At 40.9% G+C, this 117,335-nt stretch overlaps 2 protein-coding genes across 2 annotated transcripts; one reads left to right on the top strand and one right to left on the bottom strand.

Annotated features, from left to right (window-relative positions):
* Window positions 1–1,065: 1,065 nt before the first annotated feature.
* Window positions 1,066–93,034, top strand: RHOJ (ras homolog family member J). The gene is made up of 5 exons (XM_065940925.1): window positions 1,066–1,761; window positions 68,495–68,553; window positions 79,819–79,983; window positions 82,538–82,633; window positions 90,726–93,034. Exons 1-5 carry the CDS (start codon window positions 1,518–1,520, stop codon window positions 90,870–90,872), a joined length of 711 nt encoding a protein of 236 aa, XP_065796997.1. The 5' UTR covers window positions 1,066–1,517; the 3' UTR covers window positions 90,873–93,034.
* Window positions 93,035–105,995: 12,961 nt separating this feature from the next.
* Window positions 105,996–109,984, bottom strand: GPHB5 (glycoprotein hormone subunit beta 5). The gene is made up of 2 exons (XM_065940323.1): window positions 109,781–109,984; window positions 105,996–106,184 (listed from the first exon to the last, which is right to left on the bottom strand). Exons 1-2 carry the CDS (start codon window positions 109,982–109,984, stop codon window positions 105,996–105,998), a joined length of 393 nt encoding a protein of 130 aa, XP_065796395.1.
* Window positions 109,985–117,335: the final 7,351 nt, after the last annotated feature.

Raw genomic sequence — 117,335 nt, forward strand, 5'->3', positions numbered from 1 at the left:
TGCAGGGGATCTTCCTGACCCAAGAATCAAACCACATCTCTTGCATCTCCTGCATTGGCAGGAAAATTCTTTATAACCACTTATTAAAACAGACTTCTCACCCTACCCCTCCAAAAAAAAAAAAAAAAAACCTGCCTCAAATCAATTGGATAATCTGAATTCTTAAAATCAATTCTCAAAAATCTCAAAGAAACACACAGGTCCCGCGTCAAAAATGTACTTGACCCATTTGTCAGAAACACTTGCAGAGTTTCACTTCTTTTCTAAGACTGAGGACATTAATCACACTCAGTGCTTCAAAGGGGTTTTGTTTTGAGTGACTCAACAGACAAATAAATTAGGTGCCAATGGCTCCTTTGTAATTGAAGAGGACCAGGCTGACCAAGGGGAGAAGACTAAATTAAAAATGGAACTGTTCAAGAAAAAGCCGCGTTTGGAGACCTGAAACAAACCAATAAAGCTGTCCCACACACTCTCATTTCCAAAAGTAAGGGTGAGCCAAGACATGTGTGTTTATTCACTAATAAGAAGATGCAAACATCCCACATCTGATTAATTTCTTATGTGCTACAACCGTAAAAATGTTTGTGTCTGGAATACACGTACGAGTGTTGAGCTCAAACGTGGCAGCTTATAAACCTGATCACACATCTTAAACCTAACAATCTACAAGAACGTTTCCCTTTGAAACAATGAAACTCTGGAAGGTTTTCTTCTTTATTGCCAGGACAAATTTCTTGCGGTTTCTCATTTAAGTATGTGAATAACTGTCCAGCTTTAATTTGCAGAGCTTTTAACTGGTGACTCAGTGAGGAATGATGTCATATATTATCCTCCAACGGCTGGTGTGCTTCCCTGTGTTTCTGTGGCGGACAGTACTCCGGGGTTTTCATCCTTTCGTCAGCCTCTTCCCAGCCAGCCACAGGCAAACAGGCTCCCCAGCCCTGGATGAAACAGGAAGTCTGACAGCTTGACTCTGCAGTGGGACCCCTAGTGTTTTCCCACTCCATGTCCTGGCAGCGTTCCCCAGAAATACAAACACACACACACAGAGCTCCCATTGTTGCAGCCTTCTCCAGCCCACTGATCCTAATATGGAATGCAGCAGGAAACCCATGATTTCCTGACACTCGGCAAGCTGGAGGAAGCAAGGAAAAACTCCATTAAAAAAGCCCAGCTTTCCTCCATGTTAGATGTGAAGTGGAAAATGGGGAAGATTTAGCAAAATCCCACAGTGTCTTCAGTCAGGCTTGGAGAACAGGGGACCAGAGTAAAACCCTCCAGCTGTTGAAATTTCTAGACTCCCAGGAAACCCCTAGAATTCAGTGAAGATGAGGATTTCTTAACTTGAACTGATGGGGGAAAGGGACAGATGCTTTTAATCACTCTCCCCAGTGCGTTACCTGTCCCGATCAGCATGGTAAGTGAGAGGGCATGTGCCAGCCACCTCGGGCGAGTCCGCAGGATCACAGTCACCCCAAGTAAGGCAGAGTGATCCCAAGCCTGCCGCGGGCTTCATGGGCTTTGGAAGAAGCGGGAGAAGCAACAACCACAGCACAGGCACAGCAGCTGGAGCGGCGAGCATGAACTGCCAGGAGGGAAATGAGAGCAGCTGCGGCTGCGGTGGCCACGAGGAGAAAAAGATGCTCAAGTGTGTGGTGGTGGGGGACGGCGCCGTGGGCAAGACCTGCCTGCTGATGAGCTACGCCAACGACGCCTTCCCCGAGGAATACGTGCCCACTGTGTTCGATCACTACGCAGGTAAGAAAAGGGGGAACCCTCCCCTGCGTACGGGACACGCGGTGTGGGAGGCGACATCCCTGCTTCAGAGGGGCCTGGCTTGTCTCCATTGTCAGTGCTGGGTGCAGGCCTGGCGGAAGCCAGGTAGCTGGGCATCACAGCAACCAAGGTCTGTGCTGTTGTTACAGCAACTTGTGTATCACTTTTATTGTAACACTTTTCTCCACTTAAACCAAATGAATAATGCTGGGGAAATACCCTGAACTGCCCTCTAGACTTTGGGGCTAGAGATGTTATTTAATATTTGTCCGAAGATTCATCAACCTTCTTTAATGTGAACATTATAAAATGTAGTGTAATTGCATCACAGTTCTTTTTAACTTTTTATTTTGTATTGGGGTATAGCTGATTAACAATGTGGTACGTCACAATTCTCTTTTACAAAAAAAAAAAACCCACTAGTTACACGACTGGTGAAAGAAGTGTTCTTGCCACTTCTCATATATTCACCCCATGCCATTTATAAATGAAATGCTTAAATTAGTAGCAATAGAACATTCATTTTTCCTTAATGATTGGTGCTATCCTGATGCAGTATGCTGATGTGGAAGTAGATTGAAGAAAAACTATTCAAAGATTTTAAATATCTGTTAGGCAATCTGTATTTTGATTAAAAGAGAAGTTTTTAATCAATATGTTTTAAAGGTAAAAATAAAGATTAATATAAAATTTCTTAATTACTTCAACATATGTCCCCAAAGCACAAAATATGGCATAAGATATTTTAAGGTCTGACAGTTAAGATACTGTAGTTACAACTTAATTCTTTTGGTTATATTGAGTGTTCCAGTTTGTCATGCGATCGCTTATCTAATTTTTTCCACTTTGACTCTCATTTTTCTCTTAATCTCTAAAGTAAATCCTATTAAACTTCTTAAAAGCAAATTCATAAAATGCTTCAATTTACAATAGCCTCGTTTTTATAACTTTTTGGAATATGATGAACTGTTTGATCACTATAAGATCAGCTTGAGTTACCAGAGATTTGAGATTTTGTGATAGGGAAATTTCTCTTCTTCACTTTGGCTTTGGGTCCAGGGTAGCAGAGGGGAAATAGCCCACAGGAAACCTGTTTGAGTGCTGGCTTTGCTGTGGGGCTATTTGAAATCCTTTCTGTAGGAAGTAGCTTCTTTTCCAGAATGAAACAATCACCTACGTCTCCTCTTCCTGCTAGATGTACCTGATTTATGACACTGTTACGTAGCAGACAGGGAGAAAACCACAGTGAAAATAGTATCCACTCTCTAGCAGGTTTTTCTATATTTGTAGAAATTAAGAGCAAATTTGAATGCTAATTCCCTTAAGCTTTTCTGAAATTATAGTGGCTGTGCCCAGGGAAGGGTTTCCCTGCTCGCTCAGACGGTAAAGAATCTGCTTGCATGTGGGAGACCTGGGTTTGATCCCTGGTTTGAGAAAATCCCCTGGAGAAGAGAATGGCAACCCACGCCAGTATTCTTGCCTGGGAAACCCCATGGACAGACAAGCCTGGTGGGCTACAGTCCATGGGGTCACAAAGAGTCAGACATGACTGAGCGACTAAGCAGACACACACATACATGCCCAGAGAAGAACATTTTAAAGACAACAGAAAGAAGAGAAGTGCACATAGACTTTCACCCTGAGGGGGGGAAAAAATCTAATTGTAAGATTAGGTCTGCAACTTAAGAAAATTATTAGGATCTTGACCTATAAACATCTTAGCAAAGGCTATTTATTCTACATTCTCTTTCTGCCAGGCTAGGGAACTGGCAGGTTGCTGCTGTTGTTCAGTCACTAAGTCTTGTCCAACTCTTTGTGGACAACTCTTTGTGTCCAACTCTTTGTGACCTCTTGGACTTCAGCACACCAGGCTTCCCTGTCTTTCACTATTTCCCGGAGTTTGCTCAGATTCAAGTCCATTGAGTCAATGATGCCATCCAGCCATCTCATCCTCTGGTGTCCCCTCCTCCTCCTGCCCCCAATCTTTCGCAGCACCAGGGTCTTTTCCAATGAGTTGGTTCTTGGCATCAGGTGGCCAGAGAATCAAAACTTCACTTTCAGCATCAGTCCTTCCAATGAATATTCAGGGTTCTTTTTCTTTAGGATTGACTGGTTTGATCTCCTTGCAGTCCAAAGGACTACCTAATTTCAACTGCTAACAAAAAAAAAATAGAACCCACAAGGTTTCGAGTGCTTTTAAAAATTGCATATTCATGGGGCTTCCCTAGTGGTTCAGTGGTTAAGAATCTGCCTTGGAATGAAGAGGACTCACTGGTTGGGGAGCTAAGATCGCACATGCCGTGGCCAAAGAAGCCCATGTGCCACAACTAGAGGGCCCGCAAGCTGCACTGAAAGATCCCACATGCTGCAACTAAGAACCAAAGCAGCCAAAATTGAAATAAGTAAATAAATAATTTTTTTTAATTACATATCCCATCTCCAACTTTTGGGTGAACCAATTACAGCAGAGTGTCAGAAAGAACAACGATAAAACTGTCCTTAGAGGTAAAATCAGCCTATAAAAAACATTAGAGAACAAACAAAGGCTGGATCACCACTGGATTTCACCAAAGACAGATTATTTTGTTGCAGTTGTATATATACTTGCTGTTATTTGAGCATTAAAGCACCTAGATTTTGGCTATTCCTTGTTTTAGCTCTCAAGATACACAGCCACTATTGAAAAGCAATATTTTGCTTATAGTTCAGTTGAGTTCAGTCGCTCACTCATGTCCAACTCTTTGTGACACCATGAACAGCAGCACGCCAGGCCTCCCTGGCCATCACCAACTCCCGGAGTTTATCCAAACTCACGTCCGTTGAGTCGGTGATGCCATCCAGCCATCTCATCCTCTGTCGTCCCCTTCTCCTCCTGCCCTCAATCTTTCCCAGCATCAGGGTCTTTTCAAATGAGTCAGCTCTTCACATCAGGTACCCAAAGTATTGGAGTTTCAGCTTCAACATCAGTCCTTCCAGTGGACACCTAGGACTGATCTCTTTTAGGATGGACTCATTGGATCTCCTTGCAGTCCAAGGGACTCTCAAGAGTCGTCTCCAACACCACAGTTCAAAAGCATCAATTGTTCCGTGCTCAGCTTTCTTTAGAGTCCAACTCTCACATCCATACATGACCACTGGAAAAACCATAGCCTTGACTAGATGAACCTTTGTTGGCAAAGTAATGTCTCTGCTTTTTAACATGCTGTCTAGGTTGGTCATAACTTTCCTCCCAAGGAGCAAGTGTTTTTTAATTTCATGGCTGTAATCACCATCTGCAGTGATTTTGGAGCCCAAAAAAATAAAGTCTGCCACTGTTTCTACTATTTCTCCATCTATCTGCCATGAAGTGATGGGACCAGATGCCATGATCTTAGTTTTCTGAATATTGAGCTTTAAGCCAACATTTTCACTCTCCTCTTTCACTTTCATCAAGAGGCTCTTTAGTTCGTCTTCACTTTCTGCCACAACCGTGGTGTCATCTGCGTATCTGAAGTTATTGATATCTCTCCCGGCAATCTTGATTCCAGCTTGTGCTTCTTCTAGCCCAGTGTTTCTCATGATGTACTCTGCATATAAGTTAAATAAGCAGGGTGACAATATACAACCTTGACATACTCCTTTTCCTGCTTGGAACCAGTCTGTTGTTCCATGTCCAGTTCTAACTGTTGCTTCCTGACCTGCATACAGGTTTCTCAAGAGACAGGTCAGGTGGTCTGGTATTCCCACCTCTTTCAGAATTTTTCATAGTTTATTATGATTCACACAAAGGCTTTGGCATAGTCAATAAAGCAGAAATAGACATTTTTCTGGAACTCTCTTGCTTTTTTGATGATCCAGCAGATGTCGGCAATTTGATCTCTGGTTCCTCTGTCTTTTCTAAAACCAATTTGAACATCTGGAAGTTCTTGGTTCATGTATTGCTGAAGCCTGGCTTGGAGAATTTTGAGCATTACTTTACTAGTGTGTGAGATGAGTGCAATTGTGTGGTAGTTTGAGCATTCTTTGGCATTGCCTTTCTTTGGGATTAGAATGAAAACTGACCTTTTCCAGTCCTGTGGCCACTGCTGAGTTTTCCAAATTTGCTGGCATATTGAATGCAGCACTTTCACAGCATCATCTTTTAGGATTTGAAATAGCTCAACTGGAATTCCATCACCTCTACTAGCTTTGCTCGTAGTGATGCTTCCTAAGGCCCACTCGACTTCACATTCCAGGATATCTGGCTCTAGGTGAGTGATCACACCATCATGATTACCTGGGTCATGAAGATCTATTTTGTACAGTCTGTACAGTTCTTCTGCTCATAGTAGGCACTCCCAAACATTGTTGCTTTTACGCTTCGTACCTTTTTTAAGTACACAGTGTCTCACATCTTTAAGGGAAATAACAATATGGGCCATATACTTCTAGAAGCCCAATGAAGTGAACATTTTCATCAGTAGAGGGATCTTCTCCACCACAAAGACCATAACTCTCTTTATCACCATCCTCTTCATGTATGAACTGATTGAATGTAAACCCTGACACAATCACGTGAGAATCCACTCATGATCTCTTCTCCATGTGGAGAAGTATTTGATATCTAGTCCCTGAGTCCTACTGGCTCATTCTGCAGTGACAACCTGCAACTAGTTTACTGAGTCTTTGGAAAACTGAAGTCAAGAAATTCAGAAAAATTCAAGTCAAAGAGAGCCTATCCCTTAAAGAAGTGAAAGGGCTTCGCTTCTGGTTCCGCTGGTAAAGAATCCGGCTGCAATGTAGGAGACTGGGTTCGATCCCTGGTTTGGGAAGATTCCCTGGAGAAGAGAAAAGCTATCCACTCCAGTATTCTGGCCTGGAGAATTTCATGAGCTGCAGAGACTTTTCCCTAATAATTAACTATCTTAGAAAGATAAAGATATAATAGTATGGTCACATTAGCATACTGCTCAAAGTAGTGAGCTCTGAAGCCAGACAGCCCAATTCTAATACTGACTCTGCCATTACTGTGTGGCCTTAAGTTAGTTGCTCAACTTCTCTGTGCCTCAGTTGTCATGAATCTTTTAAAGGGACAGTAGAGATATTAATGTCCGAGAACAAAATAAATACACATAGTTCTTAGAACAGTGTCTTACATATGGTTTTAAGTGTTAGGTACATAGCAGCTACTATGATTAAGCATAGGGATGAGACAGTTAGATAGCATCACCAATTCAATGGACATGAATTTGAGCAAACTCTAGGAGAGTGTGAAGGATGGGGAAGCCTGGTGTGCATGGGGTCACAAAGAGTCAGACACAACTTAGCGACTGAACAACAAAATCTTATATACACAAAGAATAAACAAGGTCTTACTGCATGGCATGGGGAATTACATTCAATATCCTGTGAAAAACCATAATGGAAAAGAATTTTTAAAATTATATATATATATATATATATATATATATATATGTACACACACACACACGTATAACTAAATCACTTTGCTGTATAGCAGAAATTAACACAATGTTGTAAATCAACTATACTTCAATTAAAAAAAAAAAAGAATATGGTCTCTATACTTGAACACAGCTGTGAAAGGGAATTAAAGTATAATTAAAAGATAAAGGCTACAGCCAGGAAGAATATCATTACAAGAGTGTCCTCCAAATGGAGCAGGGTATGATTCAATGTGTATATTGTCCTTATAATATAGTCATCATGTTTACTGATAATTGATAAATATGTCTACATGGAATAATTGTAGCTGGATATTCACTTGAGAGGAAATATTAGTTTTGCATGAGTGATTGTAAAAAAATCAACAACCAACGAGAAAAGAAATGTTTTTAAGTTTTATGAATCTTGGTTGTTTTCCCTCCCTCCTACCTACCAGAATCCAAAAGTACATCTGCCAAAAAAAAAGGTACATCTGCTCAATGTAGCTTTCCTTGACTCCCCAAGGAAAATTCCTTGTTCCTTCTTCAACCCATGTCCAGAAATGTGTCAACATTGCTAGAACACAACTTTCACAGTTGACAGCAATTTGCTTGATTTCCTTACTTCCCCACTGCCACTATACTATGAGCTCCTGAAAGAAAGGGTCATGTCTTGTCAAAACCAGAGTTCTATTCTATGTTATTGGGACTTCCTTGATGGTCCAGGAGTTATGACCCCAAGCTCTCACTGCCAAGGACCCAGGTTCAAACCCTGGTCAGGGAACTAAGATCCCAAAAGCTGTAGTGTGGCCAAAAAGGAGAAAAAGACTCTCAGTCTGCATCTTACTTGGTCTCTTGGAGGCTTTTCTTATGGTTTATACTCTCCTTCTGGAAACACTTCCTCGGTTCCTGAGATATAACATTCCCCTAGGTTTTATTCCCCTCGATGGCAGTTCTCTCTCTTCTCTCCCCTGCTGTCTTCTCCATCTCTTCCCTGCCACTGTACATCAGCATACTATAATATTCAGTCTCTCCATACTCTTCTCTATCTGTGCCCAGGTTGATTGTATCTAGGCTCATGGACTTAAATACTATTTATACACTGATAACTCCAAAATGTATATCCCTACCACACACACCCACAAAAAATACCCTGACTCAGATTCATATACCCAACTGTTCATCTGGATATCTAACAGACATCTCAAACTTAACCTGTCCAAAGCAGAATATTTTTAATTCTCCCGATCTACTCCTCCCCTAGTGTTCCCAGTAAAAGTATATGATTACCATTTTCCACCCAGTTGCTCAGAACAAAAACTTTGGTATTATCCTTAACTCATTTCTCCTTTTGACAGTACCCTCCATATCTCTCCAGCCAAACCACTAGTTTTTACCCCTTCCTACTACGAATCAGATCAACATTCATAATACATCTCAAGCCTGATCACTTCGCACCACTCCTCTGCTTTCATTCTTGTCCATGCTACCATCACTTCTCATCCAAACTGCTATAATCACTTCCCAAGTCCCTGCTTCCAGTCTGGCCCCCTCCAGTCAGTTTTTCACAGAGGGACTACCCACAGTCCCAAATCCACCAATCACTTCCCTTCCCCCTAAGACTCCATCATTTATCACAGTCCCCAAGGCACTCCATGACTTGGGCCCTGTTGTCTCTCCAGCCTCCAGTCCTAACACTCTGCTCTGCAGTAGTTTTGCTCAAGCCACACCAGTCATCTTGACGTTCTTCAGCCACACCAAACTCCTTGCCTTGAAGATTATGTTCTTGCTCTTCCCCCAACCCAACCTTATTCCCTCCAGATCCCCCTCAGTCTCAGCTGATCACAATGTTTAACGCGTTCACACACACAAACACACATGCCTACAGAGTCAGTCTTTAACTTTTTATCCTGCTTCATCTTTCTTCATAAGATTTAATACTACTTGACATTATACTTATATTTGTTTGCTTACTATTTTTATCCTACACTGGAATGTAAACTCCATGAAGGCAAGGGCTTTGTCTTGTTCACTGCCCTATCTCCATCTTCTAAAATAGAACTCAAACTCCAGTGTACTCTAAATAGACAGTTATTGAATTAATGAATTAGAATGTCTTAATCATCTCATTCCTCCTGTGCTTAGACAAATTCCTGGTCCATTAAAACTTTGAATAAACTTTGAATAAATGAACAAATTGTCAGTCCAATAGATGTCTCTTTAGGAAGGAAGATATGAAATATTTATTAAATATATTATATTTTTGAACTATTTTGTTCACATTTTAAATAATCATTTTATCTCTACTGGAATTATAATACAGCATTGAATTTTCTTGATCTAATGGACCAATGTCATGTCTATTTGCTCAGTCGTGTCCGACTCTTTGCAACTGCATGGACTGTAGCCTGCCAGCCTTCTTTATCCATGGAATTCTCCAGGAAAGAATACTGGAGTGGGTTTTCATTTCCTTCTCCAGGGGGTCTTCCCAACCTAATGATCAAAACTGGGTCTACCACATTGCAGGCAGATTCTTTACCAGCTGAGCCACCAGGGAAGCCCAATGTATTCAATGCATAAATTTCATTTGGAAACAGACAGGATGCACTCAAATTCCTCCATTTACATTATATTTAAAAGTTTACATAAATTTTGAGTGGCCCACTCATTTATAGTTCTTTATAAAAGAGCATGTTCTGGAGTAACTCCAAGTTTAACTAAGAGCTAGGTCTAAAAACTGGGGACAGTTAAAGGAAGATTTAAAAGTCCACAAATACGCCTAAGAAACATCTCTGGACACTGTTTCCTACTCCCAAGGATGACTCGAGGTGTCCTAACAACCTTTAGAGATTTCACAGCTTATCACATGTGTATCACATATGTATCACATATATATCTTCTCCCATCCTGGCTTCATCTTATCATCAGCTTTGAGTTTTGTGGCAGATGTCTCACTGAAAAAATAGTATCAATTAATGTTTCACACCACATATGTCATAAGGATAACACTTGCGTTTCTAGTTTAGTTAGATTGTAAGTTGAGTTGGATCATGCTTGTGGTTTGTCTTTTGATGTGTGTGGCTGCATAAAAGAATCCCATTCAAGTTAAAGCCTCTGCCTGACATACATCATTCACCATTTCATTTATCCTCTGTATGAGAGTCATGTCTGTGGCTCTTTCGCCTATCACCCATCTCTCTAGGAAAACCACCTGTGTTTAAAAAATTTATGTTGTCACTACTTGCAAACCCAGGCTGCCTATGCAGGAAATTAACACAATTTGTGGAAAAGGGAAAAACAGCTATTTGCTCTATCAGCTGAGTGAGATGTAAAAGGATGTTGTTTTCACAGAGAGCTGAAAGTCAATTCTAAACTTTTTCCACCTAATTAAATGATGATTGGTCCAAGGTAGACTCCATCATAACCCTAATGGCCAGAGCATGGGGAGGAAACTATGTCCAATCCAGAAGGAAAAAAATAAAATAATAGTGAATAAAACAAAGCCCCAGTCCTATACAGTGTTATGACACAGTTCTGCCCCTTTGGGAATATTTACTCAGGAGTTTCTCTTTTGTTCTTTCTAAAGATACCTGAGAGTCTCTGGAGAATGGATGAGATTCATTTTTTGTAAGCCAAAAGAAAACCTAAAACACCTCTCATGGGATGATAAAATAAATCACCAGGCTTTTAACCTTGGGCAAAAATATAAAAGAAGTATGTGAAAGAGGAGACAAGAATGAGCCAGTCAAATCTCTCTATTCAAAAACCCAACATGATGCTCAAAAGTCCAATATCTCATAAGTATTCCAGACTCCAATGTCTCTTTGCGAGGCAGTGTGATAGTGCAATGAGTGTCTGATGTTTTTTCTGGACTCTTGGAGGCCACATCAAAGGTAGAGTAATAGGAATTGTATAGATAGTTCCTTCCACAGTCTACATTGTGATGCCTATGAGCACGAGCACATTCAGAGGTTCAGGGGTGGAAATTACACTCAGAAAGCCAAAGCATACTGCAGAAGAGTAAACTGTGAGCTTCATCTCTTAGGACTAAGAAAGAATAGAAGAGGGAAAAAGAGGATTAAGTATCTGTGACCCAAGAAAAGTCATGCTCCTGGGATTAGAAACTACATCTGCAGTTCATAACCCTCCTGCATTCCAGATTTAGCTGGCAACAAACCAAGGCCTATGACCAATGCAGGCTTCAGTGGACAGACTCCCTGTGACCAAGACTTTTAGTTCCACACGGCCTGGCTCCTTTGACTGCCCAATCTAGGCAATCCTTCATAAAGTTTACTACTGATTGGCCAACAAGGTTGGGCTTCAGGAAATCAGTACTTCATCTCCAGGATGGCATTTTCAGAATCTACCATCACGCCCTCTTGTTGTGGGCCAAAGAGAAAACTTGGCTCAGTGATGGCCCAGTACCTTGGATATCTTTGTTTTGGAATGTATTTGGCCTATTCCACAAAGGCAACAGAAAGGAGGGCAACTCAACTGAGGCCTCTGAGGAAAGGACAGGTATGAAAACTCAATAGAAATCATCTCGCTCACCAAGTCTGAGCACAAGATCACAAGGATCTACAGAGGTCCTACCCTCTGTGTATAGACACAGGTTCTAATAAGACTGAAATTTTAGTTTCCCACAAACAAAAATCAAGGCCATCCCTTGGTTAGTTAGCAGAATCCAAACAGTTAATTTTCCGAGTATAACTCGGTCAAGATAAATTCCACCATGAACTCAATAGGGACCCACTGTGAATCACTGAGTGGCCTGGCATCGTTCCTGAATACTCTGAAGTCCACGAACTTTTTGGATGTGCCTAATTCTCACCAGACAAAAGGACCTATTCATGTGTATTCATTCAGCGTTTTGTATTGGTTCACAATACAGCTTTTATTTATGATGTTCCTCATTCGCAGTCTCAGTTTGAATTTCATTATGGCCACGTGTAATCCTACAAGCAGTGTGGTACTATTTAATTGCAAAACCCAGATGCTACTAGAATATGTACTAACAACAATAACAATAGCTACACACTTACAAAGTCCTTGCTATGAGCATATTTTGAGATGTTTTCATACATCAATTCATTGTATTCTCATAAATGATCCTATGAGGTATTAATTTTCCTAAATTTGACTGATGAGGAAACCAAGTCTCAAAGTTATTAACCAATTTGCTAAGGTTAAATAACTTGTAATGAAGTAAGCGGAGGCCATGAAACAGTAAATAAACAATGTAAGCAGTGTGTAGGTTTACAGCTAATAACATTAATCAGAAAGTCACAGTTAGTTAGGATATGCTAACCTGTTCTAACAAATAGACCCAAACATGTAAGGGATTAACACCTTGCTAATTTATGTTCCTGAATAGGTACTCATGTCAGTTGGGCAGCTTTCCTTCATTTAGTCATTTAGGGACACAAGTTCTTTGCATCCTGTGATCCCACCATTCCTTAAGATCTCCCATCCAACCAGACTACTGAGAAAGAGCATGGTGGAGAGGCTTGCATGGAAAGTTTTATGTACCAGGCCTGGAAGTGACAGACATCATTTCCAGTCAAACTCCAGAGCAGATGACTTAGTCATGAGGCCACACCTATGTCTAAGGGAAGCTGGGAAATAATCACAAACCTGCCTATGTTCCCAGAAGGGGGAAGAATGAATTTTAATGGAATCTAGCCATCTCTGTTTGCATCAAACTCTCTAGCCACCAAATATTCCTGCACATTTTTTCCTACATGTAAAACAAAATTTTTCTCAAGAGAGATCACAGAGTCCAATATTTCAGTGAAGCAGGTTGAAATCTAGCATCTGCAAGTGATGCCTGGTCCTTTCCATTTGATGGAGACATGATTCCTGTGGTCAGTAGAAGACTCATTATCTCCCCCATATATATAATCACCTCTTAGCCAATGATAGAAGAGATGGGATAACCAAAATACCCAAACCCCCTTTCAGAAAAGAAAAGAATAGGAGAAACGTAGCAATAGCAGAATCCAGATAGCAAATGTTGGGAAGACTCCCTGACCTAGCAGTGGGAGACCTTTCTTGAACTGACCCTTATGTTGTTCTCCAGGAGGAATTTCTTTGTCCATTATTCTGAACTTCCCCTAGCTTGGGTCTCTGGGGAGTTCTTCTTCCTCTTCCATTATCCTTCATGACACACATCTGAATTGGGCCTCAGGGACTCTGTCTTTCTTAAGAGTCACACAACTTTCACAGTCTGCCTCTTGCTTGTGCAATTTCACGGCTCAAGCATTATTTTCATAGTCATAAGAGCATTTAGTCCAAGTTTGGAGTTTCTTTGGAAATGCAGTTCTCTCAAGAACTTATTAGGTTTCTGGTTAGTTCTCAGTACCCGGTAACCACATCCAAGACTGAAGCGAGTCTTTCCTAGACATACTTCTTCAAAATACTTTGTCTGCCTCATCTAGCCAATGCCTGTTGCTCTCAAATTAACAATAGCTACGTGGAGGGCATATGAAGCAAAAGACTTTATGTGACTTCATGTGACTTCCTGTGATTCTGCTGTTGGGTAGGACTTCGTGTTGCTCTATATCTAGACAGAATATGAGAGGATATGGAGGGCAAGGAGTGGTGATCTGGGCCAGGTCTGCAAGTGGCAGGCATGACATCTCTTTATATTTCTTTGGAGAGAAGTTAAACCCTAGGTCACACTTAGAGAAGTTAGCTATATGCCCAAAGAAAGAGTGAACAGATTTCAATGAACACTTAGTAATCATCATCACACTCGCTAAGCTGGAATTTCTTACATCAAATACAATAAACTCATAAACAATACAAATTTCCCTAAGGATCATATTTAGATGTTCATTCAACTACAAATGAAATACCTGTATTTCCCAAATTTTCCCAGTACCTGCTTGTCAAAAATGCAGATTCTGCAAATTGGTGCAGCCACTATGGAAAACAATATGGAGGTTCCTTAAAAAACTAAATATAGAGCTACCATGTTGTCGTTGTTCAGTTTCCCAGTTTGTCCATCCCTTTGTGACCCCATGGACTGCAGCACACCAGCCTCTCTGTCCCTCACCATCTCCCGAAATTTGCCCAAGTTCATGTCCATTGCATGGCCATCCAGCCATCTCATTCTCTGACACCCTCTTCTTCTGCCCTCAATCTTTCCCAGCATCAGGGTCTTTTCCAATGCACTAGCTGTTTGCATCAGATGACCAAAATACTGGAGTTTCAGCTTCAGCATCAGTCCTTCCAATGAGTATTCAGTAACTTCTCTTAAGATTGACTGGTTTGATCCCCTTGATGTCCAAGGGACTCTCAGGGGTCTTCTCCAGCACCACAGTTCAAAGGCATCAATTCTTTGGTGCTCCACCTTCTTTACGGTCCAGCTCTCACAACCATACATGACCACTGGGAAGACCAGTGGTCTTCATGTGGTAGCTGGATCACATGGTAGCTCTTTTTGTTTTTTGTTTCTAACAAAAGGACAAAAAGAGCTACCATGTGGTCCAGCAGTCCCACTCATTGGCATATATCCAGAAAAGATGAAGTCCAATTGAAAAAGATACTTGCTCCTCAATGTTTATAGCAACACTATTTACAATAGCCAAATCATGGAAATGACCCAAGTGCTCATCAACAGATGATTGGTTTAAGATGTACTGTGTATCTATAGTATGTATGTACACACACACACACACACACACACACACACACACACACACGGAGTGGAATATTACTCAGTCATTAAAAAAGAATGAAATATTGCCATTTGCAGCAAACGTGGGTGGATCTGGAGAATAACAATATAATAAGTGAATAAGTGAAGAAAGTCAGACAGAGAAAGACAAATATTATATGACATCAGTTATACAGGGAATCTAAAAAATAATACAGATGAATCTATGTACAAAACAGAGGCATACTCACAGACATAAAAATCAAACTTATGGTTATGAAAGGGGAAAGACAGTGGGGGGAAGGATAAATTAGAAGTATAGGATTAATGGATATATACTACTATACAAAAATAGAAAGGCAACAAAACTTACCTGTATAACACAGGGAATAATATTCAAGATTTGTGATATACATATACAGATTATTTTCAATCATATTTCCATTTTAAAAAAGGAAAACTATATTTCAATTTAAAAAGGAAAAAAAGATGCAGATTTCTTTGGTTCTTGCCAGAACTTCTATACCAGAGAAAGAGCTGTAAATATAAATTTCAACAAGCAACCTAAGAATTTCTTATTAGGTGAACATATGAAATGATCATTTTGTAGTTCAAAATCATTTGGGTATCATAAGTTCATATGGTTCAATCTAATATAATTTAGAACGTTCAGAAAATCTTTCTTTATGCTATAAAGATGCCTAAAAATCAAGAGAAAAATGCTATAAGCAACCATCAATCATTATAAGGACTTTCCTGGTGGCTCAGACAGTAAGCAATTTGCCTGCAATGCAAGAGACCAAGTTTTGATCCCTGGGTCAGGAAGATCTCCTGGAGAAGGGCATGGCAACCCACTCCAGTATTCCTGCCTGGAGAATTCCATGGACAGAGAAGCCTGGTGGGCTACAGTCCATGGGATTGTAAAGAGTCGGACAAGACTGAGCGACTAACACTTTCACTTTCACACTTTCAATCAGTAAAAAGCTAGCTGAGAATAAGTACATATATATATATCATTTGTTGACTTAGTTTCTAACAGAAGAAATTGTATAAGACAGAAGAGGTCTTTAGAGCCTTTCAGAAACAGCTAGCAAATTCCTAAATGAGGAAACAGAGTCCTTTATAAAAAGATCTGTGCTCATGGTTGGGACATAGAGAGACCTTGGAAGAAAGGAGTCACAAGAATGAAAATCAGAAAGTGTCGGGGAAGCGGGAGGCGTGGGGAGGGGGGAGGTGCCTGGGAGGAAAGGGAAAAGCCTCGGAGACTGACAGCAGAAAGAGTGGGAGCTGTAAAACGGAGCGGAAAGAAGGCTCATTAGGGAAACTTGGGTGCATCAAGCACCAGCTGCTGAGAGCAAAGCCTCAGGCGTGATTGGCAAAGCATGAACCGCTGTTCCCAGAGCCTGCTGTATGCAAAACAATAGTCAGCGCGACTGTGAGAGCTTCGCAGTGGGCCCTGAGGAAAGCTTAGAGAACTTGTACTGTCATGGGAAGAAGCAAAGGAGTTTTAAACACAGGAAGGAGCCTGGGATCCTTGGGAGGTTTGGGTGCAGCTCTGTCCTGGACGCAGTTCTTGCTCTTCCATATCTATCCAGCCCTGTGGTTGTGAAACGAACATAAACATCTGTTTCCCCTCTGCAGATCTTCCTGTTCTTCTTCGTGCGTTGACCTAATATTTGGAGAAAACGAGGGGGAAGAAAAACAAAAATGGAAAGTTGCCTAAAATTCAATTTCTCGGAGTCTAAAAAAGCTTTTACTTGGGCTAGAATCTGGTTTCTGAAAAAGACAGGAGGTAAAGTCAGGGAGAGACAGAAGTTTGGTAACTGGGACTTAGGCACCCTTATCTGGACAATGACCAGCACTCCTGCCAGTGGGGACCTCTTTGAAGTCTCTCTCTCACTGTTTTTAATATAAATCAGTCAGCCAGGCTTCAGAATGCGATTCAACTTGCCAACAAGAGAGAAACAATTCTCTGTGTAGCCTGAGCAAAATGTGTCATAATGAAAAAAAAATTGCTTCATAATCTTTTTGGAATAATATTTATGGTTTATTAATAAAATAATAATTATGTCTGTGTGTGTTCAGTTGCTTGGTTTTGTCTGACTCTTTGACACCCTATGGACTGTAGCCCACCAGGTTCCTCTGTTCATGGAGTTTTCCAGGCAAGGATACTGGAGTGGCTTGCCATTTCCTCTTCCAGGGGATCTTCCCAACCCAGGGATTAAACCGCCTCTCTTGTGTCTCCTGCATTGACAGGCAGATTTTTACCACTGTGCCACCTGGGAAGCCTCAAATAGTAATTAATTAATGTTAGTTAGCTATTATTTAATATGCACCAAGCCCTTTACTTTGCTGTCTTCTTTAAGCCTCATATTTTCTCTGGTAGTAATATCTTCATCTCATAGAAAAGAAAATTGGAAGTCAGAGAGGTCATCACTCCAATGTGACAGGACCAGGAAGTGGCAGAATTGAGGTTAAAATCTGTCAGTTCAAATATTAACTCCAGAGGAGGCTAAACCAAACCACCCTGATATAATTGGCCACCACTTCAACACCTATTTATTTTCTCTGTAGTAAGTATCTTACTTGTTTATTCATTTATCCATTGCTTGTCTCATTGTAGAATGTGTACTTCATGAAGGCAAGGTTCTTTCTGTCTCATTTATTCTTATGTCCCCAGTGCCTGGAATTAGCCTACAATATAATGGACACCAGAAATGCCTACTGAATGACTGAATGACTGAATGAATGAATGACATCCAAATATCCCACAGTTTTAACCACTGCATTATACTGAAATCAGCACCCCACATGAACTGTCAGGATAATTTTCTATGTTAAAACGTGGTCCTTCCTCACCCTGTATATCCTAAACATCATGATCATTCATTCAGAAATAGTGTCTTGAGGGGACTTCTCCTATGGTCCAGTGGTTGAGACTCTGCTTCCAATGTTGGTGGCATAGGTTCAACATCTAAGATCCCACATGCTGCGTGGCATGGTCAGGAAAAAAAGGTAATATATTGGGTTTGCTTAGAACTTTCTAAAGCAATTTTATTCTTCTAGGAAAAAAATCCAAAAGCTTTTGCTTTAAGCCAAATTTCAAACTTGTGAGTTGAGTGATTTCACTAGGCAAAAATTGTTTTTCCTAATTATATTAAGGATTTCTGTTCTATCTCTTGTTTTTTTGGATGCTATATCCTAGAGGCAAAAAGAAAAATTTAATTCCCTAAAATATGTACTGTAAAACTTTTTTCAAGTAATTAAATTAATAAAGAAAAAAGCAATATGTCAATAATCTCCTTAATGCATACCAGGTATAAACTTCCTAAAAACTGTGAATGATGTTTATAAAATGTCACCATTCAGTAGGAAGTATACTAATTTTCAGCTGATAAGAAAAGTCATGGACATACATATCAATAATGGGGCACATTACACTTGTTATAAGAAAAGTTATTTAGAAAAAAAATGGTTATGCTCTTTCTCCTCAAGTCTCCTCTCTGCTCTTATTGGATAAACTTAACACTCTGAGCCTTAAGTGCTTCTTTCTTCAACTAAAATGAATTTCACATGAAATTTACAATAGTTCAAGCTAGTAAATACTAGCATTAAGAATTTTCAATAGTAAATATGTTTTTAACCAAACAGAGTTGATGTTGTTGTCTAGTCACTGAACCATGTCCACCTCTTTTGTGACTTCATGGACTGTATCCCACCAGGCTCCTCTGTCCATGGATTTTCCAGGCAAGAATACTGGAGTAGGTTTTCATTTCCTTTTCCAGGGGATCTTCCTGACCCAGGGATCAAACCCACATCTCCTGCATTGGCACGTAGAATCTTTACCACTCAGCCATTAGGGAAGCCCACAGAAGACAGAGTGAATGTTAAATCTTAAGTGTCAATATCAGTCATAAACTTTGCCGTGGAGGTTGTTCCCTTCATTTCATTCACTTACCCTCCTAATAACTCTCCCTACCAAGTCCTCCCCTTAGATAAACTGAATCTTTTAGACTGTAGATGAAAGTCATTTCCTCTCAAGTTATAAAAGATGGAGCAACCTTCGTCTTCATCTTCAGAATAATGGCTTTTAATGTATTTGAAAACCAAGGAAATTTTCATCCCTTTTGTCCTCAGACAATATATTGCCAGATCTTTTCAACTCCTTTCACAGATGTTTGACTATTCTTTCCCCATTTTTAATAGGCCACTTCTCATGAGTTCACTTCAAGGAAATCACAAACAACTTTCATTTCAAATCTTTAGCCAGCACCCAATAAGTAGCTTTTGTAATTTTTTTAGTAGTAAAGGGTGTCTCATCAACATGGTTAGGTATAGCCAACCCTAACAGGATGTAGAAATCTAGACTAAATAATGTTTTTGATCACCTCTATCTTTGAGGTTTTTTTCCTTGTTATTAGGGAAATTAATGTGTCCTTAGATTGACACATTCTTTGGTATTACAGGAGATATATTGGTCCCAGTGGTTACCATAGATCACTGTATTTTATAGCACTGAACACTCTATCATTGTAACAGATATGCTAGTCTTACTAGGATTTAGAATGTAGATTACAAATCATCCTGAAGCATTTTTTCGGCTGCACTCACTTCCTACCAGTGAGTACATTAAAAGCTTCTCTAGAAGAGTGACATCCTATTTAATGACCTCACCAATTACCACAGATTGAACTCCAGTTTCACAAAAGACATTCTGTTCCAGAGTAATCTAGATTTTTCTGGACACAGGAAGAAATTTTAAGCTCCAAGCTTTGAACAAAGCCTGAAGTGTACCTTTAAGAGATCATGGGTCATTGTGGACCCTACCACATCATCAATTAACCTTAAGCCTCATAATTTACATAGTAAAAGAAATTACTTCACTTTGTGTTTATTTATATATGTGGGTCCTCAAGAGATTTCCAAAATTTCAACCGACGTGGTAGTGTGGAGGTTCTGGTGGTGGGGAAGGAGGGATGGGGGTTAGGAATATAGATTAATAGATGCATGGCTTTTAAAACATCCACACAACATTTGGGGGCTTCCCTGGTGGCTTAGATGGTAAAGAATCTGCCTGAAATGTGGGAGACCCACGTTTGATCCCTGAGTTGGGAAGATTCCCTGGACAAGGGAATGGCAACCCACTCCAGGATTCTTTCTTAGATAATTCCATGGACAGAGGAGCCTGACGGGCTACAATCCATGGGGTCACAAAGAGTTGGACACAACTGAGCAACTAATCCAAAAAACTAATTTGGAAAAATTAGTTTCCAACATATTTGGAAAAATACATTTTATTTGCATTCGGTGTCACAAGGAGCCAGTAAACCTACATTGTTTTGATACCTAAAATCACTACTTCAGCTTCCCTATCTCTTTCATTGTCACCAACATTTTAGAGGCCTGTCCCATGAAATGAGGAAGAGAATGTCTATTGCACTGACAGAGACCCTTAGCTGCACTTTCACAGCCGACATCTGGCTACTCCTGCAGACTCTGAGAGTCGCTCAAGGAAAAAGAGACCACCCAAAGGAAAAGAGCACCAGGTAAAGCGTTTTGCAAGAGAGAAGAATCAACCCACAGAACGATCCATTCGTCCATTAAAAATTGTTAGCACTGTTCTACGTCTTTGTAAATGGGCACCAACCACCTCTAAATAACTGAAAATGGTGACTTCAGAGGATTTAATGCACATTTTTATTTTCATGATTCTTAAAATCAATAATCAGCTATAGAAAAAATATATGACATACTCAAGAAAGAGCCTCACAGAGATTGTTTTGTTCTTGTTTAGTCTTTCCATATTCTCCTTCTTCTTTGTTTTAAAGGACTCTAAACTTTCTTTGGCATGTGCCAAGAGTTTCCCCCCACCCCCAAAGTACCTCTATCTGGTGAATTCTGCAGGAAAGGGAATGCATATCTTCTAAGAGAAAGGCAGTGGCATGTTAATTTGACAAGCAGCTTTAATTTGATAAGCAAAACTTGTTGCTAATATTATTTAAATTTCATCTTTTATTAAGGAAAAATTACTTTAGCAATATTTAAATGGTATATGTGAGAATCATAGAAATTCAGTTATGGAAATTACACCATAATGCAAAAGGAACAAGGAAAAGCTAAATATTTCTTTCTTGGTGAATTAATCAGTGATTCAAGAGGAATAATGCAAGTCTACCCCTGAGCAATGTCTTTCAAATCTACAGAAAGAGAAAATTAAGTGAGCTATTTCTCTGTGATTCTTCAAGGACAAGGTTCTTCTAGCCCCAAATCCTTGGTAACTTTTCCACTAGGATCCATTAGGATCCTTTCTTGGGTACATAGAGTGATCCTCTTCTATTAATTTCTAAATTTCTCCTTTTTTTTCTCATTTTAACATCAAGTCACAGAGACAAGAAGATTCTTAGTTCTGGGGATGAAAACTAGCACAGGAAATTCCTATTTCCTCCAACCCCTGACTAGGTAACTTGATCTCACTCCTCAAGAGAAGTCCTGTTTGAAAACAGAACCAGCCTGGAGTCTGGCCTGGTCCATGAGATCAGAGTAGGACATAGCACAAGAGAGAGAGAAGCCCTTAGCAAAAGTCCAAATATTCCTGAATTATAAAAGACGGTGACTTTAACTTGACTTCCCAAATGCCTTCCTTCTTTATACATATACTCAGTGGTTGAAACTATAGAAATTCAAACAACAGAACTAAATTTTTTTACTAAAGAATCTGGCGTTATGTCCTATCTCTAAACGACTATACTGTTATACTTGTTGTCTTAAGACAATAAGATCCCTAAAGCTTTCCTGTTCCTCCTCATCTGTTGTCTCTCAACTGTGTGAATGCCTGCTATAAAGCAGCTACTTCTCACTGTTTCTGATAGGCAAGACGTGGAAGCAACCTTAATGTCCCCCGATAGACGGGTGGATAAAGAAGATGTGGTATATATATACAATGGAATGTTACTCAGCCATAAAAAAGAATGAAATAATGCCATGTGAAACAACATGGATGAAACTAGAGATCATCATACTAAGAAAGAGAAAGAAAAATATCGTATAATATCACTTATATGTGGAATCTAAAAAAAAAAAAATGATACAAATGAATTTACTTACAAAGCAGAGTTAGACTCACAGATATAGAAAACAAATTTATGGTTACCAAAAAAGAAAGAGGTGAAGCAGGGATAAATTAGGAAATTGGAGTTAACATATACACACTACAATACATAAAATAAATAAGAATCTACTGTATAGCACAGGGAACTGTACTCCATATCTTACAATAATCTATAAGGGAAAGGAATCTGAAAGGAACTGAATCATTTTTCTATACAGGAAATTAACACAACATTGTAAATCAACTGTACTTCAATTAAGTTTAATTTTTAAAATAGCTGCCTTTATCCCCTTCTGCCAGGCTACTCCTCCTAGTGAGGCAAGGTTCTATTCCCCATCATAACTGGACTTATAGTAAGCACTAGATTGTAAGTGCTGATTATATTTTCAACACCAGAGAATGGTGATAAAGGATGTAGCACCTTTTCGAGTGTCAAGAACACAAATGGATGTCTCAGGGATAAAAATTGCATTACACATGTCTGGTGGACATGCCTAAATAGATCATCTTAAGCTACAAAATGAGGGATTTAGACTAGACTGGTTCGAATATGACACTGCTGTACAGCTTCCAAAGCAATTTTGGCATCTTCCCCTTCAAAAATCTCAGATTATTTCATTATGAATGAACCCACTTCATAAGGGGAGCAGCCTGAAGTTGTGTTAGGTCTGAAGGTCAAGAGAACAAAGACAAAGGAATGCAACTTCTTTACAAGGTGTCTTGTTATTTCTTGCTCACTTCACCTCTGTATCTGGAGAATACAAAGGAGGTAAGAAGAGGAGAAGCAAGGGTGTAGACTAGCTCCTCCTGGTTTGAGCTCATCTATCATTGTTGCATGACAAGTGAAAAGATTGAAGAAAAGAATTTAAGGCTTGTGGGCAGATGAGTAGAGGTTAGTTCTGATTCTCAAGGAGAAAGTGTATTAGTCATTCAGTTGTGTCTGACTCTTTCCGGCTCCTCTGTCCAGGAGGAAATTCTCCAGGACAGAATGCTGGAGTGGATAACCATTCCCTTCTCCAGGGAATCTTCCCAACTCAGGGATCAAAACTGGGTCTTCTCCTCTGCAGGTGGATTCTTTACCATCTGAGTCACCAGGGAAGCTCTTCACAGCTAAAAGCCATTTGTGAAGATGTTCCATCTTGGAGGCACTTCCTCCAAGTCTTGTCAATGCTGTTGGGTATAGTGAAAAATAGGAAATTTTGGTCAGCCATCTAGACTATTGCTAGAGCAGGACCTATTAGTGTAAGAAAGAGATCCCATGGTCCTGCTGTCTCTAAGGTCCCACTGCATCTTGTTTGCATAGAACTCCCAGCATTGACAGATATTCTTCCTCAGTGCTATAGATCATCTCCATCCAAGTTCTGCATTTGCGCACAAGTTTTAACACTTACCTTTTCTGCCATCATCCTAGGTGATCCACAGAAGTGCATAGAAAAGGGAGGGGGGTGGAGCACGTTCAGTGAGTTGCTTATTATTGCCCAAAAGCTCCACACTATCACCCCCAGATCAGTGTTTTCCTCACAAGGAAGTTACTGTCTGCTGAGTTTCATAGGAAAGTTGTGAAACATTCACAGAAGCTCACTTCTGTACCTACTTTACCAGCTCAGTGCTGGAAGCAGTGTTTACAATATGAACATTCCAATCTTTAATTTCATGGACACCTCTGAAAGACTAAAATAAGTGCAATCCAGTTCATTATTGATCTTGACTGTGTGTGTGTGTGTGTGTGTTATGTAAAAGAGTTACAGATTCACAGAAACAGAAAAACCCCAACTCTACTGTAGAAGAAAAAAAAAGGAAGGATCTGTATTGACATACTCCTCAGGTATTGCTCTTACACAACTCTGCTTTTCCAGATTAATATTCAGTTTCATTCCTACGAATGACTTCAACATGTTTTATTTGTTTTTAAGAAAAGATAGTCTTATCCATAAAGCCTTTTAAATGTTTCTACAGTCTCATTTCATAGTTCAATTTTACTCTACCCTGAGAGTCTCTAAAAATACTTGTTAAGCAAATTATGACCACCACAACTCTCTCCAACATGTAATTTTACCTTGAAACCAGGTATCTAGGAAGTAATTTGTCTTCTTGATAGCATTAATATTATAGAGCTTCCCCAGGCAACTAATCTGTATTAGCCAAACATCCTTAAGAAATTATAAATTATATAATGTACATGAAAGCATTTTGTGTGCTGGAAAGCACTATCAAAAGTTATTGTTTCTTATTAGTATAAATCACTTTATTTATTAAATGCTCCTTAAGTGTAGAATGATGTAAAATGTAATTAAACACCAAACACAATGACAGCACACAAAACTAACACATCCTCTTTCCCCCAGACTGCATCTCTAAGAAGGCAGTTAATCCTCGTTTGTTCCTTCACATGTGCATAAGCAACATGGGTGTGTGAGCGCCAGAAATAGGGCTCAGAACCAGAGGTCCCTGCTCTGTGTCCTGTAACTCGCGCACCCGTCTGCTTGTTCCTTTTATGGGTGGAAATGCCTCCGCACTGTTGGCGTTATTTCAGCAGCAGGTGTGGGGAGGCGGGGGGTGGTCTCCAGAGTCCAGATCACCCAGCTGCAGCACCAGAAGAACTGTTTCTAACCAAGCATGTAAATCCATTTTTATGACCTTAAAAAGACTCACCATAAAAACATTTGGATATTAAAACACTCTATTCTAAAGACATAATTGTAATTGTACTGTTTACTGTTGATAATATACCTCAAACAATTTACTGCCTAGGGAAAATTCAGGGCCTACTCCATAACAAATTCACAGAACAGTTAATAAGCACAGTTAGTCCCTACTGGGATAGATCCAAAAGTTTGCTGTTTATAAGATTTTGTTTGTATTTTTCCTGATTCCCCTAGCATTCTCTGCCTTCTGAAGTTAGCTCACCCTTATCCCATACCCCCACCCTGGGACCTCTCACTAACTCCCAGACTTGTTCCTCAGCCCCTCAACCCCATCACAATTTTGAAAGTGATTGGGATCAATCTCCAAGGAAAAACATTTTTTCCCAATTGCATCCAGCTATCACTTAACCTTTTTCACTTATACAACTATCATTGCTATTTTTTAAATTATAGTTGGAGGTTGATGGAGGAGAAAAGTTTTCCCTTGGAACAATATAAATTACCTCTAGCTTTCCAGGAGAACATTGTATTTGCTACTAAAAAAGATAAATAATTAACTTGTAATAATCTTATCCCTGTCCCCCAAAATATTGAAATCTTTTACTTCTTAAGCAATTTCAACTCTAAAATGCCTACTGAGTCTGTGAAAATCAATTTAATATCTTGATATTTACCCCTGTAAAAATAATAGTATTTCATTGGGACTTCTGATGTGATTGTTATTGCATAAATTCAATTTTATCCTCTTTCTGAAAACCATCCAAGAGAAAAAAATGGAAAACAAAAATACAAACTGTATTTTCAGTAAAACAAGAGCATAGATTTCAAAATATTTTGCAAAGGATGCCAAAAAAGAGCAGAATTCACAGAAGAAACAAAGGAAGGAAATATTTAGAAGCTGAGAAGACAGAGCCCAGTTATGACGGATCTCAAAAACTGCCAACAAAAATATAACTTTTGAAGATGAGGGATACATCTAAAAAGGAAAAGAACTTTATCCCATGAATATAAAACAGTGCAGAAAAGAATAATCTGGAGGCTTTAGAAGACTCCATACATCTGATTCAGATCACAGAAGCTAAGGACCTCACAAAGAGTCATACAGATAAAGCCATGTACAGAGAAGTTTATTCCAAGTATTAAAGAATAGTTCAAGATTAGAAAATGTATTCATAAAATTTATCATATTATATTAATATGTCTAAGGAGGAAAACAATATGATCACCTTCATGGAGATTGAAAAACATTATAAAATTTAATAATTAAAATTTGATTTAAATAATGACAACAATAAAATAGGGAATTGATGACACAATAGCTCCCAAAGATAGCCATCGTCAATCCCTCCCTTCCTGTATAAATATGTCACTCCACCATCAAGAGGTAGAGCTGTTCCTCAACCCTTGAATCTGAACCGGTCATATGATTGTCTCGACCAAGAGAGTAAAGTGATGGTTTTCTGGTACATCAGAGCCCTGGATTTTCTTCCTCTTAGAACCTCTCTGTCGATGATATGAAGCTCAAGCTATACAGAAAGACCAAAATGAGAGTTAAAATATTCTGGTCTACAGCCACAACTGAGCTCCCAGACAAATCGACACCAAATGGCACACATATGGGTAAGCCGTCTTGGAAGCTCCAGCCTAGTCAAGCCCCAAGACAACTGTAGCCCGAAACGACTTATTATTAAGCAGAAAAATGCCGAGTCAAGTCCAATCAACAGAAACATAATAAAATAATTAATGTTTTAAGTCACTGAATTTTTTTATAGCTGCTTATGTAGCAATAGACAATTTAACACATGGGTATTTTGTTTATACATCCATCTGAATCCAAAAGCCAGGATAATGAATGATGAGGAAAGACTAGAAATATTTCCAACAAAGTCAGGACTAAGGCAAAGTTTCCCTTACTAGCATTATTATCTAACATTTCATAGAAAGTACAAGATGATGCACTTGGATAAGAGAAAAGTATTGGGGGTATTCTTTCATAATTTACTCTCTCCCCTTCATTCATTCTACTCTCTATGCTCTTCCTTGAAAGCAAGGTTCCCCTTTAGAGATTTTGCTTTTGCTGTTCTGACTACTGGCACTCATGCTCCCCAAAGTCATATGACTGGCTTGCTCATTTTTCTCAGGGATCCACTCAAGTGTTACTTTATCAGCAAAGTCTTTCCCAGTCACACTATATAGTAATGAACTACTCACCACCTATCCTGCTTTATTTTTCTGTAGAACTTATTACCACCTAACATATTACATGCATATATACATGTACCCATACACTACATTTCTTTATCATCTTACTATTAAGGTGATAGGCCATATCTCTGATATTTAGAAGTACGCTTAGCACTCAATAAATATCTTTTGAGCAAACAAATGTAAGTTTACAAGAATACAATGTCTTCACCTTGTAAGTCTTTTTTTGTTACTTTGGGGAATTGTGTTTGTTTGTTTTTGGTTTCGCTGTGAGGCAGACAGGATCTTCATTCCCCAGCTAGGGGAACCTGTGCCTCCTGCAGCAAAAGCAAAGAATCTTAACCATTGGACCAACTAGGGAAGTCCCTCTAGGATTTTTTTATATGTTGATTCTTCCCTAATTCCAACAAGTATTTGTATCCATCTTTACTTTTTCCCTCTGATCTTATGAGTCCATTATAGAGGATATTAGATCATACTTATGCATAAGCAGAGAAAAATTAACGAGTTCTAGATTTTCCCTGGTAGCTCAGCAATAAAGAATCCACCTGCCAATGCAGAGATGCAGTTCAATCCTGGGGTTGGAAAGACCCCCTGAAGAGGCAAATGACAACCCACTCCAGTATTTTTACCTGGAAAACCCCATAGACATAGTGGGCTACAGTCCATAGGGTAACAAAAGAGTCGGACATGACTTAGCGAATAAAGAACAACATAATTTAGGGAACCTAACTATCTTGCTGGGTAATATAACAGCTAGTCAAGTAAATCAAAATTTGTAGCAGCTGTGCTTGATCTATTATTTTTCCTGGCTATGTGGGCAAATAACTAGTGATGCTTTTGCAAAATTCCATCCTATAATTATGTCACACAGTCATGTTAGGAATAGACATACACATGTAGAGTAGTCAAGAAGATGTACTTTGGATCAAGTAGCACTACATTAGACTTTCAGCTGTGTCACTCAGTAGTAGTTTGATCTTGATCGAGTCACTTAAACTCCCTAAGCCAGTTTCTTCATTTGTAAAATGAGAATATAAGAAGACATTTCATCTAGGACATCTGAGGATTAAGTGAGTCAATGCATCAATGTATGTATCAGTATTGAGAAAATGTTAGTGACTTTTCTATTGTTTCTGTTCATGTCAGAGAGCTACCTAATCCAACTTCTTTGTCCTTACATCACATCTGACCTCAAAGACTGTGTTTTCCCTGTCCACTGTCAGCTTCCAACATCCACAGATGAGTAAACACAAAAGCCCATAGACTAATCCAACATAGAATAATGTTAGTTGGTTTGGTTCCTAAGATATTGAAATGAGCAAGTGAGTTATGGAGTATACATATATGAAGATCTCTTCATAAAGAGAGCAGACAGTCATGGTACTGATGTGGTTAAGACACTAATATACCAGAGACAGCTGTGAAATGACTTTCTGGGGTCCCTTCTAGGTTTACCTCTAGGTTTATTTTTCTTTGGCAGCCCATTCCAGTACTCTTGCCTGGAAAATTCCATGGACTGAGGAGCCTGGTAGGCTACAACCCATGGGGTCAGAAAGAGTCGGACATAACTGAGCGACTTCACTCACTTATTTTTCTTAGTAAAGCGTACCCACACTGTTCAGTTCAGTTCTGTCGCTCAGTCGGTCCGACTCTTTGCGATGCCATGAATCACAGCACGCCAGGCCTCCCTGTCCATCACCAACTCCCAGAGTCTACCCAAACCCATGTCCATCGAGTCGGCGATGCCATCCAGCCATCTCATCCTCTGTCGTCCCCTTCTCCTCCTGCCCCCAATCCTTCCCAGCATTACGGTCTTTTCCAATGAGTCAACTCTTCGCATGAGGTTGCCGAAGTATTGGAGTTTCAGCTTCAACATCAGTCCTCCCAATGACTATGGGTTTCATCAAATAATTTTCAACTAGAGAATCATAACTTCATTCTTAGGTAGTCAGGCATACTTTCTTCCTTTCTGACACTTGAAGAGGTTAATTTTCACAGGTCCTGTTGAATTTAAATTGAGGGTCAGAAAAGCCATCTTCCTTCCCCAAAACTATACTTTGCTGATACAATAATCTCAAATAGGATTTGGACAACAGCACTAAGGAGAAAGGTGCTTGGGAAGTAGGCAGTAGGAAAACAAACACAGTCTATTTCTTAGAGGCACTTCACTTAAGGAAGCTTGCTAGAATATGGGGACTATAGCTAGCACAGAGTTGGCCCCCTGTGGGAAGCTCTTCACTGCACAGTCTGTATTCAAACACACTAAACCATAGTTGGATTAACATTAAGTCAGATTGTCATGTTTCTCATACATCGAGAAGAAATAATAGACAAACATGATTCCTATAAATACAGCAATTATATAAATACCTATATGTTTCAATGAGTGAAACTTTACCGTTTGCTTAAGTAATAAAACAGTTACCATCTTGACACATTTTCTCAATGAAGTTTACTCCCAGCCTCAGCTGAAGAATGGGGAACCAATGAAATTCTTGGACCTGCCATCTCTAATAAATACATACTTTCATGAATTTTCTTAACATTTCAAAAGATGAAGCTAGTAACAAAAGAATAGGTGAGCTATTTAAAGTTGAGGAAAATGTGAAGGTCATGAAAAGTCATATGTAAAAGAGAAATGGGAAAGTTACCAGGGAATTTTTAAAGACTACTGTGCTTTGTATTCACAAACAGTAGTCAAGAGCATGACTTCTGAGCTTGCACAAAGTGAAATATGAAATAAGTAACTTCTTGCCTAATCCTTAGTCTTCTCACTTGTAAAGGAGTTAAGTACTTACCTCATGGATATATTGTAAGGAATAAATAAACTGAAGTACTTAAAGCATCTAACATGTGTTCAAATGCATGAAAATATTATTACATATTGCTGTGATAATTTAAAAGTAGCATCATTACTGAAAAAGTATTTATCTATGTCTGACCTCTCATACAGCTTTAAGCAACTTTTCCTTCTTTAGAACTCTACAGACTAGGGAGCAAGATATTCTCAAAGGATTTCTTTTTCTTGCTTCATTGCTCTGGCTAGGACTACCAATGCTATGTTGAATAAAAGTTCTGAGAGTGTCTTATTCCTGATCTTAGAGGAAAAACTTCCACTGAATATTATGTTAGACATGGGGTTGTCATATATGACCTTTATATTGAGTTACGTTCCCTCTATGGGTTTCCCTGGTGGCTCAGTGGTAAAGAATCCACCTGCCAATGCAAGAGATGCAGGTTCCATCCCTGTGTCAGGAAGGTCCCCTGGAAAAGGAAATGGCAACCTCTCCAGTACTCTTACCTGGGAAATCCCATGGACAGAGGAACCTGGTGGGCTACCGCTACATGGGGTCACAAAAGAGTCAGACACAAATTGGTGACTAAGCAGCATCAACAACATTCCCTCTATACCTACTTTGTTGAGAGCTTTTTTCATAAGTGAACGTTGAATTTTGTCAAATGCTTTTTCTGCATCTGTTGAGATCATCTTATAATTTTTATACTTCATTTTGTTAATGTGGTATATCAAGTTGATTGATTTGTAGATATTGAACCATCCTTGCATCCCTGGGATAAAGTCCACCTGATCATGGTGTATAATCCTTTTTATGTATTGTTCAATTCAGTTTGTTAATATTTTGGTGAGGATTTTTTTTTCATCTATGTTCTTCGGGGATATTGGCCTGTAATTTTCTTTTCTTGTGTTGTCCTTGTCTGGTTTTGGTATCAGGATAATGATACTAAAATCAAATGAGTTTGGAAGACTTCTCTCCTCTTATATTTTTTGGAAGATAGTTTGTCTTTCTTTAACCGTACTTTCTCTTATAAGCCCCAAACCTGTATTTCCAGCCATTTTGCTAAACATATCCATGGTAGAATGATGACATGTTAAAGAAATCCGTTCCCTTTCTTTTAATTTTAGAAAATCTAAAAACCAGTAAACTCAGATACACTCTGCTCCCAAAATACTATTATGTTTCCTGCCAAATTCATTCTGCCTGATCTAAATCTCTTGGGGTTCCTATATTAATATGAAAGCATTCACCATTTTGGTAACTATCTCTTTACTAATATACTAAACTAGGTTCTTAGGCTGCTTCTTTTGTGATTCTAAATTATCCAAAAAGCATATCAAAACTATTCCAGAATATAATCTATTTCATAAGAAAACTGGCCTGGACTTTTAAAAGCATCAATAACATAGCAAGGGGCCAGGGGTGGGGGAAGGATGAACAGACCACTCTAGACTAAATGCAAATTGGATCATGATTTCAAGAAAGAAAAGCTATTGAAGACATTTGTGGACAATTAAGGAAATTTTCATATGGAATTTAGATTACATTAGGAAATTAATGTCAATATTCTTGGGTATAATAACAGTATTGTGGCTCTGTAAAAGAATGTCCTTTTTTAAGAAATGCTGCTAAAGTAGTTATAGATAAAATGTCATGTCTGTAATTCATTTTCAAATGGTTCAGGGGGAAAAAATTATATGTGCAGAGAGAGAGAAAGCACAGTGGCAAAATGTTAACACTATTAAATCTAGGTAGAGGATAGAAGTGTTCACATTGTTCTTTCAACTTTTTAGTACGTTTTAAATTCTTTTGAAATAAAAATTGAAATAAAATTCTCTTTATAGAAAAAAAATTTTTAAATGATAATTGTGCCCCATGCTATAACATACTTTTTCAAACTGAGATGGTCATTTGGTTTACTTTAAGTAAGTCTTTTGTTAGACTTGATGCTACAGAGATGACACTGCTTTTTCTGATTATTAACTTCTGAATTGGGTTTAAATAAGAAGGTTAAATTCTCTAATCCTACTTTAGAACCTACCAAAAAACTTGAGGTTAGAATTATTTTCTCCCAGAGAGGAAATATCAAAATGCAAATAGATGACTTTCTTTAATAATTACTTTTTCACTTGGAGAAATATTTCCCCAAGAGAAAAATGTGCATATAGGACACATGGAAGAAATTCTTCTTCATAAATTCATTTCTTCATTTTTTCAGTGTTCTAAAAGCTAAACACAGCACTCACAAGGAGTTTAAATTGCTTTTGCATTTTTCTACAAATCTATGGATCAAATCTCCCTTTCTGCATCCTTTCTTCTTACTCTGATTCCAGAAAGCCATACATGTGCATGCGTGCGCACACACACAAACACACACACACACACACACATATGCACACACTCACACAGTGGGAAACTGTTTCAACAGACTTTGAGTAGACAAAAGAAGATGTTTTGTGAGATATACTTTGCTGATAACAATAAGAGAAAATATGAGCAAGAGGAAAAAAAATCAGTTCCTCTATTATTAAATAGCTTGGCCCTAGCAGGAAACAAGATGACATAACCTAGAAAGCATGATGTGACAAAACATTGACCAGCTCAGTTTAATCTCATGAGAAAAAAAATTTAAAACTTCAAAAGAATAATTTTCTCTTGTTTCCCGTTGAAACAGTTTGAATGTCAGATCAGTATCACTCTCTGGAAAATTTTAATTTTAAGCATTAAAACACATCTTCTCTTGAGAGTCATTGTTATTTCTTAAATCTTCTTCATTTCTCTCTTAAGCCAATGGCAGGAGAGTGGTATGTAACGTGGTATTCTGTTAGCTATTCATCAAAAATTCCAATTACACACTTGCTAAGTTGCAGTTTAATTATGGCCTCAAGGGGTAATTCCTTGTTCCATTTTCCAAAGAGTATCTAAATATGGTAGAAACAAGAAATATAACTGAGAAATACTGATGAACATGTGTACATTTTGTAAGTTCACTTTTGCTGCAAACTTCTACCATTTTTGAAAGTTAGACTGAATTAATTGTTGTGTATCATCAGACCATCTCCATCACACCTGTCCTTGTTATCAGTGAAATCAAGAGATTTTTCACACGCTTCTCATTCTTTAGCAAGTACAACTTAGGTGTGAAAGGAATTTTCCTTGCCACTTCAGCCTGGCTGTTCTCCCACCCTGCTCTGTCCTGCTGGTCCTACAGCTAAGAATCAGCAAGCTTCAGACCACATTCAACTCACTTAAGATTTACTCTGATGCGTTCACCTCTTGGCTGTGGTTTCCACCACCAGTGGATCATGGCCTAACATGGCAAATTTTTCATGTAGAGAAAAAAATTTTTCTTGATAACTCATAAGTGAGCGATGGAGGGAGAGATTGTAGATTTCTAGCATATTTAGAAAGCTAAGTCAAATCCATCTTAGAAGTGTTATTAAAGGTAACTCCAATTTGTTGCTTGCTTGCTTATTTCATTGTTTCCCTCAGGCATAGCAAAAATAATATAGTTCAGACCATAACACTTTTAGGAAGCTGTGGAAATTGTTAAAGCAAAAGTCATCCACAGCATAGTATAAAACTAACTTTTCAACAATCAGAGTCAGGGAAAGCCTTAAGCTGTGCACTTTTGGTTACGCTTAGCATGATATTACAGTCAGCATAGAGTTCATGGAACACTGCTCATGCTTCAGGAAATGTGATGAGGACTTTCCTATATGTGATGTGTGTGTGTGTGTGTGTGTGTGTGTGTGTGTGTGTATACTGATACATCTATCACTACAGGTCTTCCCTGGTGGCTCAGATGGTAAAGAATCTGCCTGCAATGCAGGAGACCTGGGTTCTATCCCTGGGTTGGAAAGATCTCCTGGAGAAGGGCATGGCCACCCACTCCAGTATTCTTTCCTGGAGAATCCCCATGGACAGAGGAGCCTGACGGGTTCATAGGGTCATAAAGAATCAGACATTACTGAGCAACTAAGCATAGCACAACAGCATATATCACTACATTTTCAGTATGTATAAATGTCTGTATGTGTGTGTGTATATATTTACATATCAGTTGTATATGAACTGATATATATATAAGTACATTTTCATGGTGATCTTGTGAGATAACTGTGATTTCTCCATTTCTGGAGATGAGGACAGTGTAACACAATTAAGAAATGTGGCCATAGTCATATCACACACAAGCAATAGACTTGATATTGCTTCCAATATTCATAACCATAAATCCACACCACCTGGTCACATCCTAAGTTGGGTAGTTGGGAAATCAGAGACCTAAATTCAGCCCATGATCTTTCTGGGTCTTTACCTACTGCTGAGCATAATTTTTTCAAATGAATAACAAATCATTTTAAAGTGGAAATAAAAACTACAACTTCTTCAACAAAGTTGACTCTGTTACCAGAAAAATTGAGGGTGAGCCTCATAGACTTTCCAGGGTTCCCATGTCATCCCAAGAACATTAGAAGTCAGCAAGCCCAAGTACTTTCACTGACTCTCTGGGGAAATTCAAATGGCTTCAAGTTGTTTCTGAAAGTTTCTTTGAACAGAACTACAAATTTAGTTGTCAGAATCTGACCTAACCTACTGCAGTTGTCAGGTGCTTCTCCTCTATTTCAGGGTTAAGGGACATGGGTTAGAGTGCCGTAGCTGTAATTTTGTGATGGTCACTGCTGTTTACTTGCAAGATAGCAATACAGACCTCTCTCAAGATGAGTAGGGGAAGAGAAAGAGAAGATTCTTTAACAATGTGTGTGTGATATTTTCTGGAATTAAGGACAGTCAAAAGAGGAGGTTATCAAATGAGTCAATTCTATGCTAAAAGACCAGAGATAAAATTCTAAAGAACTAAAATAGATACCTTTGTGGCTATCTTAATCTCCCTATTTCTAATCTTTGGGGGAAATGGTTCTGACTTGTATTTCCTTTAGAAAGTATCACAGAATTTTATGTTTGGTAAATATTCTGTAATGTGGCAGAATGACAAAAATGAATAATTTATGATATTGAAAATAGATCCTTTGAGGAAACCCTAAAGGAGTTGGATTTGCTTAATAGAAAGAAGCAAAGAAAGGCTGGGAGGGAATTCATGGTTAGACAAAAATGAAAGTTTTAATAATAAAAGCATGTGAGTGAAATCTTGTCATTTGTGACAACGTGGTTAGACCTTGAAGGCATTATGCTAAGTGAAAGAAGTCATACAGAGAAAGACAAATATCATATGATATCACTTATATGTGGAATCTAAAAATAATCAAAATCATGGACACAGAAAACAGATTGGTGGTTGCTTGGGCAGAGGGAGAAGACAGGGAGTCAAAAGGTACATACTTAGCATTATAAAAAAGTCCTGGGGATGCTTGTACAGCATGGTGAGTATAGTTAATAATAATGTTTTGCATATTTTAAAGTTGCTAAGAGACTGGATCTTAAAAGACCTCATCATAAGAAAAAAGATTTTTTAGTAGCTATGTATGGTGACAGATGTTAACTAGATTTATTGTGATGATCACTTCAGCATATATATAAATACCTAATCATTATGTTGCACACTTGAAACTAATGTAATGTTGAATATCAATTATGTATAAATAAATATTTAAATAAATAAAAAAACAATAGAGTCCCTTTTTTCAAAAAGGAAAAGAGTATATGAACATTCTTTCTGGAAAGTCTAAGCAGAGCTGTGTTTAGAAGAAAGAAAGTAGGAAAAAAAAAAAAAGAAGAAAGAAACTAAAGATCTCATTTTTTTCTAAGGTATATATTCATTAGCATCATCCAAACCATTAAGTACTTTTTAGGCATGAAATATTACTACATTGGTGGCTATGTGGAGCAATTTGGACAGAAATTTTCCCCTAGCCTTTAGGAATTATAGCTTAATTTCTGCAAAGCCTGTTACAACAATATAAAAAAAAATACTTGCTGGTTGATTGATCTCAGGGAGAAAAAAAAATGATAGGCATGAAAATGCAGAGGGCTCGGGGCAGCAGAAGAGAAATAGTGAGTAAATAGAAAGACACTGGAATGTTTACACTGAGTATGTAGCAGAAGCAGTGAGAGAGAAAAGAGATGATCCATACTCAGCACAAACTGTCAAGAAAAACAATCAAGCCCACAAACTATGGGACCACCTTATAATCATGTTGTTATAACATTTCACAGTGGATACTCCACAAATACCTACTGGCTTTGCAGAACAAGTAAAAACATAATAAAATCAAGTTATGTCAGGATTTTCCACCTTGTAATAAATTTGTCAAGGAAAATTATTCAACTCATTTAATGTAACTAAAACATTTATAACCAGAATACACTTTTTCATTTTCTCATCTGTGATACTGGTTCCATGAGATGAAAAGTGTATTTTGTTAAGAATGTGTACAACAGCAGACTAAGCATCTCAATCTTTTGATCTCAGATTCAATGATTTCAAGTTCAAATCCACAGTCAGTCCTCTCCCAGTATTTCACTTGCTTTCTTCCCAGAGCCCTCAGGAGAAATCATGACTAATGCAAATTCCAGATACCAAAGACTTTGCCCAATAAAGTTCCTTTGAAACTATTATCAGGTCTAGAGTATCTCACAAAAGTCTACTCAGGGACAGGTTAAACACAGGAGCTGGGAGTGGGGGGTGGGGGGTGGAACACCATAAATGTGTTTGTTCCATGGTCATTGGAGATCTACATTTTTTTAATATGGATTGGAAGCAGTGAGTCAAAAATGCATCCTCATAGTATTGATCATCTATCTTCTGAGTTTTCTGGGAAAGCAAGGACCAAAAATTTTGCATCCTCCCTAGTCTTTGATACAGCCATAAATACACAAGAGAAAAGGGGAAAGAAGAGATTTCTAATCCCATCAATGACTTGCCAGCTTTCTTTTCTTTTTCCTTTTTTTCTTGCCTCCCTCACTCTGTGCATGTGTCACATTTGTCAGTTTCTTTGCATGTCTCATAATATTTGGTTGAAAAATGGACATTTTATATTCCTTTCCATATGATTAATCACAGGATATTGAATATAGTTCCCTGTGCTATGCATGTGGACCTTGTTGTTTATTCATTCTAAAGCTAATAGTTTGCATCTACCAAGCCCAAATTCCAAGTCCATGCCTTCCCCTCCGTCCCCCTTGAAAAAAAATGAACATTTTAGATGATACAGCAACTGTAAGTACTGATTCCCCTCCCCCACTTCAGGGCTTGATATTTTTGTTGTCTATTTTGTAACATGGTGGATTATTTTAGTGAAGTTTATTTCCGCTTCTGTGAGCAGCCCCTGCTATCACTCTGCTGAGGGCAAGGTATTGGCCAGGTATGATCATCCTTGGATGAGAATGGATTTTGAAGGGCTTTCTTTTCCTGATTTCTGTTACCTGACTGCTCCTGTTGATACCACAAGTTGCTGCCAGCCTCCACTCACTGATGGCTGGTTGTATTATTGGGTTTGTTGTTGTGGTTGTTGTTTTACTGGAGTATAATTGCTTTACAGTGTTGTTTCTAATGTACAACAAAATGAATCAGCTATAAATATATATATATCTCCTCCCTCTTGAACCACCCTCCAGCACCCACCCCCCATCCCACTCCTCTAGGTCATCACAGAGCACAGAGCATGCTCCCACTAGCCATCTATTTCACATGTGGGATGGTAATGGATATATGTCAATCCTAGCCTCACAGTTCGTCGCATGCCACCCTCCCTGATCCAGGTTCTCATGTCTACTCCCTATGTCTGTGTCTCTAATCCCGCCCTGCCAATAGGTTCATCAGTACCATTTTTTCTAGATTGTTTTTGACAACGCCTTGGTACCCAAAGTTTTCAACAGCATGATCGAATAAATGTCATGTTCCTCTTTTCAGGGACTGTTTCTGGGGAGACTCTGAGGTTTGTTTCAACCCTCTAGCTCTCAACTGTCTCTTTTTCTGGTCTCCCTGTTAAATTTCTCAGTCATCTACTATATAGCTTGTTTCCGTCACGGAGCTACTGCCTTCTCTTAACTGCTCACTGCCAAGATCCTATTTTCCACAACACCCTTAGGTATGAATATCCTCATACTCTGTTCCCAAATCAAGTCAATTACCTTATGCAGAACAGTGCAGTTTGTTCAATATTTCCCTCCTTCCAAGTAAAACTTCTTGTGCTTCTGCACTGAAATTGCAGCCAAGACGATGGCGCACTTCTCCCAGATAACCCTGGTCTCTGAGTGGGAACAGTAGACCCTCATCTTCTTGATTTATTCCTCCTGGCATGGAACCTTTGCCCTATAAATGAGCTTGGGCAGAAATATTTAAGACTCAGTATGCTCATCCTGTTGTCCCTGGATGAGAGCTTCTTTTCTGACTGGGAGGTGTGTCAGAAGAGGAGACAGGTTCTCTTGGCCATGTCTGTCTGAAACAGTGCTTCTGCAATATGAAACTGGGGGCTGGGGAAGAGAAGCGCTGCTGGCCTGCCCTTCCTAGAGTGAAACCACATCCCTAGATGGGGAACAAGATGAAAAGAGAGCCCTGCCAGCTTGGCTGCACATGCCTGGTTAGTTTTATATTTTAAACAAATGCTTGTGCCTCCTGTCTCTGGGCACACATTCAGAAGAATGACTTGCCAGTAGACTTTGGTGACTTCAAGGGAGGATTTAGGATTTATTGACATGACGGAAAGCAAGTACAAGCCAAAGACACTCACATTAACTACCTTTATGTGCCTTCTGCAGCTTTGCAGATGACAGGAACATCAATATCCAGTTAACTTTGCAGAGCAGTTAGTTATGCTGTTGAGTGCAGAGGCAGCAAAGCCCAGGCTGGAAACATTGGGGGAGGGGGAGGCAGGGGAACATACTCAACACAGGCAAGTGGAAATTTTCTTTAAAGTTCTATGTTTTATCTTTAATCCCCTTATGAATTTAACATTTATAATATATCCTTCTTTGTTTTAATGTGAAAATGAAGTGTTGTTATTTGATTGTGGGCAGTTGATGTTGCAGGAAAAAGCTTCCTTTTTCCCTCTGTGTCTTGTGACTCAAACCCAGTTTGAGAAGCCTGGTTCTGATGGAAAGGCACACATTAGAAATCACCATGAGTTTTTTGCCATAATTTGGGGCATCCCAGGAGGCATTAGTGGTAAAGAACCCGCCTACCAATGCAGGAGACATCATCCTCTTTAAATAAGCCAGTCCTCACTCCTATTTTCTGGGAAAAATCCATAAGCTCTTATCCAAACTAAACACAGCTATCAACAGACCTATATAAGTAATTATGTCATACAGTTATACAAAGGAGATAACTCAGAGACATAAAATGAAATGACCACAATTATTTACAACATGCGTTATTTTTATATAACATCTTAACAGACAATTCAAAACTAAATAAATACTCATTTTTCTATTGAGTATTACAATTCAAATCATAGTGGGTATAAGCTGTATTGATCTCGTCACCAAATACAAGGGACCCACCAGATTCCACAGGGCATGGAAATGTATATTGTGGACATTGATATATTCAAAATGGTAGGGTGGCCAAATGGAGAACTGTAGTACTTGTACCTCCTTCTTTTTTTATTATATATGTAAACAAAAAACAAAGAAAAACTCTTAAGGGAAAAAAAACTTTTTCTTAACAAAAAAACCACCTTCAGGCTCTCTCAATTCCCAATCGGAACAAGCCTCCCTAAAAGCAAAGAAAGAAAAGTACTTGTACCCTGTATGTCTCAAGGTTACCCACATGGTTTAACTAACTGGTCTTGCAAGGGGACTGATCCACCCAGAAGCACCAAGGCTAGCTCCTCCTATCCGCCTGCCTTGTGCAGTGACACATGGGCATGAAACTTGGCATTCCTGAAGCAGCAGCAAAGGATTTGACCCAATGACCCACATTATATTTTGCCTAAAAGGTAAGGATAGCCTGAAGAGTATTGCCATGAAACAGCGCCCCCAGTAATTTAAGGAAGGCTTAACTCATGGCTCCTTTAAACATGACATGGGGAACACAACAGTAAGCACTCTGGAAGCTGATCTTCTTTTACACTAGGCTATGAGAGCCAGAAACTCTTCCCCAAGACAAATTGCAGTCATTTCCACAGCTGTGCAAAGGGCACAATTTCTGATGTGATGCTGAAAGAGTAGCATCACAACCAGCACATTTTACAGGCAAACTCCTACAACTGACTAATATCAATTGAGTAACAGCACCTATTCCTACTCAGAACATGTACAACATCCTTTTCTAAAACAGATGCATCTATGAATTTCTCATCCTCCGTGTCATCATCCCTAAGATGAAGATGGTAGAGCTCTGACTTCACAGGCTCTGAGGGAGGAATATGTGAGATAGACAGGCTCATAAAAGTACTCGGCAGTTCGTACATGGCAAGAAGGCAATAAATCTAAGCTATAATTGCTGTTATTATTGTTGCTTGTAAAACCATTGGTAATCCCTGATTGAAAATGAGCAGCTTTGAAAATTGATAACAGCTTCTTTTTTGGAAGAGTTGTCAAATCTCAAGTAATGTATTAGTGAGACAGGTAGATACACATCTTTAATCCTTACAACAATACCACAAAGATTCCAATTTCAAAAACAAGGAAACTAAAACTCAAATACATTTGATTTTACAGCTAGTAATAATATCATTAGCTAATATGTTATTGTTAGTATTAGCTTGTTACAGGTAGTATAAGTCAGTTTGTAGAGCTAACTATTTAACAACTAAACTGCAATAGTTCTCAGGGACTTCACTGGTGGTCCCTTGGTTAAGGCTCCAAGCTTCCACTGCAGGTGGCGTGGGTTTGATCTCTGGTTGAGGAACTTATATCCCACTGGCTGTGTGGAGCAGCCAAAAAAAGAAAAAGAAAAACTTCCGTAGTTGCTTGTAATTACTATAAGAAACTGCAACACTTTATTGGCTATTCACAAAAGCTTATTTCTAGCTCACTAAAATCCAAAATCAGTGTTTCTAATCTGCAGGCATTTCTCTTTCATGTGGAGATTCAGAGGTCCAGATTCCTTCCCTTATGAGCAGCACTGCTTATCTTTTATGGACTAGATCACTCAGTCAGTCCTACAGCAAAGGAAGCTGGTAAATGTAGTCTACTTATGTGTCCAGAAAAAAACAAAAACAGATTTGGTGAACAGTTAGGAAGTCTCTGCTACAAGCTTTGATGTCAAACAAACCTTGGTTTGAATTCTGTCTCCACAATTGACTAACAATGTGATCAGCAACAAGTTTACTTCAACTCTTGAGTTTCTTCACTTGGGAAAAGAGGATTACAAAATCTCCATATGGCTGGTTGTAAGGATAAGCGATATAATAATTATCACTTCTAACATTCCTTATGTGCCAGGTAACATCCATATTATCTCATATAATTTTCACAATCTACCTATAAAGTAGAAAGTATTATTACAATCTCTATTTCCCAGACTGAAGTTGTAGTAGATGAGGTACAAAAATCACAACAATTGCTCATGTCCCCCTGTATCCACACCCTGCACAACGTGATTTTGCAGTAACTGCTCTCAAGAGGTAGAATCCTCACCCATGAATCTGGTCCAGCCTTGTGACTTGCTTCAGCAGATAAAATGCGGCAGTAGTGACACTGCCAATTGTCAGCCTGGACCACTAGCTGTTCTGCATCCTCCACAACAATAATAAAATTTGCACCAGATCACAAAACTGTGCAAAAATTAATTCTCAACAAATAAAGAAGTTTCCAGGTAAGCAAAGCCTTCACTTTGATGTCCTTGCTCTTGTCTCTGATTGAGTTCACTCACACCTGGGCATTTGTGTGTACACAAAAGCAACAGAGCTTATTGAGAATGGCGTGAGCCTTGGAGTCAGACAGTCATGAATTGAAATACAGTGTCCAGGGTTTACTAGTTGTCTGACCTTTTCTGTCCGTCAGTATTCTCAACGGTAAAATGGAGGTTTCTGCTTCATGGACACTGTGACTCATCCTTCAACCCTCTTCACAGTGGCTGCAGAAACCACAGGACCAAATTTGGGTTTTCTTTCTCACGGGTCAGTAAACAGGGGCCTACCCTGTGCGTTTTGTATAACATCTTCTTTGCCTTCACTTAATTTTTCCTTCATTAATTTTCTTTTCACCCTGATTGCTTCACCTTACAAAAATCTTGTATTTTTGGCAAACCTTTAAACCCTTTCAGGAAAAGCATAAAATTGATACATAAAGAACAAAATCGAATACTTTACCAATTATTGATAAATAATGGATCCAGTACAATGTAATATCAAGTCACTGAATAACTAAACAATCAAACATTTCCTTATCACCTCAATCACATGTATGGAAATAGTAAACCTGAAGTGATTCCATCCAGTTTCATAGAACACTCTATGCTTCAGAGAACTGAACCAAACTAAACTCTGTGCTAGTGCTTCTGACCATGACTTTCCCTTACCTCCGAGTCATCACAGTGCAAACCCCACAGTGCAAACATGTTCAAGATTATCTTGCTCACTGAAAAAAAAGGCAAAAGACTCAACTGGCTACACTAGTACACAGTGTATATTATTTAGAAAACTATATATTTATTAAACTATACAAATCTGACCTAAGTGTAAACCAATTTCTAGGACTATGATCTCTTTGTAGGCAAACGCTTACATACTGAAGGGTCTGGAAAACATAAAATCCATACCTACCAATGGTAAGGACCTCATAGGAGACATTTGCAATCACACACAGTAGTTCAAATCATCAGAAACATAAAAGAACAGGGTGGCTAGAGCCCTGGCTTTGAATTCCAAGAGACAGGATTCTAATCCTGGTTTTTGCCACCTGTTACCTGTGTAGCTAATGTTGCTATGAGATGGTGTATGACCTTTTTACAAATCCAAAGGAGATTGCATAGTGCAGGGATTCCTGCCATTTCGAAGACCCAGTTTAGGAGCGTCTCACGCTTCCTTCCCCCACCCCTAGCTCTCTCCTGGCAACCACCCAGGGGACTGGGCCAGAATCCAGGCAAGGCCCAACCCCAAGTCTGTTTCCCATCACCTTCTCAAGTACTCACTTACCCCTCCTCCCTTCTCCTCTTGTTCTTACTTCTCACCACTCATCTCTAGTCCCTGCCTCTCATCTCTGTCTTCAAAATATTTCTCTTTCAGTGTCTCCTTTCCCATTTCATGTGTAAGCTAAAAGTTAAGCCAACTTTCTCACTCTCCTGTTTCACTTTCATCAAGAGGCTCTTTAGTTCTCTCTTTCCCTACCTCCCCTCAATGTTTAGGTTTCTAGGCTAGCCCATAAGATAGATTTCCTATATAACAAGGGTCTGCAAACTCTAGGATCTAATGCCTGATGATCTAAAGTGGAACTCATGTGACAATAATAAATAATAATAGAAATAAAGTGCACAGTAAATGTACTGTTCTTAGATCATCCCAAAACCATCCCTCCTGTATCCCTGAAACTCGTTCTTGGTGTAAAAAATGTTGGGGACCACTACTATATAAAATATGCATGTAGCCCCCAGGAAAGTATCACATAAAAATTATGATTTAGATCATTGACTAGATATGTTTCTCTTTTGATTGATATATTGAAACATGTGAATGTGTTTTCTTTCATGATACAGTAATTCTACAAATTCAAATATGGGCAAAATTTTATAATCTATGTCAAGGTAAGTGTGATTAAATTAAGTGAACCATTTGTAAAGCTAAAGAAATAATAAATAAAATACTTGAGTTTGGGAAATCATTGACATACATGCCTTAAATCTGAGTCAGATTTCCCCTGATACCAGTGTTATGGAAAAACAATTTTCTCCCTCCCATCCAGCTCAATTTATTTTTTATTACTACTTTTTTCCATTTAAGCTTCCTCTGTCATTGTAAGGTGATCAGAAGGAAATTCCATATTTTGCTATTTCAAGTTGATGTCAGAATCAGAAAAATGATGGCAGTTTGGCCTCCCAGATAATGGTCTTTTCTTCTGTAATTACATAAACTCAATATTGATTTCTGTTTCCTAACACCGCTGTCTTTCCTCTTTTTACCATTCATTCATTCGACAAATGTTTACTGTCATGCTAGAAGCACAATGAACAAGGCAAGCACAGTCCTTATATCACTGTAAGTTACAGGGGGTCATCCTGGCTTCGGATGAAGCTTTATCCATGACTTACACAACATCTGTCAGCCCTGCTTTCTTAGGATTGGCTCCATTCTCAAAGAGGTTTCTTTTCACAGTTCCAAAAACAGCTACAGCAGCTACCTCCTTATCCTTTCACTTTCAATCAGAAAGAGGGTCCATTCCCTTATACCTCACATAAAGAATCTGGAAGTGAATCTCATTGGTCCCAATTGGTCCTGATCTGGGTCATGTGCCAACTCCCAACCAAACAAGGTGATCTGTTATATGGGTATATGACAGGCTTATGGTAATCACAGCTCACTCTTAGAACCAGTCAGAGCTCATTGTGTGATGCTGAGAAGCTCAGAGCACTTTCAGAAGGCAGAGTAAGTAAGTAAGTAAAGTCGCTCAGTCATGTCCGACTCTTTGCGACCCCATGGACTATAGCCTACCAGGCTCCTCTGTCCACAGGATTTTCCAGTCAAGAGTACTGGAGTGGGTTGCCATTTCCTTCTCCAGGGTTCAGAAGACAGAGGAAGGTATGAAATGGATGCTGGAAGGAACCAGATACATTCACTGCATTCTCAGTCCTTACAGAGCTGATGGCCTCTCCAGAAGCAGCAGGATGATGGGAACTCACCAACTCAGTGTGTGCATGAATCATTTCTCATACCTGAGGACTAACAAGTGTGTAGCCTGGGAATTTTCCCATAGCAACAGGATGCAGGCCGCTGTTCTATTAAAAACCCCCACAAAGCAGCCACCATATGCTCAGAACTGCTGGCCTCTGACACTGATTTAGAGGTGAAACGTTTCATGTCCAATTAGCCTATACTTTGGTTCATGCAGTGCCTAAGAATTTATCTTTATTTATTAAGTTCAAGGTTTCAGATGAATTTGACAAGAACTGCTATAACTTAAACTATTTATGAGGATTTTTTTTTTCCTCAGTTCATCATGATTTAATTTTCTACATGTAGTGCTGGTTAAAGAAAACCATATAGTTGGCTCCATTCAAATCTCATATTAGCAAAAAAATTTCCTTCTCTACCTTGTTTACAATCTTAAGTATTGGACTTAATTCTAATCTCACATATTACATCTCATTATTAATCTTATGTTCTATAATAGTGGTTCTTAATCTTAGCCACACAATGGAAGCAGTTGGGGGACTTTAGAATATGTCTGTGCCTAAGTCTCAGCCCCAGAAATTCTTTGATCATTGGTCCAGGGTGTGGCCAAGGTTAAGAACCATGGCTCTAAATAGAATCTTGTTAGGGATGATAATATGTCTCTTAGGAAATCTGCCCAATTTGCACATACAACTAATTTAGATGCTAGAACCAATCAGTTAAGAAAGAGCTGAGGTTGATTTAGGATTAAATCAAATCAGAATTAGGGAGAAGCGTTCCCTCAATCAACAACAAAGCACCTATCTGCGCCTGCTTTTGCCCCCATCACCAGACACATCTCCACCTCTATACCACCACCCCCTGGTCTCAGCTACCAACATGTCCTGGGGCCACTGCAGGAGGCTCCCCCGTCTTTCTTGCCTGCTGTCACATGGCAGCCAGAGTGAGCTTCTTAAAATATAAACTAGAACATGTCACTTCCTTCCTCAAAAACCTTCAAAGGGATCCCACTGCTTAAGCTAAAAAATACACAAGTTCTCCAGGCCATTGTCTGCTCACCCCCCTCTTTCATTATACAATGACCACATTAACCTTCCATTTCTTCCTTATCTTTTCCATCTTGGGACCTCTGTGTTATTGTTCTACCTAGAATGCTCTACACACACACACACACACACACACACACACACCCCTGATCTCTTCCCACTATACCCACATTCTTTGTTTTGCTCACTTATAGCTAAAGTCTCAGCTTAGGTGTCACTTCCTCAAAGAGGTTGCCCCTGATCCCTAAAATAAAGTGACTCTTCTGTTTTACACTCTCTTAAGTTCCCAATTTTCTATCTTCCTAGAATGGGGTTACTTGTATATTTTCTGGCTCTCCTTCTAGACTGTAAGCTGCCTGAACAAGGGTGGTTCTGTTTTGCTCTCCCATGTATGTCTCAGTACCAAGCATCACTCCCAACTTACTGAGTAGATGCCCAATAAATATTCAATGTAAAAGAAAGAAATGTTTTATTATACCATTTACTTCCACTGAAGGATACTGTAAAAACAATAGCTTCTAAAGGTAAATATAGTCATATTAGACCTACATACACTGAACAACACCTTCTAGAACTAACATCAAAAAAAAGATCTCCTTTTCCTCATGCGGGATTGGAATGAAAAAGTAGGAAGTCAAGAGATAACCAGAATTATTATTCTGGCAACAAAGTTGTCTTGAAGTAGAAAATAAAGCAGGGCAAAGGTGAACAGAGTTTTGTCAAGAGAACATGCTGGTCAAAGCAAACACCCTTTTCCAATAACAGAAGAACTCTACACATAGATATCACCAAATGGTCAATACCAAAATCAGATTGATAATGTTTTTTGCAGCCAAAGATGGAGAAACTCTAGACAGTCAGCAAAAACAAGACCTGGAGCTGACTGTGGCTCAATCAGCTCCTTATTGCAAAAATTCAGGCTTAAGTTGAAGAAAGTAAAGAAAACCACTAGGCCATACAGGTACAATCTAAATCAAATCCCTTAATGACTATACTGTGGAGGTGATGAATAATTTTAAGGGGTTAGATCTGATAGACAGAATGCCTGAAAAACTATGGATGGAAGTCCATAACATATTACAGGATGAAGTGACAAAAACCTTCCCCAAAAAAAGAAATACAAGAAGGCAAAGTTGTTGTCTGAGGAGGCTTTACAAATATCTGAGGAAAGAAGAGAAGTGAAAGGCAGGGGAGAAAAGAAAAGATATACCCAGGTGAATGCAGAGTTCCAGAGTTCCAGGAGAGATGGCAAGGCCCTCAATAGCAAGGCCTTCTTAAATGAATAGTGCAAAGACATAGAGAAAGAAAAACAATAGAATGGGAAAGACTAGAGATCTCTTCAAGAAATTGCTGATATCAAGGGAACATTTCATGCAAGGCAGGTCACGAAAAAGGACTGAAACAGCAAGGACCTAACAGAAGGAGAAGAGATTAAGAAGAGATAGCAAGAACACCCAGAAGAACTGTACAAAAAGGTCTTAATTATCCAGATAACCACGATGACATGGTCACTCACCTAGAACCGGACATACTGGAGATTGAAGTCAAGTGGGCCTTAGGAAGCATTAATATGAACTTTCCAGGCTTTCCAGGTGGCCCAGTGGTAAAGAATTCACTTGCCAATGCAGGAGATGCAAAAGATGTGCATTCAATCCCTGGGTCGGGAAGATCCTCTGGAGCTGTTGCTCAGTCACTAAGTCTTGTCTGGCTCTTTGCAACCCCATGGACTGCAGCATGTGAGGTTTTCCTGTCCTTCACTATCTCCCAGAGTTTGCTCAAACTCATGTCCATTGAGTCAATGATGCCATACAACCATCTCATCCTTTGTTGCCCCCTTCTCCTCCTGCCCTCAATCTTTCCCAGCATCAGGGTCTTTTCAAATGAGTCAGCTCTTCACATCAGGTGGCCAAGGTATTGGAGCTTCAGCTTCAGCCTCAGTCCTTCCAGTGAATATTCAGGATTGATTTCCTTTGGGATTGACTGGTTTGATCTCTTTGCTGCCCAAGAGACTCTCAAGAGTCTTCTCCGGCACCACAGTTTGAAAGCATCAATTTTTCAGTGCTCAGCCTTCTTTATGGTCCAACTTGCAACCCACTCCAATATTCTTGCTTGGAGAATTCCAAGGACAGAGAAGCCTGGTGGGCTACCGTCCATGGGGTCACAAAGAGTCAGATGCAACTGAGCACACACATATGAATGAAGCTAGTGGAAGTGATGGAATTCTACCTGATCTATTTTAAATCCTAAAAGATGATGCTGTTAAAGTGCTGCACTGAATATGTCAGCAATTTGGAAAACTCAGCAGTTGCCACAGGATTGGAGAAGGTCAGTTTTTATTCCAATCACAAATAAGGGCAATGCCAAAGAATGTTCAAACTAGCACACAGTTGTGCTCATTTCACATGCTAGCAAGATTATGATCAGAATCCTTTAAGCTAGGCTTCAACAGTACATGAACTGAGAATCCAGATGTCCAAGTTAGATTTAGAAAAGGCAGAAGAACCAGAGATGAAATTGCCAACTTTCATTGGATCATGGAGAAAGCAAGGGAATTCCAGAAAAACATCTACTTCTGCTGTATTGACTATGCTAAAGCCTTTGACTGTGTGGATCACAACAAACTGTGGGAAATTCTTTAAGAGATGGGAATACCAGACCATATCACCTGCCTCCTGAGAAACCTATCTGCAGCTCAAGAAGCAACAGTTAGAACTGGACATGGAACAGCTGACTGGTTCCAAATTGGGAAGGAAGTACATCAAGGCTGTATATTGTCACCCTGCTTATTTAACTTACATGCAGAGTACATCATGCAAAATGTCAGGCTGGATGAATCACAAGCTGGAATCAAGATTGCCAGGAGAAATATCAACAACCTCAGATATGTAGATAAAACCACCCTAATGGCAGAAAGTGAAGAGGAACTAAAGAGCCTCTTGATGAGGGTGAAAAAGGAGAGTGAAAAACTGGCTTGAAACTCAACATGAAGAAAACTAAGATCATGACATCTGGTCCTATCACTTCATGGCAAATAGAAGGGGAAACAGTGGAAGCAGTGACAGATTTTATTTTCTTAGGCTCCAAAATCATTGCAGACAGTGACTACAGCCATGAAATTAAATGGCATTTGCTCCTTGAAAGGAAAGCTGTGACAAACCTAGACAGTATATTAAAGAGCAGAGCCATCACTTTGCTGACAAAGATCCTTATAGTCAAAGTTATGGTTTTTCCAGTAGTCATGTAATGATGTGAGAGTTGGATCATAAAAAGCTGAGCACTGAAGAATTGATACTTTTGAATTGTGTTGCTGGAGAAGACTCGTGAGAGTCCCTTTAACTGCAAGGAGATCTAATGAGTCAATCCTAAAGGAAATCAACCCCGAATATTCAATGGAAGGACTGGTGCTGAAGCTCCAATACTTTGGCTACCTGATGCGAAGAGCTGACTCGCTGGGGAAGACCCTGATGCTGGGAAAGAATGAAGGTAAAAGGAGAAGGGGGCAGCAGAGAATGAGACCATCACCAACTCAATGGACATGAATTTGAGCAAACTCTAGGAGAGAGTGGAGGACAGAGGAGCCTGACATGCTGCAGTCCATGTTGTCACAATGAGTTGGACACAGCTTAGTGACCAAGCAGCAACAATTTGCCATGTTTACTCAAGATGATGTCTAGAAGTCCATTCACATTATATCAATATAAGTGTTCTGTTTAGGAAGCCATAGAGAGAGTTTTCAGTTTCAGTTCTAGGAGTAATTATGTTTCTCATGAGTAACCAGTTAGTGTTTTGCTATCATGTTCCATAAATCCTTCTATTTTGATTCTATAATAATTCTATTAATCATTAACCAATTAGGCTTCCCTCTTTGCTTTTACTGATAAGCTCATAGCCAAATTTGGAACCCTCCCCAACCAAACCCCCACCCAGTACCAGAAGAGACTTTCCTAACACAGGCTTTGCATTCTCTCCTTGCTACAGCTTGATCTAATCAGTCCTTCATTTTTCCCTCAGTTCCTCATTTTTTATTATAATTTATTTGTAAACCATGGTAAATACTCTCCGGAACTAAGCAAGACATAGTAAATAAATAACAAAGAATAACTTATTTGATGAAAAGAGAAAAATAGTTATGTGATGAGTTGTTGTTTCAGTGGTTTGGATAAACGACACCGCTTTTCCCTGATTTAGAGAGAGAAAATAAGAGTCAAACAGGAAAAGAACAGAATGGCTTTAAGCACATAACCCATCACAAACACTATTGGAAAATAAAGGCTTATGAAGGGAAGAAGGGAGGTGAGGAGGGAGAGAGAGAGAAAAGAAACAGAGCTTTTACATCTGTGGCAGACAGATCCCAGAGAGAAAGAAGGGCTGAGCAGTGCACACCCAGTTATATTCTCAGATTTACCAGTCAGGTCATTTTCTCCACTCCCATGGGCGCAGTCAAGCCAAAAATGTTAATACTGAGTGATGCCTTCACTTAATGAAAGCATTAAGCCAATGGAAAGGATGCTCCCTCTCCAGAAACATTATTGACTTTATAACATTTATTTTGGCTAGTAGATATTTTATAACATAAAGTTACTGTATTAGATTCCTATTGCTGCTGTAACAAATTATCAAAAGCTTATCATCTTATTATCTTCTTTCTGACCTCCAGAAATGTGTTACAATCGGGGCTTCCCAGGGGGCGCTAGTGGTAAAGAACCCACCTGCCAATGCAGGAGACATAATAGACGTGGGTTCCATCCCCTGAAGGACGACATGGCAGCCCACTCCAGTATTCTTGCCTGGAGAATCCCATGAACAGAGGAGCCTGGAGGGCTACAGTCCACAGGGTTGCAAAGAGTCAAACACAACTGAAGCAACTTAGCTACTATCAAGGTTTCAGCAGAACTGCATTTCTGCAGGCTACATGGGACAGTCCGTTCCTTGCCTTTTCCAGCCTCTAGAGGTCGCCCTCATTTCTTGACTCAGGGTTCCAACTTCAGCTTCCATCCTGTCATCTCTAACTGACTCTCCTGCTCTCGCTCTCGCTCTCTCCCCCCCCCCCCCCGAGGATCCTTGTGATTACATGGAATCCACCAGGTAATTCAAGATAATCTCCCCAACTCAAAATCCTGAACTTAATCACATTGGCAAAGTCCCTTTTGCATTCATCATAAGGTAACATATTCACAGATTTTGGGAATGTGGAGGTAGGCATCTTTGGGGGACGATTATTCTGCCTACAATTGTTATACTAAATAGTTAGGTATCTATGGATGCCCCAAGGTATGAATCTGGAGTATGCTTAAAACCCTATCAATCTACTGTCTCCAATATCTGGTACCATCCATTCAAATCAGTTCATGTAGTCCAACAATTCATAAAATGTTTTTTCACTATGGAAAAGTAGTTCAAGGATATCCCTAAACTATTTTTAATCCTAAGAAAAGCATCACTCCTTCCCAATTAATAGCTCTCTAGTATGCAACTGTGATGAAAGAAGCTATTTCGTTAGTCCTCCTGCCTGGAATTCACCATTCTCAAACCCTCCCTGCCCCCTCCACCCCCTAGAATCACCCAACCTCCTTTCACTCCCAGAAATGCAACAGTGTCATAAAGATGGGAAGAGAGGCATCTCTTAAGAACAGTAATGTGAAGATGAGATGATATTTAACAGAAAAACTAGGAAATTCTCCATAATTGTTCAAGAATAATTTGCCTGTATGTTTAGACAATTTTTCTAGCCCGACTGCTAAGTCTAGGTTATATACATACATACATATTTTTATTTCTCTTGCCTTTCCTTACTCTCTTACACTTATACTTACTTATAAGCCCCAAAAGATCAATAGCTCTGTAATTCTCAAGCTGAAATCCCTTTAGTAGCCAAGGTAGTGCCATGCTAAGGGACATTCAACAGGTACATATTTGTTAATAGATGCCTATGAGTGCCAATTCCTAATTCCTTCAGAAGTACATGGGTTTCCGATAATACTTTTAATCCTTTTCTTTCACAGGTATCAGCTACTGCTGCCCTCTTGCCTATCTTTGTTTTCCTCCAGGCATTTCTAGTTTTAGGCAAGTCAGCATTTATTGATTGGTAAGGCTGTTCCCTTCTCAACCTTCTTGAGATTGTATATAAAAACAATTAGTTACAAATGCTATACCTCACAGAAAGCCAGAAGAACTGATCCTTAGACAAAGTCTAAAAGAGAAAACATTCTGCAGACAGTTGAAGGATCAGCCATTGTGATGATTTTTTTAACTGTTTGAATTTGTCTCAGGAGGTATAATTAATGAAGGTTAATGTTCATTTACTGTCATTATTTCTATATTTTTTAAAAATCTATAACGTATTTTGCAGGTGTGCTTGGCCATTTTTCTCTCCACCTCCTAACTGGAAGTCAGATTTGGGAGCAGAGTCTGCCACTCTAGCACCATCCCCCACAGTGCCCCTGGGAGGCAGGGTGCTTGGAGTGACGGTAGAACCAGTCCCAGCAGAGATTAGGGTCAAAGGTTTGGGCTGCTCCCCCAAAACTGTGAAACTGACAACCTCAAAGGCTGCCTTATGTCACACAAGCCTGGATCGGGGTTGTTTCAACTGTCAGTGCTGGGAACTAGCCAAATACTTGATCACTGTCTATCTTGGAGTATGCCCAAGCCATGGGTTCAATAGGTTCCTTGTTTCCTAGAATTGATCAGTTTCAACTCAACAACTGTTTCTCTGTCACCCACACCAGACAGTATTCCCAGGACCTCCCATTGTGATTTCCCGAGTGCTAGGAAAGCTACAAGTCTCACACAAACTCCCCTGCCCTCCACACCAGATGCTTCTGACATCCCTATTAGAGATGTATCAGTTTGACGTGACCCCCTCTAAAACATATACTTTCTCATTGGGGACGGGTAGACATGAAGCTATCCATTTATTCAACAAATGCATTTATTTAACACCCATTACTTTCAAGACACTATGTAAGGAGTTCACAGTCTATTCAGTTATTAATCATTTGTAGAACCTCAGTGTGTTGCGGGGAGGAGAGAAAAGAGGATAGATGTTGATAAGAAGAGGAAAGAAAGTTACCAATTACTAGGCCAGGGAAGAGGAAGTGGGGTGAAGGGCGCTCACCCAGAGAGGATAAATTGTCTAACTTCACCAACTGCCCCCAAATGGGGCTTTAGCCATGTCCACAAAGACCCTTACAGTGGACAGATAGCAACAGTAGGTACTTCCACACACGGGTCTAGAAACACACTTTTGTAAATTAGGTCACAGAACTTCAAAAAGACATTCAGAAATCCCCCACACAGAAGCAAGCACATTGGATTTTATTATACTCCAAGCTGCTGGGCATAATCTACTGAAATATTGAAATAAATGACTGAGAAAATCGGCCCTTTTCATGGTCTCAATTTGCCCAAATCGCTTGCCTCTCACATTTTGAGGTCAATTTCCCCTCAGTAATGACCCAGGGGAGTGAGGAAAAAATTTTCCAAGCCTCCAGATTACTTGTTTATAATTCCATTTTTTACAGGCCTCTTTTTTGGCTGCAGTCCCTTCTGTGCATCAAATCCCCACCACAGAAACTGGCAGCCCCATCAGGAGGCTTCCCTCACGACAGGTGCTTTGACTTTTTGTAGGACTGATAAGGTGATAGCCCATGGGGTCACAAAGAGTCAGATATGACTGAGACACCTTCACTTTTGGGCTTCCCTCGTAGTTCAGTTGGTAAAGAATCTGCCTGCAATGCTGGAGACCTGAGTTTATTTCCTGGGTTGGGAAGATCCCCTGGAGAAGGAAATGGCAACCCACTCCAGTATTCTTGCCTGGAGAATCCCATGGACAGAGGACCCTGGCGGGCTGCAGTCCATGGGGTCGCAAGAGTCAGACACGACTTAGCAACTAAACCACCAAGATGACCATGCTCCACCTTTTTAATTTCTGAAGCCCAGTGAGGGAGTAGGTAAGAGTGTGTACGCTAGTTGTGAACCAGATCCAGTCTCCTTTCTACAGGCCTTTGTGGTATGTCTGCATATATATTTTTAGATATGTATAGGCTTCCCTGGTAGCTCAGTAGGTGAAGAATCCACCTACAATGCATATGTGCCATATTTAAGGGGAGAATAAGAACCTTGTCACTTGAAGTGTGGCTTGCAGAGCAATAGCAATGGCACCAGCCAGAAGCTTATTAGAAATGTAAATTCTCAAGCCTCACCCAGACCAACTGACTCAGAATCTGCACGTTAATAACAACCATTACCATGCAACCTTGCCTCCCCATCCTTCCCTCAACATCCTCATAATTCAGGTGTGCCTCTTGGTAATAGCAGGGGATAAAAACAACTCCCACTTTGGTGTCTCCCCATCTCACACTCAGATGAGGGCCACCTGCTACATGAATTGTCTTTTCTATCTCCATTTTGGAGCCACATTTCCTGGAGCCTGAAGAAGGAGCTCTCACCTTGACTTTACTAAGGATGCCTCCTGCACCATTCAGACAAGGATACTCTGGGTCATTGGTGACCAAGTCATTTGCAAATCAGCACCTTTATTTACCAATTTCATGTCCTGGGTCCCTTACTTGCCATACAATACGCCAACTGGCACTGGTATCAGTCCTCACCTAACCAACTCTGTCATGAAAAATATCCTTTTATTTATAATCCACTTGTTGAATCTCTGTGTTAGTCCAAACATTATACCAAATACTTGTCCCCTAGCTGAGAGCTTGTAGATCAGACTGTGTGGTCCTACAAGAGCCCTTGTATTAGTCAGGGTTCTCCAGAGAAACAGAAACAATAAGATGTGGATATATAGACAAAGAGATTTATTATTAGGGATTGGCTCAGGTGGTTATAGAAGCTGGGAGAAGATCTACAGTGTGGACAAGCAGGTTTAAGACCCAGGAGAGGCAGTGGTATAGATGGAGTCCAAAGGAAGTCTGTTGGAGAAGTCATTATGACTCAAGCAGGGTTGGTCTTTTCTATTCAGGCTTTCAAGTGATTAGATGAGGCCCACCCACATTGTGGAGGACAACCTGCTTTACTGATTAAAACATTAAACTTATTCAAAAATACCCCCACAGAAACACAGAGAATAATATTTGACCAACTATCTAGACATTCTATGGACCAGCCAAAGTTGTATGCATGCTCAGTCATTCAGTCATGTCCAACTCTTTGAACTCTGCAACCCCATGGACTACAACCCACCAAGCTCCTCTGTCCATGGGGTTTTCCAGGCAAGAATACTACAGTGGGTTGCCATTTCCTTCTCCAGGGGATCTTCCCAACCCAGGGATTGAATCTGTGTTTCCTGTGTCTCCTGCATTGGCAGGCAGATTCTTTACCACTGAGCCATCTGGGAAAGCCCCAGCCAAGCTGACACATAAAATTAATCATCGCAGCCCTTATTAGGAATTCATAATGAGAGGAGAGGGGGAAGCTCAATTATCACAAGATGGGACAGTAAGGGTCATGACATGTGTGGGTATGGCTTTCCTGACCACGCCAACACTCTGGTCTTCTACAATATCCTTCGTCTGCCTTTGTCCATTTATCAGTGCCCTTGTGAAGTCAAGACTCAGTAGGGTGTGATTCCATCCAGAAGAGAACAGGTCAGATAGACGTGACAAGGGTTTCTTTATCTACCCTCTCTCCCCCCAGTCATAGGCATCCCTGACAGCTGGCTACTCAAGAATCAAGCCCAAGCCCATATGCCCTAATCCTTCAGAATAGGTTTGGGTTTTCCCAGTTGGAGAGTCACAAGTCAAGACCATCGGCAGGACAGAGAAGCCACAAGTCAGAGAGCTCCCTGGGTGACCAGATCTGTTTAGAGCAACCCTAGAGGATCTGAACTACATCTAAACTGCCTAAGTATCTCAACTGAACCAGCTCTTGGAACTTCCCTGGGGTGGCTGGGATGGGGCCCACACTGGACTTCTGAAGATTGATGCCAACTAGAATAATCCACTCCCTTCCCTACAGGTGGCTGAAATAGTTCAGAGAATGTAGACTGAAGAGCGAAAAGTCCCTGGCTCAATCCCGGGTTTCAGCTATTAATTTCTGATCCTTTTGTAACATTAACTATGGGATATGGATGCCAAACTAAATGTCCAGTGTTCAAATACTCCATATATTGGGCTTCCCTGCTGGCTCAGACAGTGAAGAATCTGCCCGCAATTCTGGAGACCCGAGTTTGATCCCTGGGTCAGGAAGATCCCCTAGAGAAGGGAAAGGCTAACTCCTCCAATATTCTTGCCTGGAAAAAAATCCCATGGACAGAGAAGTCTGGTGGGCTATAGTCCATGGAGTTATAAAGAGTCAGACATGACTGAGCAACTAATAATTTCACTTTCACCCCCTTCCCAAGCCTTCTTTCCACCTTCTCCATCTTATTTCTCACTCCCACCTCCAATTTTTGTCCCCAGCAAATATGACTTCTTTTTTCCTTCTTTGATATTATTTCTCTGTAGTTAATGGCAAAGCCTCCCCAGCTCCACTGTTTCACCAGGTCCTGAATGCCTAACTTCACATTCTCTAGAACACAATACTACAGTATTCAAACCCCTTCACACATGCAGCCCTGATCCCATGTCCACACAGCTGCCAATGGCACAACCTTCTCGCTTCCAACAAATTAGTGATGATTCAAGAGGACCATCATCTAATCTGTATCCCCTTTCTACCCTTCAGCCTTTCACCTTCTTGTCTAGCAGACTCTGCAGTTCCATCTTCCTATGGTGTTTATGACCATGTGGTTGTTTAAACTGTTGATTGCCTGTGGGTTCCAGCAGAAAGATATGGTGTTATTATCCTAAGAGTTTGGCAAACAACCCCTTAACTTATAAAACAAATACCTGCGTTATAAATGTGTCAGGATGCAAAAGTTAAATTATAAGTGTTTATTATCCTTCCCTTTCCCCTAGTCCTCACTCCCTCCCCCCTTCTCCTGAGGAGGGAAAGTGCCTTTGGCTACTGACTTCCTCTCCTCCAAAGCCCAAAGGAGAGCACCAGTCAAGCCTTGGCTTTCCTGTGTTGGCAGAAAGGAACCATATATTTAGGAAGGTGTGCTGGTGATGAATGAAGGGGAAGGGCAAAACTTCACAGCTGTGGTAGACTAGGAAAAATACTGAGAAAACAGTGATTTTGAAGAGTCAGTGCTGTGGTTTATGGGCTTCCCAGATGGCTCAGTGGTAACGGATCAGCCTGCCAATGCAGGAAACGCAAGTTGGATCCCTGGGTGGCAAAGATCCCCTGGAGGAGGAAATGGCAACCTACTGAGTATCCTTGCCTAGAAAACTCCACGGACAGAGGAGCCTGGCAGGCTACAGTTGACGGGGTTGCAAAAGAGTTGGCCACAGCTGAGTATGCACACACGCTGTGGTTTGTGGTTTGAATCCCCCTTTGGTCCCTTTAGCTTTTACTTAAGGTCAGAATGGTTTATGAGGACTTTGCATGGTTAGTGTTGTGTGTCCTTGAATCTGAAACCACACTGACACCATACCACGTGGTTCTCCGTTTTTGTTACATTTTTTGAATACTTGAAAATGTATAGAAACTCTACTAAATTAATGGTATCTCACCTAAAATCTGACAGAAAAGTATCAGCAAAACCAAGCAAGAATTCAAAGCCTCATATTGTTAATCCTCTGACCTAGTTGAACTCAGATGCCAAGAATTTCATGAAACCTTTCTCCAGCTTGGGTGACAATGCATACCACAGGCTCTGAGAGTAGCTGTCACTCAGAGCATTCCTTTACTGGCTATGATGAACTTAACATTGATGATAAGCATCCCCAAAATTATACTCTTCTTTTTAAGTGGTTTGAAGAAGAACAACTGGGGAAAAATAGGTGAACAAGGACATGGAAATGGTAGATGTTACCTTATGGAAATTCTGAAAAAATGCTCAATAAAGTTATACAAGATGGTCTCTTAGATATTCATCGCAGAAAAGATCCAAGGACTGTTTTATCTCAAATTGTCACACATCCTCCTTTGATCATAATTAACCAGCAACTATTAATATTTCTTGACAGTTCTTAAGAACTAGAAAGTAAAGTTGCTACCTGAAAAGAACCCCATATTAGACTAAAGTAAATGAAATAAATAAAGGGAGAAAACTACAAATACATAACAAAGATCCTGAATAACAAAGAGGCAGATGAGTAAATATAATGCAGAACAACTATGTACAAAAGTAGACAACAGAAAAATCACTTAATTTTCTCCAAATTATCTTGTAACACTTAGGAAAAGAAATTATTGAGAGAAGAAATGCACACTGTAAATATTTACCTGGCTAATTTATTTCACTCTGTCTAGACATTGTTCTATATTTAAAACCAATTTACTGCTGTTGTCTTTACAGCTCATATACTCCTTTTGGTTTACAACTAATACATTTAGCAGATTCCACCATCCTCAAATGCACAATATTTTCTTGGTACCTTTGAAATGCAAATATAGGTAGAGCATTAGTGGTTCATCATAATTCTCTGAAAAAGATGAGTTGCTCTGCAATACACAGTTCATAAACCTTCACTGCGGTAGACCGATTCATCACATGGTCCTCCTTGTAAAAATATAAACTTGGTCCTACAGCCTAAAATAAATCTGGGTAAGCCTAAAACAGAATTACAGAGGGAACCAAGAAGAAATGGTAGAACTTATGTGATGGGAGACAAGTTAGTTAACATTGAATCCAATCTACATATAACAGCAATAATAACAGCAAAGTACTAAAACTGTTGAGCACCCAGATATCTTTTTTTCTGAGTTACATGTTCATGGTAACCAAGTATGGAAAAAATAAAAAGTGTTTTCTGTAAGCATTTTTGCATGTTCAATATAGAATTTTATCTCCTACTCCCTAGACTTTATATCCCAGTTATTTTACCTCAGTGTTCTTTAAAGTTTCCATTGTATGGTTGTTCCATAACTTTTGAGGGCCAATCCCCAATTATTGAACATGTGTGTTGTTTCCAACTCTTACTATTATAAACTTTTTGGTGATATATAGTCTTATACATATATATTCTTGTGCACCTGTATGACTGTTCCTGGGGGTACATTGCAGAAATAGGAGTCAAAGGCAGACCCCTGGTTAGACTGTTTTTTTGATCTATGTTACCAAATGACTTGACAGAAAACATGAACCAATTTACGTTTCACACACCAATAGCATGTAGGTGCCGCATCCTCACCCTTCCTGGGTGTCATTCTCCTCATCTTTGCCAATTTGACAAGCCAAAGGTCGCACCTTGTTTGATTTTTTTACTCCAATATTCATTGGCCCTTTATGTATTTGTAAATTTTCTATATTCTTTATATATTTTCTTTTGGATCTTTATTCTTATTAATCAGAAAGCACCCTTATGCACCGAAGATAGTAAACTTCTTGACCCTCATACACTGTGACCATTTTTCACAATATATGTGAACATATGTGACTTTTTAAATTAATATCTAATTAATATTATTGCTGTACAATGTTGTTAGTTTCTACTGTACAACAAAATGAACCAGCCCCACATATACATAGATCCCCACCGTTTTGGACTTCCTTCCCACCAGGTCCCCACAGTGCATTAAGTAGAGTTCCCGGTGCTATATTATACGTGACTTTTTTTAGGTCAATATATCAATCATTTTCTTTATGGTTTTCTTCATTTGTTTTTATATTTTCAGAGTCCTTTTTTAATTTCCAAATAGTAACCAATTATCTAAATGCATATATTGACTACCTCATCTTTCCCCATTGCCACTTATCATGTACTAAATCCTCACATATGTAGCATAGGTTCAGTGGCTGAGATTCTTGTTCTGGTTCATTGATTCTTATGCTGATACCAATTTGCTTTAATAACTTTATATTACATGTTAACATATTAGCACAATGAACCTGTCATTCTTTTTAAGTTATTAGGTATTCTCCACAACTAAATTTTGAATATAACTGCTATAATTACTCTGGCATGTGCCCAATTCAAAAATTCTATTGGAATTACTATAAACATATTAAACTGAGGAGATCTAACATCTTTACAATACTGTGCTTCCCACCCTAGACCATGAGCTGTTCCCCCATTTTTATTCTTTTACATATCTCAGCAAAGTGCTTTTTATGCTTTTTTTCATAAAGGTCTTCCCATTACAAGACATTTTATAGTTTTAGTTGTTATTGTGAGAAGGATATTTTCCAACATATTTTCTAAGTAGTTATAGCTGGCACCTGATAGAATTTTTATGAACCTAATAATTCTTTGAACACTCCTCACAGGAACACATTATTCTATTTTATCATCACCTAGGTGTTTGAAGTTCCTTAGTGACTACTTCTAGAGAAGGAGGGGAGAGGACTGCTACAAACATACCACCTTGTGCCTGTATTGTGTAGGATCAAAAAAGATAAATATCCATGTAGCATTTTATAAACTGTTAACTCGTTTCCTTTTCATACCTCATCTGATATTCACAAAACTGTCTAAAGTGGACCGGATGCTCCAGGGTAAGAGCTATTATTATTCTCATCTTAAAGATGAGAAAACTGAGGTTCGGATTTTAGTCATTCAGACAGTTTGATAAAAATGCAGACTCTGTGCCCCATCCCAGACCTACATTCCTAGAATCTTCGGTATGGGGTGTAAAACCAGAGAATGTGTGTTTTTAAACCAGCTTCCCTTGGTGGCTGCCATGAAACATTGATTTCAACCAAGTCAAGACCAAAGCTGAAAGGTTCTGCCTCTAAGTTAGGTGTTTATTCTACCATACCTCAATGTCAGCTTAATTATTGTAAGTTTCTAGTAATGTATGAATGTGACTGAAAGAGTTGGCTTTCTTTTTTTAAGTATCTCTTTAAACAGGGGGTCCTGCATAAAGCCCACCCTGATTTGCAGACCAGACATCTCCATATGCAGGCTTCATTTATGATACAGTCACTTCTTCCCAAAGTCTTAGTCAAAAGACAGCGCCCCTGTACCCTGCCGCTAATGCCAGGGAGATTGGTTACTGTGGCTTATACGGCCACGGTGTTATGTTGGCAGTGGTCCTGCCCCACAGGTGGAGTCGGGCAGCCCTGTAGATGGTGAAAGTTGCCTGGAAAAGTGACAGAGAGCCCCCAGCACTGATCCCACCCAGTGGAACCACATTTCCATGGCATCCCCTCCTAATAGGTAGGCCAACGCCTGGATAGAACACCACTGCTGTTGACCCCATCCTGCCACTTCATGTCTAGGAAAGCTTATGATGACCCTTTGGGAAAGGCCAAGGACTCAGCTAGAGAAAATGAATGCCTCAGAGATAATGCCCATTTTGGTTGGAGTTTAACTCACAGTTACTCAACCAATATTTACAGCGTCACATGCCAGGCCCGTGTTAGATGTTGGTGCATGAGGATAAATAGTACAGAGCACTCTAAGGCCAATGGGCAAGTAAGCATGAAAAGATGCTTAAGGTACGTGGGGGGAGGAGGGGCATCAAGGAGGAGCTATGGAAGTGAGTTTTCCAGGTTATGGAAGCTTTCCAGGTTGACGGGTATGGAGAAAGCATTTCAAAATTTCTTTTCCGGATCTCCAGGGGGAACACTTTAAGCAAAGGCATTGTGAGTATAACAGATTGCAGGATATTTGGGTTGTAGGAGGATAAAAAATAAAAGATCTGGAAAGGTAAACCACAAGCCAGATTACAAGGAGGTTGCACACTCATGGAAAGTATTTGAATTTTATCTGAAATGACTGGGAGCCATAGTTGCATTTACTTTGGTGGCAGTGAAGAAAAGGAGATGGAGCCTGAAGAAATGAATGAAGATTAGGAGCCTTTTGCAACTGACAAAGTTGGGGGTGGGGCTGCCTGGGGACAGCTACATGGATGGTAAAGAAGAGTTTGAGTCTAGAGATACTTAGCAGGTAGAATTGGCAGGATGGAGACACCAAATGAACATGGAGGAAGGAAGGGTGAGGCCAAGTACTAAGACTCTAAAATCCCAGGATGTGGATGTCATGGAATCATAGCTCTGTCTTTGGTTTGGCCTCAGCCCCAGTCAGTTCCAAGAACCCTGGAACTGCACAAGCTCCTCCCCTTCCTCTTGCTTTTCATCTGCCTCCTCCTCAATTATCAAACAAGTACTGAGAAGGGCAGACCTTTCCTGAACACCCAGCCCACACCCAACTTCATTCCAGCAAGTTCTGTTCCCAAAAGTATTGTTAAGAAGCCATCTGCTTAGTGATGCCACCTTATATTTGTAGTAGCTTTCTTGTACACTGTGTTTATGCTCATGATCTCCTTTTCTCCTCAAACTTCCAGCAAGAAAACTGAGACTTATGGAAGTGGAAGCTTGCTCAAGGTCCCAGTTTGTTCACAGTGATTTAGGCCTCCAACCCGTTCTTCTGCCTTAAACTCTGGGGTGATTACAATCCCAAATGACTACAAACCAAAGCCCCTGTCACACAGGTGTACCTAAAGGAACAAAAGAAACATGACCAGGGGTGGAAGATGCAGATGTATGTTACCCTGTTCATATGGAACTTTCGTTACTGTAGGACAAATATAAAGACCTAACCAAAGAAAATCCTCAGCTCAGAACCCTACTGGATTCTCAGGGAACCTGTTTGGTTTTCTCCTCAGTCTTCTTCAGAAACAGGAACTCACGCCAGCACATCAAGTAAGAGACTTGCCTGAACAACTTTCATTTCTCACATACACACATACACACACATGCATGCGCACTCACACACAGGCTGCTCCTCAGGAAACAAGAGGCATTCTTTGCAAAGAAGGGAAACCAGCTGGCTGAGGGGGGTCAGTGTAGGCGGATGGGAAGGTTTTCAAGCCACCTTCCAACATAAGTTGGAAGGATAAAATCCCACTAGGGAGAAATTCACCACCATTCATATTCATAAAAAGGCAGTGTCTGTTTCTAGTTTCATTCTATTCACTAACTTATTTTAATTTGAGGGGACTGTCATCCCAGACGCCTCTGAGTTTCTTCCTTATAGAATGAACATGTTCATTTGTGAGGCAGACACCACGTAACACATACAGACAAGCAACTCCTCAGAGCAGATTCTGGTGCTAGGTGAGTCACTGTCCCAGATGGGATCTCCTAGAAAGGAGAAAGCACAAGAGGTGACAGTTCAGAGAGGGAAAAGCTCAGTGAAAATATCCTGTCAGCAAGCATGACAAGGGTCAGAATTGAGATTTTTCATTTAAACTCTGTTTTTTGCAGCTGCCAGAGGTAGACAAATTATAGTGATGATTACCCCTGACTTTGGAACAGCTTATAAAGAATTTCTACACCCTGTTAGCTTCCCAGGTGGCACTAGTGGTAAAGAACCTGCCTGCCAGTGTAGGTAGACATAAGAGATGCAGGATCAATCCCTGGGTCGGGAAGATCCCCTGGAGGAGGGCACAGCAACCCACTCCAGTATTCTTGCCTGGAAAATGCCATGGACGGAGGAGCCTGGCAGGCTGCAGACAATAGAGTCAGACATGACCTAAGTGACTTAGCACACACAGACCCTTTTAGGGTAAAGGCAATGTGTTTATTTTCCAGGAGAGGGAGAAACCTACTGAACTGCCTGACATCTCACCAAATGAGTGGAAGGCTAAGTATGGACTTGAATTCAGACATAAAGAAAAATTATCAGAAACTTGGACATAAAGCCAAGAGCCTGCACCTCTCCTCTCAACATCATATTGGGGTGCTGTTCAACACCCTTCCCTCAAGGCTTAGCAATCTAGGGGAATTCACCTTTGTCTGATGCTGCTGCTAATTAAAAGTTTAGATTTTCTAAAGTCACATGTTGCCTTGTAAATCTTGTTGGGTCAAGATGCAAATAATTCATTTACTAAGAGAGCAGAACACCAAAGTTTATCTTTCCATAGGATAACAACCAGTTTTTCATTGAACCTAGCCATTTTATTCTGATGTTTTGCTTTTTAGTACCTATAAATGCCCAGTTCTTCAAAATGCTCTTCAAACAAGATTTCTTATCTTACTGATTCTCTCATAAAGAGTTAATAAATCCTTGATATAATATTAGTCTATATTTGCATGAGGGCATATTTCAAGCTTTCTTAAAATTCTGTTTATTGCTGTATTTATAAATCTAGGGTTTCTTCCTCCAAAATAGTGAAAATGAAAGGGAAAATGTTAGTCACTTCAGTCGTGTCTGACACTTTGTGACCCTGTGAACTGTGGCCCACCAGGTTCCTCTGTCCATAGGATTCTCCAGGCAAGAATACTGGAGTGCGCTGCCATGCCCTCCTCCAGGGGATCTTCCTGACCCAGGGATCAAACCCAGATCTCCTGAATTGCAAGCGAATTATTTACCATCTGAACTACCAAGGAAGCCCTAGGACCTCTATGGAATTATATACACACACCTAGTCAGGTCTGCATCATCTTACCTGTCAACTAGAATACATTCGACCTGAGTGATGCAGACAGCTGGCCTTGTGCTGGGAATGGAAGGGCACTGGGAGGTTTTCTCATGACTGATCTGGCATTTCCACCATGCCAGTTCTCAGATTCATCATATATTCAACACATTGACCCCGAAAGATTTCTCTGGAAGATGAGATGAGCTATCCACCACCCAACAGGGCAGGGGCCTTGAACCAGGTTCCTAGCACTGCTGATGAGCTGGACTGATGGTCAGAGCTGGCTTGCAGGGAATGACCAACCCTTCCTCATCCGGGTTTGCAAATGACACCCCGTTTCATGAGGTGACAGAAATGCTAGGGTTGAGGGGCAGGGGTGGGCTTACCTCCTTCCAGGACATTTTCTCTCTGGGTGAAACCAACTAACCCTCAGGAGAGCAAACATGACTTCAACTTCATTACCACCTCACTCCAACTCATAAATTTAACCATCCAAGCTACACCAAGAGTAAACACAAGGAAGCAAAAGAACTTAATGGATTTGGAGAGGAAGACCTTCATTTTACATACTTAACAGGTCACTGACAACTTTTCACACTTTATTGAGAGAATCATCTGAGCCATTAGCAGGTCACTTGACACACTCTCTTTAAAACCTCTCTAAGCTCAAAAAAACAAAAAACAATCCTAAAAGCTCTGAGAATGGAAGGAGATCTGGGATTTTAGGCTGACCACTGTCTGCCAGGCAGGTTTACTGGCTGCAGGCAATTCCCAGCAGTTGGCGTCTTGCCAGGGAGCCTGAAGCTGCAAAAGCTGCAGCTCTGCTGGTTTTGAAGGGCCTCCTTCTGCCTAAGTTGCCCCTGAGGCTTCACTTCCGTTCTGTGGATTCAGCATCTACTACAAATGTCAGGAACTGTGCTCTGTACTGTGCAGGGCATGGGTTATGGAGACTGTCTCCTCAAGGGTCTTCCTGTCCAATCAGAGACACAAGACATTGATCTAAATAGCAACCATTTAGGGTAGAAAGTGACTGGCAGTTCATACATATTATAAAGTTGTTGTGCCAGGTCATGTCCATTGAGTATATATGTGCATTGAGTATACATACACAGGGGCGAAAAAGTCAGACTGGCCCTGGTCTCAGAAGAGATTCAATAAGCATTCATTGAAGGAATGTTAGTCATTCAGTCATGTCCAACTCTTTGTAACCCATGAACTATAACTCACCAGCCTCCTCTGTCCATGGGATTTCCCAGGCAAGAATACTGGAGTGGGCTGCCACTCCCTCCTCCATTGTTGAAGGAGAGAAAGAAACAGTTGTTCCGCACCTACTATGGGCCAGGCTATGTGCCAGGCATCTTCTCCTTTAACTTCCTCCTCACAAGTATTCTCTTCGATGGATGATGCTCTCTTTTAACAAATAGGGAACGAGGGGCTCAGAGATGTTAGGTCACTTTTCCAGAGTCACGCAGATGGTGAATAGAAAGATAGGATTCGAAAGCAGAACCGTCTGACTTCCAAGATCCTGCTGTCTCAACCTCTCTGCATGTCCTCTGATCATTTTAGAGGGCACCTTCCTTCTGTGCTGATCTAACTCATTTCCAAGGTGAGGAGCCTCACAGAGCCGGGTTGACAAGTGACAAGGCGTCCATTGCTAATCCAAGATAAGGACTCACAAAGCCATCTGCTTATCCCACGATGTGTGAGTCCTGCTTGGCTCTGTCTCTGGCTGCCTGTCCCGTGATGTTCTCCATCATCAACCCTGTGATCCCCTCATCTCCCTTCTGATAAAATGGAAGAATCGAAGGGCAGAGAAGAGAGAACAAACGTGGTTTCCAGAGATGGGGGCACAAGCTCCGCCTGTCCCCTCAGGATTCCTCCAGCAGGGCTGACCCAGCAGCGCAGGCAGCCACTACACAGCAAGCTCACGGCCAACCTGGCTTCCACCCCAAAATCCTCATCTTCGCTCCTCTTGCCGTTTTGCCTAACCCCAAGAAAACTATTTTCATTCCTTCTCTTTCACTGCCTTTGGGGAAGAGAAGAATTCAGGACTTTCACAGCTTAACAAAGCCTTCAGCATAAAGCCTGTATTAGTGACTTAGGAGGGCCTGAGCCTGCATGCTCACCTCCTCAGCCCCGTCTCCTCCAGTGCATGCTGGGTAGCTCCTGAACCACTCCCAGGGCACCATGGGTAACTCTCGCCAATCTTGGGACTCAGCTCAGACCATGTCCTCCAGAAGGCCTTCTTGGACCACACTTCAGCTGTGTGTGGCGCATGTGGTAGCGCCCCTTCTGCGTGCTCCCTCACCCACCTGCCCTGTACCTTCCTCTCCACGCTCTGTGACAGCAGGAGACATATCTCCCGGGAGCAGAAACACTCCCAACCCTTGAGCACAGTCCTGGAACCCAATAAATCCTAGAGGAAGGGAAGGACAGAGGAAAGGAAAGACTGGGCTCAGACTCTCAGCCCAAAGGCTTCCTTCCCAGGCTGGCCCTCGCCTCAGGCCTGGTACAGTTCCCTGCCGTCAGAGCTGCCAAGGGAGAAGAGGGTGAGGTCTGAGGAAAAGCAGGCTGGAAGGAATGTTTGTTCCCTGAGAAAACTCAAACATGATCTTCAGGGCTCCAGTGATGAAGGCCGGAGCCATCACTTCAGAACATCTGCAGTGCCCAGTGGGGCCAGAAGGATGAGGCAACTTCTAGTGCTCGCCCCACAGATGGCCCTGGGTCTGTAGGTCAGGGGGCTATCCCAGGGGGTCTCCGAGCAGCTGCCCTAACCTGTGTGGACTGGGCTCACTAGAGGCAGGAAATTCCATGTTGTAATGGCTGGCTTTCTTCCTTTCATTCCTGATCCATGACTAGGTGGTGGATGGGCCATTAAAGAAATCATTTAGGCAGATTTTAGGAACATCTGACTAGGCTCCAAGTCTGCAGGAAGAGGAAAATATAACAGGACAAAGAGCTGGGGGCTGCGCCATCTCGCCTTCATTTCCATCACTAGCCTGGCTTATGAAAGGAAAATGTTTAAACGCCTATCTTCTGTGTTGTCACCAGCATTGGATGGAGCTGAGTTCACCACTTAAAAACACATTTAAAAGCTCATCTGAGTGGCTGCCACCATGTTATCAAGCTGAACACATGTTGATCTGAGAAGATTAGAAAAATTGTTCCCAGTGTCTGGGGAGGCAGTGCTTTTAAACAAGTGCTTTTCAAAGAATAAGCCATTAAGAAGCACTTTGCACACATGTAGCCCCTGAACCTGAAAACAAATAAAACTCAAATCAGTACCAAATCAGTAACTCTGAGCAGTAGACTAGAGAATCTGGCTGGCATATTTTAGAGATGTGGTTATAAAAGGTTGCTATTCCATTTATTTTTCATTTCCTGAACAGTTAATAACAGGAGGAATCAAAAATCATTTTTATGTTGAACCTGCACATTTTTTATTAAAATAAAGCTGATTTACAGCATTGTGTTAGTTTTAGGTGTACCATATAGCAATTCATTTATTTCCTGATTATATTCCACTATAGATTATGACAGGATATTGAATATAAATCACTGCATTTGTAGCATTTGTACATTCTTCTTAATCAACTAGGAAAAATCACATTCTCCTTCATATTTTACTTTCTTTTCCCAAAAAGGAATTAAATTTTTGTGGAAATTTAAATTTGTTCCTTCCATTTACCAAGAAAATGGTATTACTCTTGCTTTCAATCTGTTCTATCTCAGTTTAGTTTCAAGTTGAGATTTTATTTCATTTCCAGCCATGTAAAGAGCGACTGGTATTCCTCTATTACCTCTTACTTTTGGACATAATTGGTTGGTGAGGCAATAAGCCTATTGGATAAATCAAACTCTCTACTTTTCACTCTATATATATGCTTCAGGTATGTTAGAAGAAACCCATATACAACACTTCCTTCTGCAACTAAGTTTCAAACTGCCATGAATCAGTTGAGCTAAAGCAGAGAGGTATTGAATAAAAACACTTCTTGCAATAAATGTTAAGCCCTTCTCATTTCACTATTAGTTCTGTCTTCCTGCTGATCCTGCTGTGACTAGTCATGTCCAACTCTGTGACTCCCATGGATGGTAGCCCACCAGGCTCCTCTGTTCATGAAATTTTCCAGGCAAGAATACTGGAGTGTGTTTCCATTTCCTATTCCAGGGGCTCTTCCCAACTCCGGGATCAAACCTGTGACTCTTATATCTCCTGCACTGGTAGGTGGATTCTTTACCACTGAGCCACCTGGGAAGCCCCAGCTTTGCTATAAATTATAAAATTGACAGGTGGGTTAACATCCTTTGTTTTCAGGGCTTCTTAGCATTTTGACAACAAATAAAAGCCAAGATTTCTGGTTACATGAGTCTATATCCTGAAAGGTGGCTCAAACCAAATGAAAGAAGAAAATAACCTAACCAAGAACGAGTCCAGCATCCTTTTCCTTCAGGAGCTTGATATTATAGCACCTAATCAGGATTAATGAACAGCCTTCAGAGTGCCCTAGTGGCACCAACAGTATTTGCCTTGGTCGAGAAATTTGGACTTGACTCAGCCCATCTGCTCTCACTGCAGCCCGAGGTTGGCTTTCATTTGGCGATCATGCTGTCAACTCAGTTTAGAATATACATGGGTGAGGCATATGCTTGGCCTTGCTGCCCAGGGAGATGCTGGCATAGAGAAATGTGAAGGATTCCGATTGAAGCTCGCATTTACAGACTCTCCTTTTCTCTTCTCCCCTAGTTACTGTGACAGTGGGAGGCAAACAACACTTGCTCGGACTGTATGACACCGCAGGACAGGTATGCTTTTCTTATCTTGATTCATGAAGGGTTTGGGAGCGGGGAGAATGGTCCATGTGACTAAGTTTATGGGGACTGATGGGATAGATGTTACCTCCTCTGATGACCTGGGGCAAATTTATCATATGCCTAAAACAACAACCAAAATATTTTTAATATCCTAACAATACTTGTAATAACAGAAAACTAAATCATTATGAGATTCAAGGTATTGATAAGCAAATACCCATTCATTTATTGATTGATGACTATCACTAACCAAAATCACATATTTGGTGAAGAGTTCCAGTTTCTTCTAACCCATGCCAATTCCAGATCCAGGGTAACTGAGTCAATTTCATAAATTTTAGTTTCATCCACTATATTTTTTCCATGTTGTATCCTTTACCCACTCCTTATTTAAAAAGCCTAATAATGAGCTGTAGAAAGGTACAAAAAGAGATAGGAAATGGGGGTCAGGTAATAGAAAAAAGATGGATTTAGTATCAGGAGAAAAAACCAGGATGCCGGATATTTTCCCGAAGTGAGGGTCAACCCCTGAACAACTGGAGTTGAATCTAAATCATCTATTCTTGAAATATGCTCATTCTGTCGGAAATATTTCTTCAAGTCAGAGATCTTGGCCAACCAATATGTAAAGCAATAGAACCCTCAATTCTTAAACCAGTTAACAGATTCTCTGCTAGGGTGAAAATGTCACCTTGTCTTTTTTTCCCTTGTATCCCACATGTCATTACAAAAAGTTTCTAAAGTTACAAGTTCATAGGCTAGAGGGGCAGTGGCTAAGTAATTGATGGCTGTAACCCAATTTCTTTGACAGAGCTTTTGTTACCATACATCCTGGGTCATTTATTTAAGTCGAAATCAGTGGGTTTTTCAGTCTGTCCGAATTCATACATCTTAAGTCCTTTGGGGTGAACATTTGACCCTGCTTATTCCTACTGTGAGTCTCCTGGTAATTGTTATATGCAGTTACGCATTTGTCTAGATTTTTTTCACAATTATCTGGAGATATGTCTTTTTGCTCAACTTGAAAAAAAAAGTCATAATAAATAAAATTCTCCTTGGGATTTCTGTGTGCATTGGCAAGAACCACTGTATAAATGTCTTGCTATTGTTGTTCAATCGCCCAATCATGTTCGACTGTTTGTGACCCCATGGACTGCAGCACGCCAGGCCTCCCTGTCCATCACCATTTCCCAAAGTTTGCCCAAGTTCATGTCCTTTGCATCGGTGATGCCATCTAACCATCTCATCCTCTGATGCCCTCTTCTCCTTCTGCCCTCAATCTTTCCCAGCAACAGGGACTTTTCCAATGAGCTGGCTGTTCATGTCAGATGATGGTGGCTCAGGCAATATAAAAGTCTATGGAACATCAAAAGCAGGTGTTCCACAGACAGGCAGAACCAGGCAGTGGAGAACCTGAAAAATCTAGCAGCAGAACAAAGCTCGTAAAAGCATCTAGTTTCCCCTCACTGGAAGATGGGTGCTTTAGCCAGCTACCCTCAGGAACTAGAAAGTGGAGGAGACCTCTCACATCAATACCAAGACACACAACTAGGAAAGGATGCCCACAGACATGCAGATTGGAAAGGTGAGTGACTCCTCTGTGCTAAGGTACCAGGCTTCAGTGCAGCTCCTGCTTGACTGCCCCTCCACCAGAAAGCATTCCAGCAATAGGAGGCGGCTGCTCTTTGGGCTGGAGTTGCCTACTCTCATTCAATCACACAGTCATTGGGGTGTCTCCATTCATCAGGACTCACAGCCTAAAAAAGAAAGTATACACCCTTCTCATACATAATCATACCTTATGAATATAATCCAGTTTGAAAAGCTCAACACAGCAAGGATTATTACCTGCCTCTGAAACCTGTTTCCTTTGCCTTCTAGAAAAGCTCCCTATGCCCCCTGCCCTGTGCCCAGTTCATCCTAATTCTACAGCAATCCACTACAGTTGTTAGCTTCTGTGCTTAATTGTCCCCATGACAGCTTCCCCCAGCCTCTATTTAATTTCAAATCCAACAAAACTGCATAAAGCCAGTTTAGTTATTCTTTCCCACTGCTCCATCTTTTTAGAAAAATTTAAAAATAATACTAGCATTTGAGTAGAGACTCAAAGGCAGTGGATAAAACATGTTTAGACTCCAAACTGACCCAAAACTCTGACACAGGAGAACGTGATAATTGCTGATAGAATATAACAACAAATGGGTTACAGATAATTCTTCAACTTAACTTTCAATTTAATGCTTTCCACCAGCTACTTTGAAAACCCAGAGGTAGACAAGGTTCATAGGGGAACATAAAATGTGGGGAAAAAAAATCAGAACATATCTTAAAGTCGGTTATAGAACTGAAATTCTAAGATTGGGACCTTTGAAAATGATTTAAATAGTGCCTTAAAGAACCGGAGTAATTAAGCAAAACAATTGGAGGCTAGACCTAAGGGAGACCTTTTAGCAGGAAAGGGCCATGAAGTGTTGGAATGCATTCCACTGAAGGATTCACATAATTCATTACGTGGAACAGTGGTTCTCAGACGTAAGCAGAAATGAGAATCACAAATAGGGTTGGTTAAAACCCAGACACTGGGCCCCACCCTCAGAGCTGCTGACTCTACAGTTCTGGGATGGTGCCCCCACACTTAAATTTCTGACAGGTAACTTTGAGAACTACTGTTCTAGAACCTTGGGACTCGGAGTCTGGACGACCAACCAGCAGCATCACCAGGGACTTTATTAGAAAGGCAGAATCTCAGGCCCCATCCCCCACCTACTGAATCTGAAAATGCATTTTAAGAAGATCTCCTGGTAAATCATCCGCACATTAAAACTGGAGTCTTTGTTGGTTGAAACATTGTTCCTAATGTCAGGAGGATGCAGTGGAAAATAACCATTACCCAGGTTGATTCCCATGGCTCCACAACTCTGCCAGTAAGGCTTTGTGACAAATTTAATTTAGAAGCATTGTCCCAAAATTTCCATTCCCAGCTTCAGGGATGATAACCTCCTCAGCTATATTCTCACAAATATTGCTGAGGTCACATGACTAAGGAAGATCTAGAACTAATTCAAAATTACTCATTTGATCAGAGTTACTAACAAGAAAGAGAGGTAATCTCAGAACCAATTGATTGATCCCTGAGCGGCAAAAAAAGAAACAAGCCTCCGAACCTGGCTGTAGGGTTGCATCCAGCTGTGAATAACCAGATTTTCGTACACGAACAAACTAAGGGAAAGTGCCCCCTCATCTTTGTCTTGAGTTAAGCAGGGCTCAGAGTTAAAAATAACCTCAAGAAGCACACGTGTTCAGAAAGATAAAGTGGCAAGAAAATATTACCTCTGCCCTCAAAGTCAGCCCTGGGCAAAATCATCTGACCTGGTTCCCTCCACTTTGCCACACCTCGCCACCTCGGGCGCCTCCGCAGCCCCACTAGACTTGCCTGAGACACCTCCGGCACCGCACAGCCAGCCCAGCATCCGCTCAAGACAGTTTGTAAGAAGCCACGTGCATACACTGCCAGCATGAGGCAGCTGCTAGCAAACATTAGCTCTCTCCCCAAACCCCTGAAACAAACGGATACTTGGGCTGTGAGTGGAGCTCTTTGAAGACAGTCTTCAGGACTCCGGTTCATCTGTTCGACAGAATTCCAAACATTCAGTTAGGCAATGAAGTGAGGGGCTTTTTCACAGGGTCACTCTGCGTGTTACGCCCCAGCTCACACCAGGGAGGCAGTAAGGCCCAGGTCTGTAAGCTGAATCTATTTAGATCCTGCCTACCCAGCCTGCACAACACATGCCCCAGTAGCATGTGGCTGAAGGCTTTCTGAGAGGGATTTCCAGAGCTAAGGTCTTTGGCGTGCCTACAGAGTCTGGAGCCGACTTTTTCACAACATGCTTACGGGCCAGGTTTAAAGCATGTTCATGAGAGACTTGGGCTTCCCCAGTGGCTCAGCGGTAAAGAATCCACCTGCAGTGCAGATGTGGGTTCGATCCCTGGATCAGGGAGATCCCCTGGAGAAGGGAATGGCAACCCTATCCAGTATTCTTGCCTGGGAAATCCCATGGATGGAGGAGCCTGGCAGGCTGCAGTCCAGAGGGTCGCAAAAAAGTCCAACACGGCTTAGTGACTAAACAACTGCATGAGAGACTAGGGCAGAGCAGGAAGCAGGGTGGGGGACGCTGCTGCAAGCCTGGACATTTGCTGGCTGAGAAATGCCAAAACGGGAGAAGGGTGTCTCCCAGGTCACAGCCCAGAACCGGGCAACCCCCACCGCCCCCCACCCCAGCTGGCCCCCTAGAGTGGGACCAGTCCCGGTACTAAGACACCTCACCTGTCCCTCTCACGGGCCCTGGCCTGCAGGAGCAATGTGAGTAAAACCCTGCTGCAATTGCAGCCTCTCAGCGCGAACCCCAGGACAGAGGTATCTCAAAGACAGCATTTGCAAAAGTGGCAGTTAGCTGTGCTGCAGGGAGAAACGAGACTCCCCTGGTGTCAGGAGCCTGGCTTCTCAGCAGGATAAACCTCTGAGCTCTTGGCACATGAGCACCGCTGGATTAGGGCTGTCTGCTTGTGGGCAAGTACACAATGGTGTCTGTCACGGAGAAACCACAGCAGCTCAGCTGTCCCCAGTGACCATGAGTGTCTGAGAGCAGGAAAGCCATCAGTCATACCGCTCACTCAGTCAGGGCTGCACAGCACACATCTTCACTGCCCTAAATCCCAAAACCCTTCCTCTCCTCTCCCTGAAACCCCGCACCCCCTACACCTCCACAGGGGCTGGAAAGAGAGACATACGACCAGGTAGGGAGGCAAGTACATCAGGGGTTCATTAACGGCGGCAACCCAGGGCCTGCTTGGAAGGACAGGAGCCTTCCTGTTTCTTATCAGCTGACCCAAGGGCCCTCTGGAGCCCAGAATCCAACATCAACTCTCTATGGAAAGTCTGCCTAAAACCTCAGAACAAATGTTCTTCCCCAGTGAGTGACTCAAACTCTCTTGCTCATGTGCCTCTTAATGTGGTTTTAGAAGTGTTCAAACTGGGGGGCAGGGGGTAAGGAAGTTGACCCCTGTGACAAGTTATTGGTTAAGAATAATCTCAGGACACAATCATACTTTTCTCCTCATGAAAAATGGAGCTGAAGGGAGGATGAACTCTCAACCACTAAAGAACCTGCTGTGTTCACGACGCAGGTCTGTGGTCTACAAACACTAACACATTTTATTCTCAGAGCGACCCTCTGAGACCAACACTGCGGCTGCTGCTGCTGCTGCTAAGTCGCTTCAGTCGTGTCCGGCTCTGTGTGACCCCACAGACGGCAGCCCACCAGGCTCCCCCGTCCCTGGGATTCTCCAGGCAAGAACACTGGAGTGGGTTGCCATTTCCTTCTCTAATGCATGAAAGTGAAAAGTGAAAGTGAAGTCGCTCAGTCGTGTCTGACTCCTAGCGACCCCATGGACTGCAGCCTACCAGGCTCCTCCATCCATGGGATTTTCCAGGCAAGAGTATTGGAGTGGGGTGCCATTGCCTTCTCCAGAGGCCAACACTGTTATCAACCTATTTTACAGATAAGAAAACTGAGGCAGGGAGAACGTACCCCAGGTCCCACAGTAGCCACAGGCCGGGCTGGAACTGAACCCTGTGAATAGGTCTGTCTAGCCCACGTTTACTACACTCCTGCCCTCTGTGTGCTGCTTACATTTTCCAAACCAAGCCTAACAGATCCAAGGGTACTTATGGAAGAATATAAAAGTGAGACCGTGCTGAAAATTTGGGGTAAATATCATTCAACCAAGAGGACTTGGAAGCAGATTTCTGTTTCCAATTTGACGTGGGTGTGGGGGGAGGAGGGGTGAAGGGACTGCTCGGTGCCACATTCTTCTCCTCCCCATTCAAAATGTGGTCCCAGGACCAGCACTGCCTGGAAACCCGTTAGAAATTCAGCTTTTCAGACTTCATCCCAGACCTGCTGCTGAATAAGAATCTGCATCCTGACAAAATCCCCAGGTAATTTAAACACGTGTAAAGTCTGAGGAGACCTGGCCTAATGGTTTCACTTCCTCACCATCTGTGCCATCACGGTGTGGCTGATCCAGACGTATTTCAAACACAAGTGTTTAGCCTGTCTGAGGCTGAGGCTGTCTCTGAGCTTTTCTTGTTTGATAATCACCCATAGTTACCCCCAGAACATGAGATTTGTCTTCAAACCAAACACTATCCTGCCCTCAGAGTAAAGTTGGGTGAAAAGCACTCAAAAGCCTACCTTTACAACATCCCACCCTTCTCTCCACCCCCACCCCTACCCCAGCCTCTGTCTACTTTAGCCCTTGAAGCCCCATTCAAGTCACTGTTGCAGTCTTCCATTATCAGTTTCAACATTGGAAGGAGTCTCAAATAACAGATGGACCACTGACCCTTACCCCATCTTGACACGTGCGCATCCAACCAAGACTCAAAACATGGTCATGGTGGTTTAGTCGCTCAGTCGTGTCTGACTCTGTGACCCCGCAGAATATAGCCCACCAGGTTCCTATGTCCATGGGGTTCTCCAGGCCAGAATACTGGAGTGGGCTGCCATTTCCTTCTCCAGGGAATCTTCCCAACTCAGGGATCGAACCTGCATCTCCTGCACCGGTAGGCAGATTCTTTACTGCTGAGCCACCAAGGATTCCCACTCAAAACGTGCTCCATTGTAAAAAAAAAAAAAAAGAATCAAGTTATCAGCTGGTACAAATTCAAGTCCCCCAACCTCCCAGTCCCCAGCCCTCAGTCCAAGGGAACACTTACTTATATTAAGCCTGAAGCCCCTGCGTGTTTCATAGCTGCAGTCCGTGGGGAAGAGGAGCTGAAATGAGTCAGGCCAGCCCAGGTGTGAGCCTTCTTTAATGGTATGCTTGCTCTGTGGCCCCAATTCAATCATTCAGTGTCTACAATGGAGTCACCTGGAGGACCCATTAGGTCACAGAGCGGGCAGCCCTGCTTCCAGAACCTCAGCTTCAGAAGGCTGGCCAGCACCTGGAAATGTGCATCCCTCATGAGCTCCCAGGTGATGCCCATGCTCCTCTGGGAGCCACTGCACTAATGATCTCTAAGACCTCTTCTAGCCTTGGAATTGTATTTTCCCAATTCAGTCAAAAACTATTCTATAGTATTCTATTATCAGGGAGTTAACTAAAAGCAAGGCTTCCCTGGTGGCTCAGTGGTAAAGAATCTGCCTGCAATGCAGGAGACCTGGGTTCGATCCCTGGGTTGGGAAGATCCCCTGGAGAAGGGAATAGCTGCCCACTCCAGCATTCTTGCCTGGAGGATCCCATAGACAGAGGAGCCTGGTGGGCTATAGTCCATGGGGTCACAAGAGTTGGACACGACTGAGCAACTAACACAAGAGAAATTGCACCTCTCACTTTCACATAAATTGAATTGTTTCCCATATTTTCATTTTTTTCCCCACCAGATTTCCAATTCTTATTTACCTTGTATAGTTCTTATAGCATCCTGAATGCTATATGCTAGGCATTCAGTAGGAAATTAATTAATCTTTTTAATTGGAATTATACAGCAGGACTGAGCTTCCCTGGTGGCTCAGGTGGTAAAGAATTCACCTGCAATGCGGGACACCTGGGTTCCATGCCTGGGTGGGGAAGATCCCCAGGAGGAGGACATGGCAACGCACCCCAGTACTCTTGCCTGGAGAATCCCCATGGACAGGGGAGCCTGGTAGGCTACAGTCCATGGGGTCGCAAAGAGTCGGGCACCATTAAGCGACTAAGCACAGCACAGTACATAGAGCAGCTCTAAAGTTTCCAAAGAGGAGAGATCCAGAATACAGAGCAGCATAGAGCCCAATGAAGGACGCAGTCAGAAGTCACCCAGCTGGACCTCCTAGGAGAGAAAATTATCAACAAACCAAACTCCTGCCACCTTCCCACCTACAGTTAGTCCAGCAACCCAGGGTCTTCCTAACTTCCCCGTAATGTAAGTGGAATTCCTTTGAGAGTTTCTGGGTAAAGAACCAAGTAAACATGATCCTTTCAGACCACCAGTTATTTGCTTATCTAGTTGTAACCCGATTTGTCTAGTTGTGACTTTTCTCCCAATTGTGTTGTTTTTTAAGGCTTTGAGGTTTTAAATAGACAGTGTCTGCTGCCATCTGGTGGTACTTTCTGGTAGATGCAGACCTAGAGACAGGCCTTTCTTTAGATCTATAGAAATAGGTAACTACACCCACCCTGGGGTCTAACATTTCTTTTCCTAGATCCTTGGGTAAAGCATCAATCCATATCATGATTCCTAGAGAACTGAATTCTCAAGAAAATGCTGAATATGTCACTTAAAATTCTGGGCTGAAACAAATTACGTGTTCACAATTAAGAGCTAGAGCTAGATTCAGACCAAATACACTATCCTGGTGTTTAAGCTCTGTAATTTTGGTCCAGTACTGAATTTCTCTAACCCTTAATTTCCTCTTCTATGAAATTCGGAAGTTGATGTACCATCTTTTCAGGGCTAGTGAGAGGATTCAACTAGATCATGCATGAAAGAGCTTGAAACAGTGCCTGGCCCTTAGTAGTAAGCCCTTGATATATCTTCAGTTGGTAGTCAAGGTGATGTAATTCAGTTGTTCTCAACTCCATGCCAACCCCAGGCCAGTGAAATCAGAATACCCAGATGCCCAAACCCACTCTCAAGAGATTCTGATTTCACTGATCCCAGGGTAGGGAAGAAAGAGGCAGGTAGTTGGCTAGCAGGGCATCGGGAGGTTTTTAAATCTCCCCAGGTGATTCTTATGAAAACTACAATAAATGATCCATAGAAAAACCATGTATTCATTTGCAGGTCACAGCAGATCCAGTGTCATCCAGTCAGTCAATAGCACTTACGGAATATTTGCTATGGACGGAGTGTAAGTGGGGCACGAGAAAAAACAACACAGCCCCTACTCCATTTATGACAACGCAGAGGAGAGGATGAAGTGACAGGAGCAGGTGGTGTCATGAACCCATAGATCATGGGCTGGGAAGGAGAATTCTTAGCTTGTGGACTTCACAGCTACTGTGAGAGAGAAGAGAGAGGGGAGAGAGACCCTGGGCGAGGTTTGGCTTTTAGGGCTAGTTGTGTACAGAGGAGGAGGTACTGATAAAAGATGTTGTCCCCTCCCACCACTACCAGCCTCAACATGCATACATACACACAGACATGGGTACAACTTGACTGACATGCAATCATAGGCCTGGCCCAATCAGTTTTTAAGCAACATATTCAACTCCCAATTAATTGCTTTCATAGAAATGTGATAAATAAGCCACAATAACTGACTTTTTGTGTGTTTCTAGTTCACTTTTTTAGGATTTTAGGATTTTTCAGCATCCTTGCCAGCCTGCACTGCGTTTTGCTTAGGCTCTGATAGAATTAGAAGCAGTAATAGTGTACTGAGCCCCTGTGTGCTGGGCACTAAATGACAGATAAATGCATGCTGACCAACCAGAGATGACCGCGCCTGACATTCCAAAGGGGTTCCTCCCAGGCACACGTGTACATGGCCATGTGCACCCCCTTTTAATAAAGATGTTATTAGAGTCAATAGAAAGATAGTGAGGTTGATATTTTTAAATATCCATACATATTAAGTTTAAAATAGCAAATATCAGGACTTCCCTGGTAATCCAGTGGTTAAGAATCTATCCTGCAATGCAGGGGATGTGGGTTCAATCCCTGGTCGGGGAACTAAGATCCCACATGCTGTGGAGCAAGTAACTGGGCCACAACTAGAGAGTCCACACAACTGCAATGAAAGATCTCACGTGATGCAATAAAGATCTTACATGCCTCCCTAAGACCTGATGCAGCCAAATAAATAAACAAACTTTTTTTAAAAAAGCAAGAATCACACAACAATTTAAGCTATATAATCAATTAATTTTTAAATAAACATGTATATGTTATATATGTAAATAAATGTTAAAAGTTTGGAAGGATACTGTTACATAATGGCTCCATCTGGGAAGAGAGGAAAAACTATTAGAGATAAAGCACTGGATAGAAACAAACTTTTACTTCTAATTCTATGTCCTTACATAATGTTTGAATATTTACAATGAGCATATATGTTTTGTAATTTTTATAATGTTAGAATGGTAAGGACAGACCCTAATAAATGAATTGATACACATATGTACATAGAAATGGACAATTTAAGTGTGAACATACAGATTTGGTTGCACCTATGTATGTATAATGTCTGCTTGGAGGTAGTATGTATATGTATATGGAATGTACTGTAGTGTGTATGAACATTTGTAACATATTGTGGTATGTGAGAATATGTATTATTAATATGTGTATATAATATATAATATAAAATATACACACACACACAAAGTTACTGTGCACTGTTACCAAATTCTATGACAATAGATAAAAACTTCTAATGAAATAGCAGATTTTATACCTTGGAACCTCCTAAAATATTTTACATACAATAAAAGGTACTTGCTGACTTTTCCCAAAGTTCAGATGATCCAACGTTTTTCTTTGTCTCTATCATCTCCCACTAAAATAGCATATACATAAACATCTTATGCAACCACAAGCTCTTCAACCAAAGCATATTCTGGTCTGAAAAGTCTTTGGGGAAAATTCATTAATCTGGTATCTTATTTATTAGGTCACAATATGGCTTTTAGGTAGATTTAGAAACAAATCCCAAATTCTTAGCTCTAACCCCTCACACAATATGTTCTTCAAATATCGTGGTGTATGCTTTAGCAACAACTCGTTGCTTTGCATTTTAGTTAGCTTATTCTAAATTGAATTTCAATGCAATTTTTTAAAAATTACATAAGAAGAGAATTTCTGTGACTTGGCCAATGGCCCACTAATTTAAATCCATATTCAATACAACACAATTCCCATAGACACAATAATCGCAATAATTCTTCTTGAGTTATAGACATTAAACGGATTAACTTTATAGTATGTAAATTATCCCACTGAAACTATTTTAAAATGTTTTAAAGGATTTTTTTTTTTAGTTCATCTTAAAAGAGGTCAATTCATAATTGCTCTGTACACAACAGTGTTTTCCTGGCCGATGGCTCCTTTACTTCTGGTAATACAGGGAACCCCCAGATTCCGGGGTCGGGAAGGAACGGTGTCAGAGGACGCTGTGGTGAAATCCAAAGTCTGCGTCACTCCTGGAACCACACGGGCTGCACCTCACCCTGTTGCATCAATACAAACACACAGACTCTTTGCTCTTCCCACAGGAGGATTACAACCAGCTGAGGCCGCTCTCCTACCCCAACACTGATGTGTTTTTGATCTGCTTCTCTGTCGTAAACCCTGCCTCTTATCACAACGTCCAGGAGGAGTGGGTCCCGGAGCTGAAGGACTGCATGCCTCACGTGCCTTATGTCCTCATAGGGACCCAGGTTAGAAGGCGGCGTGGCCGGGTAGGGTGGCCGTGGAGGGTTTACCAAAATGCAAAGACCCTGTAGGCATCCCCAGAACATCCTATTCTACCAAACACTGTTGAATACAGGGTTTCAGGTACAACAGTCCTATGAACAGCCTTTATTATGAACCCCATGGTTATCTAGCCCACGGTTGAAAGCATATGTAACAGGAAGTTTCCGTGGGGCCTTTAAAAATTCTTCTCTCCACTTTTTGTCTTTAAAAAACAAAGTCATTTTTTAAACAGACACCCTTCTCCAGTTCTGAGTCAGAGAATGAGGTGTAGATGTCAATCACGCTTATTACCTATTTTTTTTATATCAAAAATCCATGATTGTTTGAAAGTCACAAAATAGGTGTGAATGTCAAAATGACCACAGCAATCAGAATAGGCTCATTATGACAGAAACTCCTCAATAACAGTCCTTGAAAAGAAAGACAGAAAGTCACTGTTCCCTATTCCCTTGAAGGACCCTGGTCTTTCAGATCTTAGAAATGATATTAAAACAGATATATATCAGACAAAGCTGCAATTGTAGAAGACTTTAAAGTGTTTTGAAAGCTAATAAAGTTCCGTAGTTTGAATTTCCAACAGTAAGCCAGTTCCCAAACACATTAGAGATTGTTCTAGCTTTTTATAGTTTTAAATAGATTGTTCTTTGCTATGTTAAAACCCAAATTACTATCCCAAAGACATAGAAATGTAATGATACTTAAGAGTTTTATTGTTGTCTGTTTCATATGCAGCTGTTTTCTGTCTCTCATTTTACATTCTGCTTGACCAAGAGAAATTTTTAAGTGAGTAAGAGAAAGAAAAATATTTCCAAGAGAATATGTGGACAGAGAACTAACAGATCCATAAATACAATTAACACTTCTGCTCTGAAAGATAATTATTTGTTTGTTTAAATAAAATCTTTTGCCTTAACTCTAGATGATAATATTTGATGATTTGGTAAGAAAATATATGATGGGACATGCCAACATCTTTGTATGATCCAAATCCTTTTATAACTCATGAACACTAAGTTAAAAAATTAGGGCAAAAAAATACAACCCACTCACAAAGTTGTAAAGCTGAGAAATGGGCTTTCAAAGGGGACCATAATGTCATTTTTTCTTTAAAACACAAGCTTTGATGTGCCCATATTGACACGCATGCATGTATACATAGGTTCACACACACAGTGAGAGATTAAAGCAACTTAAATATTTAAATTTTCAACCCTCATCCACACATGGACGTTATTTTTGAAGTAGTTCTATGTTTGAAAAGATTAATGTTTATTCCTTAAGCAAGCCCCTTGGAAATTCCTCTTTAGAACTTGCCTTCAGAGCCTACAGCACATTCTTTAGAATATCCTCACAAGTGACAAATCTTCATCCCTTTGAGTATGAAGATTTGGTTTGGAAAAGTCTATGTATATAATATACATATAATCAGAGCCAGGAAATAAACTATTAGAGAATTGGTAATATAACTAGAGACCAAATGAGGCGTCACTGCAAAGTAATAAGACTGATTATTTTGTATATCCTATAAGTAGGGTCTAGAAATAAACAGGAAATTTCAAAAGCATTTGAAACAGCCACAGAATCATTTGAATAAGTCCTCAGCTCCCACAGTAATAGTGAAAGTTCCTTGATAACTCAGTTGGTAAAGAATCCTCCTGCAATGCAGGAGGCCCCAGTTCGATTCCTGGGTCAGGAAGATCTGCTGGAGAAGGGATAGGCTACCCATTCCTGTATTCTTGGGCTTCCGTTGTGGCTCAGCTGGTAAAGAATCTGCCTACAGTAATGATAACCCTATATGCAAAACAGAAAAAGAGACACAGACGTACAGAACAGACTTTTAGACTCTGTGGGAGAAGGCAAGTGTGGGATGTTTAGAGAGAACAGCATCAAAACACGTATATTATCAAGGGTGAAACAGATCATTAGCCCAGGTTGGATGCATGAGACTTCCACACTCCCCTGAGGGATCAGGTGGAAAGGGAGGTGGGAAGGGGAATCGGGATGGGGAATACCTGTAAATCCATGGATGATTCATGTCAATGTATGGCAAAAACCACTACAATATTGTAAAGTAATTAGCCTCCAACTAATAAAAATAAATGGAAAAAAAAAAAAGAATCTGCCTACAATGTGGGAGACCTGGGTTCCACCTCTGGGTTGGGAAGATCCACTGGAGAAGGAAAAGCGACCCACTCCAGTGTTCTGGCCTGGAGAATTCCATGGACTGACAGTCCATGGGGTCGCAAAGAGTTAGACAGGACTGAGCAACTTTCACCTTCACTTTCCCAGGATAATAGTTTTGAAGGCAAAACTTTAAGGAAAGCCTGGGGTATACATACACAAAGAACTCACTTTAATTTCTAGACACAATATGGCCATGTGTATGCCCTTCCTTAAAGAAAATTCAGCAATTTCTTGAGTGTCAAGTGGGAAAATATCTCTATTATGTCACGGTTTGAAATATCTGGTAAGGCCTGAAAAAGTGAATAAATGTATTGCATGTGTGTTTTTTGCCAGATTGATCTCCGAGATGACCCCAAAACTTTGGCCCGTTTGCTGTATATGAAGGAGAAACCTCTCACTTACGAGCATGGTGTGAAGCTTGCAAAAGCGGTACCGATTTTGAATTTCATTTTCAATGGTTTCTGAGAGACGCGTTTGCTGTATGCTTTAGAATGGAAGAGCTACATAGGCTTTTGCTTTAAAGTGCAGTATGTTCAAAATCATCTCTCTGCTTTATACGCACTTCCCTCTGTTCAATTCAGGCTGGAAGGGACCATTTGGTTAGCATTCTTGTCAGCCAGCACTGTCTGGTTTTCATTAAGAAAGAAACTTGATGAATTTAAACAGCTGAAGCACTTATCATTTGATTTAGCAACCTCTAGAATATCCATTTGCCATATTGAGTATGAATAAAGGGAGTCATTAGATAGATATTTGTAAATCTCACTGCTTATTATCCATGTAACTCATTTAAATGACTCCATAAAAGGCATTTTGTGATTTTCCTGAGAGAAGCTTAGATTTGCATCTGGCAGGGTTATATTTGTTTAGTCTTTCTCACCCTGTAATGAGTAGCCACTTAGAGGAGCTGGATTATGTCACCAACAGCATCTTAAAAGAGTAACATGGACCAAAAGGTAACTAGCCAAAGAATCCAAGGGGCTGTTCACAGATAATAGCTACTTGCTCACAGCTGGAACAGTTTTCATGATCCTTTCCATGGTCCTTTCCTCATTCTTAAGAGCTAAAGAATGATTTTGTTGGGAAAACAATTTAGACTAAATCTGTCTCCCATTTACTGCCAAGATGTGCACAAAAGCAGACACTAACATGTACATGAGAGGATGAGGTACCAGATGCAAAAGGGGGTTTATAAATCATATTTCCATAACCTCCTCATTGATTTAGTCACAAACCCATCAAGCCAAATCAAAGGTCTCAGAAATTTCTCTTTTACTTTATTTAACTAACTCTGCAAATGCGTGCCCTGGGACAGAGTTAGGGATCCCCTGCTTTTAAATAGGTCAAGAGGCACATTAATTACCAATTTTTTGTGAATAAAAATGCATGCATTTCTCTTATTAAACCTTTCTTATAGGCAACAAAATTAAGTGATGCATTTAAATAGAAATGAATTAAATAAAATTCTGTTTCTATGGATGTAATACATGAGAACATCTCACAAATATTTGAGAAACTGAATGCTTCTAGGGGGCTTCCCAGGTGGCGCTAGTGGTAAAGAACCTACCTGCCAATGTAGAAGATGCAGGTTCAGTCCCTGGGTTGGGAACATCCTCTGGAGAAGGAAATGGCAACCCACTCCGGTATTCTTGCCCTGAAAAATCCCATGGACAAGGAGCCTGGTGGGCTGCAGTCCATGGGGTCACAAAGAGTCGGACACGACTGAAGCGACTTAGCACTATGCTTCTAGGAATGGTAATGTTAGAAACAGCAATGGGAGCCACCCATCCTATTCTCACTAAGCACCTAACAAGCTCCATCTCATTTCAGCCTCTTGCTCCCCTCTTAGGTAGAGAGAGCAGTGGTCTTCTCTTACAGTTGAGGACCCAGAGTCTGAGGGAGATGAATAGGTTTGATTCACACAGCTGATAATAGGGGTGTGTGTGTGTGTGTTCAATTGCTCAGTTATGTCTGACTCTTTGCAACCCTTTGGATTGTAACCCGCCAGACTCCTCTGTCCATGGAATTTTCCAGGCAAAAACACTGGAGTGGGCTGCCATTTCCTACTCCAGGGGATCTTCCTGATCTCCCCACCCCCATGCACCTGATCTTCTGTAAACCATCTCCTCAAACCATTTCTTTTCCCACCTATAGAATGGGCACATGTCAGACTTCCCTGGTGGTCCAATGGTTAAGACTCTGCACTCCCACACAGAGGACACAGGTTCAATTTCTCGTTGGAGAACTAAGATTTCATATGCCATGTGACACAGCCAAACCTTTTTCTAAGAAATGGGCACATTTCTACAGGTTCTTCTTCCTTTTCCTCAAACATCCAGCTTCCATTCTCTCCCTAAAGTACTTAAACATACAGTTCCACAAATGATTGTCTGTGATTCCCAGCTAGATACCTTTCACAGCGAGGAGGCTCCAAAGGCTCAGCATCAGCTTTGTGCAGAGATTTGTTTTCTGTGTCTCTTGCTTCTGGAGTCTCTCCCACCGCCATCCTGTCAACGTCCTAGACTGACTTCTCATTTGGGAAGTTGTTTTTTCCCTCTGCGAAGAAGTCGTTCCAGAGCCTCCCATCTCATTTCATACTTATTTTAGGAACAATGGCTGAGTTCACCACTTCATTGCCTTTTGCCAGTTTCTCCTAGCAACTGCTCTCAGATACAGCGAAAATCATGTTTAGCTTACAAAATCCAATTTAGAAGAAAACCAAGCAAGAGTTTAACTTGTTTCATCACAATTCGTGTAATTATAGAGATGCTTTAGGTTTCTCTGCTCCCTGACTTTCCTGTCAAGTAGCTTATAATAACAGCTAACATTTATGGAGTGTTTGCAGTGCGCTGGGCTTCATGCCAAGCGCTTTACATGCCTTGTCTTAATTAATCCTCACAGCAACCCCCCAAGGTGTACCTATTATTACCTCCACTCTCCTAGAGGAAACTGAGGCTCAGAGAAGCAAAGACCGCCTCGCTAGAAAGTGGCAGGGCCAGGACATGAAACTGTGTTTAACCACCATGCTCTTCTACCTCCCCCCTCTAATCTGAAAAGAAACCCTTAGGTTTGGGGCTTCTTTATTTATAGACTGTATCTTTCTTAAAGACTTTTTTTGATGTGGACCATTTTTAAAGTCTTTACTTAATTTGTTACAGTATTGTTTCTGTTTAATGTTTTTATTTTTTTGCCATGAGACATGTTGGGTATCAGCTCCCCAACCAGGGATCGAACCTTTACCCGCTACACAGGAAAGTGAAGTCTTAACCACTGGGCCACCACGGAAGCCCCTGAAGGCCCCTATTTTAATGTGTATATTCTCCCCATAACTTAAATGCTTTGCAAGTTCAAATTTTTTATATACTTTTGTTCAGTACTTTTCAATTTCCAAAATGTTTTTCGTCTATCATCTCTTTCTTATCTGAAAGGACATTTTATTTATGAGACATTTTCCTGTCATACATATTTCCTATTATTTATGCTCTAGAGTCAACTACATTTATGTAAATGTTTTATATCAGTTTATAATAAATAGTCATTGTTATCCCTTTACTTGCTTTACCTTCCTCTTTTCATTATTGTTTTTAATTTTCAGCCTACTCTTCCCATCCTTTGTCATTTGTGTATATCTGTACTGCAGCTGGATTTATTTGGCAATAATTAATACCTAATCTGTGCCACTTTAGCTCTAAGATCATGATGCTGATGATGCTTTATGCATTCTCTTTCCCAATTCCACTGAATACAATCTAAACATGGTGTTCTAAGCTCAGTCTTCCCAAGGTATTTCTGAATAAAACACTGGACCATTTTCCTTTTTTCAGTTTTTGGCCTCTCCTGTCATCTTCTTCACCCTGTGCATTTATTATTGCTATTCTTACTCTTTGTCTTAGCACCCGTTTCTTGGGTTTTTGACTTGCACCAGTGGGGTTTAAAGCCGCAAAACTGCAGCAAAAACCCTGTCATCAATGCCCATCGAGTCTTTAATACCCTCCCGCTGACTGTGAGGGTCACCATGACCCTCCTCATTTCCACTTTGTCCTGTGGCCATAGGAAATCAGTCACTTCGCCTCTGGGATCTGGGCTACAGAGATCAGAGGGAGACAGCCCTGCCCTCAGGAGGCCCACAGCCCAGAAGACAAGAGAGACAGGCAAGCTAAAGCGCGCCACCTGAACAAATAGAATAGACACGTGCACTGGGGTAGCAGAGAGGAGACAGTGATGGACGCGTTTGGGGAGACGGACTCAGAGTCAGTTTCTTGGAGAAGCCAACAACTGAGCCAGGATAATAAGTTTGTCAGGTGGACCAAACTAGGGGACTGGGGAGATCAAATTCCAATTAGGGAGACTGACACGTGCAAGTAATGGCCCAAATTTCGCCCACAAATGTTTTGATCAACCAACATGGGTATTTTTGATGTGATTCAGTGGCCAACATTGAGCAATTTGGAAACTTCATGTAAATATGCACATTTCTGACTTCTTAAAAAAATCAATACATCTGGCAGCACAATCAGCATTTCCTCATCAATTACAACTTTTAAACAGTTTTTTAAATAAGGCATTGGGTTGGCCCGAAAGTTCATAAGATGGTACAGAAAAACCCAAACCAATATATTCTGTTCAGTAAGCCACAATCCCCAACACCTCATAATAACCTATGCTCAAGCAGTACGCTCTCATTATCCACCCTTGAGTTGGCAATTTCTACCAATTCTTGAAAAAAAAAAATCAGCAGCCAATGCATCCAGCCTAGAAACACTCTTCCTCTTTCAGCAGTTGGGTCATCATGCTAATTTAATGAGATGGAATCTTTCTCACAAGTCCTTTGGTTCTCTTTCCGTCATGTGGCTCTCAAGTTGAACTTTCTCTCTGCATAACTTTCCTAAATTTTAAATAAGAAATAAGGAACTTCTCCGCTACTAGCCATTTCTTTAGATACCAGCTTACTGTTTATTGTACTAACATCTCTTCTCCCTGTTTACATAGAGTACCAGTCTTCCTTTTCCTTCTCGTCTCTCATCGTCACTCTGTCATAACAAAATCTCCATCTGTTTATTTTGCTCTTTCATCACATTTCTTTACATTTGCTAGAGAGACCTCAACAGAATGGTTAAGGCTCAGGCTCAGGAGACAGACACATTCCAATCTCTGCCATTTTCTTAGTTGTATGGCCTTAGGGAGGTTACCTTACCTCTCTGGACATCAGTTTTCTGAGCTGCAAAGGAGAATGGCGAGAGACTTGCCTCTCACCTAAGTGACCCAGTATCCCTTCCACAAGGTCTAGCTCACCTAGCTAGCACTGTTGTAGACACTGTGTCCTCTCAGATATGTCTGCAGCTGGGCAGACCTTCCATTTTATTCCTTCCAGTTATGCCTCATCTTATTCTAGAACACGTCCCACCTCCACAAGGACCACCTGGAAGAAACACTCGGTTTTCTTTCACTTGATTGGTCACTGTGAGTTTGTTTGCCTGTTTTTTTCTTCTTGTCAGACTCTTTTATGTTCTGTATACCTCTGATAAATTTCTCAGCTTCTGAAACATTAAGTTACAGCTATTATAAAGTTATCAGGAAAATGTTCTCTCAGTTTACATTCCTCAGTCTCTATTTTGTTCCTGAAAACACATCATTTTGGTAAAGCATGTCCAAGATTGCTAACATGTATATCTAAACAAAGATCTGCGAATCCTGAGCACTTGCAGATGGATTCTAAATATTTGACAGTGTAGGTCACTCTGCTCCAAGAGGCAGATGAAGTTGCTGCTACAAAAGAGGCTGTATTTCCTTGGGATGGTTTTGCATTTTGCATCTTGGAGGGCACACAGTTTTTTTCCAGCAGTCCCTATAACATGGCTGTGTTATAGGGAATAAGTCTTACCTGCATCAGGATGAATTCTTTCCTCTAACCATTAGAGTACCTGATCCTTGGTTAGCAATACTAACCTCACAACTGAGTTCTGATTCTCACACATATTTCCCAAATCACATGCAAAATCTGCTGCTTTTCCTGTAACTATCAGTACAAAATAATGCTCTATTAACCCAGTTACACAATAATGCCTTGATCTACTGTTTGATTATCTTCAGAAATGTCTGAATTGGGAAAGACAAGTTTGGACTCCTCGTGCACCATCAAAAGGCAAACTCTGATAGGTTATCAGCAGTACTGTGGTGGGGGTGGGGGAGAGACAAGAGAAGGAGAAAATGTGCACTCTCCCATCTTGCAGGACCAGATGGTCCAGAATTCCACATGTGAACCTGGCTCAGTCCAGCTTGTCCTGTAATTTCCAGAGTCAGTTGAGGCTTGTGATCTTAGCCGGAAGGTATTCTAAATACAACAGTCCCACGGCGTGGTCTGGATATTTTTTTCAGGATGACTGACAAGAGCCAGTACATTACAAGCACTCATTCAGTAGACACATTCATTAAATTAGTGCTTTTCACATGTGTTAATATTGTTAATATTGAGTCCTGAATACAATCCCAAACTGTAACAGATTTCAGGACATTATTAGGAAAAATTTTTCTAATCCTTATCCCTCGCTTCCCTTGTGGCTCAGCTGGTAAAGAATCCGCCTGAAATGTGAGAGACCTGTGTTCAGTCCCTGGGTTGGGAAGATCCCCTGGAGAAAGGAAAGACTACAGACTCCAGTATTCTGGCCTGGAGAATTCCATGGACTGTATAGTACATGGGGTTGCAAAGAGTCAGACACGACTAGAGTGACTTTCACTTCACTATCCCTCTCTTATATTCAATTGTTTTTAATTATATAAAAAAGCTATTTTCTAATCCAGACCATGGTCAAAGCAAAACCATAAAATAAGTTTTCAATATGTAGCATGCTTCCTTTGGGAAATTTTTTGGCTAGTACAGTAACCAATAACCATGTAGGGAAAAAGTGCATATCTGGACCCCACCAGAACAATTTTACCGCATGCTTAGTTTTCTTATCTGTGGACTTTCAAACAAGTGAGCAGCCTCATTTCATTGCCAGCTTGACTAGAGTTGAGTGATGAGGGTCAGAGTTTCCATCACAGACCAGGGAAAGAACACTCATCAAGTGACCCAGATTCCAGGTCTAGCTTATTCACTTTCTAGTTGGGTGTCCTTAAGCAATACAAATTGGCTGGTTGCTGCCCAAGACACCCCACGTTAGTGTCTTGCTTGGCCAATAGAGTATTTTTAAATTGGTAAATATTAATTAAAATCCAAATGCCCACGTCCTCTTCAAAAACACAGAGATGGCAACAATGAACCAACAATCCTGCATGACAACAATGGTCCAAAGCCAAGCAGACTGCCAACTTTAGAGAGGTATGCACCCACAGGACGCCGCAGTCTCTACCTCTCCCTGTTGTCTGGTACCAGCCCTATTTTACTCAGTTACCTAAGCTACTGGCCCTAATCAGCATGTGATTTTGCTACCCTGTTTTAGTCATTTATCTGTTGGTTTCCAGGAGCTCTCCGTCCATCCACCCTCTCCTGGATACACTTTAATTTTTCAATTATTCTTATAATGTGAAGCATATAATAAACACATTTTTCCAGATGTCCTTACTATTAAAAAGTCCACATCAAATTGTTAGCTCATACTGAGCTTGGGAGCAATTAAAACCCCAGGTCTTGCTCACATGAATTATCTCATGAAGCTGACTGCCAAACATGGGCTGCTTTACCTGCAATTTTTTAAAAATGAGAATCTGTAACTCTGGCCTGAATTTTTATATTTCTCATAGGGATCTGTGATTATCCAATATGTCATAATATGAAATCATCAAAAGCTTTGAAATAAAGCCTTAGGCAAGCACAAGATATTTTGTCATTTAAATACACGTAGACTGTATATTGACAAAGAGGATATCTGTGTCAGTAGATACATTTTATGACCTTTATTTGTATGTGTTTTGGGAGTTTTTTAACTGCTTAACATATACCTTTTAATGTATCTTAAAACTGAATAATATAACCAATCAGATATTACTTTGCTGAGAGACACCTTGTCAGAAGTGCATTTTAATCAAAAATGACCTCTAAAGTCATATCACTCTCTATAAAACCATTCTCTTTCTATGAGCTTTATTAAGCAAGTTGACACCCTGCCCTACTATGCACAGAAGGGAATTCATTTCACTTGTACCATATTCACATGTTCTGCATACAAATGAGAAGGCACCAGAAACAGCATCACCTACCCTGTAGTTCACAAAAAAATACTTAAACTATATCACTGGTTTTGAATCCGCTCTTAATATTTATGTTTTATGTTCTTATTCTTATGAATAAATTTGTTGTTTATCAGAAGCAATCCACAGTCATTTAATGTTAATATCAGAAAGCAAAATATGTAAAAACCTCAAAAAGTAAAGCAGATGCAAGTTGAAACGCAGAAGGAAAAGACGTGATCCCACCCATCCCCGGGCTGTGTGTGAGTCAAGCAGCGGTAGCTCCTGGCTGGGCAGAGGGCAGACACCACTGCGCCTTGCTCTCTCTCCTCTCACGCCTCTCTTTGTGTTTTAGATTGGAGCACAGTGCTACCTGGAATGCTCGGCCCTGACCCAGAAAGGTCTTAAAGCAGTTTTTGATGAAGCAATCCTCACCATTTTCCATCCCAAGAAAAAGAAGAAACGCTGCTCCCAGTGTCACAACTGCTGTTCAATTATCTGAGGTTTGAGACCCACCGCCACCCCACAGAGGGTAAGAATGGCAGCCAATCTCTGTGACCCAGCTCAAGCCAAAAGGAGGGCATGAGCAGAGAGGAAGCCCCTGACCCAGAGGCTTGGCCCTCCGCCCTGTGAGCCCTCCCAAGCACAGCACACTACCAGCCAACTGCCGCTTCCTCCCTGCCAGCCAGAAGCATCCACGTTGCACACGCCACGAGAATGCTGAGCCCAGATCCCAGCCAGTGCCACTGCCGACCACGTGGGAAACAAAATCAAGGCCAGCTTGAGTTTTCCATCATCCCCTCCAAGAACATGAAACTGATAGGAAATCATCACAGGAAAACCAAAAAAAAAAGAACTTGCTTCTTGTATTGGTGGCCTTACGTGATGTCTTTTACAAAACATGGGAATATGATACTAACCTTTTTTTTTTTCTTGAATCTGCTGTTCTACTATGTGTCTTGCATTAATTTGTATTATTCTAAGAAATTTACTAATTTACCAGTTTACTCAGGCCTTATAAAACCACGCCAAACTATCTTAAAGAAAAAGGTTTTTATGTTCATTCCTATTTTCAGCATGTTTCTACCAAAGCTATTAAAACCAACATGTACCTCTGAATGCCTGACTGTAAGAAGATACAAGGAAATGTTGAAACTTTCGGAAATATACGAAGCCGTAATTTCTGAACCCGGTTGAAAGAAACACCATCTGAATTGTTGCAGGTCCACATTTATTGCCTGAGATTCACCCCCAGAAATGCTTACGTTGATTGGTCACTTGATTTTTTCTACATTATATTGTCATTGTTGTTTAGTTGCTAAGTCAGGTCTGACTCTTTGCAACACTTTGGACTGCAGCACACCAGACTTCACTGTCCTTCACTATCCCCCAGAGTTTCCTCAAACTCATGTCCATTGAATCAGTGATGCCATTCAACCATTGCATCCTCTGTCTCCCCTTCTCCTCTTGCCTTTAATCTTTCCCAGCATCAGGGTCTTTTCTAATGAGTTGGCTCTTCAAAACTACAAATGAACTGTGCTTTTAAGAAAGTAGGATTTCTGTTTTTCAATCAAACTGATTAGGAAGAGAATATGGCAGACCTATCTTATAAAAAATTATTATTCATTAAAGTGAAATTTCCTGCTCCCTCCCTTCCCCACTGTATGCCTATTTCCTCTCTTCATTTCACACTGTCTCCCATGCCCAATAATAACTTGAATCCAAAGAAGCAACTGATCATGGGATGGAAAAAAGTTGCATTTAAAAGTCCCAAAGGTTAAGCCAAAGTGCCTCAATTTTTCTTCTCGCTTCAACTGAAAGTACTTCTCAGTTTGTCCCATGGAGCTCCCATTCTCTTTAAAGGATATTTTTCAAGTATAACTGGTACTAAAATACTGCCCCTCCCTATTTCCTGTACTCATTGTCCCAAATGTGTATTTTGGTCTATATCCATGAGTACCAAGCTCTGGATCCACCTATGCCCTGCTTCCAAAATGGTGTGCTCTATGGAACAGGGACTTTGGGCTTGGGGAAGAGACTCTTCCAAACATCCAGGGATTCTTGTATCTCAGAGTGATTTATTTCCTAGCTTTTAATTAGAGACTGTGAAGGCTTCTAATTAGTCTTAGTTGCTTACAGTTATCCTGGAAACACCCAGGTAGGCACTTTATTTTTATTTCAACTGCATAAGCAAAGTGCCTCTTTGCAGAATGAAATTACACAAATTTTAGTTTAAGAATTTCTAGATTCACACTCCTGTTGGAAAAATCCAGTCTTTCTTGTTCTTTCTGCTCCCGGAGGAAGCACATTTAAAAAGAAGCATACAGTATTGGTCTTTTCTGTGAAGACCTTCCATGACACCCCCTCAGTTTTTTGGGTTTTGTTTGGAATTTTTGAAATGTGCTTTCCCTTCTTCTACGTTCCAAGTTTTATTTCTCTCCTCTCCCATCTCGTTGCTGAACATTTTCTTGAATATACACACACCCCACCTAAAAGAAAACGGGAGTTTTGTAAGTCAAAGCTTGACATTTAGAGAAAACAGGACATTCTCTCTTTGTAAATGGAAATCAACTATGTATAAACTAACTCTGAAGATGTTGAGTTCATCATTTACAAACAATAATGAGCATTTAGCCCTATAATAAATGAAGTGCCGTTAGCTGGTTTTGTTACATTATTGTGTGGTTACGTCTTGCTAAAGAGCCACTCCTCACTGATGTGGATGAAAAATTGAGAACAGTGTATTTGCTCTGCCAAGGAGAGTTTTCCAGATGTGTGCACTCAACAGGCAAATGGTTCCCCGGGTCATCACCTCCCTAATGGGCCACAGAGATTAACTTGTCCACAGTGGGAGATCTCTCTCTCACCTAGAACCAGAACCTGGAGAGACAGTGTCTGTGTGGAGCCCAGGCTCTTAGAGGTTTTAGGAGCTACTTGTTGAATAAAATAATGAAGAACAAAGCAACCTAAAAGAGTTCATGTCATTCCACCAAATTAATCATGTATTCCCTGTTTCATGGCAATAGGTAGTTCATGTCTCTTAAAAAAAAAGTCTTCTGCTATAAAATTGAATAAAACTATATTCTGAAACCAATGATTAAAAGACATAGAAATCTCAACAAGGACCCTTTTAAAGGCCTACACCATCTTCAAAGTCAAGAAGGGGCAACAGACCGCTACTGAAGGTGTAGTCTTGACTTTTCTGAGATAGAAGAAGCTATAACCCAATCTCCTCATTGTACAGATGAGAAAATACAAGCCCAGATGAGTTAAAAGAGATATGTTGTGACAAAGCTGGACAGATCTCAGCTTTTCTTCTTCCCATCCAATGCCTTTCATCTCCATACTATAATCTGTGCTGGTGGCTCAGATGGTAAAGAATCTGCCTGCAATGTGGGAGATCTGGGTTCAATCCCTAGGTCAGGAAGATCCCCTAGAAAAAGGAATGGCAACCCATTTCAGTATTCTTGCCTGGAGAATTCCATGGACAGATGAGCCTGGCCAGCTACAGTCCCTGGGGCTGCAGAGTCGGACACCACTAAGCGACCAACACTTAACTTTCACACTAGAATCTACTCATTATCAACATATTAAGTTGGAGTTTTGTAGGTATATTACCTGAGTTGCATCTGTTTATCCTATAGATCCTAACCATATTTCAAATATATGACATTGGCCACTATAATAAGATACAAATATACAGTGTAATATAATCTCAATTTCATGGCTTGATCAAGGAGCTAGTTACACAGATTTTTTTTTCAGTCAGCTGGTTGGTTGGTTGGTAGAATTAATGGACTTATATGGAAGACCCAAGTCAGAACCATGTTAACAGTAGAACTCGGGGCTACCGTCTGTCTAGAAAATTTATACCCAAAGAGCAATTGCTGAATGCAGTAACTGCAGCACTCTCAACAAGAAACCACTAAACTGGGAAATCAAAAATTGTCACACACGTATGACAGGAAGAGAGATTTGGTATATATTGAGATTTCAGTATGTCTGATCATGACATGCAAAGAACCACTTGGAAGATTTCTGGTCTGTGAGAGAAGTACCAGATGAAGTGCCTGTAACCATACACACAGTCTTCATAAAACCCAGAATGTGAAGCTAACATAAATATCATCATTAGGAGTGTTATTTCCTATAACCTCCCAAAGTAGAGGGTCTTCAAGAAGAAATGTATAACGAGTGAAGTCGCTCAGTCATGTCCGACTCTTTGTGACCCCATGGACTGTAGCCTGCCAGGCTCCTCCATCCATGGGGTTTTCCAGGCAAGAGTACTGGAGTGGGCTGCCATTTCCTCCTCCAATATAACTTGAGGTCAGCCCATAAAGAGGTAGTATTGCTTTCGTAAACGCAGATTCATCCGTAAGACCAAAGTGATGGAAGATTAAAAATCAAGGTTTAGCTTGAAAGGAATGTTTGACACCATGCTGGAGATGATCTTATGTCTTCATTTTTAAATCTACCCCTGTATTTAGAGGCCAGAATACAAAATGTGCATTCTCTTCTGCAGAGAGAACCACAGGTCACCAGCTATTCTCTTAAGAGTCATTGGGTAGGCTGCCCAAGTACAAAGGAAAACTCAAGAAAACATTTCATTTCAAGGACCATTAGAAACAGAAAAAGAGAGAGTGAGGGAGGTCAGGGAAACCAAACTTCTTGCGAAGAAAGTTAGGTTCTCTTAAAAAGGAAACATTTAGAGAAGGGAGAAAAAACTAAAACCAAACATGAGGCAAAGACACATATCTGACAGTCCTCCTGAAGAATCACTAACTTCTGCCTGGTCTCTAGAGCCATGGGGAAGAAAGCAGGGCCATTCTCATAAACAGCAATCTATGTTTCTGAGTCTCTAAGCAGAATCAGTCAACAGAATTAATTGTGTAATAATCCTAGATAATGCCACTTCGCGATTCATTAAAAGTGGATGAAATGCTGGACAGCGCCCTCTGGGTCTTTAATAGCCATGCAGGTGATCTCTCTCAAGCCTCCTCTGAGGTCATCCCCTTTCAAACCTTCTTCTTCATCCTCCTCAAGCCTTCTAACATGGAGCAGGCAGGCAAAGGAAACTTACCAAGAAATATGAGTGAATAAATCAGTTTGAAAGTTTCCTTGAGAATGAACATGACTTAAAACCTGAAAAGGATGACTGTGGGATATCTGGAAAGACAGTTACTTGTATGAAGAATATTTATTTATCTTGGCAGAATAACTCTAAATAGGAAGATTGCATTTAAAATGGACAATGGTGTTACCTTTCTAAAATAAAACATTTCTAAACTCCAAAATGAAAAAATAAAATGCACATCAGCAATAACAGAGTACAACAATATGAGATAAGGCAACAATTCATGGTGCTTCCATGGTCAACAAAGAGCAAAAAGGAAATTAAAGCACCAAGCTCTACACACTAGCCCATCAAGCATTAGAGGCTCAGCATTGCTCTTGGGGGATCTTTTGGGGTTAGGACAGAAATGAGTCAAGGAGGGTTTGGCTCATCTGTGAATTCATGGGATGCAAGTTCAGTAACAGTTCTTGGCTTTTAACTTCCACTACAAGAAATTAGAGGAAAAGCTACATGATTAATCTTGGTCACAATCTATGTTTTTTTTTTTCCTCCTTAGGGAATATCCTGTTAAAATCTAGAGTCATTTTGTGCATGTTTTAAACATGTTCTACCATGGATGTTCTACCATAGAAACATGCATGTTTCTAACATGTTCTTTCATTTTGTTCTGAGTTCTGCAGTGACTCAAAAACTTTATGATATGAAGCTGGTATAATTTTGTATTTTCAGCCATGTCCTCCAAGCCTCTCGGTATATGCAGTTATCATGGATGAACAGGGTCTGATCGGTGTTTTAGTGATGTGATATCTGGAGTAATTTGAGGAGAGGGTCCCTAACACCCAGAGCTGAATCTTGCCTGGAAGCACATTTCGCCTCCCAGAGACCCTGAACAAGTCAGTCTTTTTGAGTTTATGTTAATTTGTTAAAGAAAAAACAGAAACTCTTTCATAGCAGGGTGGTATGTTTGGGACAGCTTTGTAAACACACACCTGAAAGTGCCACCACCTGCTATTTTTTTAAATCAATTTTTGTAAGCAATCGGATTTTTTCTCACAGAGGGGCTGTGGGCAGAAGGTTAATGAATTCTACATTCCTCTCATCACCTGGTTTAAATTGTTTTGTTTGCTCTGAGTACACAGTAATTGCTGTTTAAGTACATCTCAGGAGAATTTTATCCCAATGGAAACAGTCCACGTTCCTCCTCAGGTAATCTCGACAGAGAAAATGATAGACACGGGGCACATGGATGAGCTGCTTGCAGATTGGCTTTCTTACCATCTGCTTCTTTGTAATGGCTATTCTGTGTACACTTTTTGTAATTAACAAAATGTCATTTCCTGCACTGTAACCTTGAAGTTTATCTTGTGCCATATTCTGACTTTTAATTCATTATACACTCTTTTTTTCCTACTCTCATTTCTGGGTTATCTGAGGGTGTCCCTGCCAGCCACTCAAGAAAACTGCCTTCTCTAGCCTTTGTTAGAATGGGAAATTTGCTACTCAAAGAGTGATCCAGGGACTAACAGAATGGGCACAGCCTGTGAGCTAGTTAGAACTATAGAAGCTCAGGTCCCGGGCCAGACCCACTGAATCTGAAGCTGTATTTTAATAAGACCCCAGGTGACTTGTGTGCACTTTAAAATTTGAGAATACTGGCCTATGAGACAACCAAGTTTGTCATTTAGTCTTTACACCCAAACATATAGCTGCCAGATGATGAAACCATCGGCTTCATCTGTCTCTGATGCTATCTTAGGCTAATATTTGAGTTGTCCACATTTACTTGATGAAAAAAAAAAAGACTTTCAGAAGTCCTTTCTTTTGCTCTTCATGTGCTTCCCAGCTGCAGTAAAAGAAATGGAATCCAGAGCAGAAAAGCAGCATCTGGTTTGAAAGATCTGATAAATCTCAAGAACTTCTTTTCCGAAACTCTTTCTGGCTTCTATAAGGGAGAGAAAAAAACCTCCAAAATGATTTTCCATGAAGAAATAAGAAAGATTTATATCATGTAACATTATAAACTTGTAAGATGAAGATAAAACAAATTTCTGAGGCATAAAACTTCATTCTTCACTGTTTAAGATAATATTCTAGACAGTTCTCTAGAGGCCAGAATAAGGGTTGACTACAACTTCACCTCTACGAAGGGCATCCCCCTGATTTAGATGTTTATTGCTCTAAGCACAGACCAGAATTGTCATCACTTGTTCAACACATTTTCACTAAACATCACAAGGGACCACGCCTCATTAACTCCACCCATATCCCACCTCGTGTACAAGAGCCCTTTAAAAACTGAAAGTTGTACACACACATGCTTAAGCCTCTTATCTTATTCACATTCCATTGTTGCTCCAGAAGACCTGAAGGCAAATCATACCTACTTTCAAACAAAGAAAGTGCACAAGGATCACCACTTCTTTTGTACCTACAAATGGCCTACTAATTTTCCAGCTACAATATCAGTGATTCCATCCCAGAATTAGAAATTGATGCTATTATGCAGATACCATCACTAAAGGACCACCTCCTCTAGAAAGGACCACCTTCTGTCCCCTGCAGCTCTGATTCTGGTCCTATCAGTCAGCTATTCCTTCATGTTCAAGGCTGCAGGAACCACCTGTGTCCCAAGATATCCTTAAATTGGGTAGAGCTTTTAAATTGGGACAGTTTTTGCATCTGGGAGCAGCTTGGCTACCCAAAGCAGCTAGCATTCTTGGAAGAGTTTAGCCAAATCCAAAAACAGAATCTTACTATAGATGATTTTCATTATTGCAGCCTCTTACTCATAACCACTGGTGCCAGCTGCCAAAAAGCACTTCTTACACCAGGGGCTGTGTATCCTCCTAGGGCCCTGCACCCCCACCCCCACCCTGCACCTTCACTCCCTTCTCCAGGCCACAAAATAAAGCCTGTTTTATCTTCCTCATAAGAAACTAACAGGGCAAGAACACTGGCAACAATTATCAATCTCTCTTTTAAGAATCCATTTACTTATCATTTTTAAATGTCTCATTTTCACTCTCTTTATTGCAACACAAAAACAAAATCCCAGTCCAAGAAACTGGAAAGTCCTCTGCTGAATTAAGCACTTTGAAATAATCAAGTGCCAAAGGAGAGAAGCCTCTGGTCACAACCCAGTTGCTTCTACTCTGCTGGCCAGCAGCCTGAAGCGTAGAGAGGCTTGAGTGAAATTATGGTACATTAGTTCCTTTTGGTTCGTCTCGAAGGTGGCTCAGATTTTGTTTATGCTGAAATTTGCCACTGATTTCAGCTGGACTTTCTCATTAACTAATGTTTATGTTTCAGTTGGGAGATATTTTAGCATTAGCATCCTCGGCTTGCTCAAACAGGAGCTAAAAGGTGAGCAAAATCTTCCTTTTAAAGCCATTTCCAACATATTTGAAAATGCTGGATGTCATCATTCCACTCAGTAAAATCAGTCCCGCCAAATATTTTAGTTTTGATGTGCAGATACCAAGAGGGTAATGGAAGATGAGGGTTCAGAACAGCCTAGAAGCTTAGAGCACCTTCCTTCAAGGGTGCACCTCTCCGTGTATTCATAACCTCTGCATGAGCAACAGAGTGAGGCCGAAGAAGTGTGATCTGTTCATGCATTTCCTATGCAAGGAACTGGGAACCTCACAGGATTAAATTTCCATTTCAGTTGTATAATTCTGTATGTGTACTTTATAGAGATAATGACTACTAATAATTCATCAGTATCCTTTATTGTATATATAGAGAGTTTATTGTAGGCTTCCCAGGTAAGCTCTGTGGTGAAGAATCTACTTCCCAAGCAGGAGATGCGAATTTGATCCCTGGGTCAGGAAGATCCCCTGAAGGCGGAAATAACAACCAACGCCAGTATTCTTGCCTGGAAAATCCCGTGGACAGAGGAACCTGGCAAGCTATAGTCCTTGGAATCAGAAAAGAGTTGGACATGACTTAGTAACTAAACAACAACAAGAGTTTAAGTGAATAAATGTTCTTTCAAGTTAAGTCATTTATTATTTATGACTTAGGGATAGTTATATTTATTCCTGGTGGCTCAGAGGTTAAAGTGTCTGCCTGCAATGAGGGAGACCTGGGTTCAATCCCTGGGTTGGGAAGATCCCCTGGAGAAGGAAATGGCAACTCACTCTAGTATTCTTGCCTGGAGAATCCCATGGACAGAGGAGCCTGGTGGGCTACAGTCCACGGGTTCGCAAAGAGTCAGACACGACTGAGTGACTTAACTAACTATATTTATTCCTTGATGGTAATCATACCTTGAGCATCACCAAAACTACCATTATCGTCTTGGTAATGTATTGATGCGTGAGTGGTGTCTGACTCTTTGTGACCCCATGGACTGTAGCCCACCAGGCTCCTCTCTCCATGGGATTCTCCAGGCAAGAATACTGGAGTGGGTTGCCATGCCCTCCTCCAGGGGAATCTTCTGACCCAGAGATCAAGGCCACATTGATATTCTTTGTTAAAACAAAATGTTTTTTCTCTTTTGAAGAAGGGTATGTGTGTCTTTGGGGGTTTGAATGACTTTCGAAGAAGCCCTGATGGCCCACACTCAAGGTCAAAGCATATAATTCATCTTGTGTATCAGGAAGCCTTTTTTTTAAAACTCAGTTATTCAGTATGCTAAAGAACTACAGTCAGAGGAATTTAGAGTCAAAAATAAAGTCAAAGAGCCTAGGAAATATTTACTTTTCTCCTGCTAATGAGGACCTGGAACAGAGACTCAAATAATCCCTCTAAATTCCTTAACATTGGAATAAGTCTCTACTTACACTACTGGTTACAGTGCTGTGAACCTGCTCCTCTTTTTCTCATCCTTTTTCTATTTCTTTCCCCTGTGGTTAGACATCACCTACCTTCTCAGAGGTCTTTAGCATCCCCTTCATATATTCTAGGACCACAACAACCAGCCACTGAGCCTTTCAGATCTCCCTGTACACAATTCCAAACAACCCTGTTCATTAAAACAAAGGGAGATCATTGTAAAAGAAAATGCCAGAAGATTCATTTTACCAATAAGGAGCAAACTGTTTCTCTAGTAGAAATTTTCAGCAGCAAATAAAATTTTTAGAATTTTCCAAAGAATCCTTTTAAAGTTACTTCATAAGTTGCTTTAACATGTTGAAGAAAACCAAAAAGGTACATACTATTTTTAAGAAAATGTCTCCTGAATGAAAAAGATAATCAGTCCTCTTGGAAAACTTGATGAAATGCAACTTATTTTTTATCAATGCCACATTATTTTTGATTAGATATACAGTTTATTTACTATCTCAGAAATGTTTTTTATATTAAAAACCTAATTAATTTGAAGAGTTGAGTCACTGCAGCAGAATGTGGTGCTTTTGTGGTGGCTCATTCATTTCCTGATCAGGGGAAGAAGGAAAATGTGAATTCAATCAGCACAACTAATAAGCCCAGAAGTAGAATGTGTTGTGAGCATCTACAATCTCCATTGAAAACACTCTTATGCGGGGGGGGGAATCTAGAAAATTCCCCTTCTCCTTACCTGTTGTTAGTTGCAAAATAAACATGTCTCCAAGAGTAAGGAGTTGCTGGGAGTCAGTTTTGTCTAGAGCCCCTCCCCCACCAATAGGCATGGACCACCATCTCTGCCAGAGTTCACACTGCCTGGGAGATGAGCTGAGGGCAGACAGCCTTCATCTCTACAGCAGTCTCTTTGAATTTCCCTTTGAGGCTCTGTTTCTTTTCTCTCTCAATCTCTCCTGTTATAAACTTTGGTTTGAGTTATAGCAAAACACTGTCTTGCTAGAGGTTATAAAGGAAACTAGAGAAAAACTACAGTCTCCATAAAACAACGCAAGCTTGCACTGAGCTACCTCCAGGAGAGACAGCAGACGTGCTAATCAATGGTGAGAGAGAGTCTGACATCAATAAACTCAAAGACTTCTCCAGGCGAGAACAACTCAGAAGGAACACTCCAAAAAGCCATCGTGCTCCAATGTAAAGAATTTGGTTCTGGGTCAGAGAAACCTGGCATGTGCTGCCAATCAGCTGTCAGATCTTGGGGAGGTTATCTGGCCTCTCTGAACTTTGGTTTCATCATCTGTAAAATGGCGATGGCATTAACAATGCTTCGGCAATAACAATGCCTATGAGCACGATTGACACAAGATTACAAAGAATTAACATAAAGGGTCCTGCCCTACTGTATAGCATGTGGAACTCTGCTCAATGTTATGTGGAAGGCTAAATAGAAGAGGAGTTTGGAGGAGAATAGATACATGTACATGTATGACTAATTTCCTTCACTGTTCATCTGAAACTATCACAACATTGTTTCTTTATCAGCTCTACCCCAATAAAAATAAAAAGTTTAAATATATATATATATATATAAGCGGTCCTGTTTACAATAAGAAATCCATAAATGGTAGCAATATTTATATCTTTACTTCCAAACATAGTGCTTTGCACAAAATTAGAATTCATAAATACTTGTGGAAGTGAAGGAGGGAGAAAAAGAAAATGACAAGGAGGGACACACGGAAGGGGAAGAGGAGATTTGGGAAAAAAAATCAAGTTTATCACTGACAGACATTTTCCTCCTTTTCATTAATAACATTTCTGATTATAATAAATACGTACTGTAGAAGCTGTCAGAACACCCCGGACTAGGAACACCGTGGACTCCTCTCCAGCACCGCAGATCCTGCGGATCAGAACCCTCCTCCTGTTACGGCAGCTACGTCCTCCTCGCCTCTGCAGCTACATGTCACCACCAGGTCTCTATGTTCAGACCCCTCTCACCTCTGCTGAGACCAGGAAGCCCAGCTTCTCCTGCCCATCAACGCTGGTCTACAAAGACAGCCACTGTTGAGCTTCTCTGCATTGCAGAAGCCCCTCCCTAGCACCTTCCTCATCGCTTTAATGAAGGGAGGGTCCTCTGAACTCTCCAGGTGAACATATCAGGGCCCCTCTCTGAGGCTTTAGTCCTCAAATATTCTGCCAGGACAGTCTGGCATCTTCTCTTCATTCACGTAAGCCACCATTTCCCCCGAGATTTAGGGAGCCAGCCCAAACACACACTGGAAGGAAATTCAGGTGCCCTTGTGAGGATGCTAGTCTTGAGACATAGGAGAATACCCAAGAAGCTCTTCTCGAAGTGAGAAAGTGTGAGTCACTCAGTTGTGTCCAGATCTTTGTGACCCCGTGGACTTTAGCCCACCAGGCTCTTTTGTCCATGGAATTCTCCAGGCAGGAGCACTGGAGTGGGCAGTCATTCCCTTCTCCAGGGGATCTTCCTGGAGGGAAGATTGGAGGAAGACCCAAGGGATTGAACTTGGGTCTCCTGCATTGCGGGTGTACTCTTTACTACTGAGCCACCAGAGATATACAAGCTTATATTCTGCCACCCTCTCCTTCATCCCATCTGATACCCTCAAGATCCATTCCCAAGCACATTTCCCTGAACCCTGTCTGCTTTAGTCAAGTCCCGAGGTTCCTTCAATGGAAAATCTCATTCCTCCCACCAGAGGGAAAGTCCATCCCCAGCCGGGTCACCCTGAGGCTTGACCCTAATTTTCCACATAGAATAAATGAGGGGTTGTGGGTGGTATTTGAGGAGGGCAGGTATCACCATGTAAAGAGAGCAGCCTCCTCGGACGGGGCCTTGGCCTGGTCTCCGAGCACCAGGAGGTTGGCCTCCTCTAGGAAGAAGGAGCAGTCTATTTGGTGAGGGAACCTCAAGCTCATCCAGGGGTTGTCCCCACTGCAGTCTCTGTGACCCACTACTTCCCTGTGAGGAACTTAAGAACAGGAGATTGCCAGGGTGAGAGACGCAGCCTTTCTGATGATTCAACTGATCTTCCAATCAGGCCTGGGGCCTGGTTTTCAGCACCTTCTGCCCTCCATCTTCAGGAGAGAATCTCTTCCAATGTGGCTTTCATGCCAAGCCCCAAGTACTTTGATTGCACTTAACAACCAATCAGTCCCTACAGTCCTGATCATTACCTTGGTTCCCACATCTCTCAGATGTTGTCGATGTTGTATTAACCGGTACATACCTTTCCACATGCACCCCATCCCAATTCATCACAGCAGAGTCTTAGTAATTGTGTTGCTATATCTCCTCCTATGGCTCTCGAGACCAGCATTGCTATCTATGGCATTCTGGCTAAGTTTCCCAAAGATAGCTCTGGGGATTTTATCCATTGGCCCCCTTAGGTTCACTCCCCACCTTTCTCCAACCTGCTTCTTGGGTGGCCAACATTTATGAGCTGAACCAATGGACTCCCTAATTCTCTGCCTTCCCATTTGCAGAAGATCAGGGCACAGGAGCAGAGTGAGGTTGGAGTATTTACTAACCACCTTCCTCCCTCCCAGGCCTCATATTGGTAACAGCCACATCCTCCTATGAAAATCCACAACCCCTGTCAAAGAATCCCTTTCCTACAGTTCTCTTTGAGATCTGAAAATCACTTTCTCTTGGTCCTTCAGCATAGGTTGCCCACTGCTTCACACAGTGTTTGAGAGTGTCTCACCACCCCCTAGTTGGTTTCCTTAATTCTGTTTTCATGTTTGTAAACAGCCTCTTGGTTTAATTCTCCTCAATATCTCACTGCAGTATATTATTTGTTTCCCACCAGGACCCTTACAGATGCTTACATGACATACGGTCATGTCCGACTCTCTGCCACCCCCTGGACTGTAGTCCACCAGGCTCCTCTGTCCATGGGATTTTCCAGACAAGAAAGGGTTGCCATTTCCTTCTCCAGGAGATCTTCCCGACCCAGGGATTGAACCCAAGTATCTTGCATCTCCTGCACTGGCAGATGGATTCTTTACCACTGTACCACCTGCTACAGTCACCTTTTCTCAAATTCTGGCAAGCCATTCCTGCATCTGCTCCTTTTCCCTGAGTTTCTTTAAGAAGCAGTTCCTTCTCCCAGAAACTCCTGATGGAAGTTCTGAGGGATGGGTTGAAAACACCTGAGTGGTGCCATCCAGTCTTATCCCTAATCCCCTTCCTCCACCCCAGTGGATACGGCAGACACTCACGTACTTTTCACATTAGAGTGACCCTCTTGTCTACCAACAGATCTGCACTGAAGGTCGGGTGGATTTTACTCATGCCCCTGGTTCTGGGATGTCCACCTCAGCATCCCAATCCTAGACCATCAATCCTAGCATTTGCTTTACTGTTTTCATGGAGATTCATTGGTTCCTCATTCAAGGAGGACCCCTGGTTCCTAGTGATGAAATGCCAGGGATGAGAATACAGATTGAGCCACGTTTGGGACTCATGGTAACCTGTCATCTGTCTGTATTCCTTACTAAATATGACATCCTAAATGTGCAAGTAAAAATAACCTTGCAATTCATTTTAAGTGTGAATTGTTGTTATAATTCCAAGTGTATTAAAGACAAAAGAGACTGCTTTGAAAGTTTTCATGAATTCAAAATGCAGAGGAAATGCTTTATTGTCATTAACATAGATTTTTCCTGGTGCAATGTGAAAAAGGAGCGAGGCTCATTTCAACCCCCAAAATGTCAGAACTAAAGACACCTGCATAATATTAGAGTGGATTTTTTTTAAGTCACAGAGAATCAGCTGCTGTAAGATTTTAGAGAGGGCAAGAGCTAGACGATCACAGACTTTTTCCTCTGAGTCAGCAGTGCAGTTTTACCCCTACAAACACAGAACACTTTTGAGTTTAAAAAACTACAATTTAAAATATGCTCAGTGGTAAAGAATATTTGTGACTCTGATAATCTGGGAAATAGCTTTGGGAGAGTATCACTTGAGTCTAAATGCATAAGTTTAGTTTCATAAGTTTTTAAGATCAAGTGATAGCTCTGATTATATATTTTTTCTGAGTTTTTTGTTTGTTTTTAATCACAAAGGAGTCTCTTTATTAAGAATCTAAAAGGGATTTTGGGAATTTTTCTTGGGAAAAGAATCCCCTAAATCCAGACACCTTTCAATTCGATCTACTGTTGCCCTCCCTTTTTTAATCTGAGCAGTCTCTATATCTTGTGTAGGTAATCACTCAGTTAAAAGGAAAAGAAAGTTCTAATGGAGCTTGCAATTGGATTTTCTTGGAGGGCATGAGGACTAAAGCGTTGGTTTTTATTAATTCTTGGCACTTTGATCATAAATCTAGTTGGAGACCAGTCATTAAATAAGACATGAGAATTTAAAGGCTTTTCTAGCCCCATTTCCTAATTATGCCCAAAGCATTTAAAATATTGGCTTACTATAAATCCATATTGGAGGCAGGTTATGATATAAGAGTTATGTTCTGAGACTCAAGGTAAAGAAAATTTAATTTGTAGTGGGTGAACCAGAGAAATTATGTCAGGGAAGGCACAAATACTGTTTTGCATTTTTAGCATAAGTATGCTTCCTCAGCCTTGTGCCTGAGCTGGGCATAAGGAGATATATAGCCTCCTACAAAGGTGGGGTCAAAATTAAACAGTCCTGGATTCAGGGGGTATAGCTGCCCATGCTGCCCGCGCAGGTGTGTCCGTGAGCCTGGAGCCCTCCAGCTGTGTCTGCAGCTCACACCAGCTTCAGATGGTCTCACACTCCGTGGTAGCAGTGGAGCAGGCCCCGCAGTCGCAGCGGACCGCCACAGGGTAGGTGTAGAAGGGGTCGACTCCAGGGGCACAGTTGGGCAGCTTGACCGTCACCTGTTTGGTCTCATTGTAGGTACAGACTCGATGATGGGCTTCGATGTAGGGGGGTTCCAAAATGGGCTTCTGTCCCCACAGGTGGAAAACAGAAAACCCGTTAGAACATACCATCCTGTTTCATTTTCTTGGTACCACTTATCACTATAAGAGTTTAGCTTGTTATTCATTTCTTTACTTGTTAATTTCTTTACTTGTTTCCCTTCCAGTAGAAAGCAAATTCAACAACCACCTGTTGAATCGACAAAAGAAAACAGCAAGGCGGATTCCTTAGTGCCCTATGTGCTGGTTCTGCTTATCAAAGGATTCACTTCCTTCCTTCACCTTCTAGAAATCATAACTTCAAAGATAATTTTGATAAACAGAGCATACAGCATCAGGAAACCAGCACATCTCAAACCCTGCAGTCAGACCCGCTAAGCTTGAATCCCTGATCTGCCACTTGTTGGAGACCTTGGAAAATCAGTTTCCTCATCTGTAAAACAAAATACCTACCTCCCAGCATTGTTGTGGAGATAACGTAAGATGGTAGATGACTAGCACCAAGTAAGCGTTCAGTAAGTGTAGTCTATTGTTCTTATCAGAGCAATTACAAGAGTAAGAAAGTAATATAAAAATAATAACTAGCAAGCTTTCAGAGGACAGCACCTTCATTTGTCCCAGGCAAATGAAATATGTTTAATGGAGGTCCAGGATGCAGATCTTACATGCATGTCATGGGAATATGGCTTTGCCTTCAATGAGGACCATTGTAGAAGAGTTAAATTCAATATCAGCTTCTTCCTACTATTTCTCAGATAATGTTTTATCCTTTCTCAGTTTGCTTCATGTCCTCTTATCTTCAGTAATCTGGAATCCCGAGCAGTATTGCCAAATAAAATACAGGATACCCAGTAAAATCTGAATTTCAAATAAACAACAATTTTTAGTATAAGTATGTCCCAAATATTGCATGGGACAGACTTATACCAAAATGGAAAAAAAAAAAGAAAAGGTCGTTTATGTGACATTCAAATGTAACTGGCATCCTGGCTTGATTGGTTTGGTTATTTGCTAACTCTAGCTACCCTAAACCTAGGCCAGGAACAAAGACTATTTTCAGCAATAGTTCCACCTTCAAAGTAAATCCAGCCACTGTGTCATCATGCATATCCTTATTTTCAGACATGCTCCCCAGTTAAGTTACCAAAAATAAGTGCTTTATCAATCAGAAACTTTCAGATTGTGGGGAAAATAAACCTCATTCTTTTATTTACTTTCTAGACATAGCCTCCATTTTCATACCACAATAAAGGCATAAATAAAAGCTGGCTGACATTAAAGAGACTCTTGCTCTTTAATAGTCTCAGTGCTTCCATTTCTCCAGTAACAGCACAATCCCTGACCTCCTGTGGGTGACTGCTACCCAGTTAAAGCCATTCATTGATTTATAAGGGGAAAAGAAGATGGGTTGAATTAAAAGGAAATTGTGGTTTGAGATTTTAGCCCAGAAAGAGCTCCAAATAGCACTGACACAGCTTTGAGCAGGGGAAGGCACTGCCAGGCCACGCCCTGAACACAAAAAAAATTTCTCACACGTTTGATGTCATGTGACAACCACAGTATCTGCAACAACTGAATTTTCATTTGCTGTTATGTCTCTAGCCCCCAAATGATGGGAAAATGAAGTTAACTTGGTAGTGTTGTTTCATTTAAGTTATAGGTTTCATTACCATAATCCAGTTCCAATCATAGGGCCATAATTTTATCCAAGTGATGACAGATTGCTCTCTGAGTCCCTGAATAGAAGGATATTTTTCCTAACGGCTGTGTCCTTTCATAGTGCTCATGGGCTTCTAGTTTAGTGTTATTCACTCTGTTGTGTCCAATTCTTTGTGACCCCATGGACTGTAGCCCACCCAACTCCTCTGTCCATGGAATTCTCCAGGCAAGAATACTGGAGTGGGGTAGCCATTCCCTTCTCCAGGGGATCTTCCCAACCCAGAGATTTGAACCCAGGTCTCCTGCATTATAGGTAGATTCTTCCATCTGAGCCACCAGGCTTCTAAATGGGCTCAATTTGATGAGAAGATGTATAACTCCAGGAAGGGATTCATCCCTTTTAATTTGACATTTATTGAATGCCTTGCTTATACATGTCTTTTGACAAAAGCCGTGAAAGGCACAAGAATGAACCTCTCCACTCAAAAAACTTAAAACCTAATCTGTGGTGGAGAAGGAAGTAAGACAAAAATAGTAAATGATGGTCATGGGCTGACCAGAGAGTCAGAAAAGGCTTAGAGGAGTTGGTTCCGGAGACAGGCACCAAGAGATAAAAGTGAGCAGGAATATGAGGAAAGGACCAAAAGTAAGATTTCATGAGGAATATTGAATAAAACCTTTAAAATCCAGTCTCTTAGGGAGAACTAATAATATGTACAGTGCCTGGGAAAATAGGCAGATGCCATATTGCTGAGGACCTTAAAAGTTAGTTACTGAATTTGCAGCAGTGGGTGGTCATTAAAGGTTTTTGGAGCCAGGGTAACAAAATCAGAGTTAGTACTTTATTAGGAATCAATTCAGGCCCTAGTAGGCAGAGGCAGCAGTCACTATATGGTGTAACCCTACAAAGGGTCACACCCTACAGACCCTACAGATAGAGCGCTGAAAGGCGCTCTATCTCCTCACCCCTCAAACATCTCCTCCTCTCAGCCTAATAGCATTCTAACTTTAATTGAGATTTTTATCCCATTTTAAATGTACTGTCTCTAAAAAAGCTGGATATAATTGTGTATGAAGGGCTTTAATAGATCTGTCAATGATGATCCCTGAGGGACCCAGGAATTACTCTAGGGGGAACAGAAGAGAGCAGGGCTGAGCGTAAGGCACTGAGGGAGGGGCTGATGACACGCCCTCACCTGATGTTTAGCTTAGGGCCTCCTTGGTAACTGGCTGGCTTTTTTACAGGGGGAGGAACACAGGGAAGAGTTTGGGTTATAAGCTTGAACCAAGAATGTATTCCAAACTTTTCACGGACTCCCTGTCTGACTCTGCAGTCAGCTACCAATTGAATTCTCGCATGTCATCTGTAAAATGGGCAGGAAAACAGCACATCTTGGCCTCCCAGAGATGATTCCCAAATAGACAGACACCATGTCAATCAAGTTACGAATTTTACCAATGCTTCGTTAGAAGGACAATATCATGTTTCTTTCAGATTATTTTTCGAGGATTCCAAGTAGTTGGTTTTTGTTTGCTTGTTTAACCCATAATGAAGTATAGCTACCCCAGCTCTATCCCATTTCATTAAGAACTTTAATCCTTCGGCTTCCCTGGTGGTGCAGTGGTTAAGAATCTGCCTTGCAATGCATGGGACACAGGTTTTATCTCAAGTCTGGAAAGATCCCACATGCTTCAGGGCAACTCAACCCAAGTGCCACACCGACTGAGCATGCACCGTAGGGCCCCTACTCCTCAACAAGAGAAGCCACCACAATGAGAAGCCCCCGCACCACAACTAGAGTGGTCCCCTCTCTCCACAACTAGGGAAAGCCCGCACACAGCAATGAGTAATCAGCACAGCCAAAAATAAAAATAAAGAAATAAATTTTTTTTTTAAGAGAGTACTTTAGAATCAGTCCAAGCGACACAAAGGCATTGGCACCAGGGCCTGTTTGGGGACTCACCTCCCAGGTTTCACAGCGGCCCCAGCAGGCATCCGTGGTGATCCGAAGGCCCCTGCAGCCCGGCTTCTTGGCCAGGAAAGTAAACTCCCTTACTGCACAGCCCACAAATGTGCGCAGGTCCCCGCTGGAGGTGCTGACGACACAGCCACAGCCAGCCAGCAGCAGGAGGGCCGTGGGGCCAAGGATAAGGCACACCAGCCTCATGCTGTCCTCCGAGAGGGGAAGGAAGGAGAATTTATGATTAGATCTAGCTACCTCCATCGATGCAATGGACATGAACGAGGGCAAACTTCAGGGGATGGTGAGGAATAGGGAGGCCTGTTGTGCTGCAGTCCATGGGGTCGCGAATAGTCGGACACGACCAGGCAACTGAACAATAACAACAACCTCCATCGATAATGTGTCAGTCACTATCAAAGGGACGTTGCCCTTGGAATTTCAGGTCACTAGACACTCAACCCTCCAAGGGTATCCTGAGGCTTTTCCTTATGGTATCCCAACTGCTGGATTTGTGCATTAAAGAAGTTTGTCCCAATAATCTCTCCAGAATGAATACAGAATATGAATAACACCAAAAGTAATGCATATCCTAACGTAATACATGAACACACACAAATTATTTTTATTCAGATCCATTTAGTATCATGCTACATGCTTCACTCGAAATTATATTTCCAATGTCATGGATGAGAAATGGAGAGGGGTAGATAAATAATAATTGCATGCCCCATATGTATTGTTACTAACCCAACCCAGCACAAAACCATTAAGCCTGGATATGCAGAACAGCCCTCACATCCCGACTTGGTGGCCATTGATAAAAATGTGGCCTAGTTGCTACAAATTCCCTTTGATCTAAGCCTCCACTGTAATAGGCATCTTGTTGTGACTAAATTTAAATCTGAATGATGGAAAGCATCAGGGGTATTTCAAACACAACCCCACTCAAATACCAATCTACTGTCTATCCTCTCTGTTGTTGTTCAGCGGCTCAGTCGTGCGACCCCATTGACTGCAGTATGCCAGGCTTCCCTGTCCTTCACTATCCACCTGAGCTTGCTCAAACTCATGTCCACTGAGTTGATGATGCCATCCAACCATCTCATCCTCTGTTGCCCCCTTCTCCTCTTGCCCTCAACCTTTCCCAGCATCAGGGTCTTTCCTGGGTCTTGATCATTTCCTATGCTTTTTCAGGAGCCAGAATCACTTCTTTCATGGTTGGCCCACCAGACAGACACACCTGAATGATGAAATGAGGGTGGACTCTCCACTTACAGAACACCCCCAATTCATTATGATTTAGACTGCAGAGTTATTTATTCCCAAACTTATCTCCCAGTTCCTATCTCTGACCTGTCACCTTAGCAAGGCTCTCTGCACTTACCCTCAGGCAGAATGAAGTTCCTGTATGGAGAAGGACTTACCTGATCTTACTGGAGCTGACTCGCCTCTAAAGCTGAAACTTGTACTCAAGATTTTGGAACGTCACAGTGAGTGGTACAAGTTTGCTCTGGGTAAATGCCTCTACCCTCTGTGACTGGGCTGCTTGATTGCTCAAATATATAGGAAAGGTCTTGTCAATCAAAATGAAAAGGGAGGCAGAGCCTTACAGGAACCACTAAACACATCAAAGCCTTGGAAAATAAAGCCGTTCTCTATTTTCCAAAAGTGATTAACTTAAAGGGTGTTGTTTTGTTTCTTAACATCGCCTACTGAAAAAGAAAGTTACCTTGGTGGGTGACATAATCCTGGGGAAACAGTCAAAGGTAGTTCACCTGGCTCTGGAAGACCAAGTGCACTGGGGCAAGATGGATTCGATTTTCCTTTGCAGTAACCACAACTCTCATTCTCAACAGGAGGCAGTCACCAGCTGCTCACAGCACTCTTTCTTTTAACTCACAACACATTTCAATGCATTGAAAAATAACAAAACAATAATTCTTCCTGGGAAGAGCATGGGATCAATAACTGAAAGGATGGAAATCATGGTAAGAAACATTTGAATGTCTTAAAATGCATTAAGTACTAGAGCATATTAATAACACCTTAAAATGAATCACACAGGAAACAAATATGAAGGTATTCGACACGATTATCTTCCAGCATGGGACTTAAAATGACTTTTTATTTATCCCATGTAGTTTTCAGCATCTTTCACATTTTCTAATTGGCAGGCTTCTCTCATAGAAAGTTGGTTAATATTGATACTTGAAAAATTAAAATAAACCAATAATTATCCATTTGTGCTGCATGTAAGAATATTCAATGCTGTTGTAATAGAACTGCTTCATTCAATTTCTGGTTCTTAGAGCTTAAACTAAGAATGAAATAGTATTCTTTATGAGTATGAGACACAGTTTATATTCCAGTCTGCAATTGTAGCATATAAATGGATTAAAAATCTCATTGTTCATGGCATTATTGTGGGTGCGCTAAAAAAATTAATGAAGCAGACATCTTTCTAGCCTTTGGGAGTTTACATATCATAGCTAATAATGACATAGTTCAAGACATTTAAGATGCACGTTAAATAAATATGATTCCAAATAAAGTTCAAATATTTCTATTTTCTGCAAAGAAAGGTGTTCTTTAAATAGACTTGCTACTCATTAAGGGTTTGATTTTTTTTTCCAAAGTATATAATGATTTTTAGTGAATCCATCACTATATCATCAATATACCTATCTCCCAGAGTCAGATTATTATATATATTTTATAGAAATAGAACTAGACTTGGAATAAAAGACTTTCTTCAGCCCTTCAGACTGTGAGTAGCATAACCAGACCTGGGGTGCTATAGGGACAGACTGCTTACCTGACGTGATTGTCCTAACTTGCTGAACCAATCGGTGGTGAGCTGCCATCCTGACCTGAGACTGTTCAACCCTTTTGGAGGAGACCTGAAACATACATACTTGTGTCTGCAATGTCACGAGATAAAGACAGACAACAAAGAGAGGCCAAGAAGTGCCTTTCTTCTCCAGCTGGGCTGTGGCATTCTGCCTGCTCCCCATCAGCATTGACCTCATGAGAATGACCACTATAGTCACTGAGCACCTGCCATATACCAGACTCCATGGTTCCTCATGTGCTCTTGCATATGTCACCTCTAAATCTTACATCAGTTATGTAAGTCAAACTATATTGTCTTCTTTTTCCATTGGGAGAAATGGAGGCTCAGTGATTTTGTAATCTCTTGGTCTCCAAAGCCTTTGGAAACACTGAGATGGCAAAAAAAAAAAAGTTTGTTTCATCCCTGGAATCAACTGCAGTCAATCGAAGGTACCACCTGGAACACTCTGTTAAGAAAGGCCTCAGGCTTCCCTGGCGGTCCAGTGGATAAGAATTTGCCTTGCAATGCAAAGGACACCAGTTTGATCCTTGCCCTGGGAGGATCTCACATGCCACTGAACAACTAAACCCACATGCCTCAACTACTGAACCTGCACTCTAGAGCCCAGGAGCTGCAACTTCAGAGCCCACATGTTGCAATTACTGAAGCCTGCTGTGCTCCACAACAAGAGAAGCCACAGCAATGGGAAGCCTACCCACTGCAACTAGAGAAAGTCTACATGCAGCAACGAAGACCCACTACAACCAAAAAATAAACTAAATAAATAAATAAGAAAAGAAAGGCCTCTGAATCCATTTCTAGTGCAGAAAGCTGGGGGCCACCAACTTCATCATGAGTGTAGGAAAGGGGGATGGTATATGGCTGCCACTTTTTTGCAGTCCATGCACTGTGCCATGCCACCTGCCTCTCTAGAGGCAGTGAGAGGTTGCTGTGTGATTTCAAGGGTTACTTAAGGCCCCAATACCCACAAAACATCTCAGAATCTGTATCTGCAGGCTTCCCTTCCATTTTCATTGACGTTCCCACCATTAAAGTCATTCTCTTGATACAGCAAAGATGTGGGCAATGTCTCCAAGCACCAAGAGAATCTTCTCTCATCTTGTCACATTAGCATCACATGGATTCATTGTTACCTTGGAGGATGAGTCACAAGATATAGGTTTCCTCGGGGTAAGGAGAGGGGAGCAGGGGCATAGGAGGGCAATCGTCTTGAGGTCTAGGGCAGCACAACAGAGGAGGGAGGATCTGAGTGTCAGCACCTTGAAGGGTTGAGGCCTGGTCCAGAGTGGGCACCTGTGAAGGAGATGCAAACACTGCAAGGGCCTGGTAACTCTCTTCCCTGGTTCGGCCACGCTGATGCTCAGTGGCACAACTTCTTTTGTGACTGCCTTGGGCAAGTCACTTCTCTCAGCCTCAGTTTCCTCATCTGCAACATGAATGGGTCAGATCTTATGATTCATGAGGTGCTTTCCAGCACCAGAACTTAAAGATTTTCAAATTATTTATGAATATAACAAGCTGAGGGCAAGTCAGGTAGAGAATCTGAAGGTTCATATTATAATAAAGTCATCTAGATTTGTGTTCATCTGACTCTGATACTTGCCAGCTTGTGATCTTGGGAAAGTCTCATAGCCCACTGAATCTGTTTTCCACAAAACTGAAAATGCCTTTTTCAAAGGGTTTATGTAAGCATTCTACAAAATGATGTCTAGAAATTGTTTATTTCAGTGCTTGATACCTCAGAACCAAGCAATAAATGTTTTACTCTTTTTTCCCATTGTCATTGTGTGTACCGCTAAGAAAAAAGAAGCCGCCAATAAAAAATTATGTCTGTTCATTATTAGGCATACCCTGATTTCAAAGGTATTAAATATGGAAAAAATACAAGTCTGAAAATAGAGGAAGCCAAGTCTTTGGGGGCTAGAAGACCTTCTCAGCATCCTGAAACCAGGAGACATAGGTGGGTACCAACTGGGTTTTCCCACAGCCTATAGTGTTGTGATCTGACATTAAAGTTAACACTTTTTAAATAGAAAAAGAGCTTCCCAGTTGGCATTACTGGTAAAGTATTCGCCTGCCAATGCAGGAGATGCAAGAGATGTGGGTTCAGTCCCTGGGTTGGGAAGATCCCGTGGAGTAGGAAATGGCACCCCACTCCAGTATTCTTGCCAGGAAGATTCCATGGGCAGAGGAGCCTGGCGGGCTATAGTCCATGGGGTCGCAAAGAATTGGACACGACTGAGTGACTGAGCAAGCAGGAAAAAAGTTTGACAGATTTAATTTATAAGATTGAAATCTCATACTTCATGTGTACCACAGTAACAAGTTTTAATGTATTAAGAAATCTTCATGAATACTCTGAAACAATGTCAGTTCTGACCAAGAATAGGGCCAAAGTAAGCCAGCCAGTGCATAAGGTATACCCACAGGTAACTCAGTGAGAGCCCATAGGAACTCAGCTGTCTGCTGCATTGATTACAATGATCTGTTAAGGGTTGAGAAAAGACATGCAAGCTCTGATGTTTCTCCTCATTGTCCTCCCAGAATACACAATGCTGTGTCCAAGGGCCAAAGTAATTAGCATGATGCCTCCTGAGGATGGGTAAAAAAGCCACAAATGAAGCTATGTGTTTCAAGGAAGTGATAGAATTCACAATTTTCTGTAAACAGATACAAGCAAGGTCAGCCTTGGACTTTTCAAAGTTTGATGTTGCTTTTAATATCCCTTATTTAGATGGAGAAGATAATCTTGGATTACAAATGTAGATGAATGGCAAAGTCTTGAACACATGAATCTCATTGAAAAGTCATTTCTTCCTTTCAAAGCACTGGGTATTTGTGGGACTCTTCATTTTATTGATTTAGAGAGATAACATTTGCCCTAGATGATGGTGCAGTTGCCATGGTAACTATTTTTTTTAACGAGACTAAAAATAATGAAGCCTGTGTGTGATTTACTAGGACAAGTCAAGCCTTTCTCCACAACTGTCTGAAAGAAGTATCTGTCAGTTGTCACAGATTTATTTCAGATTAAGGGGCACACGGTTTAGGTGCTGAAGCGGAATGTTTTTATTTCCGCCTGACTCTTCCACTTTTGAATGTCATAGCTTTGCAGGGCATGGCAGACACATGCCTAATAGAGAGGAACAGAGAGGAGCTTAATGAGTCACAAAGAAGCATTCTTTATTTCAAGTGTATCCTTTATTCTCATTGGAATGAGTCCACAAAGCGGCTGGGTCCCCAAATCCTTCATTTGTGATTCCCTAGGCAGTCGCACAGGGCCAAGGTTGTTGTTAGTTAAGTTTTGAAGCAACAGCACCTCATTTGTTAGCTATTTGGCTTTGTTCCAGAAAAAGGTTCCTAGGATCACAGCCCCAGAGTATGGGCATATGTCTGTGTGCACCCATGCTTGTGCTGGCCTGATGGAGCAGGGTGACGGGAGAGTGAAGACGTGGAGAGCTGTTCCACTCTCCAGAGTTCTCGTTACACAACTTTACACATATTTATTAGGCAACTACTATGTGCCAGGCACTGTCCAGGACTGGAGTCACTGGGTTCATTTAAAAATAAATAGATGATGTTGGGAAAGTGGAATAGCTAACAACTAAGAGTAATAATAGATTTCCTTCCTCTTTCCCTTTCTTTATTTTATCCCTTCTTTCTGTCCTTCTGTATTTTATTGACTGTTACCATGTGTCAGACACATGCTAAGTATATGTGATACAAATATGAACAGAGTTAAGACCCTGCCCCAAAGAGTCAAAATCTAGCAAGGGCGATAAATATACCAACAGATATATGATCTAGAAGTTGTATTCTAGGGCCTTTATCCCAGAGTCATGGAAATTTATATTCACAAAAAAACTTTTCATGCATGTTCATGGCAGCTTAATCCATAATAGCCCCAAACTGGAAACAGCTCAGGTGTCCTTCACTAGGTAAATGGTTAAACAAATTGTGGTCTATCCATGTCATGGAATCCTATACCTCAATAAAAGCGAACACACACACAACAGCTCATGAATCTCTGGAGAATCATGCTGAGTGAAAAAAGCCAATCCTAAAGAGATATTTATCATATGGTTCCATTTATATACCATTCCTGAAATGATAAGATTCTAGAGACAGAGAACAGACTGGATTGCCAGTGGTCAAGGCTTCCCTGGTGGCTCAGATGGTAGAGAATCTGCTGGCAATGTGGGAGACTGAGATTCAATTCCTGGGTTGGGAAGATCCCCTGAAGAAGGAAATGAAAACCCTCTCTAGTATTCTTGCCTGGAGAATCCCATGGACAGAGGAGTCTGGCAGGCTACAGTCTATGGGGTTGCAAAGAGTCAGATATTACTGAGCAACTGACACTTTCACTTTTCACTAAGGAGACTCAGAGACAGGAAGGAGGTGGATGTGATTACAGAGGGCAAATGTAGGATTTTTGTGATGGTAGAAATGTTCTTCTCTTCACTGTGGTGGTAAATAAATGAACAAAACATGTAATAAAATTGCACAGAACTAAATATCAAAATACCCATATATAAGTTGAGGCATGTGCTCAGTCATGTCCAACTCTTTGCAACTCCATGGACTGTATCCCACTAGGCTCCTTTGCCTGTAGAATCTTCCAGGCAATAATACTGGAGTGGGTTGTCATTTCCTACTCCAGGGATCTTCCCAACCCAGGGATCAAACCCTTGTCTCTTGTAC

The sequence above is a fragment of the Muntiacus reevesi genome, chromosome 7, assembly GCF_963930625.1.
Source record: "Muntiacus reevesi chromosome 7, mMunRee1.1, whole genome shotgun sequence".
Classification (NCBI taxonomy): Eukaryota; Metazoa; Chordata; class Mammalia; order Artiodactyla; family Cervidae; genus Muntiacus; species Muntiacus reevesi.

Excerpts from the sequence above, each read along its gene's own strand:
- RHOJ (XM_065940925.1), top strand. The coding sequence starts at position 1,518 with ATGGGCTTTGGAAGAAGCGGGAGAAGCAACAACCACAGCACAGGCACA. Across the intron at positions 1,762-68,494 it reads TGTGTTCGATCACTACGCAG|TTACTGTGACAGTGGGAGGC; the intron begins GTAAGAAAAGGG and ends CTTCTCCCCTAG. Across the intron at positions 79,984-82,537 it reads ATGTCCTCATAGGGACCCAG|ATTGATCTCCGAGATGACCC; the intron begins GTTAGAAGGCGG and ends GTTTTTTGCCAG.
- GPHB5 (XM_065940323.1), bottom strand. The coding sequence starts at position 109,984 with ATGAGGCTGGTGTGCCTTATCCTTGGCCCCACGGCCCTCCTGCTGCTG. Across the intron at positions 106,185-109,780 it reads GCCGCTGTGAAACCTGGGAG|AAGCCCATTTTGGAACCCCC; the intron begins GTGAGTCCCCAA and ends CTGTGGGGACAG.